Consider the following 112,511-nt stretch of genomic DNA (forward strand, 5'->3'; position numbering starts at 1 on the left):
CCCATGGGGTTTAAGAGGGTAACACAACCACGTGCTGCTCATTATCAGCCCTGGATCTAATTGATCAGCAGATATGTAGACTTCCATAAAAGCAGACATTTTGGTGGTTTGTGGCACATTAAGGTGTGTGTTACTACAATGCCAAGAGCAGTGGTCATAGAGAAACAGCTGTTGCTGCACATCAGTCTGGAATAGTTTATGTTTTATTACCGAATGATTTGGAATAAAACGTTCAACAGTGAGAACAATTATTCACAAGTGGAGAGCATTCAAAACAACTTCCAGTCTTCCCAGCAGTGGACTTCCCAGTAAATTTGAATTTACCCCAAAGTTGAGGCCATAAACCATGTTTGGTGAAAAACAAACGCAGCATTTCAGGAGAAATACCGTGTGTCAGCTTTCAGCATTTCACATTTCCACATGCTGGCACCTTGCAGTTATTGAGCTGAGCATGAACTCCTCCGTGCACCAGATGATCGGAGGCAAGTGTGAGGCCTTCTGTCCCACAGCTAAAGCTGGATCAAAATTGGGTCACGCTACAACAAGGAATACAAGGAACACCAGCAAATCTAAATAAAAGTCAAAGTCCGGACCTCAACCCAGCCGAGAAGCTGCGACAGGAACTTCATGAGATTAGAGAGAGATTGTCCTTTATTTCCTCCTCAATGGGGAAATTCGCTTTGTGCAGCAGCAGTACACTGAACACACACATGCAGCGAAAGGGTGAAAAAAGAGTAAAAAATATATAATTACAAAATATAAACAGTATATACAGTGGAATGAAAAATAAAAAAGTAGTGCAGTACGAGGGAGAGAGAGAAAAACAGTGCAAAAAAAAAAGCAGGTAGGATGTTTATGAGGTAGACAGATATTGCACATGTTGTTATTAACAAATAGAGCTGTGCATGAGCAAATGCCTAAAAGGGTCAATGAACTGAAGCAACGTTTTCAGGAAGATTGGAGCAAACATCCTCCACAAAGATGTGAGAGGCTGATTAAGTCCTTACAGGAAATAACTACTTCAAGGAGGACACGCTACTGAGTCATGGGAGTCCCCAGCTCTTGTTCGTAGGATTTTTGTCCTTTTTGACTCTTTCTCAAATAACTAATGGCATGGTGAAAGGTGACATGTTGTTCTATTAGGTTGTACTTGCCTAATAAGACCCACTGTAATCAGATTACTAATAACTCAACTTCAACTTCAACTTCCTTTACACGGCTAGGCCGGTGGAATTAATTTCATGGTGCAGGTGGTACAGTAGCTGCAACAATACACCACAGCAGTACAAAAGACAGAACGTTTTCCAGAGGAAAAAGACAGAGTAATAACAATTGCAGACAAAACTGGACAAAGCACACAACAGCACATATCAGACAAGACCACCGAAATAGGACAAGGAATTAAGCGTTAAGTAGTCGTACGGCCGAGGGAAAGAAAGAGTCGTTGTATCTCTTGTTCCTTTTACCCAGTGACTCATAAATAATCTTCCTCTGGGAGCGGAGGCGCTTAAACAGATAGTTAACAGGGTGTGAGGGGTCCTCAGTTATTTTTGTTGCCCGTGTGATGGTGTGGTGTTTGTAAAGGGAGTCCAGTGGAGAGTTCATGTTTAGTGATTTTTGAAGCCCTTTTAATTATCCTGTCCAGTCTGTGTAGTGTATGTTTGGTTGTATTGTCGTACCGTATGGTGATTGATAAACACAGAATATTTTGAATTATGACAGTGTGGAATTGCACCATTAAATTCTTCCTGATTCTGTATTTTCTAAGCTGTCTGAGGTGAAATAGTCTCTGGTTTGCTGTTTTGAGAAGATGAGTGGTGTTGGTGGTCCCAGTTCAGTTTATTGTTGATGTGTGTGCCGAGGAATTTGAATGAGTCTGTGGAAAGAGATGGGTTGGTTGGTTGGTTGGTAATGATATCATGCACAAACACGCACATGTCTGCATATAGGAGTGACTTATAAGGCCTGTAGCACCCTATAATGTAATAATTTCCTGATAATGTAATAACGCCTGAAAATGTAATAAAATGTGCACTTAACTCAATCGAAAATGTAATAAAACCCAATAATGTAATAACTCAACCAATAATGTAATAAAATATCCCGACTGATATTGTAATAACATTTTTACCGATAATGTAATACCTTATTACATTATTGGGAATTTATTACATTTTTAGGTGGGTCTTTTTTTTTTCAAAACTGATAATGTAATACTTGACAGATAATGTAATATATATGTTTATTTTCAGTCCAGAGTTCAACATTTTGTGTTTTAAGAATCTAAGAATGTTATATACACTGGATGTGAAACACCAGATTGACTATTGGGTTAATTGCAGACTTTGAGTTCCATACAGTCATATGCAGATACACGGTATGCAGATACTCAGGGACATGCAACTACAGTTTTGAAAAAAAAAGACCCACCTAAAAATGTGATAAATTCCCAATAATGTAATAAGGTATTACATTATTGGTAAAAATGTTATTACAATATCAGTCAGGATATTTTATTACATTATTGGTTAAGTTATTGCATTATTGGGTTTTATTACATTTTCGATTGAGTTAAGTGCAAATTTTATTACATTTTCAGGCGTTATCAGGAAATTATTACATTATAGGGTGCTACAAGGCCACAGTGTAAAATCATGTCCAGACACATCACATTTCTGCAGGGTTGCAGCCAGTACTCGAGTTGAGGGGGGATGAGGGGGGATGGCATCCCCCCTGAAATAAAAACGGTCAAAATCATCCCCCCTGTAAAACTGCCATCCCCCCTTTCCATCCCTTATGTCATTTCATCAATGAATGTGGTTTTACTGCTATTTCAACATTTAGAGTCATCACCAGAAAAATAACTTATTTGACAATTTTCACCTGTTTCAAGTACATTTTCACTTGAAATAAGTAGGAACATCTGCCAGTGGGACAAGATTTATCTTCTTATTACAAGCAAAATAATCTTGTTCCACTGGCAGATTTTTCTACTTATTTCAAGTGAAAATCTACTTGAAACAGGTGAAAACATTTTTGTTTTTTCCAGTGATGAGTCTTGCTTTAAGTGTAATGAGATTTTTTTTTTTTTACTAAAATGAGACATTTTAACCATAAATAAGACAAATATTCTTGTTAAGATTTTGAGTTTTTGCAGTGATCCATTTTACTTATCATGTGAAGGACAGAGTCATATTGATAAGTTCAGAAAACTGTTTTTTATTTTTGTGTCTTGATGTATTTGATGTAAGCCCAGTGGATATTTAAAGCTTACAGAAGGCTGCATTTAACTGCTGCTATGTCATTCCTGCAGTATTTCTGCAGGTGTTTTGGTCAGTGCTATTATTTGTAATATATTAGGCTATATTATTTGTAATCAGCACAAATTATCTGTCCCCATATGATAAAATCCACCATCCCCCTTGATTTTTTTTTACAACTCGAATACTGGTTGCAGCAGCCTCCAGGAAAGTCAGTGCGTGTTTCCCAGTGTTTCCATTCATCTCCCCGGTTCCCTAATGACTTCCGATCCCTGGCATCGCGACGGTGGTTGCTCAGCTCAGCCTCCCTCCCGCATACAGCCTCCTCCTCCCGCAGCACCAGCCACGCCCTCCCTGCTCCATCTCCGGGCGGCAGCGTGCAGCGGTGCGGGGCCGAGCTGAGCGGAGAGGCTGAGCTGTGAGGCGGTGCGTCTCCCTGACGGCACCGCAGCATCAGCAACACAAAAGAGCAGAGAGGACGGATCGGCCGGGGAGGAATCGCGTCTGCAGACAAAAGGTGGAGAGTGGGCTTTTTCTGTCTTTTCCTTCACCCTGCTTGTGTTTGTGCCGACAGTTTTCCATGTTTTTCCACGACGCCGGTGACCTTGTCACCGTGGCTCACTTCTCATTCACCATCGACCTGCTCGATCTTCTGCTCCATCAATCCCAGCTGAACGTGCGCGCTCCTACAGCCTGGATTATGGTTCTGCGTTAAATCGACGGCGTAGGTTACGCAGCGACGCGCACCCTTACGCCGTAGGCTCTGCGTTGGTGTAACGCGGAACCATAAATCAGCCTTTATGAGCGGACACCTATGCGATCTTATCCGACTGGAAATGCGCAAACGTCACGTCAACAGGCCAAATTGTGCTTAATCGCGACTTTAAAAAAAAGAAAAAAATCCGAGACAAGGCTTATCAGTTGCAGCCATTTGTGTGTCATCTGTGACAGCGTGTGTGTGGTAAAAGCAGAGGCCAGATTCTTTGTTCTCCCTTGTGCGCCTGTTAGACTGCGATTAATAGACTGTAACCCCCGAGCAGCGAGGATCTGTCTCCAGTATTGATTGGTGTCTTTGAGGTCTGCGTTCATCTAGTCTTTTCTTTCACAGGCCATCGGAACTGTCATGATGTTTGAATCAGCCCTTAACCACGCACAGGCCATATGGCGCGGGCCTACACGTGGGGTGGGGGAATTAAATTATAGATCTGCATTTAAAGGCTTTTAGATTGATGCTTACATTCTCCATCAGTGGACTCTGGTGCTGAGCCATAAGGCAGGAGAGAATAAGTGGCCGTTTGCCAGGGATGAATTCACAAATTGCTGGTAGTGTAGTTACAGTGTTGGATAAACTGAGATCTTTTTTTTTTTTTTTCTCTTTCTATTGACCGGTTTGGCCACTTAATTGACAGACACATGGACTGCTCCCACCTGGGAGATTTACGTTCAGGACTGGAGCCTTAAAGGGATGCTTGTATGCCAAAGATGAGCATGAGGATAGCCAGCCTGCAGCCTGATGCCTTGGAGTCACAAATGCACTGCTTTCCTCGATAAACAGTGATCATGTCATCACTACTTCAGTGGTGACTGACTGAGGGGCTCCACACACATCTGTGGGAGGCCTTTTAAACACGTGGTCAGGTAAATCTGTCATTGTGGAATTGATTTCATTAGTGGAATCCAAGGTCTGTGTGACACTGTGCGTACGGTCCCTTAATATGTCAATAGACGGCATTCGCTTGCGGCTGCACGTCTCACGACCACAGACCTGGAAACACCCAGCCCTTTGGAAAGGAAACACCTGAGCAATATCAATATCAATTGATTACAGCTTTGCAATATCAATATAATATCTATGCAATATCAATATCAATTGATATTGCACAGATATTATAATGCTATTGCAAAGCTGAATTGGGAGTGTTAGCCCATCACTTGAGGAATGTGTAAAAGATTACATGCTCACCTCATTTGTTTGAACAACATATTATGACTTAATTTTTACTGAAAGGAAATGAGCAACCCCAGTTTGCTCTATATTTTATATTTTTGTGTGATTAGAAGAGTGATAATATTCATGTAAACCGAACAAATTGAAACAGTTGGTATTGATTATTGCTTTGTTTTAAACTCAGTTACTGGTTACACAGATATTTGCATGATCGTGGTGTTAAAAAATACAGTCTACCACACAATTACTTATGGTTACCCTCATCAACCTCCACCGGTACAGAACATACCAGACCAATGGCAACAAGGCGTGCCTTATGTTGTGACTCTGTCAGGGGAGTCAGAGTAGCTATCACCCTGCAACAAAACATAGACGACTGATAGTTGTAAATAACACCTTGGATTGTCGAGGTTTTATTGCACCATAATTTCTAGTCCCCTGCCCATCATTTGGAAAGCCTTTTGTTGATGCTACTCTGGGTTTTGCTCTGCCTGTCACTGATTTTGATTCATTGATTGGCTGTACGCCCATCCAATAGCCTCCCGAGGCAGTTTCTTCTGGGTTTCGGTCGTGTCCCCTGGAAATCAAAGCTGAATCCAGAGGAAGAAGACTAGTATTTGAATCAAGGAGGAACATTACGATGGCTGACCAGGCTAATGAGGCCCGTCTCACTTAATAACTCACCGTCACGCAACTTAACATCCTTTGTCATTTGTTCCCTGGATGAGGTTGTATACATTGGCATCACATGTTTTGTTTTTGTTGTTTTTTTTAACACAAATTATGTACCTTTTAAACAGAAAATATCCTGCCCTTTTTTCATAAGTTTGCATGGTTTGGTCAAAAATGCTGCAGACGTGGTAGTTTTTGTTTGTACAACTCTGTTCATAGCAGTTGGTTTATGGTGTTGGGGTCAGCAACTCAGTACCACCTGTCTCCTTTCCATAGAGTGTGCATCTTTCAACACAGGTGTCGCACAACAGAATATGCTGTGAAATGGGCAGGAAAAAAGATGTGGAGGCTGGATAGTTCTGCTCTGATCTGGGTGTGTGATGTCACAAAGCCCTACAGACTGAGCAGCTCACAGAAAGACGTATTTTCAGACTCAGGCTGCCCAAAACTAAAAGACAGGATTGTTTTGCGTCAGATTTTTTAATTTGATGATCATTGTAGACGCCCCAATATATATGGTGATCACTGAAGATGTACAAAAAAAATCATTTTTGTTTCATATGTCCCCTTGTAAGTGTGTATTCTGTTAAAACCACCCTTCACATTATGTGACTGACATGTCTGAGGAATGTAGGTCAGAGAAACATGAAAGAAACGCAACAGGCAGGTAGATCACACAAATGGTTTTGAGACCTATGAGAAGCATCGTATATATGGTTTATGGTTTTACCTAGAATTCAGTTCACAGTCAGAACCAGAAGTATTCGGACAGTGACAAAGTTTTCATGATTTTGCCTCAGAGCACCAGTACCATGGCTCTGGAATAAAACAGTTGAAAGCATTCGATGTGATCAATAGAGGATCATCAATGTGGTCATCAATGATCAGTGTGATCAATACAAACAAAGCAGATAAAAGGTCTGAAGTTGGTTTTTGACAGCTGTTTGACTGGAGCAAAGTAATCGCAAGTTAAGCAGGTCATCACCAGGGTAATAAACAACATAACTATATAAAAGAGATAACAACAACCTTATTACTTATTTCTTAAATCAAGGTTTTTTAGAAGATTCTTAAAAAGAAAGAAAGCACTGATGCGCTTGACAACATCAAAAGGTCTGGCAGACCTCAGATGACAGCTAAATTGGGTGACTGCACAATCCTTTCCTTGGGTAAGAAAAACCACAGCATCAGCAGAGGTTAATAATACCATAGAGAAAATAGGAGTGTTCCTTCATGACAGTAAACAGAAGGGGTTTACAACAAGGTATAAGCTATTTGTAATAGTCTAAGACGGTTAAGTCAGATTAAACGTTGACCAGAAAACATCTGTTAAATCCTTCCATGTTCTGGAATCCGTCTTTGCAGAAATGAAACCGAGATAACTTGTATCAGAATGAAGGGAAGAGAAAGGTGCATAGAGGGAAAACAGCTGGTCATGATCATGGTCATGTGTCACACATGGTGGAGGCAGGGTTATGGTTTGGGCTTGCATGGCAGCCAGTGGTGTTTGCTGATGATGCTCTACTGACAGAAGCACCACGATGTCCTCAGACGTATCTCAGGGGAGTCGGGCTGCAAGCTCCGGTCACATTCAGCTAAATGATACAAAACTGATACAACAGTGCTTCACAGTGCAGTTAGATATTGACCCAGAGGTACTACAATAGACTTTTTGAATTCAAAGAAATGTAATATTCCTCTACCTCAGTCACCTGATATCAACCCCATACCAGTTAGATCTGAGTTGCTGAAGACAAAACTGAAGGCAGAAATGACCCAAAACAAGCAGCGTCTGAAGGTGCTGCAGCAGAGGTTTGGGTTTGGTGGTGAACATGGACTCCAATGGTTTCCTTAGCGAAGCAATAATAATAATAATAATGTTTTTATTGGCTTTGTATTAATTGATGACATTTGCCATGATTTGGCACTTTATAAATAAAGTTGAATAGAACTGAATTGAGCTGAATTGAATCGAATCAAATTGAATTGAATTGAACTGAACTGAACTAACCCCAGACTTCAGTTAATGACTGAAAAAGATTTTCATACAAATATTGAAGTGAAAATGGTTAAATTCACAATTTGCCCAAATACTTTTGAGCCCCTGAAAACAGAGGTACTTCTATTTAAATGGCAGTAATACTCAACTTGTAACTACCATCTTTTTTTTTTTTGGTAAAACCTTGTTAACTGTTAAGTGTTTTTACTAACTGTACGGTCATGAACTGCATTCCAGCAGAAGCCGGCGGAGTCTGAGATGAAGCTGCTGTTTTTATTTTATTTCTTTTTTTTTTTTTACTGGGCAGTTTTCTGAGCATTGCACATCCTGACCTTGGATTGAACTTGACAGGACGTCCACTCCTGGGAAGATTGGCACCTGTCTTGAGTGTTTTCCTCTTATGAATAATATTTATCACAGTAAATCGATGGACTCCATCCAGTGGTCACAACTGGGTTGATTATCAGCATCAGGCTGCTACATCCTCACCTGTGCACGCTGTGAGGATGGGCTTAGGTTTTCACAGACAGTTTCTGCATTTTGGCTTTGTTTTTGCCTTATTTATGGACTTCTTTCCCTCCTAAATTATGATATAAACCTTGGAATTGAAACAGGATATACATTTTTGTGCTGCTGTGTAATTCCAGCCTCTTTTCTCAGAAATTAAAGTCATTAATAGTCTCTGCTGTGTGTGTGTGCATGCGTGCGTGTATGTATGTGTGTGTGAACATCTGTGCAAGAGTATGTTTGTGCTCCTTTACTCAAGGTTTCTATTCCTGCACATTGTCAGTCAGAGAGCCGTCTGTCTTTGAAGTACTATAGTGCTGTAATATAGGCAGCAGCCAGGGTGGTAAAGCCCCATCATTACCATATCCCTGTGAGACTGCAGTGTGATTCTGCCAAAACTGGAGCGGGGGGGAGTGGGGGAGTGGCCCTTGTTACCCGGTAACAGTCTGCTGATTCTTACAGCCATTATGATTCCAGATCAGGCTGAATGAAGCCATGATCATCCTCTTTAGATGTGTCGTGGTATTTAGTGGTATTATGGTTATAAAAGTCAAAGAAATTAGCTCGGTTTAAAAAAAAAAAAAAAAATTGCATTAGGAATGGATGTAGATGACATTTGCTTTGGAAAAAAAAAAGACCCCGTCCCGTGTGCACTGAATGAAGCCCGAGTGCAGGTTCTGCAGGCCGGGAGCTGCACACACCTGACTATACTTGGCACTTGTCGTAATGCTATTAAGCAGCTGTGATTCGTTGCATTACAAACGATTATAATCACACATGTGCAAATTGCTGTTAACCCACAATGAAGTCCTTTGTGTGCGTCGGCCGGTTGAAATGATGAATGCCGCTCTGTTCTCCCGCACCGGCCGTTCGCATTGGGAAACAAAGTGTCACTTTGTGCCTCCTCAGCACAGCAGCACTAACAGACACAGGAGAATGGCTGCCTGTCTTCGCTCAGCGCTGCTTCTGTCCCCGGCGACACACCTCCTCTCCTCAGACTGTACATGTGCTCCTGTCCCGGCTCACGTGTGCACTCCTGAGTTTGCGTCATTCCAGGGGATGTGATGGCACCTGAGAGATGCAATCAAAATTTCATCAATACCGTAATATACAGAGATGCCTCCTGAGTTTTTCTGCTGCGTCCGCCCACATATGCACAGGCACACGCACACACAAACACACACACAACCAAGTACTTACTGCATCTGACACCTGACTCCAGGTAATGGCCTAGATCCACAGGGACAGCAGGCAGGTGGAGCAGCCGCACACTCGCCCAACGTCAGCCTCGCAGACACAACGACCTCAGGGCGGTAAGGAGATTCTCTCATCTACAAAGTTAGCTTCACGTCTTCTACATATAGTAGTTTGTAGGTGGAGCCAAACTGTAGGTTATATTTCTTAGATACTGTTTCTTTCTCTGTGCAAAACTGCGTTCAGCAGCGGATGCTGAGGGAGGTGGTTTGGTGGAGCCCATTCATACGGCTGTGCTCCTGAATTGTTGTTATTTCTCATCATCACAATTTTTGTGCGCTAGGTGCCAAGGCAGAAAAGGACGGGCCACCTAGCTGTTTGTCTGCACACCTGAGCAGTTAGCTAATGTGGAAAATATAACCACGGTCATGTGATACATGTTGCATGTGACTCTCAAATCCATTGTTTGGCCTCACTCACTCGTGGGATGTAAGGAGATGGCAAATACCCAGGATATCTCAGGTTGGCTGTTAACGTCTGATGGCAACAGAAAGTATTTTGCCTCGATGTTTTTCTCCCAGCTCGGACAAGGTTGTAAAGCCCCACCAGGAGCCACCGCTGCAGGGACCGTGTTGTTATTCAGTCCAGTAGTCGGTTAGTTCACCAGATTGATTTGTTTCAACAAGTGCGCGTGCAGCCTTGTGGCTCAGAGGAGAGATCCCCAGTAGCTTTTTAGGCATGTTAAAACCTTAACAGGTGTTTTCATTCAGCAGCACAGCTCAGTTCAGGTCGGCATGGCTGCAGCGGTGAAGCCTGAACCGGCCTGCATCTCCACTGCCAGGTGTGCAGGACAGATGGCTGTAGATAACTATGTAACAGCATGAGATCATCCCTGCATGAGACACTGTCTCCTGTCAGGAAATGATAATTAACATCACCAAGAACAACACCATTTGAGATGAATACACAACACACAAAACAAATTGAAACTAGTTTAGATACTAAAACCTACTGACAGACTCCATCCTCGTCTCCAGCAGTGAGCTGGTCACTCCCTCTCCTCCTGCAGCTGCCGTGGTGATGGACGGCATCAAATCAAGCCCCTTCCAGATTACTTCTGTGTACGCCACTCTAACTCTTGTGATTACATACATTTTCCACAGTCTGTCAGCTTCTCACATTTATTGCAGTGGCACTCACCACCAGACTGCACACATTCGAACTCCTTTCTTTCTGCAACCAGTCAAAATGCTTTACGAGAATTACTTTCTCAGCCATCAAATTCTATTTTAACTTTTCTTTTCCATTTATCCAGAGAACGTTTGGTTTGCCCTGGTTGGTCCTTTTATCATTGTGATGCACTGCTATTGCTGTATAAAAACAAACCATTTAGAATCCTCACTAATCCACAATGATGGCATGATGTACTGTATCCTGTTTTTGTGCCTCCTGGGTAGGATGGGAGGATAGTGGAAGGATATGAGCGTTAGTTCTTTTGGTACCGCATCCAAGTTTTTATAATGGACATTAGAAAAAAAAATGACGCCATCCTGCTGGAAGATAATTGCTGGTGCAAACAGATTCTCTATAATTAGTAGCTTTTACAGTCATCTCCCATCGCTCTGGTCTGTGCAGGTAGTGTTGTGAAAAAATAAATTAAGTGGAGCATTGCATGATGATAAGTTTGAAGTTTTTTTTTACAATAAAATGCAGCTTGAAGTGCTTAACAGTAAAAACAAAATCAATCCCACCCGTCCGCCGACTGCCCTTCCCCACCAACCCTAATCCCCATCAATATTAAAGCACAATCAAAGATTAAAATAAATAATAACATGGAAAACATGGCTGGGCACAGACGAACCAGTGAGGGACCGCTATCACAGGGAGTCAACAGCCCTCCCGATTAGAACTGTGTTGAAAAAATCGATTTCCCAATTCTAAATCGATTCTCATATTAATTCCTAAAAATCGATTCACATGTCTAAAGATCGATTTTTTTTTTTTTATTTGATTTATTTATGTATTCTTTTTTTCATCATTACATTACAACTTTTGGTTATTTTTTTGTTTATCCCCAAAAAAGGAATGTTTTGTTGGACACGAGAATAACTGGTGCCATGTTTTTGCCTTTAAATATGTTTAAAGGTATGAAAACATTAAAGTGTTAGGTTATAATTGCATAAATTGTCTATTTCATTACTTTATATACTGTCTTGGGGTTACATTTGCAAAAAATGCTAAAAACCAAATGCTCAAAAATTAAAAACCAAAATAGACCGAAAATGGAACAAATAAAAACGGAATGTGGGAAAAAATAAAACCGATTTCATTCGTTCTGTTTCCTCTCTGGATCTGTTTGGTAATTCTGCCCCACGATGTTTCTGAAAGCAGTTCTATCAGCATTCTGGGAGCTGATTGGTCCTTACAGCATCATTAGCTGCTAATACTTGCTATTTAATCTCAATATAATATATAATATTTTGCATACCTACAGTCATATAATTCATGCAACAGCTCAAAAAACAGTTTTAATAACACTAACCCAAATCAATATCGGAATCGAATCGGATCGAATCAAATCTTGATAATCGATTCTGAATCTTAAGAATCGGAATCGAATCGATTCTTGACATTTGAATCGATCCCCAGCCCTACTCCCGATACAGAAGACTCCCACTGAGGAAACATTGGAGCTAAAATGTAAAAAGTATGAAAAATATAAAATAAAAATAAGAGAAATAGATAAATATATAAAATACATAAAAATAAAACATAAACAAATATCATAATAAAAAATTGTAATAGAAATAGTGAAATAAGTAAATGAATATTGGCAATAAATACTGTAGCAGTTAAATGTGTTAAGAAACAGGGCTAAACAGATCCAGGTTGCACATAAGATCATTGAGGATTTTTAATAAAGCTGTCTCTGTACTGTGGTTCATCCTAAAACCAGATTGAAATCTCTCACATTATTTTTGATTAAAAATGATTCAACTGAATACAAACAAATTTGTCTAAGGTCTGGCTTGAAAATGGCAAGTTGGATACTGGTTTATACTTATTAAGAACATCAGGATTCAGATTCGCTTTTCAGAAAGGTTCTCACCACAGCTGTTTTGAAGGCAGTAGGAAAGATACCCGTCTGCGTTAAATGTAGTCATTTGAACACTATAAATATGTATCACTACCTGTCCATCAACATGATAGCTTCTTACTATGATAAGTGGTTGCTGATCAATTGTTATGATCACCCTGTGTTAATACCTTTGCTCTTTACAAATAAGAGATATTAATGGATAAGCAGTAGAAACTAACCACACGGCCAACACAAATCCGCATACATTTCCCTTCCAGCATCCTGCACCAGATAAAGGCTGATATATTGAAGTTCACAACAGCAGCTTATGCTTTTCCCGCTTAACTGTATGACTCTCAATGATGAACACAATGAAATCTTCCTTTTTTCTGTTGTTTGTTAGATGAGTTATGTATTTCCAAGACCAGCAGCAATCAGACATTTATAACTGTTTATGTTGCTATACATGCAAACTGTTCCGTTGTGGGGTTACTAGCAGCCAGCGACTCAATTTTCCGCTATTGATGAGGTTGCAACCAGGAACTAACCTTCTAACCACAAGTCCAGGTCTGTCATTCCAATGACACAAGTTAACAACAGTGTTTGCGAATATTCGTTCGAACCCTGGCTTCATGAAACACTTGAATCATGCCGGCTGGATTCCAAATACCGGTATGTTAGTTGCTAACATAGTTGGAATGGTTTTGGCAAACACACAACTGAAGTCGTCAGACTTTCCCCCCTCAAAATGATTGAGCATTTTATTTTTTGCTATATTCTTTTAAAGCCAGCTTATGGAGCAATATTAATTCTGACCACAAGGGAGTATTAGGTCACAATGAAGTTGATGCTCCAGCCAGTGGCATAAGACACAACAAACTCCACCTGTAGTTGATTAGAGTATCCTCCTTTATATTGGCTGATACCCAGTTTTACTGGCTACTAAAATAACAGGCCGCAGCCTTTTCAAGAAACTAAACTTGGGTCTTTGACAAACTAAAAAGCTTCAGAAGGAAGTTTTTTGCAGTTAATAAACACAACAGCAGTAGTGGCAGAGGGAGACTGCTGGTCATATTGGTGCAATGTGATTCGGGGGAAGTCGCTACGCAGATCCCATTTTTATTCAGCTGATGCTCAATCCCCTGCATCAAGCAAGTCTTCTGATGTTGCTGAAGCCAGCGAGGCCAACCAAACAGACAGCGGGCTGTCTTGTTACGTAGTCCCACTCGATAACACTTCCGAATCATCTTCAATAGCAGGCCTGGCATTTACCCCAGTTAAAGCAGCACTATGTAACTTTTCCACCTTAATATCATATTTCCAGAGTCATTGTGATGGTACATCAACTTCCAACAGGTTTAATGACACCTCTGTCATGGTCTGAGGGGTCTGTATCACCTTCACTGGCACTATGTAACTTTGAGGTGCATGGTAGGAACCCTGCCACACTAAAAAACTACACATTTTTACGGCTTTGACTGCTTTACGGCATATGTCACTTCCCCCTCCTTCCCGATTCGTATTCGAGACGAAAGCTGGGCGGGGCGTGGAGCGCAGAGCTCAGCAGAAGCTGGTACCATGGCCGAAGAAGCGAAAAAAACCGAAGAAATGCCCGGACAAAAATAAACATTGGCCCGCCGTTCACTCGCTGGCGTGAGATGAAAGACGAGGAGGGATGTCCGACAAGAGAGACGTAGAGATGTAAATATAGAGTTCTATGTTCAATAAGAATCAAAATTAGAATGTTTTCACATACAGGGGATTCGTCTTGGGTTCTAGTATTTTTCCTGAGAACTGTAAAATTGTGCAGGGTTGATCTGCAAAATACAAGGAATGGGCATTCAGTTATTCACAGGTTATAAAGTATTTTTTTATTTTGTCAGTAAGTATGTTGGACTACTAATTTATGACGAAGTCCCTCTAAAAAACGTGACAGGAAAAAGGTGCAGTAGTAATTTGGCACGCATTATCTCGCTGAAACAGTCTCACTTATAAAACCAAGTTGAACTTATTGATTTTCATATTATATTGTTTAGCCAAAAATAGATACATTACCTCTTCGTTATCCATCCTGCAAACGACCGCTGAAAACAGAAAAGTGGTTTTGAAAGTCTGTCCCGTCTTATTTCATTCACTATCAAAACAAATGCACGCGACGGGGACAGGAGTTTTCCGGCAGTACGCGCTGGTGCTCATGGGAAATGTAGATTTCTTTCTGGTAAAGCATTACCGCTTTTGTCCAAAGGAACCGCCAAACTCAACAAAAGCTGAAAGTTACATTGTGCTGCTTTAAACGCTTTCAGAGAAAATAACAAGAGCTAATCTAAAAACTCCTACTGATACAAGAGATACTGGTCCATCCCCACTGTTCTGCAGTATTGTCAGAAGTTATTTTTCTCAGCACAGCAGAGCAATATGCCCCCATGTGGTTGGAAGTAGTATTTCTGCATAGAGTGGCTTTAAAGAGCATTCAAGTGTCCACTTTGGTGTTGCAGTGCAGTACAGGCCTTTTGTAATGTTGTGGCAACACATTTAAGGGTGCATAAATGCATGAAACCTTGTAAATTTTGTGATTTATTTATCTTGACCCAACCTTATTTTATGTTCAATTAGTCTAATCTATGTTATTTTAATCAGTCTGTATTTTGTACTTGCACTAAGTGCTTTAAATGTTAAATACATTTGAATACTGTCATTATTGTTTGTCAAGGACTACAGATGGAAATTAGCTTGTGGCTAACTCTGGTGCAGCCATCTTTTTAATGTACCTGCACATTGTCCTTTAAATAAATGAATACAATAAAATAAATAAATAAATATCAGTTAAATTCACAACACTCAGACTCTTACATAGTCACAATCACAGGAAGAATAATATGAACCTTAGCCTCACCCATAAGAGCTAACTCAGCTCACCCACTATATTATACGATAATAATAATAAAATAATAATAATAAAAAGTTATTAGCTTTGCTGCCTTTGAAGTTACCATAGTGATTAATATGTTTCAGCTGGCAACAATTTAACCTTCACTGATGCAAAGAGAAGTTTCTAATTTTTTAAACAACCACGACGATGGCTACATCCTCGGTTATTAAATTTATGTCCTTGTGTTTCAAAACAGTCAGTTGTCGAAGAATTTATCTGCATCAAGCAAATAAACAACTAAGATTGCTGAAACAACTAAAACTGGATTAAGAACACATAATTAAAACCTGGATGGAAAGAGAGAGAATCATCATCTTTAAGGAGAAAGTATGATCTTTTAAAAATGTGTCTAATCAAAGATAAATCAACAGTAGTGGCAGCTGACGGGGTGTACTCCCACTCTTACCTGGCAGAGTTGATGGACACCTTCAGCCACCTATGTCAGGAAAACAGTAGTAGTAGTAGTAAATATTTATTTCGGTCAGTCACAAACAAAAATGAAAAATCAACAAACAAGATAACACAGGTTTTTCCCTGGTCAACATTGTGATTTGACCGAAAAGGTCTGGGCTTGAAGCGTAAAGCTTATCTTGCCCACCTTTTAACAGAATAAAATATACAAAAAAACAAATGAAGTATCATAAGTCTACACAGAATAATAATAATAGTAATAATAATAATAATAATAATAATAATAATAGTTGTAATAATAATAATAATAATAATAATAATAACAATAATAATGATGGTGATGATAATAGTAATAGTAATAGTAATAATAATAATAATAATAATAGCAATAATATGATAATAATAATAATGATAGCTCTGAAAACAGAAAGTGAAAAGATGCTAAGGAAACCGGCAAAACAAATTTAAGTTGTCATTTTATCTCGTGCATGTGTGCATTCTTCATTGTTTGTTTATTGTGTTTCTATATATGTGTCCATTACCTTTGCTTTGAATAATATCTTGTATGCTTTTATTGAATTTGCTAGTTTAAGGTCAACAGTCACATATTACAGTGTCTAATAGTAAAAATAATGAGCACTTCCACCAACACAATATGAAGAAAACTCAGAATGTGTGGTCTTAAGACATCCACATATCGGTGAGACTAATTAACAAATGGCTTCAATTTGCTTGGGAACATAGAGATCCTTCGGTTAGTCACGTCAAGTTCATCAATGTTGTTTGGCAAAAAAAAAACAAAAAAAAACATGATCAGCTGACTACCCGAATAAACTTAATGACCATGTTTGTCCATTGATCCATTTCTCCTCCCTCATGTATTGATCATATTCCAAGATGAAAATGTAACGGACTCAGATTGTGAGAAAGTGGTTCAAGGAGGATGACACATTTTCACACATGAGCTGACCACCACGAGTCCAGATCTCAGACCTCAGCCTTGATGAGAATCTTTGAGATGTACTGGAGATGTCTTTATGCAGCATTTTGATTTTTTCATCATAAATAATATAATGTGTACACACAGACACATAAGGATATGGTAAAGGGGAGGGTTTAAACAAGCATCAGCCTCTTCCCACTCCTTCTGAATAAGGACATTGTCTTTCTTTTTCATTTTCCTTGGTTGTATTTCCTGTTTTAATTGGCTTTCCTTACATTCAAATAAACTAAAACTTAAACAAAAATTCAAGATCTTGGCAAAAAATGTATACATAAACCTATGAAAATTATCGCCTGGTCTGAATGAAAGTCATAATAAAACAAAACAAGATAATAGGGTTGTATATAAAGAATTGATGCATTCAGGTTTCAGCATCCTTAAAGCGTTTGCATCAGCGGCGCTACAGACTGAGGAGGTGGTGATTAATCACAGCAAACCTCTGATATTTATTTTCCATATTTAGACTTACTCAGCATTTAGCAAAATGTCAAGCGCTCTTGGATGTTCCCTCCCTGTCTCTGTGCTCATGACCTGAATTTACCACAGCAGGAACAAAACTACATTTGCACATATATATGCAGGCCAAGTGAGTTATTTCAGTCTGTTTGTAGTGAGAAGGATTTGTTGTGCTCGTTGATCCTGTGTTGCGTCTGCCTCCTCTGACGCTTGCTACTGGGGGTTACCATGGAAACCAGAGGCGGCTCAAACCAGAGAGGATGGTGGATGTTGGAGTGAGACTGGATTGTTAGATCCTGAGATAATATACGTAGTGGTGAGGTTGTGTACTTTGTAAGATCGGTCCATCAGATTTGTCACCTCACACGATCCGACAGACGACATGCTTCCTCATACTTCCAGCCCCACGTCACCCTCCATGCCATTCCCATCTTCCCCACCCTAAGTGCACCTGATGCTAACATACTTAACCAAACCAAAACCTGCTGTTTTGTCTCTGTTTTTTTTATGTTTGTTTTGTTTTTTTTTCCACCATTTTCTCCCAAAGCCACAGTGGAAGCAGCAGCGACAATCGTCCGGGTAAAACGGGCTTTGTGATAAAGAGCAGATCGATGTTCCCTAAGGTTTTACTGCAGTGGTGCGCAGCCATCTCGAGCTGCGCTGCTCAAATAGGTAAACTGTTACACGGCTCCGCCGCGTTCGTCTGTCTGCTTTGTCAGCAAGCTACGTGTGCTGTAAGGTTATGACATTTAGCCGCTACAACACTAAGCCATATGTCATGGGGTCCCTGGTAGGCTGTGTGGCACAGAGGATGTTGAGCCGCTGGGTCGCAAGAAAGCGCTGAGACGCAGCTTCGTGCTATGCCTTCGCCATATGATGATGCAGCTGTGTACTTGTCAAAGGCATTTCCCTGCTTCTGTAGAGCACATGGCTGCTCCTCGTGCTTCTCATCCCATTTCTGTCTGCAGCAGTCAGACCACACACACAAACACACACGCGCGCACACACACACGCACACACGAGGTATGGTAAGCAAACACACAAACAATAAAAAGGGGACTATCAACAATATTTATCCTAACATGAGCAGACACAATCCCAGTCTCTCTCCTCACAAACACAAATACACACACGCAAAAAAAACACAAACACACATGCTGTTTACACACTTCGGCTGCCAAACATGCTTGTTTGCTTTTTGTTCTGCTCTGGCTAGAGTCAGACTGGACAAAGAGCTCTTCTTCTTGGGTTTTTTCTTTGGTGCAAGACATTTCTGAGAGAGTCTGTCCAGCTGTGTCACCTTCAGGGAGGAAGCCCACGGCATGCTGATCCCACTGGAGACAGCGGGCTTCTCTCCCGCTCCCTCAGCGCCGTCTCGTACACTCCGGTTTTACACAGCTGCCCCGTGCGCTTGTGGGTTTACACACATACACGACACACATCTGTGCAGTGCATCAGAAAAACCTCTGGCTCCAGTGACATGCTAAAGACAGGTGTTATCTGGAGGACACTGACATGTAAGGATGAAAAACCCCATGAAGGGAGTTGTATCTTTCTGCAAATGGTTATATTTTTCACTATTTATGCACCGAAAGCCATAACAGAGTGGTTTGTATAACAGCAGAGACTCAGTTACCAAGAGCGCTGCTCATGTCCCCTCCATTCCTGGAGCCTCATTCCTCTCTCCTACCTTTTTGTCCTCAGTTAAAAGCTTGTGCTTCCTCTTTTTACACCCTCCAGTAAAGCAAGTAAAAGCAGCCCCATCAACACTTCCTTTTTTCTCTCACACAGCCAAGGTGTGCGGTGACCATGGCAACAGATGCCACACAAACTGGGATGGCTTTAGAGGTAACTGAATCCAGAGGACCAGGTAAATGGGGAGAATTTAGTGCTTTAAAAGAGGTCTTAAAAAGACAGTGTATTTAAAAAATCAATAGGATGAGAATGACACAACAACACTAGTTGGACATTTATTTTTTTCACTGTCTCTTTAAGAGCTGCATGGTGTGTGCGGTGATGGGTTTGACTAAATAGATGAGATTTACAAAAGCCTTTTTTTCTGGTGTGCTGTGGCTACTTTTCTGACTTCTCTGGTCACCTTTTAACAACTTTTCTTTCTTCATTTTAAGATGATTTGTGAATGGCTTCAATTTGATTCAGCTTCATTTATATAGCGCCAAATCAAGACAAATTTTACCTCAGGGTACGTAAACAATCCAGTTAAAACTCCAAAGTAGACCAATTAATACGAATCCAATAAAATAATAATAATTATTGCTTTGCATCAACACTTTTCTTCCATATAATCCCCTGTGTTGAGCAAGCACCGGGCGACTGTGGACGGGAAAATCTCCCATTTAACAGAAGAAACCTCTGGCAGAACCAGATTCAGGGAGGAAGACCATCAGCCTCAACCGGCTAGGGTTGAGATGAAAGGAAAGAAGAGAGAACAACTGTTGTGGAAAAACGTAACACCTCTGTATAATATGTTTGAATCACTAGGTGACAATCTGGACTGGAACTGAATATATTTAAGCTAGCAATAATAACACTTGAGAGATATGCCAGATTTCAGTAGATTGAATTAAGCAGTCGCAAGCAAATGGGTCAGAACATATATCATGTGTCTCCATTGAGGACATGACACAGAATAGGAGATGCATAGTCATTTTGAACACCATAAAATGATGACCAAACACTATTGGCGCTTTTCCATTAGTACCTACTCACTGCGGCTCGGCTCGGGACGTCTCGTCCCGCCTCGTCCCGGCTCCACCCGCTTTGGCCTCGTTTGTTTTTCCACAGCCAGGTGAGAAGTGGGCAGGTTTGGGTGAAGCTGCTGTGACGTACTCGATTGCGCAACCCCTTTGTTTGTGTCGGCGCAGATGAGAAAATCAGCTGGAGCCGCGAGCGGCTGAGAGTAAAACACAGCTCCTGGTAGATCTGATCGTTCCTTATCACCCGTCTACATCCCTTTTTTAATTCTCTCGTCAGCCACCAGGTTTATGAACATCTGCACCTCAGAGTTGGATCACCAAACAGATGTTTGCGCTTTATAATAAAATCGCCGCGAGTCGCTCTCGCGCTGACTCCAGCTTCCTGATTCAAACGTCTGACGGCCCCGCCCCCCGACGAATCAGTGGCGCGGAGGGTGGTGACGTCAGATATAGAGCCGGCTCAGCCCGGTTAGAACCTCGACAGCCTCGTTACAGAAAAAGTATCTGCTTGGCACGGCTCCACCCGCCTCGGCCCGTAGTGGAAAAGCGCAAGACGGGGGCGTGGCGGGTAGAAGCGAGCTGAGTAGATACTAGTGGAAAATAGGGCCATTAGATTCTGATAAACAGGTCATCGTGACACCAGAGCTAATCTTTTAGGAACAAAATATGAGCCTGCACACTCTGTAACCAGGCCAAAGCCAATATTTCCATCACAACAACAACAACAACCGATCAGAAACACCTGCTGGGAAGAAGGAACACGCGTTACTATCAACGACAATAGTGTCATTAATAGAGTTGGAGTAGAAGATAACAGAGGGAGGAGAGGAGCATCAGGGGATCTCATGCTTGATGAGAGGGGCATGTCCATGTTGGAAAGATTACATTATAAGAACATGGACAAAGAAATTAATGTTGACAAGCTGCATATGTATCCAACTGCTAAAGACAGCTTAGAAAAGTTTGAATTCCTAAACACTGGCCATTTTGCGAAGTGAATGGTTGCTGCATCAAGCCCAGCTCCATCATGTGCCAAAGTGTCCATTGGCAGGAGACTCTACCTCACCTTTCCCCAGCTGTCTCAGCCAGTAATCACGCTGATCCCAAGCATGGATAAATGGGGATAGTTATGTCAACGCATCTGACCTAAGAAAAAAACTAAACTGAGCCAAATCAATAAGCAGAAAATACGATTGGCCGTGGCGCCGCCTACAAATGGAAAGGCTGAAAGAAGTTGGTGTATTTTATTTCCTCGCTTCATTAATGTCATCTATCTACTTTAATCCTGTACAGGGTCACAACGAAGTGGAGCATATCACAGCAATCATCGGGCGAGAGGTGGGGCACGCTCTGGACAGGTCGCCAGCCCATCACAGTGCCACACAGAGACAGACAACATGGAATTACAGTGCCTTTACTTACAAACCTGCGGTGCTCTCTGGCTTCACGGTTCTGTACTTAACTGTGTATCCCAGCGCTTTTCTCCCTCGATTCAAATTTGCTGCTTTGATTGTATTTTTAGTCACAGCATGGAGCTCAGCTCAAAACAGCGGAGGGACACAGTTAGCAATGCAGTGGAGGATTGATTATTGCATTTTGGCTTCGTATCTCTCAGAATTAAGACACCAGAACCAGAGCTAAAAGATATTAGTTAGGGAATTAGTGATTCTAACTCAACCAGAGTAGCGATCGTGAGCCTGTGTGGTCGTTTGTCTAAATGTGGCCCTGCAGTGGACTAGTACCCAGTCCAGGGTTAACCCAGCGATACAAAGATGTACTGGAGATCCCCACTCTTTATTTTACCTCCACTCAAGCTGTGAATTCACAGCAAAACCAAGTTGATCATCAAAGTTCGTAATACAGCTCGTGCAGTTGGTCTCTGTCCCTGAAAACCTGATGACTTTTTCATTTTTTGTGGCATCCTGTTTGTTTCTCTAGGTGTGTCTTGATTTATTGATTCTCTTTTTAACCCAACTTGGACAGTCAGATTGCCTTGCAGGGCCGTGTCTCACCGTGTTCACAGCCAGCCTCGCACCCCTGTCAAACATTTCTGCAACGCCATCTCCCAGGACCAGTTTTACCCCGTTATGGCTAAAACACTGACTCACAAGGCGGTGCAGCTGCAAAACGAAAAATTACATCGTTCCATGTCCTGTGCCATTCACACGGTGCAGTGAGGCGAAATAAAGGTGCTACAGGCGGGTTTAACTGAATGTATGACTGGAGCTAGAGGCTTAGAATAGCCGTTGATTATGACGTAGGACAATCCCCCCAAGTTTTAACATTAATTGCCCCTTTTTCTGCAACTGCATATTCACTCAAAACTGCTTCGGTTTATGTTCTTTTGGTCTCCAATGAAGGTTTGCTCTTTCTACTAATTAATAATAGATTCAGGCTTGGTTTAAATGTTACTTTGTTCCTGGTTTTCCTTGCTTCTTGTTAGCATGTCTTCTCAGGATCTGTAATACGGCCTCACCTGGTGTGAGTGAAAAACATGCAGAGTTTAAGTGTAGACAGTAAGGTTAAAAACACTTAAAGCAATCGGGAAGCAAGCGTTATCCCTCATGTTAGGTTGGGCTGCAGCTCTGTGGAGTGTGACGGCTGAGTCTACTCTGCAGAAGAAGTGTCCTGACTTGTTTCACGCATGAGTGTGTGAGTACGCCAACGGCACGCATTATGGGCTTTGTGCCACTGGACTGGCCCTGATCCTGGGAGAACAAGCTGGCGGAAAGCAGAATATCAGTGAGAGTGGACATGTCTTTCAGAGTACTTTGTGAGAGTATTTTATCACAAACAACACACTGCAAAAACAGCCCTGCTAGACATAAGCTTAATATTCCTAAATCTAGTCCAATGGGTCTTATTATGAGGAAAAAAATCTTAGCCAATGGATTAAGAAAGATTTTCTTGATTAGAACTCTTAAAACTAGCAAAATAGTCTGAAAAAAGTCTTTTTTTTTCTTGAAACAAGGCTTTTTAACTTTCTAAGAAATTCGTTTTTGCAGTGCATTAAACCACTTGACCTATTCTGGTCTAAAGCTTTACCAGAGTATACTGCCCTGAAATTACACAATAAAGTCTAATTTTCTCTTAATCAGCATGTGACTCAAGAAACAGGCATAATAGACCCCTTGAAATAAGAGAAGACGCCAGTTCTCTGTCCAAGATGAATTGACAAATTAGGCATTTTTAAAGTTTTTTCCTGTGGCATTGACTTTCAGTGAATCACATACATAACTTCATGCAAAAGTGTAGATCACTGAGGATTAAATGAATGAGATAGTGCTAGCCTTTATTAGAGATACTGATTCTATATTTTTCAATTAAGATTTTATATATCTAACCAGTAGGCTAAGCCTAGCGTTTCCCTTATACCTGCTGCTAAGCAACATTAACAAGCTGATAACCAGTAGAAATAGTATAAGTGGATTTTAAACTTGGTCCCTTTTGTTTTTACCGAAACAACATCTGAAACAAGGACGCCAACATTGAAATGGAGATTACCGGATAGGGTATATTATTTTTCTGTTTTCTATTTTAGTAAAACCTGTACAGTATAAAGTCTGTGACCACTTTGATTCAAATATTTTACAGTGAATAACAAATATGCATACAACAAAATACGTTTGTTGCAAAATGATTTTTGTTTTTTTTCTTTAACCCTGGAAAGTGACTCTTAAATACAGATGTTTACAGTGTACATAAATGCAGCAAATACTACCCATCCTCTTGCATTCAACATTGTCATATTCTCTGAAGGTTTATAGTAAGTGCGGTGCATACATACAAATTAAACGCCTTTTCACTTCCACATATAACAAAATAAAGTTTTGCATCCAAAGCCCTAAGTGGAGAATTTAGTTTAGTTTACTATACCACCTCCCATAATGCTTCTGGTTTAGCGAGCATCATGTGCAGTGAAATCCCACACCAGTTGCTACTTATAGCTCTGAAAGGGATCCTCACAAAGACCCGAGAGCACCCGTCTGTGCAGTGGTGTAAAGTAGCTGCCTGGATCTGTAACCTCACCTACTCAGTTCATCCAGCGTACCTCCTCACATACACAGACAATGCTACAAATAAACAACAAAAGCAATACACACAGTGGGACATGTGTTTGCAGGCAAACAAAGCAAACTCCAAGAATTCACCAAGATGCTATGTGGATTATGTGTTCATACTCAGATATCTGCATTTTTGAAATTACATGAAGTCAGTAAATATCACCTTTCCGGATCCTGAGGAAAAACAGAGAGGAAACAGAGTGACATTTTTCTCTTCGCACGTGAGAAACTCGACCTCATGTGCAAGAATTTACAGTTCAAGTCATGGAGGGTGAAAAGGAAATAGAGATACTGGCAGAAAAGATTAGCGCTTTCCTTTGATCATGACAGTTTTATTAGACATTTAAAACTGTTTAGCATGTTTATTTCTGGCCTTACGTTGGTCTTATTGCTCTAATTTGACACAGTTGCAGAGATAACACTATCTACTGATAAATTAAAAGAATGTGCTAGCGCGGTTAGCTGTGAAGTGTGTAAAACTGGGATATTGGTCAAAGGTGACACAAGTCGAACGTTTGACTTTATTTCCTGGAGCTGTGTGGTTTGTGCCCCCCCCTCCTCCCCTTTTTTGTTCTCCCATAATTAAGTGTGGATTTTCCCACTTTCAATCTCAGTATATAAGGGATTTAAATATCAATTTTTCAAAAGCTGGCATGGTGTTTGGTGCTCTGTGTTTAAACTTGGAATGTATCCATATCAATTCCTGCAAATGTGTGGACGTACAAACCAAAGAGCCAAGGTTTTCCTCTTATTCCATCTGCTATCTTGGTTCTCTTTCTTTAAGCTCCGTCAGTTGCATTTCATTATCTGCTCACATAAAAAACATAAAATCACGCCCTCAGGCACCTTCCTGCTTGTTATCTTTCTGAGTGAAATATATAATGATTGGTGATTTGATTGCATGTAGCCGTGGTTATCATCTGGTTTCCTTTTACTGGCAGAGAGAAGACGGCAGGGCAAATTCCAGCCCTTCAAACGGCTGTTTGGGAAGAAAAAGAAAAGGGCGGCGAAAGGCAGCTTTGCGGTGCTGAAAGCTAGATTTTCAACCGAGGAAGTGTGTAATGGAGTTGTATCCGAAGATGAGGAGTGTAATCAAAATCTGAGGTGGGTGCATGCAAATATTTATGTTTTTTACAGTACACAAGGAAACTGAGCTTCCCCTCGACTCGTTTTACTATAAGAATATGTATTCAGAAAGATGTTAATGCAAAATAAAGGTACAGCTCGACTTCTTTCGTCCACTTTCTGAAAGTTTCAAACGCTAAAAATAGCTCAACCAGTAAAATTTTATGATCCCTGGACTGGTGTCCTGATAAAACTTCCCTTGTATCAAGGGATCATTTCAGTTTGTGAAGTGATTTGCGGCTTGCTTATATTGAATCGTTGCACTCATTGAACTCGTTGTTCTGCAGGGAGTTGAATCCCATCGGGTCTCGAGCTCTCTCACACGACAGCATCTTCATCCCAGAGGACACGGTGAAGCCCGGTCTAGATCACAGCATGTCCCAGGAAAACGTCTCGGATAAAGTCAAGAATCTGCAGGTGGGCCTTCATAGACGTTTCAAATTTCTCCATGCTCGCTATGCTGATGGTATAATCATATATTACTTTCTCTTTGTGAACAACATAGAGGCAGATAGCACAGGGTATAAAGTTTGGCCAGAGGCCTCTTTCACTTCGGAGGAGTGAAGGAGACGAGGGGACATCAGATGAGGAAGAGGTTCCTCAGAGTCCCCTAAAGGTTTCTGCACAAGTAGAAGTTGAGCCACCAACAATGGAGCCAAAGGTAAGAAGGACTACTCCCTTTTCCACAACTGTATTTCTGAAAATAACTTTGCCCGTTACACCTAATAGATCAGGTCTTCATTAGACCTAAAAACCTGCTCTGTTGTTGGAAAAGCAGGTCCAAGGAGCTCAGTCGCCCGGGCAGCACAGCACCCCCCTGAAATCCCAGAGGTCCAAAAGAGTTCTTCCATCCACTGGCACGATAGAATCCGTCAACCTAGATGCTGTTCCTCAGTCTGTTCCTCTTTTGGACAACACTGCTGCCAAACATAAACTCTCTGTTAAACCGAAAAACCAGAGAATTTCCCGGAAACACAGACGCTTCACCCAGGTGAGACAGAGATCTAGTAGAGCTATGTTTTTTCATCGTGTTATCTGTGTATTTTTTTGTTTGTTTATCCATTCACCTATTTCTGTGACATTACCCACAATCCACTGCAGTGATGACAATAGAAACTATTCTTACTTTTTTACTTTACATCCCCAGGAGCTACAGGAGGTGTCGATTCCTGGAGTAGTGCAAGAGGATCTGGAGGAAGCTGGTGCCTCATCAGAAAACCAGTTCAGAGCATCAGTAGAAGATTCCCAGCAAAGCCTGAAGAAACAGCGACTGCATGAAGAAGAAAAACAGGAGGTAAGGAGGAGGAGAGAACTGGAAGAGCAGCGGCTCAGAGAAGAGGAAGAGGAAAAGACCAAGAGGGCAGAGGAGTTGAGGCTGCGTAAACTGGAGGAGGAGAGTTGCCGTAGGAAACAACAAGAGCAGGAAGAGATGAGGATGCGAGAGGAAGCAGAGAGAAGGACAAGGGAGAAGGAGGAAAGGAGGATCAGAGAAGAGGAGGAGAGGAGGCAGAAGGAGGTGGTGGAGAGGAGGAAAAGAGAGGAGGAAGAAAGGAGGATCCGAGAAGAAGAGGCAAAGAGGCAGCGAGAGGAGGAAGAACAGGCGAGAAAGATGGAAGAGGAAAGGAGGATGCGAGAAGAGGAGGAGCATCAACAGCGGCTGGAAGACGAGAGGAGACAATTGGAGGAGCAAAGGAGGAAAAAGGAGGAAGAAAGGAGGAGAGGAGAAGAGGAAGCAAGAAAACAACAGGAGCTTGAGGCAGAAAGGAGGAGAAAGCAAAAAGAAGAAGAGGAGGAAATGAAGAGAAAAGAGGAAGCTGTGAAACTGAGGTTGAAAGAGATAGAGGAAAAGAAAATTACAGAAGCAGAGGAAAGGGTGAGAAAAGAGGATCAGAGGAGAATGTCGTTAGAGGAAGCTAACGGAAGCTCGGACACACAAGAGAGGAAGAGGAAAGCCGAAGAGCTAAGATGGAAGGAGATGGAGGAGAGACAAAGGCCTTTCTCTTTCAAAGTCTCCTCAGGAGAGAAACAGATTCTCTTCCAGAAGGTCAACTTGACACCTGTTACTCCAGCCTCAAGCCACCAGAGCCCTGCCGCTTCCGATCAAAGAAAAGGAGCTAAGGCATCCTCCCCTGAAGGACCAGACTCCCCCAACCTGCCTGCGTCTCCATATATCCCCCATACAGCCATCCTGGTGACAGGTGCCCAGCTGTGTGGGACAGCCGTCAATTTAGACCAAATCAAAGACACTGCTTGTAAGTCCTTGCTGGGTTTGGGAGATGATAAAAGGGGCCAAGGAACACCGCCAGCGAAAAGCAAAACCTCTCCGGACCGCAAGTCTGGGAAAACCAAATCACTCACCGAGTCAGCGCTCTCTACAGACCAGTCCAGCGCAGCGGTACTGGCAGAATGGGCAAGTATAAGATCAAAGATTTTCAAGGGGGTAGAGGATGGGAAGTATGATGAATACTCAGACTCCTCAAGCAAGACTCAACCACAGCCCGGTAGTGAAGAGTCTCCGTTTGCACATGCAAATCTCAGAAAGACTATGTCTGCTAGCGCCAAATTCTCCATCACCCCAGCAAAGAAGAAGTTTGGAGATTCAAACAGGAACTCTGAAGTGTTTGGTCAAGAGGATAAAGAAGCAGCAGTGGAACCTCCTCGGCCTGATAGCCTCATCACAGCCTCTCCAGTCCTTACCACTAAACCTCAAAACAGGACGAGTAAAACTGTCCGCATCGTAGAAAGAGGGTCAGATGAGTGTATGTTTGCAAAAGACCTCCCATCATTCCTGGTTCCCAGCCCCGGAGACCGACCTGTTGGGTCAGAACTGAAGAGCCGGCTTCAGAGCGAACCAGCGATGTCTGACAGCAGAGGAGACGGAGTGGAGCAAGGACAGGACAGTGAAGACCAACCCTCTCCTTTTGGTATAAAGCTGAGGAGGACAAACTTCTCTTTGCGTTTTCACAGCGAGCAGTCCTCAGAGAAAAGGAAGAAGCGCTACAGTGCCGGAGACTGCTTCGACGGCGTCCCCTCACCTCTCACCCCCATTGAGCCAGACTCTGATGCGTCCTCTGTCTTTTCTGACAAATCCAGTCCCACTTCGCCACAGAAAGATGTTTTTAGCAAGTACTTCCAGCCATCTTCCTCTCCCGCCATACCCCGGGTTAAACCCGGTAAGATCAGCAGCCCAACAGCGCACAACGAAAGTGAGAAAGTGCTTCCTAAACCACCGCCGTATCGACGACCAGCTACATCACCTAAACCTTCAAATGCAGTCCCAACACCTCCGCCATCCCCGCTACCTAAGGTACTCCACAGGTCCCCCTTTGATGATGCAGCCCAGAGGACAGGGGCTGCAGATTTATCCACCCAGGAGCAGACCAACAGGGGCGAGGAACCATCAGCAGTGGCTCAGCTGCAACAGAGCAGCGAAGGCCACGCCCAAGTTGAAGAGGAGATAAAGGAAAAGAGATCATTCTTCCCCTCCCTCAACATCCCCTGGAGAGAGAAAACGGACAGAAAGACAGAGCTCGTCAAGAAAGGTCAGTGACCAGAGACTCAAGAGTTTTAGAACCAAATAGTTCAATAAGTGCGTCTTTGGGTGGCATGATGAGGGTTTGGGATATAGGAAGTATTTTTAGCTTGACTACACTGCAAATGCAGCAATTAACTTTGCTCAGCAAATAAAGTACCTCAACATTATCGCCAGTCGATTGGCAGCCTGATTTTGGGACCTCTTCAATGTGTCACAGTATCCTTTTTTTTGAGTATATTAGACACAGTTGAGTCAAGATTTCAAACTTTACGGGCGATACCTAATAACATGACGATATGCATTCTCCTGCAGAAAAACCCTCCCTACAGAGCCGGCACTCCCTGGACAGTTCAAAAGTCCAGGAGAAGGAGGCGGGGCCCTTGTGGATCACGCTGGCTCTGCAGAAGCAGAAGGGCTTCAGAGAGCAACAGCAGAACCGCGACGAACGTCGAACCCAAAGAGAGTCCAAACTGAGCGAAAAGCAAACTAGAGAGAAAGATGGCGTGAGTGCCCCAGATCCTTACTTACCCACTGTCTTATAATTTCCTTGACATAGTTTCGCTTCAGCTGAAACAATTGTGAATCTCTTTGGCAGGCTGGACTGGTGAGCCCCGCAGAGAGCAAGGGAAGCGGGAGCACCACTCCTTCTTCCAAGCCTCAGACACCAGACGAGCCCAAGAGACCCGACAGCCTCCTGGGAAGATTTGAGCGCCGAGACAACTTGAAAAAGGCCAACACTTTACCGAGCTCTGTCACTGGTAGGAACCTGCATGTAACGCTGTGGAGCACTGTTTTTATGATTAATAACACATGCATTTGATAAGAACATAACAGTTTCCTTTGAAAGATTCTACATTCACACATGAGGACAGGCTTTTCTTTGTTCTGTTGGCAATTAAAAAATATATTTTACCCAGGTCTTTCAGTGTGGAGTTTACATGTTCTCCCTGTGTCTGCGTGGGTTCCCTCCGGGTACTCCGGCTTCCTCCCACAGTCCAAAAATATGCATGTTAGGCTGCCTGATGATTCTAAATTAGTGCTGTCAAGCGATAACAAAAAACGAGCGGTTAATTAATTAAGATTTGTAATTAATAAATCAATCTATTTAATTGCTTTTTTAATCCCACCTAAAAATTGCTGAGAAAAGCCCTCAACTTGAGATGTTTCCCTTGAAATTCATTACATTATTGTGGGAGATTAAAAGATTGATATATAACAAAAAAACTTAATTTTTTGAACAGACTTGAACAGATGCAGTCTTAGCCATTTACATCCACTTGGCAAGAACATTCGCCAGCCTCTCGGTCGCAGACGTGCGGGATTCTCTCCTCGAGTTTAGTTTGGGGAAGAGCGTTTCTATGGAGCTAGAACAGTCTCATAATTCACAAATGCACAGGACAAGTTTTACAAATGCACAGACCGATTTGCAAATACACACACAGTTTCACACGTGCACAGGACAATTCACACGTGCGTAGGACAAGATATACAAATGTATTTTTGATGCACACACAAATATAACCTGATTTACAAATGTTTTTTTGTCTGTGAGTTGCGCTGGATTTGCGTGTGAGTTTTGAGACTCCCTTGACGTGACTAGATCCACAAATAGGTTTTTTTTAACACGGAAGGATCTGCAACCAATCAGATGTCTTCCTTTGTTCCAGCCAATCATAAGAGTGCTAACCACGTGGGGGACGATTTACTCTAAACCAATCAGATTAAAGGGGCGGATACACCTGCTGTTTGAGCTGTGTTAGCGCTGTTCACTTAGAAAAGTGATTAATATTTCGAGTTGGTGGAGTAAAGATAAATAAACATCAACAGGAGATAAAAGATAAATAAACAGGATGGAGAGGAGATCACTGTTCTGATTTTCTTGTGATCCCGGTAAAGAAAAGCGATCTTAGATGGTTTGTCGGGCTGTTCAACCAGAGCCGTCAGGAGAGCTCTTAGTCCTGCCGATGCAGCAATGATGAAAAACAGCAGAGATATTTCTGTATTTGAACTACAGGTGTCTTTCAGGAGAACGAGCCTGTTGACGGGGGTGAATATTGCTGCAGGTCGCATTCTGGCTCTGGCCGCGAGTGGCGCTGGTCCCGGTCAGACACCAGCTGACCACAGGGACCAGACGTGGAGGTCAGAAACAAGCAGTTATCCTCACATTTATGATGTGACATTGCCACCACACAAACATGTGTCAAAACAGCGGCGGATCAGGACAGTCCTGGTGAAGATAGAGTCCTGCTCATGGGAAGATGCAGCCGTGATGATGCTGGTCGGGGTTTAGTCCACCGATCATCAAACATCTGAGCTGGATACAGAGGTTCTTCGGTTATCAGTCGACTGATACCGACTTTACTCCAGATATTTCGGTAAATTAATCTCCTGACATGTGCTGCTGCTCCACCTGGCCGCTGCAGCTCGTCCCCGTCAGGCAGCGCAGCCTCTGCTGCGTCTGTCTGGTTCTGAGCTCAATCAGCGGGACAGTAATTCGTCGTGAAACCAAACGGAGCAAATATATAAAAAATGACCGGGTGCTTTGCATTTATGTGGCTAAACTTGAGCTACTTCGGTGGTAAACAAAGTCTTTTCCACAAAGAACACATATCACTCTACCTTTATCAATGGTGCCGTCAGGGCGTTTTAGAAATGTAAATCCCCCATTCACTGGACTGTCAACTTCCACATGCTCCTCCATTTTCTCTTCTCTGCTACTCACACCGCCCCCCCCCCACCTGTCCAGCTACAATGGAAGCCTACCAGCATCTGCTAAACAAGCCCAAACACAGGGACAGCCAATCAGTGTCCACTTCAAGGTGGGACTGACCGTTGTTTTCCATCTACAACTCAAGCACAAGAAGCACAAACACAGATTTCATAATAGAAGCAACTCGCAAACAGAAAAAGTAAAGTTAGATATAAAAATATAGATTAAGCGATTAAAAAACATAACACGCTAAATATGCCTGTAATTAATTAATCGCAATTAACGCGCTAATTGTTGTTGCGCTAAAAGTGTGAGTGTGTCTGGTTGTTTGTCTGTATATGTGGCCCTGTGATGGACTGGTGACATGTCCAGGATGTCCCCTTGTCCCCTTACCTGTAATTAGCTGGGATAGGCTCCAGCAGACCCCCGTGACCCTGCATAGGATAAAGCGGGTATAGAAAATGGATGGATTTTAGCCGTGAAAAAAACAAATTATCGAGTTGATTGGAAATAATCCTCATAAGTGGGAGTTCACATGTGAAGCTCATCTTTTCTTAAAATGGCCTCTTTCATCTACTTTCATTTGTCATTTCAGTGGAGATTGCAGACTCGACGCCGTCGCCCCCGGCCGTGAAGGACGTATCAAAGCGCTTCCCTTCCAGTGACTCTCCGCAGGTGTGCACGGAGCCGGCCTGGCTGGCACTGGCGAAGCGGAAGGCTAAAGCCTGGAGCGACTGTCCTCAGATCATCAAATAACCCCCTCCCACACACACACACACACATTACTCCGGCTTCGTGGCGTTCATTGATACTGCACACTGCCCTTGGACTCTGAAGCACCTGGAGAGTCACCGTCACCTGTCCCCACCCTCCAAAAGCAGCACATCTCTCAGCGTGGAAACTCCTGACTCCGCAACAAGAAAATCACCCCGTAACCCTCCACACACTGGCTGCTATTACTATCATATTAAAGTGCGCTTCACATTTAAATGTTCCAATAAAAATTGCACAGATTTATGAAAACAAATGTTGAAAGCATGCGTATATCTTAAACGAACACCCAAAGTTTCTGTCGCCTTAAGGCAAAGTTCTCAACAGCCAATCACAACCGTGGCGGGCCGCTGCAGTAGCCAAACCCTTCTCAAATGGATCCTTCGCTCATCACAATATAATACTCTTGTATTATTGGGTGAAGCTCTGACGAACGGCAGTGTTAAATCTCCAGAGGGTATGAGTGTGAATTGTGTTTTAAGGGCTACCTTTAAAAATAATAACTCAGCATGACTGTGCTTCTGGACAGCTGATGGAAGTGTGAAGGGCATCTTCTCTGTCCTCCTTGGTATTATTTATGTAAAACAGCAGACTTACCTTACACTGAAACTATACTGTATCTTTTCTCTGAGCCTTGTTTGCTGTGTAAAAAAAAAGAAGAAAAAAATGCATTGTTTTTCTTTCTTTTTGTCGTCGTTTTTGAAATCATACTGGAAACCTTAGCATAACAGTTCTTTCTGTGTCCGTGATGACTGTGATGGCTGTCCAAGAACTTTTTGTACTATTTCGTCATTATACACCATCAGAACCAGTCTTTAACAGCGTTTTTCACAGCTACACGATGACCTAGTTTGAAATCTTTGCTTTCCTCATGCAAGACGGACACAACTGCTCGGCGTGACTTACGATTCCTGTAGCTGTCTAACACATGTATGTTTGCAGGCTTACACCGTCACTTCCTCTTAAATGTGATGCGACGTTAATGCGAGCATTTCCGATAGCAGAACATATCCTGCCACTCATGCAATGATCTGTAAGTAGCTGTCTGAGCTGTGCGACAGTCAGGTGTCACCGGAGCTTTGCTCGGAGAGAGGCCGCTACGGCTGAGTCACTTTGTCATTTTGTTTCTTTTGATCGTGCACAATAGTGTAGAGTACACAGTGTTATATGTAACAAAAATGTTTGGTATTATTTGCACTTTTGGTCCACTTAGAGATATTCATGAGAAAATTCTTAAAGCGATACAAACTGTTATGAATGATGTAAATTAAATACTGATGTCTGAACCACAGGCCTGAGTACTTATTGTTTCTTTGATCTACAATCATGTGGAAACATTAAAATGATGGATTTTTGGTAAGTACAACCTCAGATGAATGTCATCAAAAAAGCTTTTTTTTTCCATCGTGCAATATTTAGTACCGGTAATTCAACAGCTTGCAGATCCGCGTTCAGCAGCGATTACGTTCAGTCGTTGTTTTCTCCACGACTCTTTTCTCAACCCCTTACATGGTTGTGGAGCAATTTTGCTCCATTCTGCTTTCCACCATTGCTTCTCTTCATTGAGGTTTCTGGGAATCCGCATATGGCTCTTAGCAGTTCTGATGTGGATTTGCTGGTGTGCGTTGGATCTTTGTCCTTTTGCATGACCCAGCTTGGAAAAAACTTTAGCTGTCGGGCAGATGACCTCACATTTGTCTCTACAATACAGAGGACTGCGATGATTGAGGTGTCCTGGTCAGAACAAGACAGCTGCAAATGATCTTCCTCCGACAGTAAAGCTTGACAGAGGAAATTAGGCGTTTAGTTTTCTGCAAACATGTTCCTCGGCATCAAGACCAATAACTCAGCTCTGATCTCCATAGTACGTTGTTCCAGGGCTCTCGAAGTTGGTTCAGATAGTTTTTAAAAACTAAATTGTGCTTCCCATTTTCCTTTTAGACGTCAAAAGCTTCTTTCTCCTGGCAACGCTTCCAAAGAAACCATATTTGTCTTTTTCCAACTGTGTTATAAGCCAGATTTTTACTTGTTTGAGACCATTTCTCATGTTTTTACCTCTTGGCATTGTGTTAACACACAACTGAATAATCCAGACCAAAAATCACCAATTGATCACCTAATGGTGATCAGTTCAAGCAATGATGATTAGCAGCAACTTACAAGTCTAAATTTTATAGAAGCAGTAAGGGGGTAGGTACTAAGCAGGTTTTGTTCTACTTTTGTTTTTTATTTTAAAATAAATGTATCGGCATGCCGAAAAAAAAAAAGGTATGTGTTTGTCTGAGGTTTTATTTATGTGATACTAAGACCCACTATTATCCGATGTTTTTATAATATTTTTACGTAAGAAAATCATAGGATTAAAAAAGGCTTTTGTAGATCCTCCATCCAACCCTTTCTCCAGAGCACCCTCACTGCTTTGACACAGAAACTGTGTTTATTATAAAAATATGAATATTAAAAATACATTAAATGGTTTTAAGTCTCTTTTTTCACGGTTAGGCTTAAACAATACACATAATCGTTACGACACCCAATCACAAGAGACTTCTCCCACACCACTGGGGAGGAAAACAGCTCCCCGGGTACGTCGTGCGAGGCCAGCGTTTGTCCATTTAGTGCGTCCAAGATCCAGACTGTCCCGTCCGTGGAGGCCAGGCCCACCAGAGTCCCCCTTCTGCCAACGCATGAGCCATCGAACACGCAGGGGGTGGAGTACACTTTGCCCGTGGTCTGAAAGGTCCAAGCTGAAGAACCATCTGCACAGTTCAGGCAGTACAGACGACCGTCATGTGACCCGCACAGAAGCCTCTGCTGTTCTGGTATGAAGCACGGGGAGGAGAAGACGGGTCCCTCTGTTAAAAACTGCCACAGCTGCAGAAAAGCACAAAGGAGTCACATGTACAGTGGACAGTGTTGACACTTGAACTTGGCCGAGTTCAGTTTTCAAAAGACAGATTTCTGTCGTGGTGGGTAGTTTCTGTGGTCGCAAAAATCTGGGAATCTTCAAAGTTGAAAAGTTCCCATGAGAGCTAAAGAGAACATGGTAGAAAAATACTTAACTAGATATTTGTTATAATGCAGGCATGAAATAATTTATATCTCAGCAGGTCCCCCTATAGGTGGGGAGGGGTTTGTTATATTCACTTATGTTTTGGCCGTTTACGTGGTGTGGATAAGCAGATGTCACAGGAAACAACCGTAGCGGGGGGCAACAACAAACAACCCTGAGATCTTAATATTTAATCATAAAACTCCTCGTTAAAAAAAAAATCCTTTGTGCTACTTGTAAATGACGTTGATAGAAAATAGATTTCAGTGTAAAAAAGGTTAAAACCATCATATTTAATGGCTTGTCAGTTGAACCCTGTACGATCCCAAGAACGTCATATCAAAGTAACATCAAAACTTTCTCTGAACAATTCGTAAACAGGATGCAAATAATCGTTATTTCATAAAAAGCAATTTTTGAAGTAGAATAACCTTTTCAGTAAATATATAGTGAGCGCATGAATGCATCAGAAGAGGCATAAAACTTTAAGAAGCACGAACTACAGTTATGATCCTGACAGGCGATGGTGTCGGGTAAGCCGCTCATCTAGACGCTGGAGGAAGAGGGGACATCTTTATCAATATCTCATACGTGCAAACTTACTAATCTTCCAAGGGCAGAGCATTTGGTTTCCGTCTCTGTATGTCCGTATCTGCTGAAAACATGAGGTGGCATCCTGCTCAGCTGCATATCTCCTCAGCCGAGTTTCTGAACCAAGAGCATCAAATCTCATCTGAAGCTTCCTGCACTTAGCAGGTGAAGTGCTGACCCTCACTTCCACAAGTTCAAACTACTGCGCAAGCACGATAAGTCTGGAGTTGCATGTATATAGCTCTGCTCGAGCAATAGTCTCTTGACAGGAAATAAGAATAAGTGATCACAGATGTTGAATTAAAAGATACAACAAAAAAAAGCCGTGACCCTCACCAGTTCCCCGGTGTCGCTGAGGCAGCAGATGTTTCCATCCACCGAGCCGATCACAACGCCATCGTTGGAGCAGTTTGGTGATGAAAAGAAAGGGTGGTCTCTGCTGTATGACCACAGGACTTCTCCACCCTCCTGGAAATAAGAGACGCTTTAATGACACAAAGTATGGACACTCGGTTTATTTTCTCTCAGGTTTTTATCCAACTGTCTGGTTTCATTGATTACATCAACGTTATTTCCAGTCCTCACTTACCATTCAAAGCCACTGCAAGAAATTGGAACATTTTGTTTGAGCATATTAGTGTTTTTAAAAGACTTGTCCCTGCAGGAGGAAATAACTTTAGCTGACTTTTTATAAACTCGTCCGGCCCTTTGGTCCATTTAAATAACAGAGCCGTGCTCAGGGCCGTGATTGGCTCCTCTGCCACAATGTCCTCAACTTACTGGGTTCAAACAGAGCAGGTGTCCTCCCAGCGACGCCGTGTACAGCCGTCTGCGTGACACGTCCAGGTGTGGGGACGAAAACACAGCTCCGCCGCCGCAGTGGCGCCTCCAAACACACCGACGAGCCTGAAAAGGCAGCGGGTGTATCTTTATTCAGTCCTGTTTCTTGTAGCGAACGAGTAAACTAACACATTTCACAACAAGATTAAACAGCAACAACATCAAACATTGTAATTGTAAACATAAAGCTCGATGAGTGGGCAAGAAGATCAGTGGGTGAGTAGTAGGTCCATCTCCTCGGGGGTGGGTTGTGCAGGCGTTTGTCACCCCAGAGCAGCCAACACACCCAATATTCTCTCATATTACTGTACTGTACTGTTCTCCCAATATTACTGAGCTGACAGGACAGAAAACAGGTAGGGTTGCCAACCGTCCCTTGAAAAACAGAATCGTCCCGTATTTATAAACTAAAGTACGCGTCCCGTATTGAGCTGAAAAGGGACGCACTTTGTCCCGTTTTACTGTGAGAGTCAAAAAATAGTCATAAAATGCCAATGGAAAATGGCATTGAGCTGTTGAGTTCATAAGTAATTTTTTTTCTGTTTTACTACAACTGTAACCTACAGTCATGGCCTTTGAGGCACAAATATGTTTAGTTTTCTAGACTTTCTGTTTGCACTTTTATTATTGCACTAAAAATGTGCACTATTACAGAATGGATGTTCTGCTTTCTTTCTATTGTTTTATATTCATTTATACAATTTTAAGTTAAGCAGGACAGGTTTCTGTTTAAGAAAGATACTTATTTTATTCAGTTCATTTTGTTATTTTGTATTAAAATGAATTGCTGGATAATAATTTGTTTTCAATGTGTTCATGGCATTCAAAAATAAGCATCTAATTCAATTCAGGTTCAAGTGAAATAGTTAAAAAAAACCGTTTCACTCACAAAAAAAGGGGCTAAAAAAATTCACCACGCCAGGAAGGGGGAAGGCAATCGGGTTGGCCGGCTCTGTTGGTGAGGTGTCCCTCATTTATTTTTCAGGGAGTTGGCAACCCTAGAAACAGGGTCTCAGAAAAAGGTTAATAACCCTCGTATCTATGGGCACACTCACCTGCGGGTCCAGGGCGTAAACATGGCCGTCGTGGGAGCCCGCCATCACCAGACCAGTGAGAGGGTCCACAGCAGGACAGCTTTTCACTGCATCCCCCGTCTCAAACACCCACCGCGTCGCTCCAGATTCAGCGCATAAGAAATATACGCAGCCGTCGTAACATCCTGAGGAAAAACACAAGCAAACATAACACAGACTGTAAAACCTTTCAGTAGGATGTTCAGAGACCGGATGCTGACCTACGACCACGAGGGAGCCGCACTGAGACACGGCAGCCGAGGCCTCGATCCTGTCTCCCAGAACCCGCTCCCACAGGAGACTCCCGGTGCCGAGGTCTAAAGCCTGCACCCTGTGGGAGTGTGAACCGATGAACACAGTTGCCCTGGCCGCAGGGGAGCTCTGCTCCGCTGCGTCTCGTACTAGAAGCACGGGCGAGGCGTCCACGCATCTGCCGGTGTCTGAGGTCCAGCTCAGCCCCAGCTCCAGGTCAACATCTCCGCTGGAGCCCTGTCCTCCGAGCCTGGCACCCTGCAGGCTTTTTGTGGAGTCTCTCCTCCCGGTGTTCATTTCTATCACCTCCCCTGCTCGTCTCACCACTTTCACACCCCGTGTCCCCGACCGCGGCGTCCCGGGGGATTTGCGCCCCCTCTTTGGCTGAACCGGATTGGGAGGATCGGCGTGGCGTTTCTTGGCCTTGGGTGGCGACGAGTGGCCGTTTTCCAGAGACGTAGTCAGGGTCACCTGGCGGAGAACATCCGAGAAGGTCCCGTCGAGTATCGCCTCCAGAAGCTGCGGTGAGGACCCTCCGAAGGCAGCGACCATGTCTTCACAGAGACGCAGCGCCTTCAGGGAGTCTCCTCCGCTGAACAGGAAGTGGGACTGCTCGTCAACGGCTGCATCTCCAGGGAGACCTAACGTATCCTGCAGACAGACGGTTGGACAACTGAGTTTGAGCATTCGCTATGTCCATCACAAGGTTTACAGGCAGAAACCTCCGGACACAGACAGTTTCTCCCCCAAGCTGTTGCTGTGATGAACTCTCATTACTCATAGAGTCTCAGAGTAATCAACCCCTGTGAACTAATAATAATATAAATAATAACCTAAATCATATTCTGTAACAATGCACCTTTCAATAACCATGTCTACTTCAAACTGCTGCACCTTTCACTTTTTTTTTTTTATAAATTGTATACAGTATATATGTTAATAACAGCTGTCATTTGTCTATTTACTGTACAGTGAAGCAAATAACAAAGTCAAATTCCCTCTTATTTGACCTGACTTGGCCAATAACCTGATTCTGGTTTTATTTTAAAATCATGCAAATTATGTTTAAAGCAAAATCAAAAATGCTCCCTGACCCAATACAGAGGTTCTTTTCAATTCAGGAGACTCCGTATAATCTTAGAGGTGTCTGTAATTTCACAGTACAAATGGCTAAAAAAGGTATGAAAAGGAGATGTGTCTCCATTACTGGAGTTAAATTCTGGAATGATGCCAACATAAATTTAAAAACATGTCATTCTTTTGTTGTATTTAAGAAAATGGTTTGTAAAGCTATTTTTGAAGCTTATAAGTGTAATTGACCATCTGTTAATGTTTCTTTGCTTTTCTATTGTTTCTTTGCTTTTCTATTCTCTTTTTGGTTTTCTGGAGGTCGGTAGCCAAAAATAGAAAGTTGGTACTATAGGATAGGCTTTTATAAGCATTTTGCTTCTGCCTATGCCTTTTCAGTTATTGTTCAACACATTTTTTTGGTTTTGTATGAAAAGTTAATGCTGTGTACAATGTTTTTTTGGTGTTGTTTTGTGTTGCAATGACTGAATAAACTTCATTCATTCATTCTGAACTACCTTCCACAGAGCCTGGAGAGTCTGCTTCAGCTTGCCGGCATCTCTTGGTGAAGACTGTAAACGCCGCCTCTGTCCTTCGTACGCTCTCATCAGCGCCTCCAGGTCCACCTTCCCTGTACAAACCAAACACTGCAGCGGTGAGCGGCCGACCCGTGTTTCTGCTCAGAAAGAGGCTGCGTGTCTGACGCTCACCGTGAGAGGTGAGGCACAGGGCCGGGACGAGCACCAGCGTGTCGGGAAGGCCGTGAGAAGGCAGCAGCAGAGACAGCTGGCTGAGGATGAGCCTCTTGAGATCTCCATCTGTGGCCCCCGGGTCCTCCTGGTCCTCCGGGTGGTGCTTGACGGAGGAGGCCGGGTTCTGCTGATGCTCGGCAGAGGCAGAGACGTTTTCCTGCGCTTGCTGCTGAACAGGCGAGAGGGCGGAGCCCGCCATCTGCTCTGGGGCGGCGGAGGCCACAACGAAGGCGAGAAGTCGGAAGCCTCCGTGGACCCCCACGGCGCAGGCCTCCACCTGAGGCAGGCTCAGCATCAGCTGGAGGGACGGAGACAGAGCCACCACCTCAGCAACGTCTTCTCAGCTGCTGGTTCACACCGGTTTAGAGTAACTGAATCATCCATTAACTACAGTTAGTCATCAGTTATATTGTTTTCCTTTTATTTTTTTTTAATATCTGTTATTCAGTTAACTGTTATTATCATACCAGATAGCTCTAGATAGCATTGTCATTCCAAACCCACATTAATAATGTTACCCGGTCAGCCTACTTCAATCCATCCATTTTCTATACCCGCTTTATCCTCTACAGCAGGGGTGTCAAACTCATTTTGCTTGGCGGGCCGGATTTGACCATTTTTTTTCTTGCGGGCCGCATGCTCAAAATAACAAAAACGGTGCAAATTTTTTTTTTTCTAATTCTTTTTTTTTTTACTATTGTTATCTAATCCAATATCAGTTTAGTTAATTTTAAAGGAAATATGCACTTTGTTTACACTCTAATTATGTAAAATATATTTCTTCAGGATCTTTTCTTGAAATTTCTCGTTTTTTTTCAAATTATGTAAGATACTTTTAATATCATTTTACAAAGATAAACAGAAACAAGTATGTTTTTTTTTGTATTTCGCTTTTTTATAGGAAATTTAATTAAAAGCTAAATCTTTCTTATTACATCCGAGAGTGTTTCTTTGAGATTTAGAGATTTTTCCAGTACAATTAAGTGTATTTATTTTTAAAAATTGGCACGGATATTTACGCCAGTGTGCCGAAAAAGTCAGCACTTCTCTTTTAACTGTTTTACTTTGTCACTATCCTCGTATTCAAAACTGAAATTCTCTGAATAAATATCTTCTATCATCTTTTTTAGCAGTGATATTTTTCCTGCGAAAATATATAATAGTAGTCAGTTAATAAAAATAAACGACCGTCTACAAAGAAATAAAATCGGCATATGCATTCTAGAAAACTAAAAAAATTTCAAACTGCTCTATTTGTGGAATAACGATGGATTTGTAGAAGAAATATATTATCGGATATTCTGCGATTCATGGCAATTATTTATGCCTTCCTTTTTAGTAAATTAACATCTCGTTTTTTTGCGTTGGAAACTTCTCGCGGGCCGCATGAAAATCTCTCTCGGGCCGCACATTTGACACCCCTGCTCTACAGGGTCACAGGGGTCTGCTGGAGCCTATCCCAGCTCATTACAGGCGAGAGGCAGGGGTTCACCCTGGACAGGTCACCAGTCCATCACATGTACAAACAACCAGATATACTCAAACTCACACCTACGGGCAATTTAAAATCACCTATTAACCTACAGTAGTATGCATGTTTTTGGACTGTGGGAGGAAGCCAGAATACCCGGAGGGAACCCACGCAAGCACGGGGAGAACACGCAAACTCCACACACACTCCTCCGTCGGTCCCTCACTTCCAACAGCGCTGCTATCCTGGTCCACACTCCTGGACTCCTGCAACTCCCTCCTCCTCGGTCTCCCCCTCAAGTCCATCCAGAAGCTCCAACTAGTCCAGAACTCAGCCGCCCGTATTGTCTCCAGAACCTCATCCATCAATCATATCCTACCTGTCCAACAACTCCACTGGCTTCCTGTCAAATTTCACATTGACTTTAAAACCCTGCTCCAAGTCCATCCACGACCTCACCCCCCCCATACCTCTCTGATCTCCTCCACATCAACACTCCTTCCTGGAGGCTCAGGTCAGCCTCCTCCATCAGCCTTACTGTGCCCGTCGCTCGTCTGTCCACTATGGGGTCCAGAGGCTTCAGCCACTCTTCCCCCCCTCCCCGGACATCAGGAACATTAACTTACTATCAATCTTCAAATCCCATCTAAAAACCCACCTGTTCAAACTGGCCTACTCACTTTAATTTATCCCCCTCTAGGCTACTGCTGATTTCTGATTTCATCTCTGATTTCATCTCCGAGTGCCCTGAAAGGCGCTTTAAATAAATAAAATGTAATATTATTATAAACCCAAGATATCCTGCCTGCATGTACAACTCTTTCCATTTTAACATCGATTTACTTGGTCTTTTATGTCATGGTGGAAATTAAGAACTCAAGTTGTCTCATGTTTTGTCTCATCAATATCGTCTCACTTGTATACAAACTTCCTTTGCAGCACTTCCGTCCTGCAACGCATCCACAAATGAGCACGGCTTCTCAAGTGTGTCAACAAAAGCAGGAGGAAAAACTAATTACATAAGGAAAAACCATCTTTAAGAAGTACATATCCAACATGGTCGTCCACGCGGCAGAGAAAGGGCAAATAGTTCACCGCTATAAGACATGAATTGTGGACTTTTATGGTTTATTGTGAAAAATATCACCAACAACGTATTTGGAGATCCTCAGGCGTTTTGGCAGCAGTGCATTGAAAGCAGACACAGCTCTGCCGTGCACACTCTCAACAAAGCGCACGGTGCGACACGAGCCTTTTATTCTGAGACCAAAACACACGTCAGAAGGAACGGCCTCTCTCTTATAAAGAATATGGTCTTCAAACCAAACATCAAGTAATGCGGTTGCGTCCCTTTCTCTATTTTTTAAAACATGTTGCCAACGTTAAATTCTAATTAAAATTTTAAAAAATGTTGGAAACTTGACTATAGCTGTATAAAAAGGCCTTTCCCTCGACAGTGAGTGTGGACCAAATGTCAGAATATGATGCAAATTGTGTTTTTGACAAGTTTATTTTCGGGGTACAGGGTTTTTTTTACCCAACATGAGGCTGAAGCCCGTCGAGTCGTCTCACTGAACATAAAATGTAGTTTTTGTGCCACAGTTTTGTAAAGAAAAGTGCAACTCAAGCATCTTACTTGCTGCAGGCTGTCCAGGTTCACTCGTTTCCCGTTACGCTTGATCATCCTGTCTCTGCGCCCCTGGTAGTACAGCTGTCCGTCTTTAACAACCACCCAGTCTCCCGATGCTCTCATCGTCCCGGGGACAACAGCGTCCTCGTCGTCCAGGAGACACACCCTGTCCTCTCCACCTGCACCACCGATTGAACTGGTTTACTAAGATTTTAATCATCTTAGAGGAATATCTTTATGCTTTACTCTTGAAAAATCTTTTCCCACCTATGAAAACCTGTCCTTCCCCTTCCTGGATGTCCCTGCCCAGTTCGTCCCTGACCTCCACCACCGTGTCCATCAGAGGAGTCCCGAGAGGTACGGAGGACACCACGCTGCAAGGTCTCCGACTGTTATTGACTGCAGAATATTTAAATACAATCCACAGAAAAAAACTATGATCCTTGTCAAGCACTCACGTGTCGCTGGACTGCAGCAGAGTCTCTGGGATTTTGTAACAGCAGGCCCAGCAGGAGACCTCGGTAATGCCGTAGATGTTGTAGATGCAGGTTTTATTGTCCTCGTGTCTCCAGCTGCTCAGCAGAGCCAGCGATGGGCAGGCTTCTCCGCCCAGAGCCAACACCCGCAGTGAGGAGCCGGGTGACAGGATGTCCCGTTTTAAAACGCGATGCCCGAAGCGCACCAGCAGGCTCGGTGTGGCCTGAGGAAATCAGACAATGACGCGTCGCAGCAAAGAAAAACCTTCTCAGCTGAAACACGGCCCCCATTGGGCCGAGAATCGCTCACCTGAAGGACGGTGGTTTGGTGATCTCTGAACAACAGCTGAGCGAGCCGACTGGGCATCTGCTTGATCACGACAGGGACGATGAGGAGCCGAGCCCCGGATGATAAAGCCAGGAAAATATCCACGACAGAGGGATCAAAGGTTAAGGGTGAGGCCAGGAATACCACATCGTCTGGACTCATTTCAAACAAGGACCTGACATGAGAGAGAGACACCGTTTCTTTTGTACAATACTCACCAATTCTGATTCAGAAGAAACAAAAACAAGAATCCTCACTAACCTTAGATGAAGTATATTAGGTAGAATACACTTGTGTGGCACCCTCACGGTCTTGGGAGGCCCCGTCGTTCCAGACGTGTGCAGCACATAAGCCAAGTCCTCAGGCCCAGCATCTTTTACCGAAACTGATGCATCATCATGCACAGCGCCGCCTGCTGGGTGAGCTCCGGCTTGTTGGGTACCAGCTTCACGCTCCACGACTGGAAGTGGTTTCACTTGCATCATCGTCAGTTTGAACTTAGGTAACTCCATGCAAACCTCCACAGTTAAGTAGCTGATGAAAGCTGCCTGGAATTGCTTGACGGGAAGAGAAAGAAACATTCATGGTGAGCACGAACAAAGGGAGAATTACTGAATGAACTACAACTGTGCAAAAAGGATTTTAAAACGAAACAACATTGATGTTGAGCATAAATCTATTTTTGATCCAGACATAAATGCACCCATGGATGTTATGTGTTTTATGTTCAGTTCCAAGCTTTATTATCACCTAAACTAGGCGATCAGTCTTAGAAAGCCATGGTCCAGGAATTACTGATCCAGAATGCTAGGAAACATTTGGTGGTGGGACTCATACATGTGGCTGCTTGATGGATGTGGTCACAACGTTCCAAGACTGTACGTGCAAAAAGAATAAGACGCTGATGGCAGGAAAATACAGCCATGCTTCCTACCACTCATGTGTGTGTGTTTTTTTGTGTAAATGTTCACCTCAAACTGTGCATTTATTTAAAGACCGTTGTATGTTGTATGTTGTATGTTGTTCTGTGACTGTTTAAATCACGAGAGTGAAAGTAATCATAGCTTTACCTTCACAAGGTCCGTCTTCACAGCGCAGTACTTGAGCCCGCACTGACTCATAACTCTGGCAGAGAGAAGTCCAGGGGCCTCTGGGTCCAGGGGCACGTAAGCTGCAGAACATTGCAGGATCCTAACAAATGCATGTAATTCAAAGTAATCAGAGTTTTATTATGTATTATTGTGGCAAACACACACACACACACACACACACACACACACACACACACACACACACACATTTTTTTATTTTATTTAGCCTTTATTTTATCAGGTCAGTCCCATTGAGACACAATGGTCTCTTTTACAAGGGAAGCCTGGCCAAGACAGCAGCTTTAAAACATTGAGTTTCAACAGTTAAAACAGACAGTACAGAATTACCTAAAACACCAAGTCAAACAACAATAAAATAAACCGAATATAATCTGATCAAATCAGTAGAGCTAGATAATATATATATATATATGTATATATATATATATATATATATATATATATATATATATATACACACACACACACACATATACACACACACACATATCAATCAATCAATTCAGTTTATTTGGGAAGGGACAGTGTACATTCATATACTTTAGAATTAAAAATCCAAATAAAAAATAAAATAAAAAAATAAAAATCCAAATCTCTTTTTTGTCTTTTTTCCTTTCACTCCAGTGTACAATTTCATCAGAATAAAAAAGGTTCTTAAAACAATTATACACACACACACACACACACACACACACACACACACACACACACACACACACACACACACACACACACACACATATGCACTCTGGTCAAAGCTTACCCCAGGATCCAGACAGGTATGAGCAGATCATCACTGCAGTACAGACCGATAACACCGTTGCTGGGGCAATAGCTCTCCAGTAGAACCCGCGCCAGCTCTGCAGCCAGTGCAGACAACTCCCTGTACAGCAGAGCTCCGGCCGCGGAGCCGCCGTACACCACAGCCGGCCTGTCCCCGTACAGGGCGGCCGCGGCGGACACCAGCTCCTGCAGCGTCCGAGCAGGCATGTCTATCGCTGTCAAAGAGGAGACATGACTTGATTCATAGTTCAATACAGGTGTTCAACTCTCCCGACACCGGTTTGTTTACTTCAGGTTGCTCATGCTTTGTCGAGTGCAGATGACGCCAACGTATACGCGACGTACCCTAATGACTACTCCAAGACTCTTCTCATAAGCTCGTACATACCATGTACGAACATGTAGCCTATTATATTTCATAATATAGGCCTATATCATATATCGTAAATCTCTGATAACAACTATCAATCAAGAAAAGAATCATAGTTGTAACTTTCTGTGGTTTTTAACTTGCATAATCTGATTATATATTTTTGCGTTCTGCAAATGTAGCTATCTTGTTCATGCTGATTTCCCTGCATATTCTGTAGAACTATTTGCCAGCAAATACTGACACGAACACAACTGGTTATATACATATCAGTAGTACCATCCCGCTTATCATCTTTTTTATTGCTAAATGTCCCAGTTTGAATTTAGTTTTTCCAAATAACGGTAAACGTGTTTGGGGGGGGGGGGTGGATTTACGAGGGCTCCTGAATGCACCGCAACGCCGAGGACCAATCACATTTCTCCTTTTTGAGAACGAAGACTTAAACGAAGAGGCGCCAATCTCTGCAGCAACTGCCCGGTGCTTTGTCATAACATAAAAGTCAAGAAAAGATATATTCACACATGTTTACCAACACATTCAACATGGATCCTGCTTTAAAGGACAATTTTACTAATAATACCCGTATCTTCAAAGAGACATTGGACAGAATAATAGAGAAGGTTAGTCGACGTTCGGGTTGGTTGGCTATCATTAGGTTATAATGTAATGAATATGATCGTCAAAACAAGCTTTTATGTTGAATTTATTTGATCCTTTCTGACTGAAGCAAAACGGAACTAGGATGACCTGAGTATTTTAGGTTTGTAAAACACTGAGTTTGTTGATCTCTGCTTTTGTTTTCAACAGTATATAAATGTCGGTGACGGGGGGATAGACGTGAACATCGCAAAGATACAGGAGAAAAGTAAGTAAGCTGCAATATTTCTTATGACATTGTCTTTTATTTAATTACGAAAATATTAAAAAACATGCAATAGTGTGGGGAAAATCTGTCATAAACTGCCCTGAGGCTCTGCTACGGGTTCATTTAAACGAATGAAACGACACCTAGTGGGTCATTACTGCAACTTTCTTCAAAGAAACTAATACAAGTGTTATGTATTTATTTTTTTAAGCACATGCGGCACAAATTAGAGGTAAACATTTCTGCTTCTAAATGCTACTGGATGGTTGGTCTCTCTGAACTCATCTGGCCCTCAGTGAGGATGGTGCTCTTTTTCCTTTTTTAATTTTTAAAGCAGCACTATGTAACTTTTCCACCTTAATATAATATTTTCAGTAGGGTTGCCACCTTTCAGAAATAGAAATAAAGGACGCCCCAATTTCAGCAGCGCACGAGCCAAAAAAAAGCCCCAAAACTTCTAAACTGCATAAAAATTTGTTTATTTTATATGAAAAAACGTGTTCTTTAATAGCATTGAACTTGCATGACTGTACAGACAGCCAAACATATAGCAGCTGAAATAGCCGCCTATGCTCTGTATATCCACATCAGCCAAGGTGTAGAATATTGCTACAGGTGAAGAACATGGTGTAAAAGTTAACTTATTTCAATAATTCAACTTAAAAGGTGAAACTAATATATTACCTAGTCTTATTACATGCAAAGCATGATATGTTGAACCTTTATTTGTCATAATTTTGATGATGGAATTGTTTATTGATTTCATAAAATATTCTCTAATTTATTTTTTATTTGGGGTTTTCAAACTGTGAGCCATAATCAGAGAGCAGCGTCTTGCTGGTACAGGTAACTGCTGCACGGAGATGAGTGACGGACACTGGCTGATTTATGGTTCCGCGTTGCACCAACGCAGAGTTTACGGGGTAGGATACGTGGGGACGCGAACGTACGTTGCGCGTCGTACGCGTACCCATCGCCGTAGCCATGACGTCGATTTAACACGGAACCATAAATCAGGCTTAACGCGGGCGCATTGTCAGTTTTCTTTTCGTCTTTTCAACTGAGCACGCAAACACAAACTGAGGGTGCAATGCTTGCTTATGCACCATCGTAGAACCGGGCCTGGCATAATATATGTCCGTATTGGTTCAATACGGAACTTTTAATTCCCAATTCCCAACTCCTACCTGGAGGTGAAGCCCGATTCCTCCCCGCAGCGCTGTCTGGCACATAGAAAGATCTGGCACAGACGCAGCAGGTCCTGTTGTCCCGCCACAAAGATTTTGCTGGCCTTAATGTTTCCTGTGTTTTATTTTGTTATTATTGATCAATTTAGTGTTGATGTGTGTGTGTGTGACAGACGTGTCTATGGGGTGTTAATGAAAATATGGGACAAATCGCGTCCCGTATTAGTTCAATACGGGACGCAACATTTTTTTCTCAAATAAAGGACTATTCCGTATTTTACGGGACGGGTGGCAACCCTAATTTCCAGAGTCATTGTGATGGTACATCAACTTCCAACAGGTTTAATGACACCTCTGTCATGGTCTGAGGGGTCTGTATCGCCTTCACTGGCACTATGTAACTTTGAGGAGCATGGTAGGAACCCTGCCACACTAAAAAAAATAAATATTTACGGCTTTGACTGCTTTACGGCATACGTCACTTCCCCCTCCTTCCCGATTCGTAGTCGAGACAAAAGCTGTGCAGGGCGTGGAGCGCAGAGCTCAGCAGAAGGTGGTGGTGAGCTGAACGCAGAGTTGTTATCATGGCCGAAGCAGCGAAAAAAACGAAGAAAATAAAAGTTTTATCAGAGGAGGCGAAAAAAGAAAGCGGGAGAGTAACAAGCTAAATGCCCAGACAAGAATAAACATTGGCCCGGCGTGTAATAATACAATTGAATAGAATTACAGCACTAGAGGAAAGAATGCAATGCAAAGAAACATTTCTAGTATTTTTCCTGAGAACGGTAAAATTGTGCAGGGCTGATTTGCAAAATATAAGGACTGGGCATTCAGTTATTTACAGGTTATAAAGTATTTTTTTTATTTTTTCAGTAAGTATATTGGACTAGCGTATGAGTTTGTAATTTGGGCCGCATTATCTCGCTGAAACAGGACAGGGGGGCGGGGTGACTTATACTACACTAATAAAACCAAGTTGAACTTAGTGATTTTCAACATCGTCATATTATATTGTTTAGCCAAAAATAGATACATTTTACCTCTTCTTTATCCATCCTGCAAACGACCGCTGAAAACAGAAAAGTAGTTTTGAAAGTCTGTCCCGTTCATTCACTATCAAAACAAATGCGCGCGATGGGGACAGGAGTTTTCCGGCAGTACGCGCTGGTGCTCATGGGAAATGTAGTGTTCTTTCTGGTAAAGCACTACCGCTTTTGTCCAAAGGAGCGGCCAAACTCAACAAAAGCTGAAAGTTACATTGTGCTGCTTTAACCCTTTGGTGTTTTTAAAGGAGCTTTAGGCAAGAATAAGAAATGAGACTCATTAGCGCCACCCTTCGCCACGACGACCGTCGGGGGTACTGCAGCCAACAGCGAAGCCGGCATGGGAGAACGGGGAGAACGCGCATGCAGCGTCATTTGACGTCACATCCGCAGGACAGCGCGGGAAATTCGGGCCCAGAATTGCAGCACATTTTGCAGCACACAGCCTGTTCAAGGCAAAGGACAGATACGCTAGAGGGCTCATTCTTTTTGGTTTGGAACGCTTCATCTGACATTATTACTAGAAAACTTAAAGCGTATATGCATTTTTTTCATAAATCCTGTCTCAAGCTCCTTTTAAATGATGCTTTACATTTTCCTCATAAGACATTTATGTTCCCTTTTATCAATTTATTATGTTTTGTATTTTATTTTGTTTGTATTTTTGGTGACCCTGGGCCTATTTCAGAAAGTATGTTTTGTGCAAACAAAGTATGTTGAACCTGAAATGAGGGAAACTTAAAGGAGCTGTATGTAAGAGCAATAATAAAACGAATCATAAAATGACCCCGATATGTCAACAGACATTTAAAAATCATGTTCATTTCAAATACTTATGTCACTGACAACAGCACTCAAGCCAGGATATTCCAGTTTAAAAAGAGGAGTTGCAGCCCTCAACTGATGTTTATGTTTTCATTTTTTGTTTTCCACCCTCCACCTATCTCCCAATCACAAAGTCAGTATTGTTTCTGAAGCTCCACCCTCCACCTATCTCCCAATCACCAAGTCAGTATTGTTTCTGAAGCTCCACCCTCCACCTATCTCCCAATCACAAAGTCAGTATTGTTTCTGAAGCTCCACCCTCCACCTATCTCCCAATCACCAAGTCAGTATTGTTTCGGCATCCGGGTTGCCAGCTCGGCTCTAATTATCGCAGCCATGGCAGCCTACGTTCCTGCTGCATTCTGCAGCCTACCTGGCAACCTCTGGTCGGGGGGAGGAGGGGGAGGGTACACACCGCTCAACAATATTTTGAAAGTGACTGCAGTACCGGTTTTGGCCATTTCTTACAGACGGCTCCTTTAAACCGTGGAAAGAGGGTTAATGTTGGAAATATTGTAAATAAGTAGTAAGTTATCATGCTTGCTATTAACAGAACGTATGATGATTTGCTTACGCCTGTGACGCACTGATAAAACAATGCTGTGTTTAAGTGATTAAAAAGTACTGCACAAGAAGTTTCCGGATATCAGGATAAAGCAGATATCTGCAGAGAAGAGGAAACTTCTTGTTGCTAAACAAATTAGAAAAAGAACAAATCAATGCCTGACTCAATGCCTGAATCTGCTGACTGCGACCAATCCTTTTTCCCCTCCCTTTAGGGGTGCAGTTAGCTATGTAATCTAGGGTACACCCAGAGTAAATAAAAGCAAGGAAGCAGCAGAGACAAATCGGAGTATGTTGGAGATCTTACAAATCTCGACTGCTCTCCTTGCAAGCAAATTCTAATCGTGTTTGTGTCTTTCTTTGTTTCCAGAGAGTTTGATGATACAAATGTTACGTGCCTAAACCTAACAGTTAACTCAATCGCATTTCAGAAACTGAGGTCACTTATACTCATCATCTGTCACCCTAGTAACATACTCTGAACATAACCTTGTCATAGGCAGGTTTTGTTCCCCAAAACCTGAGTTACTCTCTCAGTCTCTTGCTGCTCATAAAGTTGAAACAGGTTTAATTTCATCAAGCGTTTGATCATATAATGCACTCTTGTATCTTATTCATCCACACATCCCAAAAGTCTTCGGGGCCTTGCCCTTACTTCACCCTAAACTAAAACAAAATATATTAATACATACGATATATTGGACAGACTATTTGTTAATTAACTGTTGTTTTTGTAGTATGTTTGTTTCCTGGTCTAATTATGGGTTTGCCCTCTATCCCTTTCCTTCATGGTGAAGCTCTTCAACGCTACATGAGACTTTCCAGAAAGAACCTGAAATCACAGGTTTGTACTCATCTCAACATCCTCCACAGTGATATACAGCTTTTGCTTAGAGTCTGACAGATTTGAGCAGTAATGTCTGTTTTATTTTCAATAGTTGGACTCAACTTGTGAAGATGATGCAGTTGATGAGACGTCTGGCTCCAACAGCCTGTTAGATGCGGTTGAGAGGGGTAAGACCTCAAAAGCAGTGTGTAGCACTCTTTGCTGAGTGCTACACACCAGGACCCATTTGCTTTCAAACTTGAAACCTCACAAATGTCAGAACAAAGGTAACATTTATTTTCATCATTTGCATCCTACAGATGAGAGCTCAGTGGAGGAGTGTGGGAGCCGCTTGTTTGAGTTCCAGCCGGAGGACCGAGATGAGGGGCTGCAAATGTCTCTGAGTAGTCATGGCAGCTCCTTGGGGGAGCTTTACCCTGCCATGATTAGACGGATGAAGAAGGCTTGGAATGGGCAGCAGGCCTCTGTGGCCGCCAGTTCGGTGCTAAGGAAATACCGCAGGTGGAGACGGCAGCCAAAAAGAAGCAGTCTCAACAGCATCTTTGATGTCTCACTCAGACACGTTAGTGGCAGCCCAAAAAAGATGACCAGCAAGGGACTGCTTAACAGCAGCTACAGCAGTCCTGGAAAGAAGCAGCTCATGAGAAGTAAGCCCACCCCTGGGTCTGCCTTGCAGACGGTTATCAGTCTATATGATGGGCAAGTTCAGCAGCAGTCTCATGGTAAGGAGAGAGAGCAGCCTTATATCCGTGTTATGGACTTGTCAGCGATCAACAAACCAGAGATCTCGCTGAATGACACCTTCACTGTGTCTACATTGCCCCGACCCGAAGCAGCCTCTTTGAGAGAACAAGTCCCTGTTTTCTCTGGCAGTCCTTCCCGGCCCTACTATGCTGTTGCTAAAGCCTCCATGGATCCCTCCTTTAAGATTAGAGAAGTTTCTGTGCCTTCCCACTTGGCACAGACTACGATGTGCCCCACATATGCTCCAGAAGTTCCTGCCATCAAAGAGAGGCCTGATGTATACTGCTCCCCAGTCAGGCGGAGTCCTTTCAAGACAAGAATGATGCCCGACCACAGTCCATCTCCCCGTGCATTATTCAAAAGCTGCAAAGATCATGTGGAGCATTATTCCAGAGAGTCGGCGAGACCAAGGTCACTGTCCTCATCTCTGTCCACAACCGTGTCCTCATCTCCAGAAAGACCCGTTGTGCAGCTAAGGAGGCTTCACCCTCAAGACTCCCATCCATCCCCCCAGCGTCAGCTCCGCTCGCCTTACTCTGCTGGGGCAGCAGATGGTCATCAAAAGCTTAGGCCAAGGTCACTGTCCTCATCTCTGTCCACAACTGTGTCCTCATCTCCAGAAAGACCTGTTGTGCAGCTAAGGATGCTCCACCCTCAAGACTTGTCAGCGATCAACAAACCAAAGATCCCGCTGGATGAGACCTTCACTGTGTCTACATTGCCCCGACCCGAAGCAGCCTCTTTGAGAGAACAAGTCCCTGTTTTCTCTGGCAGTCCTTCCCGGCCCTACTATGCTGTTGCTAAAGCCTCCATGGATCCCTCCTTTAAGATTAGAGAAGTGTCTGTGCCTTCCCACTTGGCACAGACTACGATGTGCCCCACATATGCTCCAGAAGTTCCTGCCATCAAAGAGAGGCCTGATGTATACTGCTCCCCAGTCAGGCGGAGTCCTTTCAAGTCAAGAATGATGCCCGACCACAGTCCATCTCCCCGTGCATTATTCAAAAGCTGCAAAGATCATGTGGAGCATTATTCCAGAGAGTCGGCGAGACCAAGGTCACTGTCCACATCTCTGTCCACAACCGTGTCCTCATCTCCAGAAAGACCTGTTGTGCAGCTAAGGATGCTCCACTCTCAAGACTCCCATCCATCCCCTAAGCGTGAGCTCAGCTCGCCTTACTCAGCTGGGGCAGCAGTTGGTCATCACAAGCTTAGGCGCCACCTCTCCTTCGACTCTGCCCAGCCACCGAAACCCATCTCTTACTTGTCAGAGAAAGTTGATGAAGATTTCAAGAAGCTCTACCACAAGTTAATGTGTGAGAACAAATCTGATTACGTCAATGGGCCTCCCTGCCGCCTCTGTGCACAAAGCTCCGAGGCCGGTAGGGGCCACTCTTCATCAGCGCTGGCAGCTCTGGCCCTGTCACCCCACCGCTCGGTCCTGAGGAAGCGCTACAGGGACTGGTTATGGGAGTCGCATCCCCGTCCTAAACGGTTCAGGGAGGAGCAGTACACGCACTCCCCTGGGTCCAGTCGCTACATGAAACAGATGCTGAGGCCATGTCTTCCTGGGTTTCCGTACGAGTCGAGTAACAGCAGCATCTCCGGTAGCCCCAGTAAATACAGAAGACATCAGCCCACGATGCATCAGTGAGCCTTGACAAGTCGGTACCAGCCTGCGCCTGATTATTCTGGCCGTGGTGAGTCGCATTTATACACAACTGAATAAAAAAATAACTAATTTAAAACATCTGCTCTGGGCCTTGAAGTTACTGTTGAATATTATTTTCAGCTTATGTGTCATGCTTCCTTCAACAGGGGTTTCAGATGAGTGCACAACGGCCAGCGGCTACTCCCCGAGCTGGTGATAAATCCAGCATTTTCCCGGCCATCCACCACATTTGTTCAACGGTGATTCAGAACCGGCGGGGACAAGCTCATCCAACAAATGTTTCCAGTACATTGTTTTAGAATGTTTAACAGCCCAAAAAGTGGCTTAATGTACACAGTTTACACATGTTTATATATTTCTGTAATTTCTAAAAGGTGTCTGATTGTACATTTATTTTATTATCTTTCTAGTCAGGCTATACTTGTTTTGTGGTGCATTGTATCCAAGTGGTTTTAAAGCTTTTATATCCTAATTATGTAATAACAGAGCACACTGCAGTTAATCAATTGCAATACATTTGTTTATTCAGTGTTTTAAAAAGGTTAGAAAATAAAAAGATGAACAGACTCAATACAAGAGTGGTTATTTTTAAGTACATAAGGAAAATAAATGTAGTTTCACGTTTTGGTCACTTGCAGGAGGCATTTTAGACATTACACATTGTACTTAATACTCCTGTTTGTAAAGACTTGGACAAGGTGAAGACTTTTTTTTTCCTGAAAATTCATAGATTGCAACCCTATGAAGACATAACAAAATAGGTGTGCTGAGAAAAGTGCCCCCGCAAATCACACCATCCACTTATGACAGCATGTTTGAAAACAAAAACCTCCCACCGTACAGTGCTATACGGCTCAGCTACGAGAGTTGAGAAGCTGCATCCTTCAACCACTGGTTCTGAGCAGAGCAATGACTCGAGTGTCCCGGAAAATGGTGCTAAGACATTAATACGTCTTCCCCTTCCCTGGGAAAAGTTGGACTTCTTCCACGAAGCTGTTTTGTGCCGTGATGCTGGCCGAGCCGCTACCACTCCAGCTCCACCGGGTACTTCCCGGTCAGGCAGGCGGTGCAGTGGCCCACTCCCTCGCTGGGGTTGTTGCTGGAGCTGATCTTTTTGAGAGAGGCGATCCCCTCCTGGACGGCCGATACCAGGCCCTCCACGCTTAGGTACTCCACGCTGTCGGCACCTACGCAGTAGATCCAAGTCAGATACACAGTCAGACTTTTATTTCCACACTCAGTAATACTGACTATACTTCAGGCCTCACCGATGTAACCAGCAATGTCCTTAAACTCGGGCTTGTTGGCGATGAGCTCCTCCTTTGTAGGAATATTGATGCCCATGTAGCAAGGAAACTTGATGGGTGGAGACGCCACCCTGATGTGGACCTGTCCGGAAGGACATCTAGGTTAATTATAACAGCTGATGCTGTTTTCAAGCGATTAATTAAATACATCCAAATTATGTTTCTATCAAAAAGGTCCTAAGCAATGACTGGTTAATCTGTAACAAGCTAAAAGTCAGACATTGGGGAGGAAGAAAATAATTTCCACTCTAAGCTGTTGCTTTCTGCCCGATTATGAAAACAAATAGGTGAGAATTTTAATCTTTGTTATTAAATAAACTTTACTGTAATGAGCCAAACACCTATTGACTGAATCAGTTTTCATTTGGGGGCAGGGAGTTCAACAACACTAATAATACACAAAATACTGACTTATTCATTATTTTAAAATAAACTTAAAAGGAGACCTATTATTAAAAACACGTTTTTTCTTGCTTTAACATATATAAAGTGGTCTCCCCTCAGCCTGCCAACTCAGAGAAGGAGGAAAGCAACCAAATTCTGCAGTGTCTGTACAGCCGCCCGGATGAGCCGTCCAGTGTCATGTGGATCTATGAGCCGTTCAGATTCTGCTCCCGTCGTTACGTAACGACGGGACGGGAGTGATTTACATAGGTTGGCCTCCGATGCGTGAAAACACGGCCACAACCATAGATATATATAAAGGCTAGATGACTCAAGGCGGAGTCTCCAGCGTTGTTCACCGGCGGCCATCTTGCCACAGGAGAGCTTGCTCGGTCATAACATTGTGTTTAATGGTGCATGTACTGCTTAAACAACCTTAACTTGCTCAATTCTCAACAGATTTTCAAACAGTTTGGTTTGTTATGAACGTCAGAGATGTAATTATGACACTGTATACTTGTGAATAATTATAAACATTGAAAAACGTACTTTTGTATGAAAATAACAAGAAACGGATAGCTATGACATGGTATTGATATTAAATCAATATTTCTATAGTATTCTTAGTAATATTTATATTTACATTATAATATTACCTTATAACATGTATATATATATATATACACACACACACACACACGTTATCATGTACACATATACACATGTTATAATGTCATAATATAAATATATCATAATGTAATAATATATAAACATGTTATAATGTAATAATATATATATATATATATATATATATATATATATATATATACATACACATGTTATAAGGTAATAATATATGTTATAATGTAAATATAAATATTACTAAGAATACTATAGAAAAATTGATTTAATATAAATACCATGTCATAGCTATCTGTTTCTTGTTATTTTCATACAAAAGTACGTTTTTCAATGTTTATAATTATTCACAAGTATGCAGTGTCATAACTACATCTCTGGCGTTCATAACAAACCAAACTGTTTGAAAATCTGTTGAGAATTGAGCAAGTTAAGGCTGTTTAAGCAGTACATACACCATTAAACACAATGTTATGAGTGAGCGAGCTCTCCTGTGGCAAGATGGCCGCCGTGTGACGACGTCGCTCTGCATTGGCAGCAGTGCGGGCGAGTCATCTAGCCTTTATATACGTCTATGGCCACAACTAACTCCGCCGGCCGGAGCTTCCGCCATTTTTCCGTAGCGGTGTATCGCATCATTCAGGCAGCCAATCAGCACAGAGCCTCATTATCATAGCCCCGCCCACTCAGAATCCAGCATAGATAATGAGTTTAGAGAATGGGAAGATAAAGACATGGTTTAGAGGCTGAATTTCTAATTTATTTAGCAAAAACAATCAAAATCTTGTTTTTAAGACATCCAAGGCCTAAAATAGGTATTAGATGCCATAATAGGTCCCCTTTAAATAAAAAAAATAATTTGGAAATCCTGGCTGAGGCTAAGGAACTCACCAAGGAGTCACCATTTACAGGTTTTTCCAACAGGTTTGAACCACCAGCCAACCCCTCCCCCCACCCAACCAGCCCTGCTGCAGCTTCCCCCGACTGGAGCCCCTGCTGCTCCAAGGACTCGCACCTCAACCCCCACCCCCCCCCCCCACCCACCCCCCACAACCACTCTGCCCACTCTCTGCTCTGTCCTGGGCTGTAGCCTAGATCCTGTGGAGGTGGTGGGGGAGAGGAGGATGGTGGCAAAGCTGTCATCCATCATGGACAACGCCCCCCCTTCATGAGACTGTCAGAGCCCTGGAGAGCTCCATCAGCGACCGGCCTCGTCACCCGCGATGCGACACTGAGAGGCATCGCAGGTCCGGACAATAATAACATGTACTGTTTTTTTCGCAGTACTTTTATTTTCATTCCAATGTATATACTGTCTATATTTCGTAATTATATTTTTTACTTTTCTACCCCTCCCCTGCATGTGTGTGTTAAGTGTACTGCTGCTGAACAAAGTGAGTTTCGCCATTGAGGGAGAAATAAAGGAATATCTAATCTAATCTCTAACCTAATTTACAAACTTCTGTATATCTGACCTCTTTTGCGCCAGCTTCCCGGAGCAGTTTGATGATGGGGGAGATGGTGTTCCCTCTGACGATGGAGTCATCGATTATCACCACCCTTTTCCCGGCGAAGTTGTCGGACAACACCCCAAACTTCTTGGCCACTCCCAGCTGCCTCAAGCGGGTGTTTGGCTGAATAAAGGTTCTCCCGACATAGCGGTTCTTGCACAGAACCTCCATGTATGGAAGACCCGACTGAGAGGAGGACAAAAAGGAAAAAGAAAAAGCTTGTGAGGGGGAGAGCAGGTGGTGAAACAGCACGGCTCCTCGTGAACAGGAACGTGGGCAGACCTGCTGGGCGTATCCCAGAGCGGCGGGGGTGGCGGACTCCGGCACGGTGCTGACCACATCTGCATCGGTCGGGGCCTCGATGGCCAGCTGCCGCCCACAGCGCTGCCTCACCGTATACACCATCTGTCCTGCAGGGCATTTGTGCGTTAGTGACGCCGCCAGGTTATCGCACGGGGGAAGAACTATTAATGATGATCAGCAAATATTCAAACCCTCAAAAACAGAGTCTGGTCTGGCAAAGTAAACGTATTCAAAAATGCAGAAAGCAGGGAGGTCTCCTTCGGGGCGAGGGAAAACGCTCAGAGACCGGACTCCGTGTCTGGATAGCTGGACGATCTCTCCCGGTAACACTTCTCTGTAATACCTGAGGAGGGACACAACAAGTCTAAGCTCCACCGCAGGTTTCATTTATCGGACAGAAAATGTTGCAAAGCTGCACAAACTCACTTGGCGCCGATGGACTGGAAGCTGCAGGACTCTGACGACACCACCCACCCCTCGGTGTCTTCCTCTCCCGCACCTACCCAGGGAGCAGAGGGTCCGGTTAATCATCCTCTATAATACCTATTTGAGCACTGATGAAATCAAAGAACAGCATGTGACCTAAAAACGCTGGGTTGCTGCTCGGCTCCTGTGAGGCCCCCCTCTTAATCAGTAAATTAGAGGGGGGGCTCACAGATATAGCCTCTAAAGTGCAACAGTCACATGAGAAAAGGGCAAAAGGGCGCCCGAAGAGCGCGTCCTCACTCGTGGGGAGCTTGCAACATCTCAGAAACTGCAGGTTTTAGGTGAAAAATTAATGGGAGGTTAGGTCTGTTATCTGCAGTTCAGATACCTGCGCTGTGAAGCTTGGAGATGGGAACCACCCGCCCAATGCAGAGGGGCCGATTCCCGTAGGGGTCACGCATCGCGTAGATGACGTCTTTGAACATGACCAGGAGTGAGTATGATGTAGGCGTTTCCGTCATGAGGTTTTTAATTCTACAGCGTTTAAAAACAAAAACACACACACATACTGAGATAGCGTTCAAAAACATAAATAAATAAATAGTATAAATAGTAAAAGCTTCTCAGAGTCTCAGCACGAACCTGGCAACCCAGTCGGGCGTGTCAAGCTCCTCCATGGGTGGAGTAAAAGCCAGGAGTTGGGTAATGAGCTCGCTGTCTGAGCCTGTAGAGAGGCCAACGCCGTGCCGCATGACCTGCACGACACATTTCCAACGAGAGTTTGTCTTCCCGCTCGTATTTACACCGTACAAACTTATCTGTGATTTGTGGTGAAAAGGTTCTACTGAAGAAGCATCGGGGTCGAGCAGGGGTCAGCCTCACCTTTTTCCGCAAGGCGCGGGCGTTAACCAGCTCTCCGTTGTGCGCCACGGCGATCTGGCCGTGCAGCGTGTCCACCACGAAGGGCTGGCAGTTCTGCAGCTCGGAGATGCCCGTGGTGGAGTAGCGCGTGTGGCAAATGCCCAGGTTACCGTTGCGCAGTTTCAGGAGCGCCTCGGCTGGGAAGGCAGTGTTCACTAATCCCATGCCCTGAGAAATGACAAGGACTTTTTTTTTTTACTCAGGCTGCACAGAAATCTGCACAAGCAGAAAAAGCACTTTGTCATATTGAAAAATTCTTCCCCGAAGGCTTCACAGACTAACACAGAAACACCCAGAGGCTTCAACAGCCTTCAAATCTTACAGTTCTGTCCATCTGGGTTGTTTCCTTCTAATTATTACAGTTTCTTGCCATAATTAAATATCACCTTGTGGCTTAAGTATGTAGGTGGGTCTGCTCCATTGCTTGTGACAACCCCGGCACTTTCCTGTCCCCTGAGGACACAAGAAAAACAAAAACGAGTGAAATATCAGTGACAAGTGAATATCCTGGTGATTTCCCCCTTTATTTTTCTTTTATTTGTGGAAGGGTTAACATGAATAGTGGTGTTCAATTCTGTGTTTGATAAGTGCCTTGAGGCAGATCAAACTGGTTCTGACTTAAGCAGAAAGGAGCAGGGGCGCCAAAAAAGACTGGAGAGAGAGAGAGACAGAGGGAGGGAGAGAGAAAAAAAAATAGGTGCTTCTGTGATGTGAAGCCGCCATATATGGAGAGTCGTCTTGCTGCAGTTTCAGTGCGTTTACCAAGCTGCTTCTCAGATTACAGCAGATCCCGCCTACTCTGCACACAGCTTAAGCCAGTGGTGAGGCTGCTCTCCGGCATGGAGGCGTTGCTTTCAGGCTTAACCGCCTGGTTGCCTAGGGAACCGGGCAGCAGCGACAGAAGGGCTGAGGACAAGGAAAGCGTTTCCAGGTCAGCTCAAACATGGAGAGAGGAGCAGAGAGACAAAGAGGAGATGATAGGGAGGCGGTGGAGGAAAAGAGCCCGGTGGAGAGGCAGTGGGGGGAGGCAGAGGTGCTGGCTCTGATTTCAGTCTGGGATGAGATTGGAGCTCAGCACGTAGCCGAGAACAGAGCCACATTTGAGTTGATCTCAGAGCGTCTGAGGAGGCTCAGTTTTGCACGCAGCTGGAGGGAGTGTCAGGCCAAGAGCAGGAGCCTCGGACTTCAGGGCACGAAGCCTGACGCCGCCGCGGGCACATCAGCAAACTACGGCCCGGGAGTGGATGCCAGACTGGTGGAGGGCTGGGAGGACGATGTGGCCAGTCAGAGAGGGATCTACCCCTCCTCAGCCCCCATGCCAATCCATGAAGGTAAACGGGACTCGGGGCCCACTGGGGCGCCCGCGATAACCACATACAACTTTTAACTCACGAAAGGCTCGACGAGCATCTCACTTCACCCGGTTTGTGCTCGCTCGAGCAAATCAAAAGTTTAAACCTGTTTAACTTTGTGTTCTTGTTTGCAGGATTTAAGAGTCGGATCCGACCGACTCTTCCCTTCACTCCCAACGTGGCCGAGGAGGGGGGGCGCCACTGGACGGACGATGAGGTGCGGGCGCTGCTGTGCGTCTGGGCCGACAGGAGTATCCGGGAGCGTCTGAAGAGCACGCTGCGCAACAAGTGCATCTTCCAGGAGATGGCCCGCCAGATGCAGAGAAAGTTCGGGGTGGTGCGCAACTGGAAACAGTGTCGGACCAAGTACAAGAATTTGAAGTACGATTACAAGACGGCAAAAAGCGCCCATGCAGCCGGAGGCAGCAGCACCGGGAGCCCCGGGAAGTATATGAAGTTCTTCGAGGAGGTGGAAGCCATCCTGCTGGACCAAGGGCTGGAAAACGGGACGGTGGAAATGCAGAAGAGGCTGTATAACGGAGACATGGGAGCAGGGAGGCTGCAGACACCAGCGGGCACCGCAGGACAGCTGGCGGCCTCCGAAAATGAGATTGTGATAGAAATCGATGATGGTAAACATTTATGATCAAACTAAAGTTGTTTTTGAAACCCGACCTCAAGATATTAATGCGTTTATTCATTTTTCAGATGACAACAGTGATGACTATGACGTGGATGGAGACGTGGAGGACCAGTGGAGAAGCACAGGTACGGCAAAAACACCTCCCTGATCAGCAACGGTCCAGCAGCAAAGGTCGACTTTTCCTCTTCGTCCTTTTTTCCCCTCCAGAGACTCACTTGGGACACACGGACTCCTCCGGCTCCGACCAGTTCCACGTTGTCACGGTGACGGACACCGGGCGAAACTGGAGCGACCAAGAGGTCCGAGCTCTGATTGACGTGTGGTCCGACGAGCGCATCAGCAGGCAGCTGGAGAGCTCCACCAGGAAGAGGGACATCTTCATCCAGATCTCCAGCCGGCTGCTGCAGCAGGGCATCGAGCGCGACTGGAAGCAGTGCCACACCAAGTACAAGAACCTCAAGTACCTGTACCGGTCCCTGCAGCGGGGCAGGGCCGAGGACGCCGACCCCAGCAACTTCATGAAGTTCTACGACGAAGTGGACGCCATCATGAAACACGGTGCCAACGGCTCGCCGCGCAACGCCGGAGCTGCGGACAAGGCGCACTCACGCGCCCTTGAAATTCTGCAGGTTTGTGAGGAAAACCACCGGGATGACGTCTATTTGACAAAGACAAACACAGCAACAGCAGCAGCAAGGGTGGGAGCAGCGGATGAGAGGACTTCTAGTTCTGATTCTGTTTCATCCGTGGCCACTGAGGTCCCGTCAAACACTGACGACCTCAGGCTGCATCCAGTGAAGGAGCAACATCTGGATCGACAACCCAGACTGATGAGTGAGACAATTAGCATTTATTTACTGATAATCAAACAAAACTTATTACATAGTAGCCTCAAATATCAGACTAAAGGCTCTGTGCTTATAATAGTGACTTTTATTCATAAAATAAATTTAAAACAACTTTTTCTTTTAAAAGAAAACTTCTAATATGTGGATAATATTACAAGGAAATTGTTTTTTTTAAATTACTTAATTTCAGCAGTTACAAGTTTGCAATGTCAAACTTAATTTAACCAAAATAAAAAAAAAACTATAATTTCTTTTGAATAGAGGGATGTCTTGATCGTTAACTGTCTTCTGCTCTTTGCAGGCCCTTCTGACGGTCGGGGAGAAAAAGAGGGCCCCTTTTTAGCAAACAGAGGAATGAAAAGGAAAGCTGTGGATCAAGGTTTGAAATATGCCTCCTTCTGTCATCACTTTGCAGCTCACATGAGGTCCACGACTGACTGAGGCCTTTGTCATTTTTCTCTCAGTCCCGTGACATGCCACGGACCCAGAAAAAATTTAATTATGGTTAAGGGTACGGTTGCAATAAAAAAGGCACAGCATGCAATTAATTCATCTGTAAAGTAACCATATATGAAAACATGAAATTTTGCACGAACCATCCCGTATTCAGCTACTAGAAGCTAAATTATTTTACTTTACTCTCGATATCTGCTCTCATTTTCAGACTTCAAACTGCAGAAACCAGCAAAAAAACTGAACGTCGGCCATGACTCTACTGATAAAGTGGAGGCCCAGTGCAAAGAAGAGCAGGAACACATCCCGATAATAAAGATCAATTCTGTCTGTTCAATGGCTCACCCTTATCCATCCCAACAAAAGCAGGTAACATCTACCATTCTCACGTCAGCTGCAGTAAAATCTTCAACTAATCACCAGATTGCATATAGCCTTTTAACACACTGAGATAATTACAAACTACTGTGCTGAGGGACCAATAAACCTTAAGATAAACCTCACAATTACCATACTGCTCATTCAAGTCTTTTAAAAAGTGAGTCTGTGTAACATCTTTTTGAGGTGATTAGTGTTAGAAAAATAAATATGCCCAATATTTCTAATACAGGATGTGCATTTTCTAGCATGATATAACTATGTAAAAAAGAGGATCTGCACACTTGGATCAATGCAAGAATCTTTAATAAATCAACCAACCAACCAAACAGGGTAATAATACCCCATTGAAGGTCTTCTGACCGAAAGCTTGGTTGATTTATTAAAGATTCTTGCATTGATGCAAGTGTGCAGATCCTCTTTTTTTTTTTTTTTTTTTTTACATAGTTTACACATGGTTTTCTGGCACCTTGGCATATTTTGGTCATGAGTGCAGTGACTGGCTCCTAGCATGATATAACTAACATTTTGACTATTCATTGAGAAAGTATGGCAAGCCTTGTTATTTTAAACATCTAAAGACAAAACTGTTAACCATTTAATTACAAAATTATCATCACATCTTTCGGTAGTTCAGAGGCTGCCTGTCGAGTTTTCTTTAAGTTTGTGGTTCAATTCGGTAAAAACTTTTTGCATAAATGCCACTATTTCTCCTCACATGGGGATCATGGGGGTCATATTTTGCCTGAAGGGGAAAAAAGAACAGTGTTGCGTTCACGTACACACGAGTAAAGTCAGTCACGCTTGTTGTCTTTTGTCAAGTGACTACTGATGGATATTTTCTTCATGAATTGCATGTACGGTCCGTTGTTTAGTTCAAAAACTACAAAGTTTAGTTTAAAACCCGGTATTCCATCGCTGCTCCTGAACCTGTTTGAGTAGATAATAGTGGTGCTGGTCCAGGCGCACACACCTGCCCGTCTCTTACCTGTGCTGTAGCGCCACCAGACCCAGGGTGAGCACCTGGGCCACCTCCAGCTGGGTGGGCCAGTCTCCGGCCGCGACGCACCCGAACACACCGCACTCCTCCCCGATGCCGGACTCCTCGAACTCCATGTCTGCTGTGCGGGTCTCCTGTGCGGGACTCTGCGGGACTCTGCGGGTCTGTGCGGGTCTCCTCCGATCTCGTGCCTGGGAGAGACCCGTGCACGCACGCGCAGCGGCGTTATTGATGAACACGTGCTTGTAAAGGCAACAACGTGGCGACCAAACACAATCAGCTCAAATCGCCTCAGATGTCCATCACGAGTCCGGAAAAAGACCCGTTTGTCACAAGTGCAGGAAAAAAAAGTCGATTCGACTGCAAAAGAAGACAAAACTCACTGATGAATCAAAACTGATGTGGTCACGTGTTGCACTAGATGGACTAGAGGAGAGGTTTTTTGCGGTTAACTGTTGTCAAATCAATCGATTGAGTTAAATCACATCGATCTTTAAATCTTATTTTTGATCGTGATTGAGTTTTTAAGTGCATTGACTTTCTCATCAACATGAAGATGGTGGAACTTCAAAAGTTTTCGTCTAGTTAATGTTTGGCGTGTGTCACGTGACGAAGGAGACGCGGCTGTGATTGGTCGAGCGTATCCTCCGCGAGCTGTGATTGGCTGACGGCCGACGTAAGACAGCCCGCTGTCTACCTCTCCTGCTACACGCTTGGGCGCCTTCCTGCAGCCTCACCGAACTTATTACCAACTCCCGAGCCTGTTTTCTTCTCCTTCCAGGACACGCCGAGATCAAGCAGCACCATGGCCTCCACTGCAGGTACCGTACCGACCATCTGTGCACTGTTTTTGGTGATACAACGCGTGGTTCTCATGTGATTTCCTCATCTCATGTATGCATGTGTGTTTTTCAGAGTTGAACTTGGGCCAGAAACTCAATGAGGGAAAGACAAAGCAGATCTTTGAAATCGTGGACCAGCCCGGACTGGTTCTGGTCCAGTCCAAGGATCAGATCACGGCTGGGAACGCTGTTAGGAAGGATCAGATGGAGGGGAAGGCTGCCATCGCCAACAGGACGACCAGCTGCGTGTTCAGACTGCTGCAGGAATCCGGTGAGGACTCAGTTGCGACACTTTGTGAAAGCATTCAGAAGCGGGTTTCTGGGCTGGATGCGTCACCATCACCCCCGGGCAACCTTCCCACACACTCTGTGGTTGTCTGAATGAGAACAGCCTTTCCCTAGGAAATAAAGTTAATCTTTTTCTAAGTTATAGTATTATATGAAGGTGTTCACACACAAGTTATCTTAGATGAGACATCAAAGCTGGGGATTTAGTGAGATAAGAGTTCAGAAAGAATGACTGATGCACAGACAGACAGACGTCCTCAGATCTATTTGCTTTCTCTTTCACTCAGGGGCGAAAATCCCGTTTCATAGTTGGGGGGACAATAAACAGTAACATTTTAGAGAATAAATCCAGGGGGGGACAAGGAATAAAAGTTTTAGCCTTCCTTTAATACAGCATTTTGCCATTTTCAACTCTATCCCGCAAACAGGCAGAAGACCTTTCTTAGAGTAATACAAAACAATGTTATTAGGTGGAAGGTGGCAATAATACAGCACATCTGACATAATACACTGCAAAAACCCAAAATCTTAACAAGAATATTTGTCTTATTTCTAGTTAAAATGTCTCATTTTTAGTTAAAAAAAATAATCTCATTACACTTAAAACAAGACAATTTTCACCTGTTTGAAGTATATTTTCACTTAAAATAAGTAGAAAAATCTGCCAGTGGAACAAGATTGTTTTGCTTACAAGATAAATCTTGTCGCACTGGCAGATTTTTCTACTTATTTCAAGTGAAAATTTACTTGAAACAGGTGAAAATTGTCAAATAACAAGTTATTTTTCTGGTGATGACTCTTGTTTTAAGTGTAATGAGATTTTACTGTTTATTATTATTTTTGGTTTCGGCCACAAATTTTTATTTTGGTGCATCACTACTAAATACTACTGCATTGTTCCAAAATTATTAATTCCGTCTCAAATTATTGTAGTGGGGGACAGCTTTACTAATGGGGGGGACTTGTCCCCCCTATCCCCCCCGGGATTTTCGCCCCTGCTTTCACTGTATAACAGGTTTACTCCTAAATAAATGCAAGAACCCTCCTATGTAATGTTGTTCTCTCAGATCTAAGTCGCTTTGGATAAAAACGTCTTGCTAAATGACAATAGTAGTGGTAATAGTAGTAAGAAAGTCATGTTTCTTTTTCCTTTAAGAGATCTGGATTCAAGTCTGAAAAATGTGTTAATTGATCTTGTGTATGAGTAAAACAGACATACGTTGCCTAAACAGGCTGACACGGTTTCTGTTTAGAAGTATAACTGGATAACTTGCAGCCATATGCCAGAGTTTGGTGCACGTGGGCCCAGTTCTAGTAATGACTGTCTTGTGACTCGTGGTGTTGCAGTCTGTAATTCATTAGAACGTGACCATCTGCATCCCATTTAACCCACAATCAATTTTAGGGTTAAAGTCTGTCTGTGTTAATGTGAAAATCTTTAAAATACCAGTCTCTTTTTGACGAGCCCTCAGCGATAAATGTATAACAAAATAATGAGACTGGAGCTGTCAAGTGATTATTGAAGTGGAGAATGACAGTCATATATATATATATATATATATATATATATATATATATAAATTTTTTTTTTTATAAATGTTTCTTATTTTTCCAGGCGTCAAGACTGCCTTCGTGAAGCAGCACTCGGACACGGCGTTCGTTGCGTCCCGCTGCGAGATGATCCCCATCGAGTGGGTGTGTCGCCGAGTGGCAACCGGGTCCTTCCTCAAGAGGAATCCAGGGGTCAACGAGGGTTACCGTTTCTCTCCCCTGAAGATGGAGATGTTCTTTAAAGTAAGTCTTGAAGCTTACCATCATGACCTACATGTTATTGGTTTCTACATAAAGGGGCAAAACTTTCTGTGATTTAGTGATGTCTAAAAGGACGGCCAACTGTGATGGGTCTAGTGGGCGTGTCTGGCTCTTTGGTTCCCTCTAAACCACCTGCTTTCAACGGACTGGTTGAAAAGGCAGCTTTATCCCAGTATCTTTGTGAGATTTTACAAGAATGTCAGTTGTTGCTACGAGGCCTCGGAAAACTATGGTCAAGGTTAGAAAGGAATGCATGAATGTGGCTCGTTTGAACTCTTTGACTGTCATTCCCTTGTAGGATGATGCCAACAATGACCCCCAGTGGTCGGAGGAGCAGGTGCTGGCCGCTAACTTCAATCTGGCCGGGCTCACCATCGGTCAGTGCGAGGTGGACATCATGAATCGCAGCACAGTGGCCATTTTTGAGATTCTGGAGAAGGCTTGGGCCACTCAGAACTGCACTCTGGTGGACATGAAGGTGTGTGGGGCAACATTGCCCTCTGCTGACGGGACATTATCATCGTTTTACCAAAGATTTGTACTCATTTATTTATTTACTTTTAACTCCCTTGTTTGCAGATTGAATTTGGCGTTAATGTGAAGACTCAAGAGATTGTCCTCGCTGATGTGATTGACAATGATTCGTGGAGGTTGTGGCCAGCCGGAGATCGAAGCCAGCAGAAAGATAAGCAGGTCAGGGCTCGTCTTTGTAGTTAAGCTTGTAGAATTTATTTATTAAAACAAACACGGGATTAAAAAAAAAAATGCTTTCCCCTTTTCTTCCCAGGTGTACCGGGACCTGAAAGAGGTGACTCCAGAGGCGATGCAGATGGTGAAGAGAAACTTTGAGTGGGTGTCTGAAAGGGTCAAGGTATGCTGATCCCATTGTCCTAATCCACTTCCTGTTATGGTTTTGGTTAGTTGTATCCTTCTCACTGGCAGCCATTGTTCTGAATGATGCTGGTTCATGTCTTTTTGATTAAAGTAAGAGAAAAGCAGCAGTTTAAGTTAGTGATGCACCGAAATGAAAATTTGTGGCCGAAACCGAAAATAATAATAAACACTTGGCCGAATACCGAACAATACCGAACATGGTTCTTCGCAGTTTTTCATTTATTTTGCCAATTTTTTCACCATTGCATAAATCAAATAAATTTGATTTAGGCATTCTTTTAAAAGAAAAAAATATTTTACAAAATTACAAGGTAGAGAACATTTGTTGAACATAAAAAACTGATTTTTTTTTTTAAATTTCCCAGCATTTCTTAAATATTCCAGCAGACATTATACCTAAACGCACCTGTAATAGATTCATTTATGTTGTTTTGGTTCCACCTGCTGGTGAATGTTAGGTAAAATTCTTATGTGGTTAGTTTTTGGTTGGCCAACGATTTATGTGGTGCGCAACAGTTACGGAGCCAGTCTATTTCCTTATTTTACAACGCCGTTATTAATTGTTCGTTTTTTTTCCCCACTTATTCCACCGAACACTGAAAGTGTTTTTTTTCCATTTTCGGCCGAACAATTTCGGTTACCAAACAATCGGTGCATCACTAGTTTAAGTGGATAAATGATTCTTGCGTTGCCTCTAGCTGCTGCTGGAGCCCCAGGAAAACGGCAGGGTGGTGGTTCTGATGGGATCCACCTCGGATATGGCCCACTGTGAAAAGATCCGGAAGGCTTGTGCCTCCCACGGGATCCCCTGCGTCCTGAGGGTCACCTCGGCACACAAGGGTCCGGATGAGACTCTCCGCATCAAAGCAGAATATGAAGGTGAGCGTGGCCACAGCTGATGACCGAAGCAGGAGTTTTACATCACGTCTTCATGTCTTGGATGTGCTTTCCCTCAGGTGACGGCATCCCCACCGTATTCGTGGCTGTAGCTGGCAGAAGTAATGGCTTGGGGCCAGTTATGTCTGGAAACACCGCTTATCCCGTCATCAACTGCCCTCCTCTCACTCCAGACTGGGGAGCACAAGATGTCTGGTCATCCCTGCGAATGCCAAGTGGTGAGCAAAGTTCTCCTTGGAGCATGTTTGGTACGAGTCGCCTGGTTTCAGCCGCCGAGCGGACCCTGGTTTGACTGTATTTTCCCTGCAGGCCTCGGCTGCTCCACAATCCTGTCTCCTGAGGCTGCCGCTCAGTTCGCGGCGCAGATCTTCGGCTTGAACAACCACCTGGTGTGGTGCAAACTGAGGGCCTCCATGCTCAACACCTGGGTGTCTCTCAAGCTGGCGGACAAGAAGTTGCAGGCCTGCAGCCTCTAAGTGGAGACCCATCCAGGCCCGCGTGGCCCGTGTCTGTTTACTTGTTAACGGTTGATGTTTGTCTTCCTCCGATCATTCCATTAAAAGACGTGCTGGAAAAACCTCCTGTGGCTCTGCTTGTTTAATCCTGTTGAAAAGGCTTTTTCCACAGAAGTGACATTTAGGGAACGAACAGACAGTTTTACATGGTGTGTGTGTAAACTGTAGCCTCCAGCAAAAATAAAAGTATTGAAACAATGAAATTGCTGTTAAGTTTATTCAGCTATTTTATAGACAAACCATCTATGAGGAAGATATATTCTGGTGTTGTAAAACTTAATGTGCTTGTAATGTTTTTTTTTAAAAAGATTAAGTACAGGAACATGACTATCCCTGTGTTTTTGTTTTTAATGTCCACACAAGCCTCAACTGCAGTTAAAAGTGCAGCTGTGTGTATATTTTGAACAGTTTTCTCATTCCATCACTTTCAGCTTGGAAACCACTGTTTGGTTTCTTTAACAAGACTCTTAATCCTTTTGCTGGAAAGATGTTTCGACCCAGAGACGTGGCCAGTAGACAATCCTGAGTCCAATCCAGTTAAACGCTTATTGAGTGAATTGAAGATTTAAGAAGTGCATGACGAAGCTTCATTCTCCAAAGCTGGTTGTAAAACTACAATGTTGAAACTTGATGAAAATAAAGATGTCCATTTGTGTAGGTTCACATGCAATAATTCAAACAGAGGATTAAACAGAGGAGGTACAGCAAAGTACATGTCTGTGTATGAAAAACTAGAGACCATGCCAACTGGTGCAGAGCCTCTTTTTTTGGGATGCAATGAATAAGAATTCCTGTTTCTGAAGCTCTATCAATGACTGAAACCCAAAAGATCCTAAATGCAAAATGATTAAAAAAAAGTGGGAACATCTTCTAATCTCCACTTAGCAACTCATTGTTGGTATTGTTGATGCATACAGTAGTATAACCATCTTGTTCAAAAACTGTATCATTAATGGGTAGCCATAAAACATATTGTGGTTCAAGAAAACAAGTTAATTATTTTGTTCTCTCAGAAAAGTACATTTTCCAGATGGGAGGTTTTGCAATATAGTCATTGGGAGCAGTCCCTTTTTTTTCCCAGGGGTTTAGATTTCCTGATGGTGTTACTGAGTTTCTCTGTGAGCATGCATTAGCAGTCCCATGACTCTCATGATCAGCCGGAGGGTAAATTGCTGTGACTGGTTCTTCTGCTGGTAGCCACATCCGGGAAGACAATCTTCTGACCATCTCGCAGCTAAAAGTCGCCACGATGAAACATTTTAAGCTCAAATTGGATACTTTGACTTAAGTACATTCTTTTTTTTGTCTCTTGTTACTCATTACTTCTCACATTGCCGACACTTTGTCATCAAAAGAACCCAGAGCATCGTTTCAGCTCATCCAACGGAGAACCGTGCTTATAAAACACATGGGAGCTTTAAAAATGATCTTTTGCAACACTTCCATGCAAACCTTTTTTAAAGAAGTAGAATGTGTATTTAACAACTAGAGTCAGCTTACTCATCGCCTCACCAAAAAACGGCTGTCAGGAAACTACATAGTTTTTAGGCGTGACACAAATCTATTGTTTTTGTGAATCATGAATCAACACCGATGAAAATGTAGTGACCTTTTTTCTGGAACTGCTCTCAGTAGATCTCACCAGATATAATGCAATAAGTCTAAATCATTAAAAGGTATTGCTTAGTTTCTATATATATATATATATATATATATATATATATATATATATTTTTTTTTTTTAATTATATATATATTAAAGATTTTCTATTACAAAAAATCCCTTGGCTGATCGTTAACTCACGTAATTATGCTTGCACTGATGTTCTTTAACACAACATTTGGATCAATGGATGTGGAGAGATAAATGTCTAAAAATATAGCAAATAATTATTGAAATTGTGAAACAATAAGAGTTGTATTTCTTATGACACTAATATATTAGTGCAGATTTAGAGTTGTGACAGATTATTAGTGGATGAGTTAAATATATAACATGTATTACACCAGTTTCTTCAGCTGCAGTGCCCGTTTTCATTTTATCAATGTGTTAATTTTCTGGTTCATTTACCCACAAACTCTTTAAAACCATATTGTCCAGAGTCCCGTTAAAGTCAAATAGAAAGGCCCTTGGAGCCTCATGTGTTGATATCGGCCACATGAGGGAGCCTCTAGCCCGTGTCCCGATCCACAATCAATGCCTTTCATTCCGTTCCAATAGTTTGCAGCCAAGAGAATGAGTCACCACACTGAGGTATTATTTTATTTTATTTTCTTCTTCTGTGATACTACAAATCTCCCTTTGATGATAAACGATGGGTATAATGACCTGCGATGTGCTAAATCTCTGCTCACGTGTGGGTGGCAGTGGGAGGAAGGCAGTGCTGCAGGTGCAGGGAAGTACAGACGAGAGTACGGAGGCTGATACTTGATCAGAAATCTTTTAGTTTGGTGTAAAGGGCTGATAATGCAACTCCCTACTGAAGAACTGTCGACAGCTCAATATGCATATAAAAAAAGACATTCACAAAGCTAAATTGGACATGATGTCTGTCTGTGACTTCAGGTTTCCCTGACAACTGTAACATGGCAACAATCAGTGTATAGACACTAATGTGCCTTCCCTTTGCTGTTCCTTTCTTTATTGCCACGCTGAGCTCTGTGGGGTTCTCTTATTCCCTCCTGCCCTCACGCTCCTCTGAGTATTTCAATGCTTACCATCGCCATGGACACCGCAGCAGCGTTGACGGAATGAACACAATATGAATCATCATTATGGTCAGGAAAATGTGTAATCACGACTGCTGGCCTCGCTCTGCTGTTTAAGGCGACCACTTATTCTTTCTTCTAGGTGATTGTGCAGTAACAGAACTCAAGGCCAAGATGAAACTATTTTCTCACGACTCAAAAAGCCATTTATTTGCATCTCAAAACTATGAGTGTGGCAATTCATCACTTCTACAGCTTATTTACATATTTTCTACAACAATGATTTATCTTCTTTTTCTATGTTTGGTCTTCTGTACAAATTTTCTAAATCATCATACAGACGACTACTAACGTTTGCTGTCTTGCTTTGACTTGTTTTCCCTCTTCTGTGCGTGATGACGTTTCCCAGCGTTGACTACTAACATCCTGTCGTTTCTCTAGTTCTTCTTCTTCTCCGTCCCTCACATCCTCCCCTCCTGTCCGGTACTGTAGATGCCGTCACACCCTCTCCTCTCTGTTTCTCAACTGCATCATTTCAAGCTAATCTCAGTTTAAAATCTAAACCCCTCAAACTTCCCGCCATCACAGCGCCCCCAGGTCGTGGCAGGAGCGGGACTTCTGCCTCAGGAATTTGCCCACTTCTCGCTCCCGTGGATAGCGCGGCACCAGATTGGACAGGAAACGTTTGGCACGTGAGGTGATGCTTTCACGGCCTCCTCCGGCCATGTCCTCCGCGCTGGTCCCCGGGGGCCACGGGGCCTGGCCCCTGGCCAGCCGCACCGCGCACTCCAGCAGCTCCGGCGTGCGGTGATCCAGGGAGGCGGAGATCTCCAGATACAGACAGTTGAAGAGGGCAGCGCTGGCCACGGCCTCTGGTGGAGGAGAGACCATGAAAGGGACAAGCAGAAAAATAGATATCGTAAAAAGCTGTAACTTTACAATCTCTTAGGAAGGTGAGATAACTTGACACTTTCACCACTCTAGTTCCAAAACTATTAAGACTTTGACAATGGTGACATATCAGATGATACTTCCTGGACAAAAAGGGAGGATTTAAGTGACAAAAACACCTTTTCCTTCCTTAGACAACCATGACTCACCATGTGGTTGTGCCTCTCTGGTTCATAAGGCTCAGATTATTGCTCTGTATCTAAACAAAAACAACCAAGTAGATTGTTGACATTACTTAAATTAGGTCAAGAACAGTCCAATGTATTATTAAAACCTGGAAGGACAGGTCATCCTCTGAGGAAAGTTTCAACCAAAGAAATCAACAGTAGAACTCAGGGCAATGTTTAGAAGTGAAAGTTAGACCATTTCTACATATACAATATGAAGAAAATGCTGGGCAAAGGCAATAAACAGCTGTCTCTTAAGAAAAATCAGTTATTGATTAGGCTTATCAATAAAATAAAAACGTGTTAGGGAGTATAAAGATGAGACTCTTGAGCAATGGAAAGCAGCTATTTGTTCCAGATCTCTGGAGCTCCAGAATGATGAATGCATCGGGCTATGAAAAGCGACAGATGCACCGATGCGTCCGTCACGCCTGCCATGCAGGTCTGAGGCGGGTCACTTGCTACGGTCAAGGTTCAGCAACGTTACATGACCGAAAACTGAGGTCTTCTGACTGAATATACCGCATGAGCAGGTTTTTCCATCTGACTTTTGTCTTCCCTGAGGGTTTGAACACAGGTGGAAATGTAAGGATCAGCTGGGCTGAGGTTGTGGTTCACAGAGCACGAGACAGCATTTTTGCACACGTGACTATCACAGAATCAGGACTCGAGCATCTTTGGGATGTAACGGAGAAAACTTGATTTTCCCTTCATCGATACGATATCGTGGATAAAAAAACGACAATGAATGCAATTCTGGATGGAAATCATCATATAAACGTATCAGAAAGATGCAGTTGTGTGTGACATTATCAAAAGCAAAGGCGGGACAACAGAATATAGAGCGCAAGTTTAATTTGCAAGTTAATTTGGAAGTCAGCACCAAGTACTGGTATAAAAAAATGATGGAGAGATGGTAACTAAAATAGAAAAGGTGTTCATTCTTAAAAAAAACAGACAGATGAAACATTTCACAGCTTATAAAGTTAATTTGCAGGAAGTCAGAAATGTCAGAAACAGGATATAAAAAGAGCATCCCTGAGGTTTTCAGACGCAAAGATGTGAAAATGAAAGATTTTGTGGACAAATAGCTGCTTTATTGACAACATTGAACAATGTATAATCATTTTGATATTTCAGAGATGAAAAGAAATCTTTCCCTTTAGCTCTTTCATCAATTTGCTCATCTTTCACTCCTCTGCTTCCATCCCAACTCTCACCAGAGATGCGAGAGGATGAGGTCAAGACAGACAAGAGGCGGTAGGAGGCAAAGTAAGTGATATTTAAGAAAATGAGATAATCTTCCTCCTTTGGTGTAGTCAATTTAAATCATTGATGACGTGTGACACAACTGCATCATCTAACCGACAGTTTATTGCAACATGCAGCTGTTTCTGTCATTTCTGTTGGAGCATGAAACATGTTTATGACCACTTATATCCTCTCAGTCTGAAATCCTCATTCCTGCCGGCAGATTTTAGGAACTGAGACATCCTTCAAAATGCTGAGCTAGACACAGACAGTGGACAGCAGGGACGAGAGACACAAGTGGGATAAATCGGGAGCCTCCTGTATGCAAGAAGGAAAGCTGAAGACCAGAGTGGACTGGTTGTATTTTTCAGTTCTCTCAGGGAGCGCTGTGTGAACACCAACCATGATCCTGTAATGGAAATCACTGCATGTGTTCAGGAAAACCATTGTTACTGAACTATCTGTGCTGCCATTGAGCGAGGGGGCAAATACAGCTCACACAGGTGATACAGGATGAACACACAGAAAGACAGTCATTGATATTCAAGGTTCAAGGTATGATTCATTTAGAATCATCAATAAACGTGATACACGGTTTTGAATGGAGACACACGCAGACACCCAGAGGTAACATAATCATCAGCTAAGGTCTGAATATGAGTCATCTTTCAGCCCTGTAATACATTATTTATTTATAGATTTTTTTGGGCTCTAGTGGCCCTTTATTCAAGTTGCAGACAGAAGGGGGTAGAGAGAGAGAATGGGGATGACATGCAGCAAGGGTGCGCAGGCCCGGATTTGAACCTTTGACCACTGCAGGAGGACTGTAGCCTCAGTATATGAGCCACTTGCTTAACCCACTGCACCACCGAGTGGCCCCCACTAATACATCATAATCCCCAAAATGTATAAGGTGATATACCTGAATCGTGCATGTATGAGTATAGGGGTTCTCATTAAATATAAAAGGTCTAGTCATTTACAATTATTGTTGATGGGATATAATTGCTTCACAAGTAAATACAATGTTTAATCAGTATCATATTTTTGCAAAATGCAGATATTTTGGAATCAGATCACTTTAACAAGCCAAACACAGTAAAATGCATTCGCTCTAAACTAAACTAGCTGAAGACTGAAGACATACATATCTAATTAAACAGCTTCATGTGGTGAAAAAGTGCAGCAGTGTCCCATAGCTGCAACTACTTTGGTTAATTAAAACCCAGAAATCTGTTTGTTTGTGGCTTAAACAGTACTGTATTTTTTTTTTAAATGTGTTAAAAAGATGTTAAACCTTGATTAGACAGTAGCCTGAACATTAAGAAACAGCAGACGCAGCTCCGTTATATAGCTGTACATCTGTACGAACAATGAACGCTCTCCAGCTTTAACTGTAATTGTGACAGCCTTCATACTCCCACACCATGATGAGGCACAACATTTCTATCTACGTTAGTGTTTACTGGCAGAGACGGAGCTGAAAATGCCAACATGGACGGTGAGGGGCAAAAGCCTTTTGCTAAAAACAAACTGTCAAAACGATGTAAGACAAGGGAGGATGATGAAGATGAAAGCTGGAGATTGGGCCTACCTTGAGAAGTGACCTCACGTCTGCGAACGAGATCGCTCTTATTACCAACGAGGATTATGGGAGTCTGGGGCTGAGTCTCCCTCAGGAGAAGTCGCAGTTGAGCGGTGCGGTGGAAGCTTCGTCTGTCAGTCACCGCAAACACCAGAACACAAACCTCACACTGGAGAACGGACAGGTCCTGGGGGACAAACAGAAGCGCGGTGAATCTTTAATTCGTCACAGAGAGGACGGCTCCGAAACACTCTACGCTGCAGTAAAATGTGCAAACACATCACAAACTATTGCCAGGAATCCTGAAGAGTTTTACTTGCAGCTGTTGTTCTCACAGCCTCCAGAAACGCATCAGAGGTGCCACTTCAGGAGTGCTACCAGTTTTCTATCTGAAAATCTATTGAGCACGAAATCCCTCTAGCAGATAATGATAACAGCTGTAAATATTTTTGTGGCATACGGATACCCTCATCCTCCCCGAGCGCAAACAAACAAGTCTCTAAAAATAACTGAGCATGAAAAATGTTTCTGAGAAAATCCGTCACGGCAACAGACGAAGCTTTAGTCTTCGTGGTTCACTGACTTATCATTTCACTTGGATTATAATTAAGAGCAAACTTTGCAGTTTAATGACACACTGGTATGATACTGAAGTGGCATAAGTAAATTCCATGCAGGGTAAGTTCAACAAAGCTCCAAAAATTAAATATAACTCATAGTACCACGAGTAACATTTCAGAATCATCGCATCATAAAAAGGTAAAAGACAGTGTGTTTTCAGTTATTTTACTCATCCACTTAGATCAGAAACACTAATGCAGTCATCTGGCACGCACGTTCTGTGGGCGACTCCAGCTCAAATCCACACAGATGATTGTGAATCGCACTCCAGGGAAGAAGAGGAAGAAGTGTACAAAGCAACCTGAGAATGAGCTTTCTTTTCTTGGGCAGAACCGATGCCCATGCTGCTGTTTTTCTGCCCTCCTTTTTGTCACCATGTTTCTCTGAGACAGAAATCCATGTCATCATAGCAGCCTCACGTATGAAAAACACGAAATGATGGACAACTTGATAAAACTGTGTGCCGCTTACTATGCAGTAGGCATCTATTACATGCAATACTTCTTTTATTTTCATGTCTGTTTATCTTTTGTGTGTTATGCCCCTTTATTTGAGAACATTCCCCTTTAATTTCAGTTATCCTGTTATACGCCGTTTGTATTGGGTGCTTGCATGGACTCATTTGCGTGCTGGAGCACGATCAGGTTCAGATTTATGTCTGGACGTGCAGATGCACTTGATGCTGTCACTGTGTTTTTCCTGTAGCAGAAATGATGAAATGATGAATCTGGCTCATCAGCAAATACAGCTTTGCAACACACAAGTAAAGCAAATAAAATTAAGCTACGGCTGAACACGTTCTCTTCTCACTGCATGACATTAAAGCAGACTAAACGCGTCCTGTTGTACTGTAGGTCGGTTAGGATGACTAAAATGATTTCCATTTTCTAAATGCCAGATTGCGTGAGGCACACCTATGGTTGTATTTAAAGCACACCTCAAACATATTTCTTCCTTCTGTGGCATCATCATAATATCAGGAAGGGAATTGTGAACAAGTCTGGTTCATCCTTGGGTCTAATTTTCCGGTGTCTGAAGGTGCAATGTTCATCAGTTCAAATAATTATATGCGAGTATAGATACCCAGAACAAAGCAAACGACCTCGGGAGAGGCTGATTGAAGCTGGTAAGAGAGTGTCATTATTCACAGTGAAATGAGTCTCGTACAGTCATGGGCTGAAAGGCCACCCAGGAAGAGGAAGAAGCAATAACTGCAAAAGCTAAATAAGGAGGCCAGATTACAGTTTGTCAATGTACAAGGGGGCAAAATCATAAATCTTTGAAAATATGTCCTGTGGTGTGATGAAACAGCTGCTCTGCACGAACTGCTCTCGCCAAGGCGGATCATAATCAGGTCTTTCTCACCTCCTACAAACCCGTGATCCAGAGGCAACGTGAGAGCAAAAGCAGTGTGAGGAGGTGGTCACAGGAAGAAACTCTGCGGGGGTGTTTTGAGGCGATCGGATGCTCTCTGTGTGCCACATGGAGAGGACATCAGTGTCACGACTGGATGTGTGACTGACTATATTAATGTCTGTGTGGACAACATAATCCCCACAGGAACAGTGAGGTGGGCACTAGATTTATTATGAACAATGTGTGCATTTATTGAACCTTTCACCTTTAACTGTCTTTAGCTGAACCTTATACAGTACCTTCTGACCCTAGTCAGAGGCAGAAGATTTGACCTAGTTCTTGTTTTCACTTCTACCCTTCACCCATCTTTTCCTTTATCTTAACATGGAAAGGATTAAGAGGAACTGATTCCAACATCTTCTCAGAAATAGACACCCACGATGTAAACAACTGTTATATATATATGTATGTCATGTTTCTTTGTCCGAGGAGGAACTCTGCTAGACTATTCCCTATCCTGCAGAATAAATCATTTAAAGAACTTTGCAAAGACAATTGAGTGTTGATACTATTTTATCTCTTACACTGAGGTTGCAGACATTTTCCACAACGTATACTTTCCTAATAACAAACCCTGGGTCCCCAGTGATTTGAAAGAGCTCCTCAGTGAATTCTCCTCAATTCTCTGAAAAGCCTCCAGCTCATCCAACATGCAGCAGCACGAGTGCTGAGAGGAATCAGCATGAGAGACCACATTTCTCCAGTGTTAGGCTCCGTCCGCCGGCTCCCCGTAAAAGTTAGAATCCAATTAAAAGTTCTGTCACTTGCGTTTGAAGTCTTAAACGGCCTAGCTCTGCAATATTTGTAAGACCTGATAGTACTGTATGTTCCTAGCAGAGCTCCCTGTTCTCAGAGTGCAGCTTTACTTGTGGTTCCTAGAGTATCCAAATGTAGATTTGAAGGACAGGTCTTCTGCTATCAGGCACCGTTACTATGGAACCAACTTCCAAACTGGGTTAAGGAGGCTGACACCACCTAAAACCAAACTGAAAACCTTTCTGTTTAGTAAACCTTTAGTTAGTGTAAACTCTAGTGTGTTAGAGTCAGCAGTCATAGCTGCAGCGGCAGGACTGGACTAGAGCAACTGGTCTGATGAAACAGAGCTTCGTCCTAGATAGCTGCTATAGAGCTACGCTGCAGGGGGACACCAGCATGATCCACTGAGCGCTTCCCCTCACCCCTTCTTCTCTCCTCTTCTTCTCTTTCCTTTTTTCAGCTCAACCCTCAGTTATTAAGTAGAAGTATCTCATCACCATAATTGCACTCCGTGCTCTTGTAGTTTGTTGTGCTGGTTTGCCCCCTCTTTTCTTCTTCTGTACACATTTGTCATACTTACATAGAACTCTTAGTTCTCCTGCACACAGATAATTAATACCAATATATCTTGCCTTTTGTAAATTTGACAATATATCTGTTTCTTTCCTGCCTCTGTTCTTCGTCCTCTCTTTCTGATCTTCCTTTGCTGGTCTTCACCAGGAGGGTCCCCCCCTTATGAGCCAGGTCCTGCTCAAGGTTTCTTCCCTCCTGAAGGGGAGTTTTTCCCTTGCCACTGTTTGGTTTAAGGCTTTTCTCCCACTATGGGAGTTTTTACTGCCGTTGTTGTAATAATTACTAGGGGGTCACGTTCTGGGTCTCTAGAAAGTGCATACAGACAACTTCTGTTGTAATAGACGCTATATAGATAAAATTGAATTGAACTGAATTGAACAAGGAAAATAAAAGTATTCAGGGAGGGGGACAGAGAATTATTGAGGTTAGTACAAAAAAAAATTGAAAGTCAAGAGTAGAGACAACAAGGAGGTGTACAGGAAGAGGCTGGAGAACAATTTCCAGCAGAACAATGTAGGAGATGTGTGGTCAGGGATGAAGAGGATCACAAGTTTCAAGCAGAAGGAGGACTAGATGGAAGTCTGGACCGAGTAAGTGAACTGAGCAAATTCTTCGACTGGTTCAATTTATAAATAATCCCAGCATCCTCCTCTTCTACCCCCAGCCAAGCAGACCTTCCATCCTCCCTTGACGACAGCTTCCCTGTCACACCTCAGCTGTCTCACTTCCACTTTAGTCATGGATCTTACTGGTGCTCAATAGTTGTCTCCTACTGGCCAGATAATGACTATAGACCTGTAGCCCTAACTCCTCACATAATGAGAATCCTGGAGAGACTTTTATTGGTCCACCTGAACAATGAAACAAGCACCTTCCAGGACCCACTGCAGTTTACTTATCATCAATGAACCCAGTCATCTGGACGAAGCAGGCAGCACTGTCAGGATCATGTGCTTTGACCTCTCTAGTGCATCTAACACCATCCAGCCTGCATTACTACATAAGAAACTCCAGAAGACACAGGTGGATGCCTCCATAATGTCCTGGATTACTGACTACTTGACGAACAGACTACTGTTTCATGAATGAATGGTTGTGTATCTGACCAGGTGATCAGCAGCGCAGGAGTACCACAGGGCACTGTACTCTCCCCATTCCTCTTCACACTGTACACCTCAGAATTCCAGCAAATACTTAGATGACTGCAGTTGTGGGGTGTATCAGTGATGGACGAGAGACTGAATACAGAGAACTGGTGGAGTGTTTTGTGGGATATTGTGGGGCTGATAATCTTATTGAGTGTGAGGTAGACAAAGGAGATGATTGTGGATTTTACGACAGCTAGATTAAGTCAGATAAACTTTCCATCATGGGAGAAGAAGTGGAGGCAGTGGAGAAGCATGAAAGCCACGGTGTTCACCTGGACAGCAGGCTGGACTAGAGATACAACCACTTAGGCTGTTAAGAAAGGATAGACATGACTTTACTTCTTGAGGAAGGTTATGGCCATCAGTGTTTGTAGCATGATATTGTGTATCTTCTATAAGTCTTTTGTGGCGAGTACAATAACATCTCCAGTCATCTATTGGGGGAGCACCATCAGAGCCAGGGACAACCCTGAGGATGTTACTGTGTTTTGAAGAGGATCCTCTTCACAACACAGTGATTCAGCAACGGAGTGTATTCAGTCAGGGGGTTCTCCAGATCCATGGCAACACAGACCGCTACAGAAGATACTGCCTGCCCACAGCAGTATACCTCTACAAATTGATCTCTGAAGAGGTTAAAGTAAAAGTATTTTTGAATTTAACTCAAAATTAACCACTTGGCCAGAATAACCATTCCTACATCTAGGAATAAAGGCAATCTTAGAACACCAGCTCATCTGTGAAGTACAGGGGTGGCGGCATCATGTTGTGGCAATTTGCAGCAGGAGGTATTGATACAAATCTTCCAAATGAACAATGACCCTCAGGATACCACCAAAATAGTATTAATCTGCACAACAAAGTCACATTTTGGAGTGGCCACAAAGCCCTGATCTCAATCCTATAGAACATTTGTGGACAGAGCTGAAAATGCGTGTGCAAACAACGGTGCCAACAAACCTGGCCCCATTACAACGGTTCTGTCAGGAGGAAATTCCAATAGCTATTGTGAGAAAAAAAAAAAAAAAGAATATATATATATATATATATATATATATATATATATATATATATATATATATATATATATATATATATATATATATATATATACACAAACTGACAAACTGTGAAAAGGGAAATTGTGAAAAAGTAGCTGAGCACATTCTGCACGGCTGCACAGAGCTCGCTGACCTAATAAGTGAGCAGAGTGCTGGAGGAGTGGGAACGATGGCTCACCTGTCTCCAGTTGTCATAGATAATGATGGTGCTCTCCTCATCATCCACAGTGACTGTGTGCACATAACCCTCCCCTAGGGACAAGCACAGGACCAATGTCATATGGGAAATAAGTGCTGTTATTCATTTACCCACTGTTGACAGTGCAGTGGCCCTATATAGGCCATTTTCACCCTGCATTAAAACCGCACAAACACCAAGCTTTGTACCTTCAGAATCTACAGACGCAGTCCTGTCCATGTCCCCAGTGAAGGCGATGGCCAGGGAAGATTTCCCCACGCCGTTCTGTCCCAGCAGGGCGATCCGCAAAGGCCCGTAAGGTCTGCCCTCTATAGTCACAGCTGGAGTGTCGTCCAAGGCAGGGGTGAAGCTGATCGGGGAAGGAGAGGGTCCAACTGCACCTGAAGTCCAGTCGCAGTCATCGTGGACGGCTTCTTCTCGCCTGAGTTGGTGCTTTATTGGCAGAGGAGTACTTCCTCTGCGAACTGTCGGCGTGCTGGACAGAGTCATGCTGTCACACTAGAGAGAGGAGCACGGGTGAACTGTTTCATACCTGTGTAACATGTAAAATCAGACATGGCAGGTTCTGCATTATGTACGTAGGTGTTTTTCACTATTAACAGAGTTAAAGTTGGTATTCCTTCTATTTCTTTTGTTTGTTTTTACTTTATAAACAAAATAGAAATATTTTAAGGAGTTCCTGCTCTGCTACACTTGCAGAGAATAAGAAGCATCCCTTTTATTTCCCTTAATTAACTGTAAATATTGACTATGTGTAGTGGTATCTGTTATGGAGCAATAATTTCAATGATCAAATTAAACTAAAATTCAGGTTAGATCCCTTTGTTTTCCTGTCCAAAGGATTCTGTCACCAACCTAAAAATACATTACTTCTGCGTAACTGACCACAGCCTAAAGTAACAACAGAACCACTTAAAACAGTTTTTTTTATTCTTAGATTTTTCTACAGTAAAAACTATTTAGATTATTACAATATCACATCTCCTAAATGTTACAAAAGGTTTTAACTCATTATCGAAGATGCCTTGCTGCATGGTGTAGCACCAGATTAGCCAGTCAGATGGTGTCTCCTCTGCATTTTCAATCTCTGCAAACATTTACAGGTGCATTTTATTTCCATTGCAACAGAAGCTTGCAAACATAGTGGTATAATATTACCACACTACTGACTCATTCTATTTGAGTTGTTTGTCTTGCATTTAAATAACCAACATTAAAGTGTGAACTGTAATAGCTAACCCCTTTATAAATTCTGACACCATTTCTAAATGTTCACAGCTTTCAAACATGTATTAATATTTGTGACATACCTCACATCGTGCAGTTCTGGTAACACATATTTAAGTAGGTCATAAAACGTGATAAAAAAACGTGATAAAAAAGGAAATTGCAGCGGTATTTAAGTCAGTCAGTCACATAGTTTCATGTTACAGCTAAACAGAAAACAATTATAGTAATTTGACAAATGCTTTAAAACCTGTCAAACATAAAAGTGGAATCCGTGAAGATGTAAAAGTTGCATTTGTACAGAAGTTTGTGTTTTAAAACATTTTTTTCTTTTCATTTTTCGTAAGTCATTTGAAGCTGAAAACGGCAGCTGTGCGTGAAATGCTGAAACATGAATACCACTATCTGCGGCAGGCTAGCTTTTAGATAACTTATGCCATTCAGCACCAAGCACCTAGTGAGCTGCTTTTCAACCAAAAAACGTGTTGACGATTAAAGAGGCAAAAACAAACGAGTAAAATAACAGCATGAAACCCAAACAAACACATAAAGCTGAAAGAATCTTTAAAGGTTTGGATCGGAGATGTTGGAAAAACCAGTAACGTCTCGTTTCCACTTGTCCCCATAAGTCCAGAAGACACGTTACATCTCCCCCCTGGTGGTCAACGCAAGAAGTGCAGTTCTTTACAAACGAGCTGGCTCGACGCTAATGCTGACGATGATAATGCTGCTCCCACTAAGTGTCTCCTACATCTGAAGCCTGTACAGTTTTACTACATACAAGTGAAAGAAACTGATTTGGAAAAGCCTCCCAGTTGTCAGGCTAGCCCTGGATGCTAACACAGTGTTCTATCTGAAGTTGACATTTTTCAGCATCGTAGGCGAAAAAAAAACGAGGGAATTTCTCAATAATCCGAGATTATGGAGGTTCTCAAAGGAATAAATGGCCTTCAGGATGTATCATGAGTGCACGGACGGAAGCAAGTGGAGACAAGATGTGAGAGTAAGCAAAAACAAACAATCAAAAAGTACAACCACTGTCCATCAGGCCTGCTTTTGCTTTTGAGCACTGAAGAGAAACAGAAAAACCCAGTGGCTCTAGTGACTGGATGGTGTTTATACATATCTATATATATATATATATATATATATATATATATATATATATATATATATATATATATATATATATATATATATATATATACATACCGTATTTTCTGGACTATAAGCCGCACCTGCATATAAGCCGCACCCGCTCTATTATTTAAAAAATAATTAAAAAAAGATATACAAGCCGCACCTGCATACAAGCCGCATCCGCTCTATTTAAAAAAAAAAGATATGCAAGCCGCAGATATTTATGTTGTTAGATTAGATATTTACTACATGTACAGAACGATTTTGAACTGTAAATGATGTACATGTTTGTACCTAAATAGATCCTTTCCTAACAGTGTCTTTTAACACGGCAGCAACTTTGCTGATTAAAACGGGACAGAACCAAGAGAAAATAACCGGTATTTATTTATCTATTTATCTGTTTGAAATCTGCTTCTACTTCTATCTGCTAAAGAAGAAGAAGCGTATTCTTCTTTGCATTTATTTTGTCTTAGTTTTGATTCTAATTCCGGTTAAACCACCCAGAGCGGTGGAAGAAAAATCCACAGAATAGCCGCACCTTTGTATAAGCCGCACGGTTCAAAACCTATGAAAAAAGTAGCGGCTTATAGTCCAGAAAATACGGTATATAAAAAACACGTAATCTTTACACATGTGTGTGAGAGAGTGAAAGAGAGAAAGCATTTCAATGAGTTACCATCCTGTGTGCAGATAATTTCAGATAATATGGGGGGATGGTGGTGGGTGGGTGGTAAGTCGGAAAAACGTGTCCTACTCTACCTTTAAAGTTCTGTACATCGGAGAGACAAGCGAGATTTGTGCTGCTTAAACTCCGTGTGGCCATATTCTAAAAGCTGCGTGACTTCAGCATCTCCATCTATTTGTTCTGCATTGAGGAATAAATACACCAGCACCGGGAGTCTAATTAGGCTGATATATGCAGATCTAGTATTTTATTATTCAGGACACCAACACACTGCTCTACCACCCACCTATAAAACACACACTCTTACACACGCAGAGATACCCCCACACACTCTCACACACATACTGACGGTCTAATCTAAAACAGTGTTCATTTACTATGAACCCCAGCATGATGGGAGGAACCTGGGATCCCCTACTGTACCTTGCTCGCAATCTCCTCGGGGATGACGAGTCTGTCTTCGGGCACATCTGTCGGCATCTGCAAAGTGAAATGAAACGGTTTGGGGTAAAAGGAGTCCTCGGGACAGCCAGGGAACACCAGCAGCAACTCCTCCTACTCACTTTGTGAGCCCCGGCCCGAGCCCGGTGTGATCCCTCACCTGTCAGGTGTCTGGAGCAAAGTGACAAGTAGAAGCTCGACTCTGCTGCTCGGGAGTGCACTCTCCCTCTCCCTCTCCCTCTCTCTCTCTGTCTCTCTCTCTCTCTCTCCCTCTCTCTTTATATCTTCCCTCCTCTTCCCTGTCTCTCAAGCCTGATTTATGGTTCCGCGTTAAATCGACGCAAAGCTTACGCCGTAGGGTACGCGGCGACGCATAACCCTACGGCGTAGGTTCTGCGTCGATGTAACGCGGAACCATAAATCAGCCTTTACTGTCTCCTCAGATTAGGGCCCAGGTCCAGCTCTGCAGTCAGCGCCGTCATTCATCACTCCTGACTATCTGCTGTGTGACTTTGTGACTTGCTCTCCTCCTTCTCTCCCAGGTCTGGATTTCCTGCTGAAGGGTTAGAAATTAAAACTAGCCCAAGGACCAACTTGCTATAAGCGACTGCTCCACTCCAGATGCAGCATAGTGACAAAAGTAGAGCGTGGATGCGAGTAAGTATCGTAGTGCTGCAGAAAGATGCTCAGTATCACGAAGCGCTCCTTGTCCTCCCCGAGGTTGGGTGCAATACGCAAAGTGGCCCCCAGGGGGCAGTGTAACCTAAGTTTTCTCCTTATTTATTGGCCATGGCGAGAGAGTGTGCATTTTCTTGGAGGATAAGTTCAAAATGTCATTGGAGGCGCTCCTCCTGCAACACAACCTGACAACCTGCCAACATCTTTACCATTTTCTATAATTTTTTCCGTTTCGCGTTTAAGACACTTGTGAACTTGTTCTTGACCGACTCACTTGTGTTTTGTCAAATAAGCCTCCTCTCGCCTCTTACTGGAGAGGTGTATCTGGATGTATTTTCTGTCAGAATGTGAATGTGACAATGAGCAGTGGTGTGCCCCTCCCACACAAAGCCACAATAGACTCCGGCTGTGAGCAGCCAGGGCACCATTATAGCCCTAATCCTGCTCCTATTATACGGGCCAGAGAGAGAGCGAGAGACACAGAGAGGGAGGTAGAGCTGAAGATGAGGTCATCCCAAACAGCACACACCCAGGTCACTGCCTCACTATAGAGGCACTGGGATAAAGAGAGGGATGGAGCCAGGCATGCAGCTGCAGAGAATAAGCCTGCCGGAGACAACGTAAAGAGATGCTCAGATAGGGGATACGGAGGGGAGAAAAGGTCAAAAGTTACATTACACCAAGCCAAAGTCACTTACAACGGAGGAAAACAGTCAAGCAAGACCAGACATGATTAATTGCAGAGTAAGTGTAGTTAAGATATCATTCAGGTGTGGATTAGAAAGTTAGAGGTAAAGTTGTTTAGGATAGGAGGTGCTCGTGGGAAGAGGAAAGTTTTCAGGGCCTCTTAAAAGAAGAGAGCTCTTATAACAACTGGTACTTTGATCCGCCACTGATGAACCACAGGCGAGAACAGACTCGACTGATATTGCCTTGTGTAGAGAAGGCAAGGCCAGTCGGTGTTGTTCTGATGAGACACAACACCCAAGAAGGGGCGTCAGCCTTTACAATTCAGCTTTGATATGCAGGTGCAGACCCCAATGTCACTTTGTGGGCGAGCATCAGCGGCTTGTTTTTGATTCTAGCAGGTGGTCAGTGTCGGCCGACTAAAAGACGCGTGACATGTGCACCAGATGCGGAGCCACGTCGGGGAGGTTTTATTGAGGAAGTTGGTAGGCCAGAGAAAAGGGCATCAGGGCAGATGAGGTGGGATATAACCGTGGCTTGTACAAAAAGATGAATGATATATTAAGTCGGGTAAGACCTGATTTATCGTATGTTGTAAAGTGCAAAGCAGCACGACCGGGAAACGGAGGCAAAACGGTCAGAGAAAGATAACTGCTCATCAATCCTGACATCCAGATTTTTTGTGACTGTGGTAGGAACAACAGTAGTAGAGGCAGTATTTATGACGATATTTTGGCTGATTGACAGATGGGCAGGGATAACCAGCACTTCAGTCTTAGACAAGTCAAGTTGAAGGTGGAGAGTTGGAGAGAAAAGGTGAGATTCATTCAGAGATTGTGGGGTCATTTGGTGGGAATGTTGTATATTGCAAGGAGAAGCCTGGCAGCCCCCCCGGGGAGAGGTCGAGGGATGAGGACGTTTGTTCCTGCATTAACACTTCAAAGGAAGTCTCTGTGAGATAGGATTGGAGCAAAGAATATGATATGCCCTAGATGCCCATGTTTCAGAGTCTTGATCGCAGCTTGCAGCTCTGTGCAAAGACAACAAAAAAACCTGGCACATTACAAGGATGTTAAAGAACTTTGTTTATTTCATATGCATATAAAACCACACTACAACAGGAGCGGAAAACCATGATAATGGCCATCATTTTGTAATCATGTTAATTCTAAATACAACTTGATAATAGTACAAACTGTAGGAAAATAAAAATGCACACTAATGGGATAAACCTGTAAAATAATTAGAATCAGTACATAAATAAACGATAAATACTGAATAAATAAGAGAATAAATAAAAGAACAATTTATTTCACCTACACTCAAACAAAATAAATAGCTCTAATGCATGAAACCTGGCAATAATTTTATGGGACAGTTAAGAATGTGTCTCCACGAAGAGTTTTTTGCATTTTTTTTCCTTGAAATCCCTGCACCGTTAATTGATCACCAGTAGCCCACAGTACCTGATACCACAGTGACCAGCTCCGTGGTGCCGCATTTGATATGTAGATTGTCCATGTGTGAGAGAGATGTTCAAGTCTCCCAGGAAGAGCTTCTGTAGTTTGGAGAAATGGACAAATCCACCCCGCCCCCCCCCCACCCCCAAAAAGAAAATCATGCCACACGTTTTTAATGCCTCCTGATGGCTTCGTTAGCCCCTTTTGCCCTTTACAATCTCTGTAGTTAAGCACACTACCAGCCCGTCTCCTTGTCAAATGCCAACACCCACGTTTGAGAGCAAACAGCAAACCTATTCTGTCAGTTTCAATGGCTAAAAGTCACAATTTTTCAGCTAATAAAAAGTTGATTATTTCTTCTTTTTTTTATTGCTAAAACACAAGGGCAATATTCCCACTAGTCATTTAGCACAATCACTGAAAGATTCCCGTGAAAGGTATCGTTGTACATTCTTTAATCTATGATTATTCATCTTACAAAGAATAACAAGTCTTGGTGAGCTTAAACACTTTGGTAGGCAACTGTGAAAAATTAGCTGGCAAATACTTAACTGCATGCCATGGACACTTTATCCAAGCCCATACCACTCCATATATCACCACTGCACTACTCAGACCTCTGCAGCATTAGCAGCTTATTGTGGGAAAAAAAAAAACAACAAAAAAAACAAACTACATTGAGCCTCAACCACTCATGTAGAGAGTACATTGCAGATATCCTATAATATTGCATAGATAACGTGCTCAGGAGTGTCACTACTTTAGCTTTCTTGCAAGACAAAGCATTTTTCGAACCATTTCCACATTAGGTTTGTTAACCGTTGCACCGATTCTAGCAGCAGGAGAGCTCTCAACCAGTTTTTGTGCATTCACAGTGAAGTAAATCTGAGTCCATAAAGCGGCCCGGGGCCGAGTACGACCCCATGAAAACGTCGATTCCCCTTTAATCACTCAAAGGGTGGCTTTCACAGTTGCATCGTCCTAAAAACTACCTGCCAATGCCTCCCTTTATTTTTTTCTCTCGCACACACAAACACAAGCACATGCGTGCAAACACATTCACATCCTTGCCCCCCCCACCCCCCCAACCCCCCACCCCCCCAACCGCGACCCCCGACCCCACCCCCACAAGTCTGATTACTCATCAGTCGTCGCTCCATGTTGGCTGTTCTTGTTTTTACTTTTTCTTTACGTGTTTTTCTTTCCCTTCCTCTTCTGGTAGGCTACACTCAGAGGAAGTAGTCAGGGGGTGGGGAAGATGGGTTGCTGGTGCGTGTCGGAGGGGCGTCGGTGCTCGTGGCGTGGTTTGTGCTGAGGAGCTTCTCGTAGCGAGCCTTGTAGGCGTCTCGCTCCCTCAGCACTCGAGTCAGCTCACACTGTAGCTGTTCCAGCTGAGGGGGAAAGAAAAACAAAAGACATGATTATGGTTTCTCGGCGCTTCAGTAATCAACACTCCGAGGGCTTTCATTTCGCAGGACATATTCTTTCGAGAGTGCAATCTCATTGGATCTGCAATAATGTCAGATGCTGAATGTTAATTTTGTTTCCCCCTATGAAGGGACATTTTAGTTTTTTTGAAGCGGGGTAGTGTGAGGTCGAGCGTACAGTGGTCACAGAGCCATTAGTCAGGAGAGGGTTGGGGTTAGCAATACTGTAGCTAACACTTGAGGGTCATTGATGAGCAAACTTGCCACATTTAAAACTAAAACCTCAAATATTTCATAGCGAATTGAGCAAACTCTGTTTTGGATGGAATCACACGTTGTCAATATCTATCTGTCACTGTATTTTCCCTACTGCAGAATGTCTGCAACTTGCAACTCAAGCGCTGTGGACCAAGCCGTTCACAGAGGTCCTCCCGGTGACGAAGTGAATGAGGCTAAACAGCTAAAATACTCATTCATACCTGGATAATGCCAAAAAAGCTATTTTTTTTTCTTTTTCAATATCAATATCAGTCGCGTAATAGGAGTGAAAAAATAAAAGTAACAATTTCCATGTATTCTTTTTCCAGGGCAACTATTCTGACAATAAGAGCTTAGCGTTTTGTTAATAAATGCTGATTAGGCACTTTATTTTTTTATAACATATACATATTATAACAGGATATCCAACCTGTCTGTTTTTTCTATAAGTGAAACACCAAAGAAAATCTAAAATCTGAACCACGACATTTGATCATGTTTTTAAAACAATTACATTTAAAATAAAAAAACAAAAAAAAACCTCCATGCAAACTTTTCATCGGGCTACACTTCCAATTCAATTCAATTCAATTCAATTCAATTCAATTCAATTCAATTCAATTCAATTCAATTCAATTCAATTCAATTCAATTCAATTCAATTCAATTCAATTCAATTCAATTCAATTCAATTCAATTCAACAATCCCTGGAGGGGAATCAGATGTCGCAGCAACTTTCATTATGGAGAAGCTTTATAGATGGTTATGGTTGTGGACAGGAAGGTTCTCCCACAACAGTCCGTCTACTCTTAATCTAAAGATCTGAAGACGCTTCTGACTGAGACGTTGCTGTTCAATCACTGTGCTGTGAAGAGGATGCTCAGAGCTCTTCATTATGTTTTTTCTTGTATGAAGCATCTTGTTTTGTGCAATCAGCTCTCGAGACTCCAGAGCAGCACGCAGAACAGACCCTGCCTTCTTCTATCAGTTTGTTATAGTTTTTAGTTTTTTTAATGCGCTGGGTCTGATGCTGCTTCCCTAACAGATGAGTGCAGAGGACGCATGGGTATTTCTTGAGGAGGACTTTATTTCTGGAGGTCACAGAGTGTGTAACCACACAGACCATGTAGCCACATGGAAATTATGAGTAGTGACAACAGAGAATGGATGTTTATGAAACCACATACTGTACGAGTATATACAGCCTACTGCTCTGGTGGTTGCCATCCATGTGTGGTATGCAACTGTAAAAACATCCCATGTTGTATGTATCTTGTCTCGCCCGGCTAGACTGGTCCGCTGCACAGTGGAACTGTTCCTGGGAGCAGCACATCGTCACAGTTTAGTTTTGTTGTTGCAGTTATAGCAATTACGGCATCCTACATTTTGAAACTGCATACTACACTTGTGTAGTATGCAGTTTCAAAAAAGGCCAATGTCTTGAGGGGGAGAGCTTACTGCATCTGGACCAATTCCTTTGAGGGGGCTCACTAGATAGTCCACAATGAATGAATGGCCAGTGGAAACACTTTGAGAGCAGCTCTGCAGATCCTCTGGCATTGAGGAGCAGATGAAGCTCGGAGCCACGGAAGATCATTTCAGCGAATATTTGAAACAGGAGCTCCTGTTTCAAATGTCATTTTGGTAGCAGAATCAGAAATACCCACTGCGCTTATTCAAGACTTAAGTTAGCCCAAGCTGCCAGCTGCTTAACTCGGCTTCATCCTCTGATCAGGCCAACCCACAGGCAGTCACAGCAGGCTGTTAGTAAGGTTTTCATTTACAGCTCATAAGCTATGCTCAGAAGTCGATACAGTGCTCTGCACTTAGTAGTAACAGAGGGAACTGATGAGGAAAGGGGGATGACCGCTAGCCATTGCCTAAGCCAGTTGCTAATCAAAAATCCATCCCCCTACTTATACATTTATTGCTTTATATCATTTTATCTGATGTGGTGCAACCCCGACCACCACCACCACACACACACACACACACACACACACACAAAAATCACACCCCGTAATTGTCAATGGTGTAAAATGGAAGCCAAAACAGTTTTTTGAACCAGGCTATAAATATGCTCTTATTCTGTTGCAAAGTTGGACATTTTAAGAAAAGGGGTCACTAGAGACTGAGTCACTTTTGAAGTCAGCCCCCAGTGGTCAGTCAAGGACCTGCAACATTCGTCACTTCCTGGTTAGACAACATGGAAGTTAGATTACTGACGACTGAGAAGTTCTTCATACAACCTCAGGACCGGAGTTAAGAGTTTGGTGAAGACTGAGGGGCGTAGGTTGAAGGAAGAAATGACGATTTCTCCAGTAAGAGCCGTAAATGCATTCATGTGCACGCTCACCTGTTGTGTAAGCACATGCTTCTCCGACTCCAGGGCATGGCGGTGCTGCAAGCGCTTGTAGCGGCAGGACTGGGCGTAGCCACGGTTCTTTAGCGTGCGGCGTTTCTGCTTCAAGCGCACCACCTCGTCTTTGCTCACTCCGCGCAGGTGTCGATTCAGCTCACGCACCGAAAGGCTCACCAGCTGCTCATCAGAAAAGCGCTCATTCGCCCCACACTGTTAGACAGACGGAGAGAAACACACACACACACAGAATATGCTGTTTCTCACTGTTAATTGGCAACGAGACATATGCCAGAAATGGCTGCAAATGTGTGCAGTTAGGGGAGCGTGAAGCTGCCTAACATTTATAGGTTGTATGTAGCCGTGACACATATACATATGAGGTAGCTGAGTGTCCGTGTGTATCTGTGTGCGGTGTGTGAACATGTCTGTCTGTCAGGGGGCACATTTCAGCACCACATGTCCATAATCTGTCAAGTAATCTGACTAACTGCGGGTGACAGTTATCAGGATTACCCACAGCAATAATAGCAGATATTATCATAAGCTCACACTGTGCTCTATATAGAGATCCATCCAATCATCTTAATCAACCAGAACAGTTTATTTACCTCTGAATTTCCTACTAACATGCCTTAATGTAGCTGAAAGCAGAAATCACAGATAGAGAAGTGTGTGTGCGTGTGTTTTTTAACAGTTTTCAATAACAAACTGTTATATGAACATATTAAAATGTTATTTAGTTTAAAACAAATACCTCTTAACTGATTTGTATGTTTAATGTAACTAAATAATGTGAGTATATGCGGTTGAAAATCTACATTACAATCCATTGTTAACGATGCATCCAGCTACACATGTGTAGACTTTGTGCTCTGACAGACTAAATTCAAATAAAGGCAGTCCCTAAAACAGTACTTATGCTGTCTGGGCTCATTAATGACACGTTCTGCTACCTTAGTCTCAATATTTCATTGTGCAATCCTTCTGTCTTCCAGCCAGCCAGCGAATGCAACTCTATGTGTACCTGGTTGATTTGTGGGTGGTGATGATGGTGATGGCTTCCATGCATGGGGTGATGTGGGTGATGCTGATGGTGGTGATGCTGGTGGTGGTGAAGGCGGCCCTGGGGGCTGAGGGGTTGGGGGTAGGGGACTGAGACGGGGGCGGTGTTGGAGAGTGACGATGGGGCTGATGAGAGGAAGACGAGCGGGCGAGGGCACATGTCGGGCGCCTTGGTGCAGGAGATATCACCTCCGCTGTCGCTGCTGGAGTCTCCCAGGTTGCTAGTTGAACTTTGAGAAAGACCTGGGAACTGCAGAAGGAACGGCGAAGAAGATAAAGTCCATTAATCAGAGTTTGATATGTACATGACAAGAAAATGAACTCTACACGGGGAAAAGCCTGTTACCTGTGAACTGACAGCTGCAGCAGCGGAGTTCAGCAACGCCTCCACGGCGTCCTCGCAGCCCAGGAAGCCATTTACCGTCCCTCTTTCTCGGTCCCCTCTCTCCGGCACTCCTCCCAAGGCTCCCAGCAAAGTGGCAGGTGCCGTAACCTCGCCCCCAAATTGCTGCTGTAACGCCGCCAGCCAAATCAGGTCCTCCAGCGAGGCCGGGGTGGGACCCTGAGGGCCGCCGTGGGCCGGGCTGCCCTCCATGTTCCCCTGGGAGCCAGAGCTGATGCCAGAGGTGAAGCTGTTGGATATGGAGAGGGGGAATGAGATGGAGGATGATGACGAAGAGAGAGAGGAAGACCCCGAAGGGGGCGGATGGGCGTCGCTGAGCGTCGGCGAAGGTGGCAGCGAGTTGTAGGGGCTGGAGCTCAGACTGGAGTCTTGCGGAGGGTGGCTGGTGTACGGAGAGCTGGAGGGGTCTTGGGGGAGGCCAGATTTGGGATACGTGCATGGAGGCGGGAGTGGAGGAGTGTCAGATTTCACCTCAAACTTAAGCAGGTCAAAGTCGTTGAGATACTCCATGGCCAGAGGGCTGGGGGGGAGAGACGGCATGGGGAGGGAGGGAGAGGACATGGTGGCGGATGCTGCTGCTGGTGGTAACCTCAACGGGGTTTTTCCGTATGTCAGGATGGTTGGAAAGCCCACTCCTTTGGCTCAGTGCAGCACATAGACAGCAGCAATATTGATGTCAGGGAGTTGAATGCTTGAAGAGTTTCCTCCGTAAGAAACTGCAAGTCCCCCTTTTCCTGTCTTTGTTTTTTTTGTCCTGGAGAAACAAACAGAGGTTGTCCAGGAGTCAGAGTCAAGGGAAAAGGATGACTAAATCAATCAGATGAAAGAGTTTTTACCACTTTATATTTCCCATAAGGGGCATATAAAATACAAGTGATGTTACTAATCAGCAGATTTAATCAACTTAAACTTTAAAACTGATGCAGCAGTACTTGTATATCTTTTTTAGTTCCATATAGGCTACTCTACTTTACCAAAACTCACGATGCTTTGTGGAAGCCAGTTGGTTAGTGAGAGATTATTTGGTCCGACCCACAGAACCCCCCCCAGCATATGCTATCCCTAACCACAAATAACAGCACAGATTCCCTCCCATTTTGTCCCAATCGTAGATCCAATTGTCGTGTCATCCTTGTGAGATTTGGCTGTGCTATGACAATGTGGCTTTAAGCCTAAAGCAAGGATTAGAAGCTCACGCCGTTGCTTTATTTGATTTAAAACCAGATTTTTTTTTTTCATTTGTCCTAGTTGACGTGAGCACTTTTAAAGTTTTATTAAAAACTTTTTTTTCTCTAAATTGTGTTCTCAAATGCATTTCGGGCAAGTTAAAGCCCCTCAGATCTCTAAAAGCCATTTATTAGCAACTCTAAAAGTTGTAATCTACAATGCCTTTGTTAAGATTGATTCACAATAAATAATGTTTTTTTTTTTACACTTTATAATCCCTTAATAAAGCCTCATCAAGTAGCATCATTTTCTGATTTCTAATTAATTTTATTCTGTACGTCAGAGCAGCACAACTTTAGTGCAGCACAACTTATAAATAACACTACAGCTGATTCTACAGTGACTTCCTCACCAAAAAGGTAAGACATAAACATGCATATAAACTTGAATTAGCTCTAATCTGTAGCATGCCCTCCCCTTCCTACTGTATTAATGCACACATGTACAGGACTTCAAAAGTATGCATGCACGTGCATAAGTACTGAACGATGCCAGACAAGCCTTTAGTTTATGCATTTTGATCTCCCTTTCATTCGATAAATGTCAAAAAAATCTTCTTTGTACCAAGTACAGCCACATGCAGTATAATCTTACATTCTGTAATTGAAATACTATTTTTTCAAATACTTTTGTGCAATTTAAAACGTGTTTACATAAGTTCGGTTGCATTGTACGTGTGTGATAGAATCACACACAACAGATATGACATGCAGTGTTTCTAGAAAATCATCAGACTGAATTAATAACCAACTGAAGCACGGGCATTTAGAGGGATTAATCATTTTTGACAGAAAGAGCCACAAGTCCCCAGAGACCAAATCCAATTACTAAGAGGTTCAGACTTTAATCCAGAGCTGACGACTTTCTAAAAAAGAAATACATTTTTACACGGATAGTAAATAAAAGTCCATCTTTATTGGAGGGCTTTGTTAAGGTCAAAGTTATATATAAGATGCTTGAACTTAGACAACATTTTAGAGAGTTTACAGGATGTGTAAGATGACAAATAAGTTAATATTAATCTAACAAGTCAAAACATTCAAACCAGGCTGCACAAACTGAAACGACCAGGTATCTGTTCAGAATATCAGTGAAAAGTTGATGATTTTAAGTCTGTTCCGCACCGGTAACTACATCAAAGAAAGCTGTAGAAGAGCATAGCTATTTCCGCCAACACTAATTACAAACCTTCAGGTTTAATTGTTGCTATTATCAAAATGAACACCTAATTAAAAATCCACCTTTGACTGGCGGCTGAGCTGCACAGCTCATTAGTTTTGCCCCCCATGGCTCAAAATGAATCGTAAAAGAAAGCAAACAGTGACGGGGCACCATGGAGGCCTCAGTCTGGCTCTGGACCAGAGTCACGATGAAAACACAATCATGAGAGAAAAACAGAGGAATGAACGCAGGCAGACATGAAGGTCTGAAATGAGAGAGACAGTGGCACAGGCGAAGAGAATGAAATGATCTTACCGTCGGTCATAGAGATGAAGGATGGATATGAGCTCTTTTCAACATCCCCACCAGACACACACACTCACACAAAAATAATCGACTGACTGGTTGACTGACACGTTTGGTAAGAGACACAGAGGAAACAGAGTGTGTGTGCGTGTGTTTGTGCATGTGTGTGCATGAGTGTGTGTGAGTGTGTATAGCTCTCTGTCACTGAGTGCCACTGCCCCCTTTCTTTCTCTCCCCTCTGCTGCAAATCCCTGTTTGCAACAATCCCCTCCTCTCTCTGTCTCCCCCCTCGTCCCTCTCTCATGGTTCACAGGCATGTTCACACTCTCTGGCAATGTCTCGCTCCCTCGTTCATTGATCTATGTCTTTTTCTCTTTGTTCTACATCTTTCGTCTTGTTTCTTTTTTCTCCTTGCACTGCTCACACAACAGCCCACCTACGAATTCATCTCTCTCTGCTCTGTCTGATGCCGTACACTATCCTTTTTATATTAAAAAAAGGTTTCACACGGAGAGACTGCAGCACACCTCCACTATTTCTGCCAAATCACGACCACTCCAACACTGTTACAGCATTCTTCTTTATTAAAAAAAAGGCACAATGACAGTTTAGACTCGGCTTGCTTGTCAAAAAAAAGTTAGTTTCCTCACTGCGTCAAAAAATAAAATTGTTTGCCTTTCCACAAGTTGAGCTGTAGACTCTGTGCTGCCTCACTGTGGACATTCACACACTGAACTGAGTCGTGAGGGAAGAGACGGAGACAGGAAGTGGAAGGACACAGCTCTTTGAGTTGAAGTTGAGAGTGGTCACAGTAACCCAGATTTAAGGTACAAACCTCACTTTTGACAGCTTTCATGTGCAGGTAAGTGGAACAACTGAAGATAGGGAACACTTTTCTTACAAAAGATATCCACCTCATTTGTTATTCTGACGATGACGGCAGAGAGCACTGGATGTTCTGCCAAAATCACCTTTTCCTGTTCAGTGGGGTTTAAATCTACACTGTCGTGTCTAGGACCTGCAATCAAACAGGGGGCGGTAATGCACCTGCATCCTTCTCTACATCACGTTTTTGTGTTTAAGCCGTCCTGCAGTGGACTGGCCAACTGTCCAGGGTGCACCTCTACCTTTTGTGCAATGACACCTGGGATGTGGCTCTGAACAGGAACGATTGGGTATAGATGGATGTGGCTGTGTTAAACAACTGAGACGTTGTTACAATGAATCAATACGACATTCATGTCAGAAATGTTACTTTGTGTTTGGAGCCAAAATACCCAGAACATCCTACTACTGTCATTTGGTAGATGCTAGTAGGATGTTACCGTTTACCGTTCATGTCTTTCATGATGCGAACATATAATCCTGGAAAATAAGACTCACATCAGTGGCTGAAATATTTTTCACAGGTTAAAAGTAACCACTCAGAGCAGCGGTGAGTTGTTTTATATTGACGATCCACCCCCCAGTCATAAATCTGTACAAATCAACTACCGTAGTTGCACAAACTACTGTCAAGGGACAAAAAAGAGAGGAGTTTATTACTTTTGCTTTCATATAAATAGATCAGTGCTGATTAGGGCTGGGCGATATGGACCAAAAGTCATATCTCGATATTTTCTAGCTAAATGGCGATACTCGATATATATCTCGATATTTTTTCTGTGCCTTAATTGGGGTTTCCCCCAAAGCATTATAGCATAGCATCTCTGTCAGCTTCATTTTTTTCTGAGGCAAACCCTTAAAAAAAGTTTTAATACAAAGCCTCGTGCCAAATGTCACACAAGTTCCTTTATTAACAGAGGTCTGCACAATATCAAAATGTATAAAACAAATGAAATAAAAATAAACTGCCTGCATATATAGAATAAAAATGCTTCTTGAATAAAATAAAACAAATATCCCTTTCCTGCATAACAATTAAATTAAAATACACTGTGTTAATACCATGTAGACAGTAACAGGCAGACTTTTCCACTGAGGTTGACAGTTGTGCAAATAACAAAACATTTGTGCAAATCTCAAATAAAACATTCAAGTCAATTTGTCACAAAATAAGCTATATCAATATCGGAATTTTTTTTTTTTTTTTTTTTAATAATTGATATAAACGATATTGTCTCGTACCATATCGCGTTTGAAAATATATCGATATATATTCAAATCTCGATATATCGCCCAGCCCTAGTGCTGATAAATTTATGAAAAAAGAAACAAGTTTGAGAAACCGCAGTAGTTTGTGGATTGTGGTAGTCGACTGGTACAGACTCATAACGACGGCGGCGACGGGAAGGAACAGTCCTTTACAAAAACTTTCTGTACACTTACAAACTTAAAATGACTTTGGTTTGTCTTTAGTTTGTCCATCCAAACTATCACTTAACAGGAATTACATTTTTCAGTCTTGTCGGAGGCTTAAAACAGCAACTTATTTTGACATCTCTCCCTTTCCCCTCGCGCTGACATGAACTGCCATTTTACTGCAAACACGTTTTCTGCTCTGACTCAAAACTCACCGTCTCATAATAAAGCTGGGGGTGTTTTGACTGCAGAATGTTGTTTAAAGATCTCAGTTTAACTCTAGAGCATTGGGATTATATTAAATGCACATAGAATTGACTTTTGGTTCAAATTTGTCTGTTTAATGATCTGAGACAATAACAATAAAAGAAACATCCAGGGAGAGCCCGAACAGCAACAGTTTTACATTGATTAATAGATTGATTGAGTTTTCATTTCTAAACTATGTGATTTGTTTTATGAATTCTCTGTAGGCCGTGCAAACGACCAGTCCATCTGCTATTGAATATTCCCAATGCATTCGGTATGTCTTTTAATTATACAGTTTAATGATTCAGTACCAATTTTAGGATGAATTTCTGTCATTATATGCAAATGAATATTTGACAAATGCAATATCATATTATGGATGCAGACAAAAACAATCCACGAAGCAGTTAAGGAGCATCTCACAAATAGACACGTTCTTTTTCTCTCACTGTTGGGCTCAAAATCAGTAAATCCATTCTGTGTATTTTTTTTTCTGTTTAAGCCTGGCAGGGCAGAGAAATGCACAACAAGCATTTCTCAATGCTCCTTAAAAGCTAAACTTGTTAATCCTGAAGCTCTGCGTGTCTTAATAGTGTCTCGCTGAGGAATCAGTGAATTAATAGTGCCTTCACAAATCTGATTTAGTCTGTAAACAATACCTTTAGGGCACGCAGACATGCTGACTCATTAAAAAAAAAAATCACAACACTCACAAACAAGTTAAATATCTCACTTCTACAGATATTTTTTATTTCTACAGTGTATAAGACACATTTGTTTATGCTGCACAAAGAAGGTGTTTAGGATTAGTTTAAATAGAATTATTTCATAGACATTTGACTCAAATAAAAAAAATAAGTGAGAGAACCTTAAAACAAACATGAGTCCTCCTCTTTCCGTTTCTGTTTCCTGTGCTCTCTGCTTTAACCTCCCTATCTGACCATCGTTTGTGTTTCCGGGGGAAGCTTAGCAGCTAAACCAACAGGGCCTCCAGCGACGGTGAGGGACAAAGAGAGGGAGAGACACAGACAAACTTACCTCATACTTTGTGGCATCACCTCTCCTTCACACTGCAGCACGTCAGTGCACTTCACATTCAGGTTGAGGCTGTGAACTGGCCGTTCACTGCTCTCCTTTACCATTTCATTATCACGCTGCCAAGAATGTTGAAGTAATTGGGTCATTTTAAGAATGCAGCAAAAGCAGGTTCATAAGCTATTTTTCTGGGTGGAAAAAAAAGACTGAATGGAAAAGATGGAAATAGCACCCAGATCTGAAAGGACCAGCTCCTGTAACCTGAGGTATTCCCAGTGGCCAGCAGGGGCACACCGCTCTGATTTTAAGAGCAAATATTAATTCACAAATCTCTGAGAAATTACCTTGCAAGGAACATGATCTGTGACTTCAAGAAATCATGTCAATAATGCTCCCATTTAGAGGGTGAGGGTAATATGTGCTGGGTCACTTCTTCGTGAATGTTTGTACCCCAACTAGTTCCTAAAACTGCTTAAGCAAAAGTGGCTAACGGTATCAAAAGTAATATCATTCGCAGCTACATCCACCTGTGCAGTAATGATGATAAACATCTCATGAAAAGTTTACGACCCCAATTCCAAAACCGTTGGCATCCTGTGTAAAATGTAAATAAAAACCGAATACAATGATTTACAAATCTCATAAACCTATATTTTATACACAAACTGAGGCACTTTGTCATTTCATGGAAAATATCAGCTCATCTTGAATTTGATGGCAGCAACACATAAGTCGATATTTACTGTTCTGTATCTGGGTCTGATGTAAGACTCTAGCTGCTCAACATCCTGAGCTTTTGTTGCTGGATCTTTCATTTTGTGAAGCACCAAATGTTTTCTGCTGTTGAAAGGTCTGGACTGCAGGCAGGACAGTTCAGCAAGACTTGTTCCTGTGACGTGCTGTTGTGATGGATGCAGTATGTGGCTTAGCACCGTCCAGCTGAAATTCAATATTGATGGTTCCTGTCCAGATGTGGAAGCTGCCCACGCTATAGGCACTAATGCAACTCTATACCATCAGAATTTAAAATTTTGATTCATTTGACCATAAAACAGTTTTCCTTTTGGCCTCAGACCATTTTAAATCAATTTTGGCTCAAAGGAGATGGTGATAGTCTATTTAGTACCATACAGAAGCCATATACTGTACACTCACCGGCCACTTTATGAGGTACACCTAGTACTGGGTTGGACCCCTTTGGCCTTCAGAACTGCCTCAATACTTCGTGGCACAGATTCAACAAGGTTTTGGAAACTTTCCTCAGAGAGTTTGGTCCATATTGACATGACAGCATCACACAGTTGCTGTAGATTTGTCGGCTGCACATCCACAATATGAATGCCCCGTTCCACCACATCCCAAAGGTGCTCTATCTGACTGTGTTCTGGTGACTGTGGAGGTTGTTTGAGTAGTGAACTCATCGTCATGTTCGGGAAACCAGTCTGAGATGATTCTTTATGACATCGTCAGTTTTCCTGCTGGAAGTATCCATCAGAAGATGGTACTCTGAGGTCATGAAGGGATGGACATGGTCAGCAACAATACTCAGGTAGGCTGTGGTGTTGACACGATGGTCAGTTGGTACTAATGGGCCCAAAGTGTCCCAGGAAAATATCCCCCAAACCATTACACCACCACCACCACCTGAACCGTTGGTACAAGGCAGGATGGATCCATGCTTTCATGTTGTTGACGCCAAATTCTGACTCTACCATCTGAATGTTGCAGCAGAAATCGAGACTCATCAGACCAGGCAACGTTTTTCCAATCTTCTGTTGTCCAGTTTCCTGTTCTTAGCCGACAGGAGTGAGACCTGGTGTGGTCTTCTGCTGCTGTAGCCCATCCGCCTCAAGGTTCGCCGTGTTGTGTGTTCAGAGATGCTGTTCTGCTTCTTCTACCTCGGTTGCAACGAGTGGTTATTTGAGTTACTGTTGCCTTTATATCAACTCCAACCAGTCTGGCCATTCTCCTCTGACCTCTGGCATCAACAAGACATTTGCGCCTAAAGAACTGCCGCACATTAGATATTTTCTCTTTTTCTGACCATTCTCTGTAAACCCTAGAGATGGTTGTGGGTGAAAATCCCAGTAGATCAGCAGTTTCTGAAATACTCAGACCAGGCCTGTCTGGCTACAACAACCATGCCACGTTCCAAGTCACTCAGGTCACCTTTCTGCCCCATTCTGATGCTCGGTTTGAACTCGGCAGATCGTCTTGACCACGTCTACATGCCTACATGCAGAGCCGCCGCAAGGGGTGTGCGAACCGTGCGACCGCACGGGGCCTCGCGCTATGGGCCGTTTTTTTTCGTTTTTGTTTTTTGTTTTTTCCCTTATAAATATCAACAGTCACGTTCCATTACAGACCTAAATGTGTACTAGTCTGTGCATATCAATAAATATATGTGCAATGATGTGCGTGTCTGTTGTTCAATACAACTGATCAGACCAAGTGCAGACACAAGCTGCTCTGATCCAGACGGGTGGAGTTGGAAAAAACTGTCACATAATGTCGAGAGAACGAGACAGATTCAGGAAATTTCCATCAAGGGATGAAAAAAGAAAAAAACTAAAGAAAATGGAAGAGTTTAATGCCTCTCTGAAAGGCTTGTTTGATAAATTTGTCAGAAAAATCACCAATCCGATTGGGTCTCAAGCAGCCATGGGGCCCCGCGTCGAAGCAAGAGATGATGATGAGGCAGGGGAAGGTATCCAGTATTTTGCTAATTGGAGAGTTAAAATTGCGCATATAGACACCCGATCCGACCCGAAAAACCCCAAAATTTTGCCCCCCCCGGCCATTTCGCACAGGGCCTCGCAAATCTCCCAGATGGCTCTGCCTACATGCATTGAGCTGCTGCCATGTGAATTGAATTGATTAGAAATGTACGTTAACGAGCAGTTGGACCTAATTGTACCTAATAAAGTGGCCGGTGAGTGTAGAAGCATAGGCTGCATTTGTAGATTGCATGATGAAATATGTAATCTCCAGAAGTGTTCCTGAGCTCATGCAGTGATTTCCAGTAGAGAAGGGAGGTGAAATACTGATTTTAATTCCAGTCGTGTTCCTGACCTGTTGCCAGTTAATGTAATTAGATGTCAAATACTGCTCCAGTTGTTTTTGATTTATATGAGTTACTTTTCCAGTCTTTTGTTGTCCCTGTTCCAACTTTTTTGAGCATTTTTGCTACCATCACATTCAAAATGAGCTGGTATTTTCCATGACATAGAAAAATGTCTCATTCCAACATTGTATATTTTGCTTATGTTCTGTTTGGAATAAAACATGAATTTATGAGAGATGCGAATCATTGCATTCTGTTTCTATTTACATTTCACACAGCATAGCAACTTTATTGCAGTTGGAGTGGTTTTCGCAGGATATCCTTGTTTCCTGCTGTTTTGGCACCTGTACAGCAAATATACAAGCGCATAACTTCCCAGCAATGCCATGTACCGATTTTGCAAGTTGTTTTTAATACAGCTTAGATAAACTGTTCATGTGAGCTGTTATCATGTTTAATTGTTGTTGAATGATCTTTGGAGATGGCCAACTGTTTCCCACTGTCAATGGCAAGGTAATGAGCAACTGGCTTCATCTAAGCTTTTCTTTGCCTGGATACAGCTGGAGACAACAAGGCTCAGTGCCAAGGTGAGAAATCTGCTTTCATTGTTATATTTATGATGTGTTATCCCTTCAAGCTAGCCATGTCTCCTTCTTTCCCCTTTATGTTCACTAACTGCATGCTGTAGCCTCACATTTACTCTGCAGATATGAACATTTTATCAGTCCTCCCACCCAAATGTCAGAAGGTAAGACTGTTTCACATAATGTTTAACTCTTGCTTGAATGAGTAAAAACACAAAAGTTCAACAATAAAAGCACTATCAAACTAAAGTTAAATGTGGAAAAATTAGAGAACAACATTTTGTTAATTTGAATGAACTAACCCTTTAAGCCCAAGTATCTCCCATAATTGCCCCAAACCCCATGAATGGAACGCTGACCCCTCTGTCTCACGGTTAGCCCGGGTTTCATATCTTTCAGCGTTTAGCCTCTGAGAGCCTCTTAAGGCCATCAGAGGTCACGAAACACGACCTGCAGAAGAGGGAGAACCCCAGAGTGAGGCAACGCCGTTAGCAATGCAAGATGCTTGTTCGGGGAAAAGAGTAGACAAGAGGATTGTTTCTGGACAAAAAGGATGAAACATGATTAGAAGGATACATTCAGACAGAACGGAGGGAGCGAGAGAGTGACAGAGTTGAGGAGGGCAGGCCGGGGAAGTTTGGACAGATGGTGTGAGGTGGAGGCCTGTAGGCGCCCGCTAACTCGGTCTTATCCCACAGATACATGACCTAATCCCGACTAACTCTGCTACAAGCAGCAGGCTTACAAGTCTCACCTCACAAGATCTGCACCCCACCCCCACCACCCACCAACTAACTGTATGCAGAACTCTGCTGCTCTTTACTACGCAGGTAACGCTGGAAGATGCCCAACATTGCGTTTGTTAATAGAAGTCACCCATCCTGTTGTATGCTTTTCTCTTTTTATATTTTATTGTTGACTATAAAAAACTATAAATTATTATATAAATGTTCAAATTATGAATAACAATGGTAATATAATGAGGCATGTCACCCAAATGCGAATATTCATAATACATTTTTGATGCTGCAAATAACATCAGCAGGTATTATACTTATTACTTGATTGATGTTTAAATACATGAATTTATTTAAATGTGCTTAAACTCCTGTTTCCTTTTAAACGTGACTTGTTTTATTAGCAATGCATGGTTTATTAGTAATACTCTTTAATTTTGTCCCACTGAGTATCACTTCAAGCTAAACAGAATTTTACATTTTTCCGAGGAATAATTGAGGACACTTGGTTGGGCTTCACATGGACATTATAATTATTCAAGCAGGTTTGAGTGAGAATGCAACATGTGTTTGGAGCAAAATGGAAATTAGTGTTAGCAGTCAGGACCATCAGTCAAAATAAACTACATTTTATTTAATTGATGGTCTGGAGAGGGACTTGGGCTGTTTTGTATGAGCCTCCCCCTCCAATGGCTGCCACCTTCTTATCAGTCCGTGCAGTCAACAACCAAATGTCGCACCAACTAAATGCAAAATGTCATCTGTCTCCACTGAACTGGATCGTTTCTTGTATATTTATGAGAAAACAAGCAAGTGTTAGAAGCAGAGAGTGTGAACGCTCCTGCTTTTTGACAGTAGTTTGTGAGACATTACTGACTTATTATAAGATACAAACAGTGCTGTATTATACTTTTTTTTTATATAGTCGTTACAGTTTTTCAGAAGAGACCATATTTAGTGCAACGTGACCTTTGAATATTTTCAGAGGCCTTTAATGAGAATTTATTCTACATCTAATTATAGACCTAGGGTGGTTTCTATTGTATATTCCTTTACTACACATTATCTGCTTGCCAGATGCTTCTAAATGAAAACAAAAACAAAGGTAAAGCACAGTATTACCACATGTAACCGCATTCTTACACAGATCTATAATGAGCTAATAGTTAACTGAAAATAGTGAGCTAATGAGGGACATAGTTTCTCAGCCTGCATCCACGCCACCTGGCTGAAGTGACTGAAGGGATTTTATGCCTTTATGTGACTAATTTCAGATTTTTTTCAGAGCTGTGTAGACATAGAAAACCTATTTAAAAGATCAGAAGAAGATCAGAACTGTGTTTGGTCAGTAATGGGGCTTAAATTGGATGAATATCAGCATGAGTGAGGACGGACGCGTGTGTCTTTCTGCTTATACGCTTGCAGCAGAAATCGGCATAACACTCAGTCATCAACAATAGAGGACAGTGACAGTACTCAGCAGTGAGATCACATCAATAACACAACTGCACTGCTCCAGATTTGTCACGTTTGCAAGCAAGACATTTGTAGTTATGAATGTGAAGCATCAAATCAGAAATGTCACGTATTTTTAGTCTGACTGTTAAACACGGTCACAGTTAAATATAAAATCTGTTTAGACAGTTGTTCTGTTTAGACACAAGTAGTGAGGTGTTAAATAAAAAGTATTTGATACGGAGGCTGAGTCAAATGCTGCGATGGCACCACCAGCTATTGCCTCCATGTGTTTTAAAATCTAGACTTTTCTATATTCATATATTTCAAGATACACACGCATCTAAAGGTTTCTAGATTTTAAAGAAAAATGACTAAAAAGCCTCAGCTCAAGTCTGCAGCTAGCTTTAATGGTTTATATCATTTTGTGTTTATTCCAATATTATATATCTCGTGGTACAGTGATTTTTAATAAAAAAGATATTGTCAAAGGTCAGGCATGGGTCGTTACTCATTTTTGATTGCATATGTATCAACTGTTTTGGTTATGATCACACTAGCATTTCTCCGAGAACTGTTGAAATATTTCCTTAATGTCTTCTGCAGAGATTTAGTCTGGGGCTTGAAACATTACTTTAATATCAGCATGTTGCCTCATGCTTGTGTAGTTTCTTTCCCTCGGCTAAGTTCAAGCACAGTGTAATCATAAAACAAACGGCGCATGCTACAGCACCGTTATCTTTATATGCACACCCACACACACATATATACTGTATATATATTTCAAGGTACTAAAATATTCTATATTCATGTTGTCAACTAACTTCTAATTTCACATGTTATGTTCTTTTCTTTCTTTCTTTAACAGGTGTGTAATCCATCACTTCAACTCTTAAGCTTGTAGCTGTTCATTTAAGTCTGACTTTGAGCTTGCGTAGCTACAAGATTACTCATTTCATACCTCTTAAGCTATTTACTGGCTTTTATTGATTTTCATCCCAGACCAGCTTGCTCGCGACCATGTTGTTTGTGCGTCTGTGTGTATGCAGGAGTGTGTTTACTGATGTTGTCCACACGTGGGGTCTCATTGTGAGTGGACTTATCAGGCTAGTCACCGGATTAGCGCTGATTCTCCCCCTGACACTAGTGTCAGATTAACAGATACCCATGCCTGCATAAACTGTCTGTAATATACACATAAGCTGTCAGTATTCCAGATATTACCGCACCCACCCGCATGGTCTAGCCCCACCACAGATCAATAAACATTCACATCATTATTGATTTTATCATTTCCCCTTCATTTACTGCCGCTGGCAAAAGTGGACCTTTTTAAGTGTGACATCATGATCCTCTGATAAAGTTTGCCTTAAACCAAGCTTTCATTTCTAAAGTAAATTATAGACCTCAGCATTGTTCATGCAAATTATGCCCATGTAGACTGTGTCATAATTATTCACTTACAGCTCCTAGAGCTTCTCATTAGAAAAGAAGCACCCGGTTTTCTCTGGTAAGGTCAGACCCGGCTCGTCTCTGTGCCTTTTATGAGCAGCAACAGTTATGGCAGACGTGCTGCTAAATCTGAGCAGACGGCTTAATGTGTCCAAGAGCGCAGCCTCATGTCAACAGTGATCATACGAACAAACATGAAGTATTAGACGATTTTAATCTTGTGTTAAAAAAAAAAGAAGAACAGCACATACAGCTGAAGAGAGATGGAAATCTGGATCTGGAGCGGCAGCAGCCGGCAGACTGACAGAGACATGGATGGGGAGGATAAGGAGGAGGAAGAGAGGGATGAAAGGATTAAGGTGGTCGATACTTTGGCTGCTCTCCCAGACTGAGAGATGACACTAAATCTGTTAATTCATTCACCCTCTCTGCCCCTCCCTCGTTCCTCACTCACATAGTTGCTCTGATTCATCCCCCCCTCCCTGATCCTTCTGCAGGATTGGAACATTTTTACTGTCATTCTTAATGTCACACAAAAACAAGTCCGTAATCGGTCAAATGCACCGATGCTGCTGATTCAGAAACACGTGTTTCACAGCACCTTTGAAGTACTTTTCAACAGTTTGGGAGAAATCTTTCTGTTGATCATGGGGTTTATCTGGTGCTGCAGCTGCAACTCCGTGCCAGTCAAAGCCAGGGCTTTGACCGGACCGCAGTGCTTTAGGAGGACCTCATGAGAGCATCCATAAATCAATGCCTGCAAGCATCAGTGAAGTGAGGAAAGTTCTGAAGGAAAGTGGGCTGAGATTTCTCCTTAAAAATGCATGTTGATATGGAGATTTCTTTATTTTTCCACACACCAATTTGAACATCCATCCATCCATTCTACGTATATATATACAGCCACTCATTCCTGTTTGGGGTCACGAGGATCTGCTGGAGCCGATTCCAGCTCTCTTCAGGTGACAGGCAGGATTACGCCAGATCATTGCAGGAGCTCATACAGAAAGACAACCATGCTGACTCACACTCACTCCTACGGGCAATTAAGAATGATTAATTAATTAACCCAACATAAATGTTTTTGGACTGTGAGAGGCCGCCAGAGCACCGGGAGAAAAACCCACACAAGCACGGGGAGAACATGCAAACTCCACACAGAAAGAGATGACTGCCTGGATTTGGACCAGGAACCTTCTTGCTGTCAGGCAACAGTCCTGCCCCTAATTAAACATGTGTAGATTATTCACATTCCAGATTTAAGCAATGCCAATCTTTCACATACACATCATTTCCCCTTGCCCTCGCAGATGTGGCCGTTCTTCACTCGGGAGTTGGTCGATTAAATAAACACATTAACTGTGTTTTGACTTTCTGCAAAATACAAGAAAGATGTAGTTCTTTTTACAGCCCTGGCCCACACAGTGTTTAGAAGTTTTTGAACTCCCATGAAGCGTGAGCGCCCCTCAGCTCGATAAACCAATTAGAGGGGCTCACAGCTGCGTGATTTATTCCCACATCACACTATTTTGGAATCCAAAACCCCCATACTTTTTTTTAGCCTATCATAAACAAGTATTTATAAAAAAAAGATAAGAGCTAACCAGATTTCAGAGCTGCAGGAAAGCCTTTTTTTTCCAAGATACATTTTGAAAGATTTGTTGTCTAAAGCTTGTTTTTTTCCAGCCACAATTGATACATTTACTTTGCAGTTGATGAAGATAACCTGCCTGCAGCAGATGAATCACTCTCAGGGCTTTTTCCTGAGTTCTCTGTCAAGTTTGAGGAAAAAATGTGTACATTTTCCTTCAGTCTGATCCAGAGTCCAAAACAAGTAAAACTCATACAACAAAGGCAGAGCCGACAGTGAACCTGGTTAAAGTGTTTTCTGTTTTCACCCTGTAGAAAAAAACATTCTGACTTTTACTCCTCAATAAACCAGATGCTTGATGCATAAAAATCTCTATTCAGCAGTTTGTTGTGTTGTTTCCAAAAGAATATATAAAAAAAGGTATAACTGAACTTTGCCGTTTTGGTTCTAACTCATCATCATAGGTCTTATTTCAAAATTTTGAGATCACACTTATGATTACCAACCACATTGCTCACCAGTACCCTTATCAACGAATCAATTAAAATAAGTGACCAGACAGCCTTTTTAATATGTTCAATTTGGAGCCAATCAGTTTGGATGATTTGGTTTCAAGAGTCATTACTTCTTACATTTACTCTGCAACTGTTGCAAGATTCTGTGGGGATTTGCTGTTAAAAATGTCAAGGTATTAGCTAAAGGGAATATAGTAGAACGAGGTGAAGAAGAGGGAATATAAACTCAATTGGTGTGTTAGATCCGAGCTGCCTGGATTTGTGGGTCCCATGTGAGTTAAAAGTGAGCTGCCAAATGTGTCCCATGTGAGTTTGTCTGCAGGCTCTGTGGTGAAGTCTGTATTTGCCTGCACAGACTCTGACGAGGATCTACCCGACTGCTTCATTTTCAAATGTCAGGCATATGTTACCCAAACTATATGGGAGCCCTGTCCGTAGCCCGTGCATATTTTGTGCACTTGCATTCTGTGGGGATCTCACATATGTAGCCCTATAAGCCTCTTGTTTGTGACCCATAATGCTGAAACTATAGGCGTCTCATGCCAGTTTCCCATTTCAAGCTCAAGCCTGCTCTGCATACTGGTAGCCCACTTTCAATCCAGAGGGACCCCATGTGGAGATGCTCACTTTAAAGCAAACATTTAATAGAGTCTAAATCTGTGTTTTTTAGAGCCCTTTTGGGCTTTGTCCATCTTACTTTGATTCCATGATGACATATCAAAGCCCTGACTGACAGCGACCAGTCGCAGTGCCGGTTGTGTTTTGTACATCTTGAGCAGCTGCCACCAGCCAGGACCTGACGCCCCTTTGATTGCCCCGTCTAATGAGCTGATCATCTTGGCCGAAAGGTAACTCCAAAGGACAATGGCCCCTGTCGACTATCGACAGTTCCCATGACAACCTCCTGAACAGCTCACTTGTGACCTTTTTCTAGACATGATTTTAATTACATGAAATTACACCGCACAGTTATTTCCCACTGCTGCTCTCACAGCCAGAAGGATATTACCACTATCGAAGTATAAGGTAGAGGTAATCAGTTTTTAGGTTGTATTCTGCTATTTTTGAGTCATACGAGACCAGATCGGCTTTTGTAGCTGGATCCGTCTACAACTCTGACGGAGGAGCTGAGGATGTGGTGGGTTTTGGTGGAGGGGTTGGGGTGCTGCGGTGGGGCTGGCGAATTTGAGAGCACAATCATGCACAATTCTTTGGACTACTTATATCTTTGTGTGTGTGTGTGTGTTCATGCTTCTTTCTCCTCTGCCCACACATTCTCATTCTGGCTCCTCTCTTCCCTCGGCCTTTATGCGATCATGTTGCTTGGTAACAAGGGGAAGAATGATGAGAGGAGTAGGACGTGTTCGGTTGCCTCCTGTGCGATGGGATGTGTCCTCACATCAGCTGCAGAGAACACGGGGCACTTTGGCCTCGATAGCAACAACACGACACGTACTATAGGTTTCAGTTCAGGTGTAAGAAAGTAAAAAAACTTTCTTGGCTATAAACTGATCTTACAGTTACCTCTGTGTCTGTTCTTTTGTTTTACGCATCTTGAATGTGAAATCTCAAATTGGCCCTTTTTGAAACTCCTTTATTCACTGGTCATCAGTATTATCATGCAGATCCTCCATAATAACTGAAACTGATGCAGTTTACGATTTGACTTTGGAGAACCATGAAAGTTGTCTAAAAGCTGGTTATATATCGCTTAAGTGTTTTAAAGAAGATGTATTGTCAATCAAAGACAGGGAGGTTAACCCTTGTGTGGTGTTCATATTGTTGTTACTCAGCCAGTGTTTGTGGGTCTGGTGGACCCGTTGCATGTTGTAGTTTTTAATGCCTCACAATCAAATACCTTTATGTTAAAATACTCAACAGATGTTTACTGCATCCCAATTACAAGCAGTATAAACATTATAAATGGTTAATATTTGCCCTTTACCTTTGTTAGATCACATTTATAACTTATTATTTAAAACGTGATAAAGAAAATCAATTAAATTGTTTTTTTAACTTCTGCTCTGCTCAAAACTAAGACTGAAGGTGTAAAGTAATTTTCCGGAAAACAACTGCCACAATTTAAGTTCATACATTCATTGTTTCCCTGTCGTGTCGTCAAAATCTGAAGGAGTTAAGGGAAAAGGCAGACAGGCATTAATGAACTGAAAACATCCCTGTGTGCGACTTAATGAATAAAGCAATGAGCTTCAGTCATTTGAAATATAAATTTATAATTTCCCCAGAGAGTGTTTGGTTATTAAAAACAATCACTGATTCGTTTCAGAAACGTGCACATCCAGATTTTTACCATTGCAAGGCTGCCCTCTTATTTGTATCAAATTCATTTTTGCATATTTTGGAAAAAAAAGGTCACAGCATGGTTGCTAATGACAACCTGTGAGATTGCCTCCCTGTGCATGTACTTGAGTGCAGCCTGTGCTTCAGTAAAGCCCAGTGACTGCCTCATCTGTAGGGATCAGTCGCCCCCTGCTGTTTCAAGCTATTTGGCTCGCAGCTATGCAACATTGCCATGCCAACCAGTGGGGGCATTTCTGAAGTCAGGAGGTAAATTTAGCATCCATCTGGGATCAGAGGAATGGAAATGAGAAGGTTTTGTTACTGTGAAGCCGTAAAGCCTTGGCTGTAGCTCTAGTTACTGTCTCATCACATTAAGGAGCTCAATTTAGGATCATGGTGAGTTAATTAGAGATAATTTCACTAATTAACAGTAATCATTGATATGTAGATTTAATTAGCTCTTCAGTTTCATGAAATACTCCATTTAAGGGCAACAGAAACCGTATTGATGAAGTGCATTAATGTCTCTACGTTTACCTGGTATGAAAGATTTCATAAGTTTTTTATTGGTTTATCAGTTTATCATTATTTTTAGTATTATTATTTTTATTTGCCATGATTAAAGTTGTGATCCAGGCATCCAAAAACATCAAATTTGGTCCAGTAACTGCAAAGTGCTTGCTCATCAAGCTGCTTGTAGATTCTGTAAATAAATCTCAAAGGTCTGGATTTTGAAAGTGCACGCCCCCTCCATCTACCAACTAATTAACTAATGTTTCCTTCACAGCATTCCTACTCCACTGCAAACCATTATGGAAGTCTTCTGCTGATACTGGCCTGGCTGTCACTATACCTATTACCTATGTCACGATAAGATAAGGATGGTTGGCGACAGTAAGGAATATTACTGTGAACATCCCTT

At 42.7% G+C, this 112,511-nt stretch overlaps 7 protein-coding genes across 11 annotated transcripts; 3 read left to right on the forward strand and 4 right to left on the reverse strand.

Moving 5' to 3' along the window:
• Positions 1 to 3,630: 3,630 nt before the first annotated feature.
• On the forward strand, positions 3,631 to 33,666 carry cracd (capping protein inhibiting regulator of actin dynamics). Of its 2 annotated transcripts, none has more exons than XM_061738008.1 (9): positions 3,631 to 3,777; positions 25,181 to 25,343; positions 25,652 to 25,781; positions 25,870 to 26,025; positions 26,140 to 26,355; positions 26,512 to 28,906; positions 29,212 to 29,402; positions 29,495 to 29,657; positions 32,205 to 33,666. In XM_061738008.1, exons 3-9 carry the CDS (start codon positions 25,740 to 25,742, stop codon positions 32,363 to 32,365), a joined length of 3,324 nt encoding a protein of 1,107 aa, XP_061593992.1. In that variant the 5' UTR covers positions 3,631 to 3,777; positions 25,181 to 25,343; positions 25,652 to 25,739; the 3' UTR covers positions 32,366 to 33,666. The 2 variants fall into 2 exon arrangements, with proteins under 2 accessions (XP_061593992.1, XP_061593993.1); XM_061738009.1 differs by having other exon boundaries at positions 26,143 to 26,355.
• A 999-nt stretch (positions 33,667 to 34,665) lies between these two features.
• aasdh (aminoadipate-semialdehyde dehydrogenase) lies at positions 34,666 to 46,101 on the reverse strand. Its single transcript, XM_061737082.1, has 14 exons — positions 45,789 to 46,101; positions 44,984 to 45,104; positions 44,175 to 44,470; positions 43,896 to 44,088; positions 43,568 to 43,809; positions 43,377 to 43,483; positions 43,116 to 43,288; positions 39,967 to 40,306; positions 39,775 to 39,887; positions 38,158 to 38,839; positions 37,919 to 38,082; positions 36,804 to 36,929; positions 36,360 to 36,491; positions 34,666 to 35,254 (listed from the first exon to the last, which is right to left on the reverse strand). The coding sequence occupies exons 1-14, from the start codon at positions 46,013 to 46,015 to the stop codon at positions 34,859 to 34,861; spliced, it is 3,312 nt and encodes a 1,103-aa protein (XP_061593066.1). The 5' UTR covers positions 46,016 to 46,101; the 3' UTR covers positions 34,666 to 34,858.
• Positions 46,102 to 46,639: 538 nt separating this feature from the next.
• On the forward strand, positions 46,640 to 54,537 carry si:dkeyp-117h8.4 (uncharacterized protein LOC572032 homolog). Its single transcript, XM_061738011.1, has 6 exons — positions 46,640 to 46,801; positions 46,989 to 47,046; positions 51,463 to 51,509; positions 51,604 to 51,679; positions 51,812 to 53,956; positions 54,075 to 54,537. The coding sequence occupies exons 1-5, from the start codon at positions 46,703 to 46,705 to the stop codon at positions 53,908 to 53,910; spliced, it is 2,379 nt and encodes a 792-aa protein (XP_061593995.1). The 5' UTR covers positions 46,640 to 46,702; the 3' UTR covers positions 53,911 to 53,956; positions 54,075 to 54,537.
• Positions 54,431 to 64,661, reverse strand: ppat (phosphoribosyl pyrophosphate amidotransferase). 2 transcript variants are annotated; one of them, XM_061738012.1, is made up of 11 exons: positions 64,082 to 64,661; positions 59,806 to 59,872; positions 59,381 to 59,587; positions 59,141 to 59,253; positions 58,887 to 59,032; positions 58,499 to 58,571; positions 58,264 to 58,415; positions 58,052 to 58,179; positions 57,734 to 57,955; positions 55,197 to 55,317; positions 54,431 to 55,115 (listed from the first exon to the last, which is right to left on the reverse strand). In XM_061738012.1, exons 1-11 carry the CDS (start codon positions 64,207 to 64,209, stop codon positions 54,952 to 54,954), a joined length of 1,521 nt encoding a protein of 506 aa, XP_061593996.1. In that variant the 5' UTR covers positions 64,210 to 64,661; the 3' UTR covers positions 54,431 to 54,951. The 2 variants fall into 2 exon arrangements, with proteins under 2 accessions (XP_061593996.1, XP_061593997.1); XM_061738013.1 differs by having other exon boundaries at positions 54,977 to 55,115; positions 55,197 to 55,306.
• Positions 60,348 to 69,403, forward strand: paics (phosphoribosylaminoimidazole carboxylase, phosphoribosylaminoimidazole succinocarboxamide synthetase). The gene is made up of 15 exons (XM_061738010.1): positions 60,348 to 60,750; positions 60,906 to 61,403; positions 61,480 to 61,539; positions 61,622 to 62,248; positions 62,564 to 62,641; positions 62,927 to 63,084; positions 64,875 to 64,914; positions 65,009 to 65,206; positions 66,839 to 67,017; positions 67,334 to 67,513; positions 67,615 to 67,728; positions 67,823 to 67,906; positions 68,628 to 68,808; positions 68,886 to 69,044; positions 69,136 to 69,403. The coding sequence occupies exons 1-15, from the start codon at positions 60,363 to 60,365 to the stop codon at positions 69,300 to 69,302; spliced, it is 3,111 nt and encodes a 1,036-aa protein (XP_061593994.1). The 5' UTR covers positions 60,348 to 60,362; the 3' UTR covers positions 69,303 to 69,403.
• Positions 69,404 to 71,665: 2,262 nt separating this feature from the next.
• Positions 71,666 to 85,499, reverse strand: LOC133457760 (GTP-binding protein REM 2-like). Of its 3 annotated transcripts, none has more exons than XM_061737083.1 (6): positions 85,397 to 85,499; positions 85,257 to 85,313; positions 81,967 to 82,276; positions 81,758 to 81,831; positions 76,014 to 76,191; positions 71,666 to 72,922 (listed from the first exon to the last, which is right to left on the reverse strand). In XM_061737083.1, the coding sequence occupies exons 2-6, from the start codon at positions 85,311 to 85,313 to the stop codon at positions 72,633 to 72,635; spliced, it is 909 nt and encodes a 302-aa protein (XP_061593067.1). In that variant the 5' UTR covers positions 85,397 to 85,499; the 3' UTR covers positions 71,666 to 72,632. The 3 variants fall into 3 exon arrangements, with proteins under 3 accessions (XP_061593067.1, XP_061593068.1, XP_061593070.1); XM_061737084.1 differs by having other exon boundaries at positions 85,435 to 85,486; XM_061737086.1 differs by having other exon boundaries at positions 81,967 to 82,310; positions 85,397 to 85,417.
• A 3,729-nt stretch (positions 85,500 to 89,228) lies between these two features.
• On the reverse strand, positions 89,229 to 96,504 carry nrl (neural retina leucine zipper). Its single transcript, XM_061738014.1, has 5 exons — positions 96,315 to 96,504; positions 93,555 to 94,365; positions 93,171 to 93,458; positions 92,141 to 92,356; positions 89,229 to 89,490 (listed from the first exon to the last, which is right to left on the reverse strand). The coding sequence occupies exons 2-5, from the start codon at positions 94,170 to 94,172 to the stop codon at positions 89,329 to 89,331; spliced, it is 1,284 nt and encodes a 427-aa protein (XP_061593998.1). The 5' UTR covers positions 94,173 to 94,365; positions 96,315 to 96,504; the 3' UTR covers positions 89,229 to 89,328.
• Between the last annotated feature and the right edge of the window lie 16,007 nt (positions 96,505 to 112,511).

This window comes from Cololabis saira, chromosome 13 (genome assembly GCF_033807715.1).
Source record: "Cololabis saira isolate AMF1-May2022 chromosome 13, fColSai1.1, whole genome shotgun sequence".
In the NCBI taxonomy this organism is placed as follows: Eukaryota; Metazoa; Chordata; class Actinopteri; order Beloniformes; family Belonidae; genus Cololabis; species Cololabis saira.

What these genes read in the sequence shown, in the direction of transcription:
- cracd (XM_061738008.1), top strand. Translation starts at nt 25,740, where the DNA reads ATGTCCCAGGAAAACGTCTCGGATAAAGTCAAGAATCTGCAG. An exon ending in CACCAACAATGGAGCCAAAG is followed by an intron (nt 26,026 to 26,139) that starts GTAAGAAGGACT and finishes TTGTTGGAAAAG; the next exon opens with CAGGTCCAAGGAGCTCAGTC. An exon ending in AACACAGACGCTTCACCCAG is followed by an intron (nt 26,356 to 26,511) that starts GTGAGACAGAGA and finishes TTACATCCCCAG; the next exon opens with GAGCTACAGGAGGTGTCGAT.
- aasdh (XM_061737082.1), bottom strand. Translation starts at nt 46,015, where the DNA reads ATGCCTGCTCGGACGCTGCAGGAGCTGGTGTCCGCCGCGGCCGCCCTG. An exon ending in ATACCTGTCTGGATCCTGGG is followed by an intron (nt 45,105 to 45,788) that starts GTAAGCTTTGAC and finishes TGCATTTGTTAG; the next exon opens with GATCCTGCAATGTTCTGCAG. An exon ending in TCAGCGACACCGGGGAACTG is followed by an intron (nt 35,255 to 36,359) that starts GTGAGGGTCACG and finishes GCTTTTCTGCAG; the next exon opens with CTGTGGCAGTTTTTAACAGA.
- si:dkeyp-117h8.4 (XM_061738011.1), top strand. Translation starts at nt 46,703, where the DNA reads ATGTTTACCAACACATTCAACATGGATCCTGCTTTAAAGGACAATTTT. An exon ending in CGCAAAGATACAGGAGAAAA is followed by an intron (nt 47,047 to 51,462) that starts GTAAGTAAGCTG and finishes TTCATGGTGAAG; the next exon opens with CTCTTCAACGCTACATGAGA. An exon ending in GAAAGAACCTGAAATCACAG is followed by an intron (nt 51,510 to 51,603) that starts GTTTGTACTCAT and finishes TATTTTCAATAG; the next exon opens with TTGGACTCAACTTGTGAAGA.
- paics (XM_061738010.1), top strand. Translation starts at nt 60,363, where the DNA reads ATGGAGAGAGGAGCAGAGAGACAAAGAGGAGATGATAGGGAGGCGGTG. An exon ending in CAGACTGCTGCAGGAATCCG is followed by an intron (nt 65,207 to 66,838) that starts GTGAGGACTCAG and finishes TTATTTTTCCAG; the next exon opens with GCGTCAAGACTGCCTTCGTG. An exon ending in GCACTCTGGTGGACATGAAG is followed by an intron (nt 67,514 to 67,614) that starts GTGTGTGGGGCA and finishes CCTTGTTTGCAG; the next exon opens with ATTGAATTTGGCGTTAATGT.
- ppat (XM_061738012.1), bottom strand. Translation starts at nt 64,209, where the DNA reads ATGGAGTTCGAGGAGTCCGGCATCGGGGAGGAGTGCGGTGTGTTCGGG. An exon ending in CTGGTGGCGCTACAGCACAG is followed by an intron (nt 59,873 to 64,081) that starts GTAAGAGACGGG and finishes TTGTGTCCTCAG; the next exon opens with GGGACAGGAAAGTGCCGGGG. An exon ending in GGACATTGCTGGTTACATCG is followed by an intron (nt 55,116 to 55,196) that starts GTGAGGCCTGAA and finishes TCTACTGCGTAG; the next exon opens with GTGCCGACAGCGTGGAGTAC.
- LOC133457760 (XM_061737083.1), bottom strand. Translation starts at nt 85,313, where the DNA reads ATGCCGACAGATGTGCCCGAAGACAGACTCGTCATCCCCGAGGAGATT. An exon ending in CCGAGGAGATTGCGAGCAAG is followed by an intron (nt 82,277 to 85,256) that starts GTACAGTAGGGG and finishes TCCTCTCTCTAG; the next exon opens with TGTGACAGCATGACTCTGTC. An exon ending in TCTATGACAACTGGAGACAG is followed by an intron (nt 76,192 to 81,757) that starts GTGAGCCATCGT and finishes TTTGTCCCCCAG; the next exon opens with GACCTGTCCGTTCTCCAGTG.
- nrl (XM_061738014.1), bottom strand. Translation starts at nt 94,172, where the DNA reads ATGTCCTCTCCCTCCCTCCCCATGCCGTCTCTCCCCCCCAGCCCTCTG. An exon ending in CTGCAGCTGTCAGTTCACAG is followed by an intron (nt 93,459 to 93,554) that starts GTAACAGGCTTT and finishes TTCCTTCTGCAG; the next exon opens with TTCCCAGGTCTTTCTCAAAG. An exon ending in ACCACCCACAAATCAACCAG is followed by an intron (nt 92,357 to 93,170) that starts GTACACATAGAG and finishes TCTGTCTAACAG; the next exon opens with TGTGGGGCGAATGAGCGCTT.